The sequence below is a fragment of the Apteryx mantelli genome, chromosome 5 (genome assembly GCF_036417845.1).
Source record: "Apteryx mantelli isolate bAptMan1 chromosome 5, bAptMan1.hap1, whole genome shotgun sequence".
NCBI classification, from domain to species: domain Eukaryota; kingdom Metazoa; phylum Chordata; class Aves; order Apterygiformes; family Apterygidae; genus Apteryx; species Apteryx mantelli.
Window position 1 is genome coordinate 75670072 of NC_089982.1, and position 144179 is coordinate 75814250.

Sequence of the window (144179 nt, forward strand, 5' to 3'; positions counted from 1 at the left end):
ATGCTTTAATATACAGGACTCTGGTTCCAGTTCTTCCCTTGATACGAACACAAAAGCAGACTCTGCTTCCATTTCATTCTGAAAGTGGAAGAAAATTCCCCCCTTCTTACTGATTTGGGGAAGAAGCACTTCTCTATAGCTCCCTGTCCCCACTGATTTGATGAAAATCATTTCTGCCACTGCCTTGCACTTTAGACACTGCTCCACTGCAGAAATGAGACTTTTCCTTATCTAGGTACAGAGATCCTCACTTTCAGTCATGTATGAAAGATTTTAAATTGGTTCCACTCCTCTTATTAAAAGAAGGATGAAGATAGGAAGAAAACAGAGATTCATTTTCAATGCAGAGAAGCTTAACCACCTCTCTCACTGATTATTAAAGAGTAATAAGAAACAAAAATCAAAGCAATAAAGACATGGTGGGATGGGGTAAATTTATTATAATCTCAAGACTTTTGAGAGCAAACATTATTTTTAAAGAAACTTTTCAAAAAGAGGAGGATTTAGTCCTTAGAGTGGAATGGGACTGTGTTGAATAAATCAAGGATAATCATACCAAACTAATTCCCTTTCAGAATGCCAGCTTTCCTGAAGTTATTCAGAAGGCAAATAATGATATAAATAAACTACGTTTCTAATAAAGCGGATGAATGGAACTCAGGCTTATGAATTCTTGAGGAAAATGAAAAAAGGACATTTCATGCTGGTTCCTTGGCATCACGATAAAAAAGAAGGCCTGCATTGATGTATATAAAAGGCATGTGAATATTCCTGAAATCTAGAATTGTCTTTTCAACCTGTCAGATCTACTTTCCTTATTCTTGCTGTGCTAGGGATACTGGTTATTCACACTCCTTAGCCTTTGTGTTCTCCTCAGAATGACATCTCTGATAAAATAGAGTGGCAGGATTAATATACGATAGGAATTCAGAATATTTGCTGAATCTGGACTCTATAATAGCATGGCATGGAATCTCATTTTAGAAATGAATTAAAAATTACTTGGATAACTATGCTTTCAAGTAGGCTGGCAAGCAGACAAGGGACCATAAATCAAGGTTAATGATAATGGCAATGTACCAACTTGGAAGGGAAGATGAACATCAGGAATATTGCAAGAATTGGTGCTAGGCCCAGCTTTACTAAAAACCATTATTTATTATGTTAATGGAAACTAAAGAATACTAAAGTCAAATCAGTTGCCAAATCTACGGAAGATGGAGAAGTCATCTTGTCTAGCTTCAGCCATCTGAGCATTACTTACTTAGTCCATGATAGTTTTCTAGATTCTCCTGAGAAAATGGGGAGAAAAAGGTACCTCAAAAAAGTGATTAGGCTAAGAGCAATGAGTTACTGTCTAGAAGCACTTTTCTATAGACTCAGAGAAAGTCCATATGAGTGTGATAGATGACTGAAGTACCTTCAGGATGAATAAGTAAGATTAAATCAGGAAAAAGTTTAAATTATGTTCCTTATTAAATTTGCTTACAACTAATATATTCAGCCAGAGAAAGATGTTTCAAAGAAGTGTCAATAAAGAAGAAGTTTTAACAGGGATCAGGAAGTAAAAGTGAGCTTTTAACATTAAAAAGTTCCAGAGTCAAGTATTTTGGAGCTTCATATGTAGAACTCAGATAGGTAATAAATAATTTCATTGCAACACTAATAAAACAACATATGTTGAATGTGAAGAGTAACAGTATTGAATGAGAAGTCAAAGGGATAGTTCAACAAATCATATATTGAAATTAAGAAAAAAGAGTCAAGTTTGGCCAAATGATGATGAAGAGAGAAAAGAAAGCCTGCTAAAAGTATTTATTTAAAGATGAAAACAGCAAGAGGAGTGATAGCCCAAGGGGCATGAGTAAGGAGGATGAACTCAGTGTAACTATAAGCTGAATATTAAAAGAATTGCTCAATCCTGAGATTCAGAAGACTCTGAAATATTTTGCAAAAGAGAAGATGGAAGCCCATAACATCAGGTTTTATTGTTTGTTTTAATAGTTTTAATTAGTTTTTATAAAACAATGAGAACAAACTATTAGCATGTTCCTATGCTAATTATGGTAAGACAAATTAGAAGTGAAGTAAAATATGAATGTGGCTCTCTAAAGATTGAAAAAAAAAGTGGTCAGTTTTGATCCTGCCCTTAAGTCTTGCCCAAAGAAAACTGAATGAGATAGAAGAAGCAATGAAATCAGCACTCTTATCTAGTGGCTGAGCCTTTCCCTGAAAGATGGGAGCACGTTCTCAAAATTTTACTCCGTTTAAGAACTGTGTATCCTATTCCTGTGGTATCCATAGTAATTGGACAAGATATTTAAACAGTTCTTACCACAAGAACCAGAATCCAAGTCCACTCTCGCAAAGGAATTCTCTAAACAGAAAATAGAAGGATGTTCTCTTGGCCTAGTGATTCCTTTATAATTTCAAGGAAAGTTGGCTGGCTTCAGGAGTGGTGTATGAAGTCATTCTCCAACAGCTCAATGTTTAGATCCCATTTCCGAGACATTTGATATTCTTTAGGCTACGAAAACAACTGGAAGCTGTTGTTTTACAACTGGGCGGATGCTCTGCCCTTGCATCGTTGGATAAAAGACCAGCACTGCAGCCACCAAAAGCTTTGTTGGCAGTTCCAAGCAGAACCCTGCTCAGCAGATGTGCCGTAAAAATCCTGAGCATATAAGAAAGAGGGAAGGATGTTTGTTGTCTATATCTTCTGATGTAAATGATGTGCTGGGCTTCTCGGCATTGTCAGTGCTGCAGCATATGTGGTTGATGTTGCCCAGATACATAACTTTCTGGTAAAAATCGAGGCACCAAAGGCCACCATTTTGGAGTTAGGCACCTAAATGCAGCCTATGTCCCACATCTGACCTTATATCACTGATTCTGCAAAACACAATGCACAGACTGCACCATCCACGTGGAAATTCACTGGGAAGAATGGTCCCACAGTCAATAAAAGCTCCAGAGCTGACTTTCAGGAAGCAAGGGTGGAGAATTTATATCTCTGAAGGCTACCTGTTCATACTACATCACCTTTGTTATTAGTCCTGAAAACCTTGTCATTGTCTGGAAACAATTTGCTTTGTATATATGCAGGAGTTCTGGACCCTGTCTATTGCCACCTGCCCCGAAGCAATTCCCTGCACTGCAGGCAGTCCATTAAATAACACAGAATTCCTGTTCAGTGTTTAAAAAAAAAAAAGTCTTTTGCTTTTTGCAGCTTGGCTTGGATTTTTATTGACTGCATATAGTGGACCATTATGTCACTTTCTCTGTAAAAATCAGCAAGCCATGAATGCCTCAGTGTCAGAGATAGAAAAGAAAGGCCAAGGCCTGCAAAGGAGCTTAAGGTACTTAAGTCCAAAATATAGATTCTTGGAACTTTTTCATCTCTTTAATAGAAACTGAATTCCCATCAGCACAGATTTCTAGAAGCCCATATTTCTGGTGTTGGGCATATGGATTTTTTTTCAAATCCTGATAACCAATCAGTATCTAGGTCCTCTCAGCATCCCTAGACTCCACATATTGTGTCAATCTTACTTGTGAGGTCCAGTAGGTGCTCTCAGGACATGTTCCAGTCTTCCACAGAACAAAGCATGGAGGAAGAGGTGAAACATCTTTTTAATCTTTAATAGACCAGTGATTAAGGTGTCAATGGATGAAAATCCTTCCACCATCTAGTCTGGCCTGGGAGTCTTCACTGAGATTCGTTTTTCTCACATAAGATCAGTGAAGCCTCGCTCATCTGTGGGACCCCACATTCTCCTGTGAACATAAAGAGAAGGTGCATGCCTAAGCCCCCACCAGTCTGTCAGGAAAGTACACAAACCATCATGCTGTTGGTGGACAGACTGGTGCAGGCTGCTTTTGGTGTTTCTAGATGGAGTTATTTCACTGTGCATAAGCTACTGAATAATCACTAGCTTATGGAAAAAAGGAAAATGGTGAAATGACTCTCTATTATCACTTTGTAAGGCACTTCGTCCAGCACGTAGGTGACTCAAACCTAGCTCTCTTACCTGAATGAGTGCCCTGATCATGTGGATATTTGGCAGTGAGAGGAATCAGCATGCCCATTTGTGAGAATTTTCTTTGTGAGAAAAGTGCTAGGCTAAGCTGGGACCTAATTCCAGGCAGAAGGTTTCCTGTATCCTAAGAAGAGGGATCAAAACCTGCAATTTGGACAATGTGGCCAATTTGGGCCAATGATGGAGTATAAAGCAGAAGTTCTGGTCTAGGTTCTCTATGGTTTTGGAAGATTCAGGTTTTCAGATCTGAGCACGGGTCACTAACCACTAGTCTAGAGGCTATTCTAGACAGGGTTAAGTCACCCATGCAATAGGCCGTGACACAGAAAAGAAACAACTGGGTCACTGAACAGGCAAAGGCAGGTCATGGCTCTGAATGATCAGGAGAAATGGATTCTGGTTGCAATCACAGAAGAATCATCAGGAGCAACACAGAAATAGTCTTTTTTTCTTAACTGGGTATATCATCACTTTCATAGGTTAGCTGAGGATGGATAAAGCTCTTTCACAGGCTTGGATAGCAATAGATAGCTTCGAATTGCTGCAAGCAGCCCTTCTGCTGTTTGCAGGGTGTGTTGAAAGTGAGGCTGAAGAAGAGGGAATTGATACAGCATTCTTTGGGTGGGTGGATCTGCTTGTCACCAGCTATTGGCAAAGTAGATGCTGCTGCGTCAGGGCTGTGACTGCCTTCAAGTTTGGATTTTTAGACAGTGTGTTCTTGTCTCAATCCTTCAGATATTCCTCATGTTCCAGTATCATTATTAATGATAAAAAAGTCTCTGGCTTTTTTTTTTTTTCTATTTAAGAACGGCTGTATTAGTCTGTCTAGCTCAAAAAGGAGCTTTGCTTTTCTAAACACTCACTAATATCTACCTGGACTGCTGTTAAAGTGAAAATCCATTTGCTTCTCTTTAAGTAATGCAATTCAAGTATAGGCTCTTTGTGAAATGTAATTTCCATCTAATGCTTGAACTAGACATCATGAAATAAAATGCTGAGAAAGATTTACGAGTCACCAAGGCTTGAGCTAATGTGCTGATAGCTTTGGAATTTCAGATGTTGAAATAGAAGTACTCACAGCTGTGGCGGGGTTTTCCTAATTTGCTGAAAGCTTGTAGAAAATAGCTCTATACACAATGATAATTGAAGGTTTAAACTATATATGCACACCTGACTGTTTACAGTTTTAAATAGTTCTTAAAACCAGCAAAAAAATCTTTTAGAATCATCTTCACATGCAGTGAAATTTCTGAGCGTGGATCAAGCCAGCAAGCGTGAAAGGGGCTTTTCTGACTGTCATGCCTGGGGAAAGCGTTCTGGCTGCACGCATGAGCTTGCACCTGCTTTGCAGAATATCTGTGGACACATCCAAAGTCCTTGGGGAAGTCGCTTATTGACTTCCATTTGAATGAGGCTTTCCTTGACTTCTAAGGATAACATATACAACATAACAGACCATGTCGTCCTACCTTGAATACTCATTTGAAATATTCAGTGATATTAAGTGAATGTTTCTTTAGGTAAAGGCTGCAACATCAATTTCATTATTAAAAATAATGTAGAATTTATGAAATGTAAAGCTGATTTACAAATGTGTCACATGCAGAAGCCCACTCAATTTTTTTTTTGGATCACTTGATGTTATTTCAAGACTCTTAATTGAACATACCCTATGCCTTTTTCTGCAGGAAAGATAGAGTGCAATCCGCTTTTATGTTTCATCCTTGAAATAAGTTTAGAAGAGGGATAAAAAGCTATCTGAGTATCAACCAAAGAGTATGGGCAGTGCTTGTAATCAAGTATCTGGGATTGCTTAAGAGTGTTGTTTTTTTCCCAGTGTATATATGCTGGCAAAACACTCATTTGGACAGAGTTATAAACATATATTAATAAAAAAGTTTTTACCAGTATAATTCCTTCCCTGGTCAAAATCAGCTATACAAGTGTAAGCATATGTATATCAGTGCAACCATGTTTATACCATTACCAGGCACAGTTAAAGAAGTATAGCCTTTTGTCCTTGCTCTCTTCCAAATACACCAGAATGACAACAACCTTAACATTTAGAGATTAGATCATTTTTGTGAAGAAATTATAAATCACATTAATTTCTCCTACATTTGGGGAATAGTCCCAAAGAGAACATGTTTAAAGAGATGCCTTGGTTCCAGTACAGTCACTGGAAACATTCAATTTTTTGTGCAGTGTCTTTTAAAGGCTACTTGTGGCAAGCTTGCCAAGTGCTCGATGTTGGTAGTCTGGCACTGGCACTTAGGAACGGGTTCTTTGTGATCTGTTTTTGGACAACAAAAGTACAGCAGTGTGTTAATGAATCCTTGATATTTCAGTTCTTTAGGGGAAAGACAACAACAACAACAACAACAACAATAAACTTAAATGAACAAACCTCTATTTTATTGCAGTTACAGCCACCTGTGCAGATGCAGGGTAATGAAAGTCTAGGAAATTCAGAAAAAGGAAAAAACCTGGATCTGGACCGGTTAGCGCATACCTGGGCTGTCAGTTGGTGCCCTCCGGTGAGAGAACATCATAAACCTGTTAGTAACTCTGTACTAACACATGGAGTTAGTTTATGTCCAGAAGCAGCAGTCTTGTGTCCAAACTAATAAAGACATACAGTGGAGATATGTAGCACAGAGAAGTCTCATAAGAATCTATGTTGACTGGCCTGGTTGTCGGTCTGTCCGTGGCATTATCTGCAACCACTAGTGGATAACGGGGGGTTGACTGTAAGTGTATTTATGGATGAAGAAAAACATTGTATAAAACAATGAGACTTTTAATATAGCAAGGGATCTTATTTTTGTGCTCAGAAGTGAATAAAAATTAGATGTAAACTCACCTAATTTCTTTTCCTTGGAAGAGAAAAAAAGCAGTAACAACTATGATAAATTTTCAAGGTTTGACCCCAAGTTCACTGAGGTATGTGGATGCTTCTCTGTTGTTTTTCATGGTCTTTGCAACAGCCTTTTAGTAACCCTCTGTGTGCAATGCCTTGGCTTCCATAGCTCATCGTATTACTCAGATTTCACATTGCAGTAGAATGAATGCATCGTTTCATCTTGAGGAAGGTAAAAATTTTTGGAGAGTTGTTCCAAAGCCATTAGGGACAACGTTTACAAACTGTGGTTATATATATTCAGTCCTCCATAATGCAATCAGTCAGTACGTGTCATTGCGAGATGATGCAGTTGAGTTAGGATGATTTCCAGTTCGCCGTATGTTTTCAGGAATTTGCTGCAGCAAATGAAAAATCAGTCTGTCATGAGAGAAGGAGCCTACTAGACATCACTGGGTGTGTGGACTTGGATGAGCTCTACCAGACAAATATCTTCCAAGGAATCAGCTTCATCAAATGCTATTTGAACACTGATAAAACAAATGTGTTAGGCACAACAGAGTACAGTAAATTTTAGAGTTTGCAAAACAAATACCTTGGAAAGTGCAAATTCAGCATTCAGGCAGTTTGTGGTAAAGATGAAGTCGTCAGTTTTGTTTTCCTTTGTTCCTTTTCTTTTTCTTTTTAGTTGCTTTTATTGAAAAGGCCTTTCGTATTTCCTAGAAGACTCTTCTAATATTCTTGCTATTTGTAAGACATATGCTGCTTCAAAAATATTGCTCTGCAGAATGATCTTTTACAGTGTCAAGCTTCTATTCATTTTCAAATTGTTTTAAAAATAATTCTCTATCTAAATAATCTCTGGCATAGTAGCACTTAACCATGTTAGCTAACATGCCTTTTATGTGACAAATTGATATACAATGCCTTACATTTTAATCATTGATTTTGTTTGAGAGAGTAGCTGTTTGACGTGTAACTATTTCAAGCCAATTCCACTTTCTAAAATCATTCTAATCAGATTGGATAACCCTCTGATGTAAATACTTTTTTCCAAAACCCACCAGGGATCTTTTTTTTTATTCTGTATTGTAAGTTTCAAACTGTTCTTACATGCATGAAGAAACTGTTATTACTCTCATATAAACACTACAAGACATTAACATTTATCTTCTACCTCCTAGACAGCTTGTATATGCATGCCTCAGTATACTTAAGTCGTTTTATATTTAAGCCTGAGTTTGGATATCAGACAATGCTGTGTCTGCTCCTGTCTGTAGTTCTAATAGGAGATTTAAGCCCATATTTAACAGATTAGCTAAAGTAAGGCTGAAATCACAGACTTCCAATGAACTTATCAAACTTACTTTGGCCTTAGCAAAGACTGAAACGTGGCATTGCCTGTCCTTCAGGGGCTGGCTTCTAGCCTCCGGCAATCTCTCATGCGCAGGCATTGCTGTGTTTGCTAAACGCTTGTCTCCTGGAGAAGGGCTGGGGTTGCAGAGTGGCTGACGACGGATGAAATGCTCCCAGCACACAGCTGGGCAATGGGAACTGGCGAGCCCGTGAGCCCATGAGCCCTGACACTGCCTTTCGCAGAGGCTTGGGAGCCTCCCTGCAGGCCACCGTGAGGTGCGTTCATCCAGTTAGGACGCACCATCTCGCCTTCCGTCCTATGGAGAGAGGTTACAATCGCTCTTTCAAAGACCCGAGTCAGAGATCACTTTTAAAGAACAGCTGGAGGTAAAGAAGGCTGTGCCAAAGCTAACCCTTTACATCATATCCTACTGACTACAGATTGGGCTAGAAAATGAGAAAAGTGGACTTTTTTTTTTCTGCTTGAGAGTTTCCAGCTTTTCCCGCTGCCTAAGAGAACGCCCCTTTCACACTGCTCAGGACTTGTTGCCCATGAACACTTCCGACTTCCTCTCCTGAAATGATTGCGCTGAGCAAAACCCCTCTGGCCTGAAGAGTCTGGAGTCCTACAGGAGAGTCAGAGGGTCTGGAGCATTAATCCAGTGAAAAAGGAGCATCCCTAAGAGATGGGGGGAAGACTAGGTTTTAGTGCCTGAAAATGAGGACCATTCTTACGTTTTATGTTCATAAAATAAAGCCATCCTGGCATAAAATCAGAATTCAGCCATATCTATGTGCCCAATGTTTTGCAAAGTTGTCTTCCCTTTTCCATCTAGCCTGATGAATCTGGCACTTGTGGCTGCGTAGAGAGGCAGCTTTCACAGGAGGAGAGCAGAAACCCCCATCACCAGCAGAGCAGCTGCAAGCCTCTTCTGTGAGAAAAAGACTGGGAGGACCGAACCCAGGGTCTTTCTACCTGAGTGTTGCAACAAGTAGGAGCTAGTGCAACTACATAAAAGGGGTGCAGGGGATATGAGGAGCGTGCATTTAGTGCCTGCAGGGTTGGTATGATCTGGAGGGGTCAGTGGTCGGGCTTTTCTTTGTGTCGGGGCAGTTCTGGACATGCAAACATTGACGTGCAACTCTAAGCAAGCACGTGGGGGACGTCAGCTACCAACAAAACTCAGATGTTTCCAGGATTAGCAGCAGTTGAGTGAGAGTTTTCTACATCACAGTTAGGAATTTAGGCTCTTCATTCAATTATATCTATCTTTATTGGAGCTAGCCTTTAAGCTCTCTGCCTGTCTTTGTCTCTGTAGTGGGGAGATACATGTTTCCCTCCTTGCACTTCAAGAAGCATTTTGATATCTGTCATGTATGACCTCATCCCTTCCGTCTTCCTGCCCATGGATGATCGTTCCTAGGAGAAGTGTTCAGGACTTTGTGTGGTCTGGCTTTGAAAGGTTTCAGAGACAAGAATCAGCCTCTTTCCTTATGGGACTGTTCCACATCCTAGCTCGTTTTAAGGGTAGAAATTGTATTCCAATTTAAATTTTCCTCTTTCCTAACTTCATCCTATGAGAGCTCATCTAATTATACTAGACAACTGAGCCAGACCTAATTCAGCCAAATTTATGCTGGCTAAGTTCAGACTTGATGGGTCTAATTTCCCTTCATCTTGGAAAAAACACTATGCATGTGACAGAGTGGTAAAGCTAAAACATTCTCCTAAGATTGCTGAAACAGGTTTCTGAGACCCAAACGCCTTCACACCTTGACACAAGTGGATTTGCAGTGAAGGCTCACAGCTTGGACCCACGTCTCCACTGTCCATCCTCAACACTTCCTGTCTTTCTGTCAATTTTATTTCTCTTTCTACCAGCTATTAAGAAACCGATTTTTCTACTTATGGAACGAAGTCTTGCATTTTTAGCAAGTAAAGAAACTTTTTCAGCCCATTCCAGTCAATGCCATTTACCACAACTGAATCTTATTTCTGTGCTTCCACTCCCTGTGTAAGTTCCTGAGTCCAATCTACAGGTAAATTTAAAATCCTCTATGGCACACTGTCGGCTATATGCAACATATGCAGAGCACTTTGAAAGGATTCTGCAAAGAAGCTTAGAGTTTATTATTATATGGAAACACTTTTGTTTCTGATGTGCAATTAGGGAATAGCAAATTTTTCATGAAAATATGAACAGTTGGGATAAAAAATTCCAGCCGGCTAATACCCCTTGTAACATTCAGGCCTGGCATTTACATTAAAAGTCTCTCTCTTTCAAGACGTGACCCTCTCGATTCTCCTCTTCGCATCCACAAAGAAGCATTTAATAAGTCAGGTGCCTACTATGAAAAACTGTTTCTTCTGCTATGCCAAGGAATTCATAAACCCCTTTTTCCTACCCTTCCCAAGAGTAGGGAAAATGTTGCTTAGGATGTGACAGATACCTCTGTTAGAGAAACTGTTTGATGGGAATTGGGCCAGGTTTGGATTGTTTCCAGAGCAATTCCTAGAGCAGCAACTGTAAAGGGTCTGTAAAAACACCAGCCTGAAACAGTTACTTGCTTTCCTGTGTCATTCGCTTATCTTTGAGCAAAACTAAAAACAGAGGTGAGTTATGGGGCTCCAAACAACTATGTACAGTGGAGCATTTGAGATGATGGTGTGTATTTAACAAGAAATGCTTTATAATTGAAACAGAAATAGTAGGAGCTAAATATAAACTTCTTAATTCATTTGGAATCTGGAGCTGGCAGTTTTGCCTTTATGGCATTTTTGCTGGTTTCCTTATTTGAACCAACATGAAGTGACTTTTTTTTTTTTTTTCCAAACTCCAAGCATTTCAGTGATCCAGTATTTTTGGTATGCATCAGTATGTACAATCTGCTAACTACAAGTCAAAATTAAAAATCAGATTTTGCCCCCTCGGTCCAGCCCTAGACGAAGTGCCTGTGAGGAGAGGTGATGCTGAGCATTAGTGCAGCCTCAAAAGGTGGCAGAAAGAAGCCATGCATTTTTGCCAGTTCTCTTCTTTTTGTTTAACTTTGGTGAGCAATTCCAGGGGTGGAGTTGCTTTCATTCTGGTTGTAGAGACACATAATTTGCCTCCTCCTATGTTCATCCCAAACCAGAAGTGCTCAGCGACACTTGAGGTTGTTGTACGTCTATTTATTGCTCCCAAACCAAGCTAGTAAGTTCTCAATGTGTGTGATTTGTTTGCAAAGCTACTGTAGAAATCCCTCCACCGCACTTCACCATGTGGTGTAGACATCCCCTAAATTCTCCCGGGCAGATGGGAAACAGACTATTTTTCCTGAGGACAGATGTTTCAGACCAACAAAAAGCAAAAGCACTTTGGGTGAAGTATTGCCAGTTGATAGCAGCTACTACTGAGCAATACAAAGTGTGGCAGAGAAGCGACCAGCAGAATGCAAATCAAAACACCAAGGTTTCTCAGTCCTTAAATTGCCCAGAAAGTAAGTGGGCAGTAAGCCACCAAGAGCAGGACTGCTCTAATGTAACTGTAGCTGTCTAAAAGTCAGGAGTCTGGTCTAAACTAGCCGTCCAGGCTCCTTCTGTAACAGGGAAGAGAGAGAACTTACTTACCCCATCCTAAGACAGACGTTTAAAGCTGGTGGGATGAACTTCCCATTGGAGGTGTGCCTCTTCCTACCGACTGTTGAAAAACCCTGGATGATAGTTTAGACACAGCTAAAGTCCGAGGTGACGAATCCTATCCTAATGACAGAATGACCAGTAAAAAGTCCACATCAAAACCTAGTGAGGGCCAATAATTAACTTGAAGATGTCCCTTTAAGAGAGATTTTTATACAACTTTTTTCTTTCCAAAACAAATCATTTGGCTAAAAATACCAGAGCTGCTTCAGTTCAGTCTTAACAAAAATAAACAAACAAACAAGAAAAGTTTTTCATTAAGGACTGCAATTACTGAATAACAGGATATGACTTTCCATCACATCCTATTTCTGGCTGCAGGCTTTTTGAAAACGCACCAACAGCCCAGTTACAGAACTGGCTTTTAGACTGAGCTTGCTGGTGACTGAGCTTTCCAGTGACGGCAAGTTTCTTCTTCACCTCTCCATCAGGTCTGCCAGGGGGTGAGTTCAGAATTAAGTCAGGAGGGGCAAAGACATCACTGCATCATCTTTCAGCCCTTCAAAAACAAAGAGCACATACTTGGCAGCACTTTAATTTCTATGGTTACTGATGAATAACAGAACAGCTGGGGAACTGTTGCTACAACCCACTAGCAAAGATAATTTAAGAGGTCACACTTAAGCAGATCCATTACAAAAACACTGCTTTTTTTCAGGGATAATAAAACTGAATGCTGTAGGTTGTACTCTTTGGATTAATATCAAGTGGACTACCCAGATAGTCATAAATTTGTCCTCATTATTCTCATTGTTTAGAAAGCAATAAGAAGAGGAAGGATGGCTCTCTATTTTAAGTCACTAAATCAGGGCTGGTGGTCTCTGGACTAAATCTTGACCAGGAGCACAACTTGCTTGGATTTTGTCACAGTCTGACAGTGATGTCTCCCATGCTAATGCAGGCAAATACTTGAGGCAGCTTGGAGAGCCATTCTGGCGGGGAAGACCTGGATCCAAAGCATTGCTTGCTACCAGCGGGACAGTGATACAATTTCCTGGCAGAGTCCGGAAAAAACAGTTGAGCAACCTGGGATCAGAGTGATTTGGGAGCTCTGACACAGACTTCTTGCATGACCTGGGTGAAATGACTGTTTTGTGCTTTGAGTTTTGATCTATACACTCTTTCTTATCTCTTAGGGTACCAGTCCTGCAGCCGTGCTGACTTCACTGCATTAAAATACATCTTTAAATATTTGAGGGATGGGACTGTAAAGGCCTTTGGGGCAGGGACAGTCTGTTCCTTTGTTTCATACAATGCCCCAGTCAGGAAGGAAGCGAAGGCAAGATTCGCTCTTCTTTTGGCCTGCCATGCCCTAGCTGTGGGCTTGTCTGAAGCAAGCCCCATCATGAAACAGCCAGTGGTAGCAATGACTTTCAGAATTTTTTTTACTTTTGCAAATTCACAAAAGTAGTGTGTAGTCAAGGAAAGGAACAGCCATTTCATTACTTGTACGGACAGCAACGAAGCATTTCTACGGACCAACTCACAAGTTCAGTTCATTAATAATTATTTTATATTTTTAACTGAGTTAAATGTACAGGTATCACAATTTTGCATTTCAGTGTGCTGTAGGATCAGTATTAGAAAAGACAAATGAAATCCATGTGAGTCCTTTACAAGGCTCTTCTTTCTGCACATTAGCTACACACACTGGAACAAGCAGGTCATTGAGAATAAAACCATTGACATCAGCAGAGTTTCACCTGGGACGGATTTGGCCTACTTCTGCTAATTGTGTCATTACGCTCAAGCTACGCTGAACAATTCATTAGTGGCAGACAGCTGAATTTCTAAAAGTGTGCGTAACCTCACTCTAACAACCAGCACAGTAGAAACTACTCTCAGTAGCTCCTCTGGGCAACCAAGGGCACCATGAGGAGGAAAGAATAAATATAAACAGAGAATGTTTTCCAGTTTGCTCCATGTCTGGAATAAGGGACAGCTCTCCAGCTCTGAAACCAAGCCTTCCCTGCATTCACATGGCACCTCTACACACAGCTTTTTAAAGCTAGCACTCTACCTTCTGCCATGACCAGTGATCCCACCGAACTTAACAGTGTTATTTCTTTCTATAGGTTAGAGGCTTTTAGTACTTGTTGCGGCTTTCCAAAAATAAGCCAGTATGCCATTGCTTACTTCATTTTTGAAAATTATTGTTCAACTCATTTTTTGCAGCCCAGAGTGAAGGTGGAAATACCCTTTTTTCTTTTTTTCCTTCCTAATGCCCATTTGTACCTACCGGTTACATTCCTAACAATAACTTAAGCAATGCCAGGCGATACTGCCAGCCCTTGGAGCCCGCGTGGCTGTTTGCAGCGCTGGGCCCTGGCTGGCTCAGCCGGCGGCAGCTCGCGCTCGCCGGCAGTTCCCAGGCGCTTCCCGGGGGCGGCTGCGTGCGGCTGCCCTGCCTCGGGGGCGAAGCGCGCTCCCTAGCCGAGAGCGGTTGCTCTGGGCCAGCTGGCATGAGCGCCTGGCAAAGTTTCTGAGCTTGTTTAATTTACTGATGGAGGTGTAACTTCTGAGGCCGCGGGGGTACCTTTCACTGGCAGGTACAGGTTGGATTCTTGGGCTTATTTCTTTTGTTTATAACCCAACATTTAAAGGGGCCCAGAACTGATTAGTTCCTCTTGTTTCAGACTCTGGATAAACAGACTGTGTCTTACAGAACTTGCAGTTTAATTGATGTATCCAATATAGGACATAAGTAAATAAATAACCCCCCCAACAATCCCTGCTTTACTATCAGCTAAAGTTTTATTTCTTCATACACAGAAAAAATGAGCTAGTCTGGGATGTTGTTATTGCTCTCATCTTTCTCTCTGACTCATGTTCATATTTTTACTCAATAAAAGAACTAGAAGAATCTCACTCTGTCAACACGATACTCTCCTCCCAGCTTCTCCCCCGCTGAGGCTGCAGAGAACACAGGCCGTAGGTGGGTATTTGCTAGGCAGTTGCCTCAGGTTCTTCACAATCTTCCTTCTGGATCTCACTGGAGTTGTTTGGAAGCTATGTGCTGAGTCATTCCTAGGGTGACAGACGTGGGGACACGCAGATGTAGACTTTCAGCTATCTCACCTAATAGATACTCCAGTGTGGGAATCAACACCTTTGTTAGTGTCTTAGTGCCTTTACACACAGCGAGAAATGCTGTTCATCTAATGCTGACATAGACATATAAAATAGGTGATATGAACCCTTTAAGTGCTTGTTTCTCTTTGGTGATTGTAAAAGCTGTCTGGATGACCATCTCCACTGCACCATTCTGTTGAGGATGCCTAAGGCCAGGAGAGGCTGTCTCAGACACCAAATCCCTGCAATGGTCTACATGGGAGGTTGTTCAGTTGCTGAAACATCACAGACCACAAGTGATTTCCTTACTCAAATGCTGTCCACCAAGTAAAAGCCTGAGATTAAATATTCTGCGTCTTCTACATATCTCTCTGTGTCCCAGTGTATTCAATGCACAACTTGTCAGCCTAGCCCAAGTTTTCCTACAATCCTGAGTTATCTTTTGGGAAAACCTAGCTGGATTCTTTTCCATTCCTGAGAATTCCACAGAACTGGCAGTTTCAGCAGCTTTTTGGGAAAAGTTGTGCCGAGTGCAGTGCATTAATTCTGGAAGTGCCTGGACTCGCATTTGTGAAAATTGCTAATAGATGCTGACTAATGTGCACCTGCTGCTCAAACAGGTCCCAAGTAGTTTTCTGGTTGTGCTCTTGGATTGCTGTTGTACCCGTCGTGCTGATTCATCAGAGCCTCTCCCTTCATGTGCTGATGCTGCCTTTCCCTTTCTCCTATAACTGATTGATTCCAGATCTTATCATTTCTAATAGCGCACTGTTCCCAAGAAAACAAATTGCTCTACATGAATCAGCTCATCAGGCAGACATTTAATAATTTTCCACCTCTGGTGATTGGAAGAGATTCTGTGTAAATAAAGGAGCTGATTAATCATTTTCACAAATGTTTAACTCTCCCTAGTCTGTAAGAAAGAATAAGAGTATAAAAAGATTTTTATAAATATAATCTACATGGCCAGTTTGTCCTGCTTTACCAAAGACTACAGAGATCTGGAGGTGGAAGAAAGAAAGGTTGCCTCCTTATATATGTATGTGTTCATGCATACTATATATCTACATTGCTGGTCAATCAATTAAATTTGGGGCCAAAGAAAAATTTCACTAATGGTTCAGTTAAGGAGAAAACAACCTAAAATTTAGTGGAGGTCATGAGGAAGTAAGTATGCACAGGGATGTGCTGTAAATCCCTAGCAAACTCACCATGGTGTACTTTTTTCACCATGTATTATCTTTTCATTTAACTAGTGGAATAAATTACAAGTCAATATTAATTTGACTCCTCTTTTCTCTTCTGCTTTGAATCTTTTTCCTCCCTTTACCTTTCCAAGGACATAAAACTGCTAGTGACAGAAGAAGCCACTGCAATGACTGTTTCTCAGTTGCTCTAATGCTAGTAATAAAGACAAACCAATAATGTGTCTAATGCTTTCCTTCTCCTCCTACCTATCCTTTCAAACCAGCTGCTGCAAGTCCATCCATTTTAATGCTTCTCTGCATTCAAAATACGCTTATATTCCTTTGCTAGTTTTTACATGCTCAAGCAATGCATTACTTTATAGGTGATTAATGAGACACATGAAACAATATCAGACTGAGACTGTTCCAAATTTTCTTTTAAACACAAAAAACATTCAGTCTAGTGAGGTAAACTGATAGCACTTAGAATTGCAGAAACTCCTGGAGACTCTGGTCAGAACCGTAGCCAGAACTGAGGACGTGATACAATTATATGATTGAAGTCAATCCTCCTTCTAGGCTTCAACTGAGCAAATCAAGGAAGTTTGTATGCTAGGGACTTTGCTGGTACAGATGGAGGTAGGACCTGGGACCTAAGTCGAGCCTGTTGGTGGTGAGCTGCCTAACTGGTGGGCTGCAGAGCTGTGCTCTCCTTCTGACACATCTGGCTCCACAGTGGCCTAGTTTCAATAGGGGGGACTCCAAAACTGTTCAAAAACAAGTAGTAAAGAGAGTTCTCTGGGAAGCACATTCTCTTATTCACCTTATCTTCTCAGATTTGAAATGCTGTTTTGAAGAAGTTTTTTTCCTCTAAGACAGCACCCTCTCGATCTAGTTTATAAAATATATATATATATATATATATAAACTAAATATAAAACCACACATATATATTTATAATATATACAGTTTCTTATATCTGTGTTTTAGCACATGATACCTTTTCCCCCAGGGTTGTTCTGTGCAGTTTTGAGTAATGGCATTACAGTGAGTTAAATTAGCACTTCAAAAATAAAGTCAAAATGAATATTGATAGGCTTAAAAGGTGAATTGGACAGTTTGGATTGAGATAGCAAACAGTTGTCCCCTTTAAATCAGATTCCTTGCTATGACTGTTTCAAGGAAATATATCCATCTGCTTCTGTGAAGTGGCTACAATATTTTAGGGACTATTTAGAAATATATACAGTCCGTGGAGATAAATAGTACAACAGAAAATGAGCTTTTCAAAATTCAAGTAAATGTAGATTGCAGCAATGGTAATTTGGCAGAGAGCTTGCACAATAGACTTCGTTTTTTCTTAACAGAATGATAATTGAAAACTGACTTAGCCTCTTAAATAAACCAGTGACAGCTGGGAAAATCAGCAGATTGGCCCTTTGTGCCTGTTTATAGTAGATTTTGACAGCAAGATAGTTGATGTAGTCTCTATAGGACACAGCTATTATGTCTTCCAGATGTGCTTGACCTTTATCTTGGATAAAAAAAATCTTGCCATAGAAACTATCAATTTATATACTCTTAGTCCAAGTCAGCAGCTACTTTAAGATGTTGAGAAAACCCTCTCATGACGGTTATGCTTCCATTGCCACTCAGTATGGATGTCTTAGTTACATGTGGGTGCTCAGATTTTTAAATGTCAGGATACAATTTCAGCCCAAGGTACCTGTAGAGCTCCTGTAGGGAGGAAGATCTGTAATAAGCTAAGGGTTGCTCAGTGCTTGCAGAGGGACCCTTAGCAGGCCCTTCCATGGCTAACTACTCACACTTAGTGGAAGGAGAAAGAAAAATGTCAATAGCTTCTTCATAGATTGCCTTTTATTACTTACCTACACGTACAGGACGATGCTACTGTTAGCTCTGCCTCTTTGTGGAAACCGTATCAAACACAGTCCCTGGCAAGAAGTTAAGCTACAGACAGCTTAATGCTGATGTGCCAGGGAAATTACAGAGGTGTGAGCAGTGCAGCTGGGAAGGGTTTGGGTCACCTACTATTCACTGATTCAAGGGGACATTAGTGGGCCTGGAGTCCAACCAATGCCAAGCCTGCATCAGTGTGAATTGTGCCACTGGCAAAACCCCAAAGTCAGGAAACCAAGAAAAGTAGCCTGTGGCTATAAAGTCTTATCAGTCAGAGGAGGATTTTCAGTATAGGACTTTGACTGCATCAAAAATATAGCGGCACTCAGATAATCCCTGCAAGATTAGAGTGAATTTCATACGTGAATGTCTGTAGGGAGGAGAATTAGGATGCAGTGGGGTAGAAAAGAATGGGGAAAATGGGCAGAGTGCTATGGAAAGAGAGGGGAGCTGTGGGTATATGGAGATGGGCTTGGCAGCAGAGAGGGAGAAGTTGAGAGATTCACGTCAGGTTGAAGTGTGGACCTGTTTTGCTGGGAAGTAGAGTGTGGCAAGACTTTGAGTGATTTATATTCACTGTCATATGCTCTTGTCTCTGGGCTGGTGGCTAGGGAGCTACAGGCTCCCTGCTCCATACAGGTGTTTGAACATCGGAAGAGCTCTGTTACCCTGATGGTCACTGAAATTTTGCTCGTGCTTCGCACATAGGCCAGGTGCGAGGACTCCAGAGAGAGAATGCAAATTTGGGTATGGGAAACCAGGGTGACACACTACGCAGAGACATGCATCGCAGTGAGTGCATCTCAGACATCCTCAGTGCAGCACCACAGACTTTCTACCACTGTAGGACCGCCACGTTCCCAATGTGCTAGATCATGTCTGCAGACTACCTGTATCTAGTTTTGTATCCTAAAGCAGGACCTGAGCATGTGTTACAAGCTTGGTGTGCACCCAGAGAAGCCTGTTGACAGCACTTATAGCCTAGTACCACGCTCCTTCCACCATCACATGAGCTAATATGTCTTGACCTCATATGACCAGACAGGCACATAGATGTGGATCTGTCACCTGGTCTGAGGCATAAGATTCTCACAGGGTCACCTCATTACAGGACTTGTTATATAGGTGCCTCGTGTTGGGAATTTAGTGTTGGAGGGGATGGCAGGATGGACTAAGTTTATGGCAGAAGAAAACTGATGGAGAGAAGGAACAGAGCATGAGTGGGTGGCCCTTCAGGGTGCTCCACCACCACCACCACCACCAAAGTATGTGACCCTGTCAGTTACACTGCTTTGGGATAGAAAGGTAAGCTCATGAAAAGATGAAGGTATGAAGATGATGAAGCTGAACAATTTTCTCTCATGCCCACATTTTACCAAGAGCTAAAGCTTTTGAGATCTTGTGACACAACAGTAGGCCAATTTCAAAGGAGTAGGAGGATTCTGGAACATTGCTTCCAGAAGACCACCTAACAGTCTTTCTGAAACTGATTTTCTCAGGAACTGTGGTTTGTGAGAAATTTAAAAAAACATAGTAATAGTCCAAACTGGACCAAAATTGCATACAAATCAGAAATCCTGCTTTTCAGTGTCAGTGGCTGTCTTCTGGCTTCTCTGCTGGGACTAAGATGCCATCTGGCAACAGATGGAGAGTGATTTCTGTGATGTTGTTTCCTGGAGATAGGAACATTTTTAGGAGAGGTGATAGGCAAGGCAGAATTCCACTTCATCATACTAAGCCACTGGTGTAATGTCCTTTGAGGGCATTACTTGGTGTTGCAAAGTGGCAGCTCTAAACAGCAGTGGCTAGATTTTGAATGCCCAGAGATTTTCTCTTGTGCTTAGCAGAACCCCCCAAAAGGGATGTATTCTGTCTGTAAAACCTTGTTTCTTTCACAACTGAAGAGGATGTTTTAATAGTGGTACACACTCCAATTTATCCATATTTGGGACATTAATCATTTTACAGTATCTTTATATCATGAGGGAAATCAGGGAAGCCAATAAAGAAATATGGTATAATATATTGCATCTGAATACCAAAAATATCAAAATAGGCAAAAATAAAATAAAATTTGACAATGTGGGAGGAGAAAACAGCTGTGTCAGCTATTACATAGCTATGTAAACAATTTAGTGTGATTATAAATCTGTTTCTGGTTACACTGTAAGACATATTAAAAAAGTTAGGCAAATTTTTAGCATACCCTCTTCTCCTTTCATCAGAAGGCCTTCTCCTGAATCATAGGCTGCTTCAGTAATTTGGTAACATTTGGTAAACTGTGTTTATAGGGTGATGTACAGATGTTTCGGTCTGTGCCTCCACAGATGCTGTTATTGGCTGGACCACTGGGGATGGGCAGGTGCAGTCAAACCACATTGCAAAAGAATCTGGTTTCAGGTTGTGCCTTATGCTTTAAAGTGGCTGCTAAGAGGAAAACCACAGAATGTATTCTTAGTACCCCTGTTTTGACTCTTCCAGAATCTGTGCTCAGATTTAACATGTACAAGTGATTTTAGCCAGATTTAATGAGTGTTACTCCCCAACACTCATTTTATAAAATTTGAGGACAAAGAAACAAGACCTTTCCAAAACTGTTAGACCAGCTGTATCAGACAGGAGATGAAGCATGAATGTGAGCCATCAATATGTTATGGTTCAGCTGGAGGATAACAAAGTAATGCTTTGATGGAGCTGTTGTTCTGGGTCTTGTCTCCTCCTCCCAGATGGGATAGATACCATCGTAACCGATTGTCCACCACCCATGGCTCCACTCCCTGCTTCACCTAGTGCTTATGGGTTAGGCCTGGGTGCACCTGTGGTGCAGCTGAGGAAGCTTTCTGCACGCCCGGTGGCTGCTCATTTCAAATCAGAGTCCCTGCACCCTTCACAAGCTGAAAATCGTTGGCTCAGGGGCCTGACTATAGAATATTCAGCAGTTTTTTTGAGGCTGAAATGTTGCCTTGCTTGCTTTGCTGCACACAGTCACTGCACCCTACATGAGACATGGCGGAGTTTGAGTGAGTGCGCTGTGCAGTGAAATTCCCATACTGCATAGTGAGGAAGGGCTGGAGACACAATTCACCTTCGCAGTGTGCAAATAGTGCAATGCAATCATTTAAAACACACTGTAATGCGCTTAAGTAATTAGAGAGGGTGCATGCATTGAAATGCAGTTTGCAAGAAACCAAGCTTTTAAAAGTATTCAGAATTTACATAAGTATATGTTAATCCACAGACATTATATAGTTCTGAATATTCTCATAGCAACAGAAGAACAACAAATGATTTCGCTGGGCTATTCAGGCATACCACTGCTATTAGATTAGCTCTGATTTTTAATTAAAATGAAATAGCTTGTTTCTGAGCTCTAAACATCTTGAGGTAATTAAAACTACAATATATTTTGTAGGATGCATTTGTTAAAGTAACAGTAATTCCCCTACATGAATTTATTACTCAAAAGTATACTGTAACTTCTTTAGACAAATCAGATTATCCAAAATTTTCTCACAAACTTAAAATATAAAATATGTTTGCAGTTCTGCTGCTATTTTTGAATGGTAGCAATATGCTTCAGTAAACTATGTAATAGAAAAATTCCCTCTCCCAGTTTTTTACAAAGTAACTCTTGAGATAATGATCTTATCTACCTTCATTACAATTCTAAGTCATATACCATATTGTAAATAGTTTCTAATTATCACTTTGCCTTTCACAATGCTTTAATAAAGAGCTGATTGCTGTGATAATGTTTTAACTTCTTGTTAAAAAATATCTGATGCAAAAGTTTATGATGTCTTAACTTTAAACATTTATTTCTGGCTGCATTTTGACAAAAAAGAAATAGTGGCCAAATAGAAATCTACTCAACTAAGCCATTTTTACATTATAGGACAAGTACATCAAAATTGTTTACTTTTGCATCTGGACACACATGCATGGACTGAGTGTAAATAATTGTGTGTGTGTACGTGTGTGTGTGTGTGTGAAATCTGTATCCTTAAAATTAAAGTGTTGCAATATGTTGAAATGAAACACTGAGTTTTTAGATGTTTTTAGAGAATAATATTATTCCAGGTGTTGCCTAGATACATATGAAAGCAAAAAATACTGAAAAAATGCCATAGATGTAATTACTGAAAGTAGTGTTTTAAAGAGAGACCTTTGCTGTGGATGAAAACTTACTGTTACTCAGTCTGTGATTTAGTCCTATGCCCAAGCTATCACTAAATTTTGAAGTTTTCTGCAAAGTGTTGACTTTCCTCTTTCTCATACAGTGAAACTCACTCAGTCTTCAATGTATCCATTATCTCCATTTCTCTGGCCTTGGCAAATGCAGCTCTGTCCTTACCCTTTCCATGCAGAATACAAAAGATTATTTGCACATTGTCTTATCACAGGGCGTTGGCATTGTCCCTGGCTCTCTGTGTCTTTCCAGTGTCTTTATATGCCATTCTAAGTGTAAGCTCTTGATCTTCACTCTCAAGGCCCATCATAACCTAAACCAGTTCTGAAATCTCTTATTCACTGACAAGATGTTTACTCCAACTTCTGCTTATTCCATGATACCAAGCTCTGGCAACCTATTTTCTCATAAGCTTCCTTTCCAAACGGGGAAGCTCACAGAAAATTTCCAGAGGACTGTCCCATTATATTCTTTCACTGTCCCATTATCTTCTTACACATCTCTCCTTTAAACTCCACTGACTCTATGTTTATTAAAAAGTTCACCAAAACAGATCAACAATGTTCCAGTGTTCATTGGAACATTGCAATTGCTGCACATAGTGCTATCCAGTGCTCACCCCATCCATGGATTAATTTCTTCATGATGTGTTATTTCTTTTCTTCTATTTAAATTGCACGGTTTTGGAGAGAAGTGACTACATACTTGTGAGGACTTACAAATGCATACAAGCACTTAGGGCAGTGGGATCCTGGTCCATGATTTCTACTCCTAAGCATTATAGTAATCCTCCTTGCTCTTCACCAAGAATTCTATAAAAGCACAAGATGAAAAAACACTAGATGTCTAGAGTAACAGCCATGTTTGCCTGTTCCAGCATGTTAATTACAATTTGACATTGAATCTGTGATTCAAAAAAATGCCTGATTTAAGGACTAACATACATATAGTTTATCTTGTCTTGAAGAACAAGATTTGACGAGCAGACATCTTGAGTCATCTCAAGTCTTATGACATCAGAACATCAACGAATGAGTCTCTACAGGACATTGAAATAGTTTTCTTGAGCTATTATTGCATACCTGCTTGGGAATTTGAATACATATGAGGAAACATTTTGTTCAGTCAGAGGTGACACGGTGGTTCTGAGAAGTGGAAAGACACACCTTATTAGTAATGATGATGCTACTGCAGTGTACAAAGAAAAACAACAAATAAAACTCCCTCCCCATTTAAAAAACACAATAATTGATAATATAAATCAAACATCTAAGGAAGGTACCTTTCTGTATAAGTTTTTGGTCTCTAACCTCAACTGAAGCAAAATACCGCATGACCCTTATTCAGCTCTGAGCTTTCCCAGGTTAAAATGAAAAAGCAGAGAAAAGAAGACTTTTTTTCTTTAATTGTTTAAAATTTTGTCTTGTGAGATTAGCTGGTGAATCAAGTTTTGGATAATATCATTATGGGAGAAGTCAAGAAAACAGAAAGATGACTCAAACAGTTTAGTGCCAAGACTATTTCTCAACACACAGGAAAATCATTCTCTGGTTACATATGGAATCCTCCCACAAGGAACAGTGGGACAACAGAAATACAATTGCAAACCAGCCGACTTTTACTGCAGAAATGGCCTAACAGTTTGAGTATAATGAGGAGAAACCAGAAAAATGGACACAGTCTGAGGATGAGGAACCATGACATGGCTAAATAACGCTGTACCTATATCTGTGCTTGTTAGTACAGACAACTTGGTAGATAGACAGCTAAAATTTTCTTTGTAAAAAGACAAGCAAGCAAACAAACAAATGAAACCCAAAACAAACAGCAAGCCAAAAACATACAGGGAAATTCCCTGAACACATACTCACACAATAATTATGACAATCTAAGGCTAAGAGTGGATTTCTCCTGCTCAAGTAAAGTATGGAAAGATGGTACTGCACCAACTCCAAAATATCATCTGGTGGCTGTCGCTGGGACACCCCAGAACAGAGCCCATGAGTGAGGCTGAGGAGTGGCTCTGACTGCATCTCTGCCAGGGTTATACCATGGACCAACAGTGCTCAGTGCAATTGACTGCTGTGAAAAAATACATAGTTTTCATCTGCCGCATTGTGTAGCTCAACTGCACCGATGTTTTGCGTTGAATGAAGAGCTGGGCTCAGAGTGTCTCTTGCACACTTGCGTGTTTCCTTCCTTTTCTGACCTTATGGAAAATCAGATGGTGGTACCTTACTCAGGTGGGGAAGCTAGTTTTCACAAAGTAGAAGTACTTTGTGAAAATTGTGCTCTCCCTGCCTAGTGCTTCTGGCTGTGGGATTTATGCACTGCTTTGGACTGAAGCAGAATGCAGTTTCTGTGAAGCTGGATGACATGCTTTTAATAAGAATTTGTAAAGAGATCAAAACAAGAACCCAAATTCCACCCTATATGTGTCAAAAATAAGTTTACAACTGGGAATACTCCCCAGGAGAAATGTTTTTCCTGGCTCCTCCATCACACAAGTGAAATATAGCCAGTGCTCAATTCCGAACTCTTAAAACTCTCACCATTGATAAAATAGATTGAAAAAGCCAAGTGTTTGTGTGGGCTTAAAAAAATCATTATTTAAAGACACTCAGAGAAGTACATTTTGGGAGGACAGTTCAAATGGCACCAGCTGTTCTGAAAAGAAGATTTAAAAAAATCTTGGTACAGGATGTAACAAAACCATAGACCATTGTTTGGCTATCCCAAATACTGTGTGCATATGCACACACTTGCCTTCAAAGTAAACCATTTCCTTAAATCTCTCCCTAGTGATTGGACACAAATTAGATTTGTTTTGACATTCAACATTTTGTTCCACTTTTGGAGAGGCAGATAATATTATAATCACATCACCTTTTAATCTTCTCTTTGACATGCTAAACAGATTAAATTCTTCCAGTTTCTTGCTATACCACACTTTTCTGCTGCTTTGAAGTCAATATTGTTGCTCTTTTTTGCACCCTTTACTGATCTTTGCACTAAGGAAAGAGTAGTCTGGAATCTGGTCTCTGCCAGCACAGGCAAATACAAAATTATCTTCTTGCACACTACTCTCTTACCTTAAACATGTTTTACAAGGGTTATGTGAAGCTCTTTTGTTACTGCACCATACTGAGAACTCACACCAAGTTGCCCACTTCACCCTGACTGCCTTAGATTTCTTTTAGAAAGCTCTATTTTCCATAGTAGCATCCATTCTGTAGGCAGGCCTGCATTTTTATGGGTCTAACTTTGGATGTGGCTGTTTTGAAACTAGAGCTGAACAAGAAACAATTTTCTGAGCATGTAAATGTGAGGATCTCACATCTTACTCTTCCTGTGACACTCCTGCAACCTTTAAAAGAATTATAAAACACACCCTCCCCTCCCAAATGCACCGATACAGATAGGTTGTTGAGAGCAATCAGCTGAAGGGAAGAGGAAGGGATTCACCTCTGCTCAGCTCTGTCTGACCTCAAATGCCAGATCTTTCAAGCCACAAAATCTCTTTGTCTCTATATTTTTGGAGGAGCTGTTGAATATTAGATTTGGCAGAAAAGACTGGTTTAAATTTCCTAACCATTTCATACTATGATGTATGTAAAGCCTGTTTTCACCTTTATTTACTATTCCACCAGTTCTGTTGTGCCATCTGCACATTTTAATATGAGTGGCTTTGTAGTTCCAGCTCACTGATGAAAATAATAAGCAGTGGCAGGTCTAGGATTATCCTTAATACCATCAGTAAAGTACACTCAATGATTTCTTCACTGATGACTGTCTGAGATCTTGTCAGTTAGCAAGTTCTTAACCTAGTTTATGTGTGTTTTACTGATATGTAGAATGTTAATTTTTTAATCACTGTGTCATGTGACATTAATTCGAGTGTCTTAGAGGTATATATATATATACACCGGGTGCCATTTATGTTCAAACATCACAGTTTGAGTATACCTGTAAACTCCTCCAAGAATGAAATCAGGCTTGTCTGACAAAGTTCTTTAAACCTTTTGATATTAATTATATTGCTATAAGCTAATTATTTTATTAGTTCAATCCTAGTTCAACTTTTCCATTATTTTACTTGTGATTGAGTCTTTGCCCTTTTAAAATATTGGTACAATATTTAGCAAGCCTTAGTCTGTCAGAACTTACTCTTAAATATAACAGAAACGAGCATCAGGAGGCCAAAGATCTCCTTAGTCAACTCTTTATAGTCTTCTGTTGTAAGTTATGGGTCTGCTGAATTTATAGTGTTTACCACAGCGCAATTGCTTAACATCCTCCTTGTTTACTAATGGATTGGAAAGTTGTTCATCATCTCTGTGTGGTGAAAGCATGTAAATACAGAGCAGAACAACTTGTTGAATACTTTTTGCCTTTTTTGCCTCAATATTAACAATTTTGTCATCACAGCTCATGTTTTTGTTACAGAGAATGATGTGTGTCTATAGATTTCTGTTTTGATTCTTACATTTTACACAAATGATGTATTACATCGTAAAAAAAGGTTTCATGCTCAAGCAATCATTTTCCATTCTTAAATGCAACCTACCCCAAAATATCTCCTGGAGGTGGTAGGCCAAGTGTATGGTATATAAGCATACTGGCAAAAGGCTTGCTTAGAAGTCTCCCTTGTCCATGGATCAATGGCTGAAAGCACTAGGCATGTGTCTGTAACAGTCACAGGTATGATTAAACTAGAGCTCCATGTCTGTGATCCTTATACAGGCTTTTTTAGAACTTCTGGTTATCTCTACGTGGTAAAAATACTGCAAGTCCTTGCCCTTCTAAACAGAATTGTCATTACAAACTGAGGTATTTTCTCCATCAAAGAACTTATGTTTACAGCTGTCCTTCTCATAAAAGGGGAGACAACAATGGATGTTTCATGATTTGGCAAAAATGAGTTTTTAGCAAAGCTATGAATACAGAAAGTTGATGAGTAGGAGAAATGAGTTGGGGAGGGCATTCTAGAGAGGGATAGATGAGAGTGGGGGGTGTCATCCACTGAGACTGCACCTTTGGAGTCTTCTGCAAATCTCAACAAATGCTTGATACTAATGTTTACCATAGTTCCCATGCCAAAAAAATTTCTAGACATAAAGAAGAGAGATGCTGTTTTAATCTGAGGATTATTTTTATGGTCATAATTTTGGAAAGAGTGTAAAAACGTGTAATTTTGCTTCAGGAAGTCCACAGGAAATTGTTCTAGCCACGCCCTTGCTGGTCTATCCTTTGACAAACGCAGTGAAGAATATCCCGATGGAAGCTGCACTTTGTTCAAGAGAGAGTCATGCTGTCAGAAGGCTCAACAAATGCAAACAGACTGTAAAATTTTGGAAAACAAAAAGGCAAGGTAGCCAGCAGAATTGTTGCTCTCAGCAAAAATTACATTTATCACTCTTTCTGCCTCTGAAAGGAAATGATGTGAAATGCTCTGCTTGCATTTTAATAAACCTGTGCTTTTACTTGTTTGAGGAGGAGAGACATTTTATGCTTCTGTTCCTGCTAACATTGTTCTGGGTGGCCTGCTGAGATCACAGCTGACCTTGCCTTGACTGGATCTGTCTGTCTCAGATTATACTATCACATGGATGTCTCATGCAGTGAGCTCCCCTTTGCTTATGGTGCTCCTTGGGCCAGTGAACCAAGCTAAAATGATCCGGAGCCCTATTCTGATCTCAGGCTAATGAGAACTGGAAATAACAGAACATTACTAAGGCTCTTGGAGTTACAGCAATATGACAGGAGCGTGAGTCTATCTGCAGAAAAACAGCACCTCCGGGAAGCCCATATCCACAGAACTGCAGCTGTTGCTAAAGATGGTAGGACCTCCATTTGATTCCCTAATCATTTCTCCTTACACCATAGCTCCTACAAAAGGCCTGTGAATGACTCATGTATGTATCTTCCATACTGCCAAGGGAGTTCTGTGTATTTGGTATCCTAGCGCATATGAACAATTTGGGTTCTCTTGATATAAAAGAGCTTTGCGGATTTAACTGAGTCACAGCAGCAGAAATATCACATCACAGAGGAAACCAGTCTGAAATACCTTTAGCAGGTAGGCAGGTAGTTTGACAAGTCACAAAGAAGAAAAATAGCACTGTCCAGGAGACAAGGCACTGGGGTTACTGGGAAAGCTATGTCAAGGCTCTTCCAGGCCTACACACATTCAACTTTCCAGTGATAGATTTGGCTTCCTTTGCATGGCAACTGAAAGGATGGATTCCCATGGCCAAATGGTTTTGGACTGAATCTATTTGACAGCCTTTGACCCAACTCCCCAGCCAAGTTAAAATGACACATCCAACATTATTTGGCATTTGGGTGGGAAGTGACTTTTCTATTCTGCCAGAGGTGTCTTCTATTTAATGTCCTGTAAGAGGAACAGACTGCAAACAGTAATGACATCTCATGGTAGTTGTTGAATTATTACCCTATGATTTAGTAGAGGACTGGATGCCAAATTTCATTACATCTTGCTCCCTCCATGCTGCCACTAAACTCTGCAAGTTCACACTTAAATTTCAGCTACTCTTAAAAGCTGGGTACAAGAGACCTCTAGAACCTTTGGCTAAGTGTTGACTTCGGGAAAAAGAAGTATTTTGCTCACTTGATTTTACAGATTTGGTATAATATACAGGCCAGAAATTCATAGTCATAACTGATTAAAGGGAAAGAATGATTATTCAAATATATATACAGAAAATATTAAGGCTTTGATAGTTATCCAGTGCAGAGTGGATCTGGCCCACAGAATGAGTCTGTCTTTGCTGGAAACATATAAAGTGCAACAGCTGTTGAACACCTGGCACTGAGCTTGCAAACAGCCTTGATGAACAACCACCATGTCCCTGTTGGAGGTACAGAGATGTGTGATGTTACAAATAGTAGCTCCCCATAGCCTTGTTGTGGACCCAGTTCACTTACTTATTTCAGCTTTGGCACTTTGTCATCTGGACTGTAGTAAAATGCTCAGGTGTCTAATGCTTTTCGTTAACTGTGTAGGTATCCAAGGCTCTCATAAAGTTATGTGCTTAATGTAAGCTGTGTAAAGGATTTGCGCAGTTCATATTAGCATCTATAATCATGACATTTTACTGATTATCCTATTCTGCCTCCCCACAATCACATTCTTGTCAATACACTCTCTCCAATGTTCATTCCAGTCTAAGTTACAAGCTTTTCAGGACACCACCACTGTTTCCTGTCAGTTTATACAGTCCTTATCAGCACGGAGTGGCTCAGCTTCTCTCAGGGATTTTGGATGTTGACAAACTTCCAAAGTTTAATAGCAATAAATAAGATTAGCAGGAACAGTTTAGGCATGTATCTCCACAAAAGTGATACAATTCTGTTTTTCCTGTTATGTGTTTGGTGGATATCTTTGGGGCTTGCTGGCTCTTTGGTTTTGTTCTACTGTGATTTCTCAGTTTCTTTTTTTTTTGGACGAAGGTGGCTAAAGCTACTTGCCAAATATAGTCTCTTTTTTTTTCTTCTGGGCTACAGAAGGCCTCAAAAATAGATGAATAGTTTATATGCAAGATTTATACACAACTTTGTTACTTTTTGTTACTTCCTCCCAGCTGTGAGGAAAGAGACAGTAAAAGACTATCACTTAGGAAGAACTCAGAGGTGATAATGAAATCACATGCTTGTAAGATGTGGTGAAATAATGCTGCTGACAGTTGATGGTACAGAATGTGGAGCAGCCGATCAATGCTTCTGGATTTTGTATTTTGAGTAGTGAGGCATCGTTTTCCCCATTTGTCCCTTTTATTGACACACAGATCACGATGTTCACACTGTATATTGGAAATAATGTGCTCTGCCTATTTTCTTCATGTTTGCAAAAATACAAATTGCAAATACAAATTACAAATCCACACTTGCTGGATTCTCTGTAGATGGAGAAAACAGAAACAGATGAAGATAATCATATGGCTCTATGATTCTATAATATCTAATGATAGCTGTATTGATCTAGCTTTTTCCATGGGATGATGCCATCTATTGGACATCCTTAAAAGAGGCAAAGCAATTCAAAGAAAATAAATTCTTAGTATATACTGATTTTTTTCAGCAAGGCTGGCTAAACTTTTGACTCTTTCATATAGTTCAATAGCTAGACAAAGATTTCTACTGGGACATCTTGAATTATGATACCTCATTAGAAAAGAAGAAAGAATATAGACAGAAAAAACACTGGCAACAATCTTCTGGACAAAGAAAATGAAGTTCAGAAAAAAAAGTACAGGTAAAGCTTAACAAGATATTTTTATCCATTTTTCCAGTGGAAATGTGAGCAACTTTATTTATTTATTTATTTATTACTGATGTGTGCTGAGGGTGATCAACTTTAATTAACCTTGAACTGCTGTTAGAAACCCAAACTAAAACTTAAAAATTGTCTGTTTGGTAATGTACCTTGAGGTACTCTAAGAAATCTTTTTAATAATGGCCTTGCAATGCAGTCTCCTGCAATGAAATGTCTCCTGAGCTCTGTCAGATTTAGACAGAACTGTGGAAGCCTCAGTAGAACTACCTGATCACATGGTGGTGGTGTGTAAAGACTTACAAACTTTTATATACTGACATTGAAACTACTTAGGAAATTTTAAAACTTCTCAAAGGCAAGGGTCTGATTCTACTAAAGTGGAATTCAGTGTTGAACTCCTGTTTATTTTAACAGCCCAAGATGAAGCCATAAATAATAGTCAGCTTATAAAACAATCTCTCTGATTTGGTAAGCCTGCTCACAACAGCAAGGGAAGCAGGATTTAGGATTTAACAGTTCACAGATACAAAAAAGAAAAATTACTTTTTCAGTGTATCTAAAACATAAAATATTCTGAATTTTCAAAGCTTTATGTTAGTGTCTCTTCCTTTTGAAAAGAAAAATATTTACCAGTTAATATAGCTGACAGAGAAAAATTGTAGTATGTTCAATACTGCCTGTCAGACAGTTACATGTTCTTATAACACAATATTTTTAACAATTCATTTGAGTATATTCTGATCTAAAAAAGTAGGTGCAGTTTCTGTGTATGTTGACTTATCCCAGGCTTATTACTAGTTTTGTAGTCCTGAAAGCATTATAACTAACAGGAAACACATATAAGACTATCAAGCTTGCATTACTATACTTTTTAAAAAAATTGTAAAATGACTCATTTTCAATTAATTTCATTTATAAAGATATATACAATTCAAAGGCAGATTACCTGAACTCCCAAATTCTCTCTTACATTGGAAGAACAATCAAGTATTTTAACAGTGAAGCACATGAAGTAAATCAGAATAGCTTCATGGACTTTAAAGGGGCTGTCTGAAATGATTTCCATTTCTTAATACAGGTTTATCCCTGTTGGTGCTCTTAATGTCTTTTTTTCTTTTTTCTTTTTTTTTTAAAATTCTCTTTTATTTTGTTAATACTCTCCTAGAATCTTGAAAAAATACTTTTGTTCAGCATGTTTATAATCACTGGTGGGAGATGCTTGTTAATTATTTAACCTCTATAATATGCCAGTAAAGTCAAGACACCATTGGAACATTTTATTTATAGACACTTTGCAAAGCAATGATCTTAATGAATCTTCATTTTTTATATTTAACTGAGTAAATATGAATAGTGTGCAGATGTGTTGCTTTTGCTCTTGTCATTATTATGTCAACAGTCCTTGAGATCAAGTTGGACTTGATTTCAAAGTTATTCTAAGATTTGGCACCTCTATATGAAAATCTCTTTCATTTTCTGTGTTTGACATACGGTCTCATTTCCTCCTGATGTTTGAAATATGGTATCCATCTCAGCACCATCTGGCCTCTTACAAATTGTTTCATTTACAATCTTGACCTCAGCCTGCCTGTAACAGGTTTATTAATACAAAATTCTGCCCACCATGAAGGTCTGTTCAGAGCTTTGCTTCCTTGAAGGATCTCGGCCCACATATTTTTATATAACTGCAAAATTAAGAAAAAAAAGATTAATTTGTACAGAAAATAAAACCAGGAAAATTTCTGCAAGTTTAAATTATTCAACAAATATTTGGTTGAAATGGGATTGTGATTGAATTTCTAGATAACAAATGTGGTGATTATGTATGAGCTAGAATAAATACAAAGATAAAGGACAAAACTTCAAACTTGTGTAAACAACAGATTACCTGTGTAAATCATTTAGACCATCCTTGGCATAAGAACAGTTACCTTTGTATTTTTTTTTGTGATTATGTTGTTTTCAATTTGACATCAGTTGTATTATCAAAGGTAGAAATTTAGAAGCAGGGCTAAATTAAGCTAATCTTCATTCTGTCCACACCTGAAGACTGTATCTGAAAGCACTCCCGTATGTCAATGCATTCCTGGCAAATAACATAACTTCTCTCCCAGATACGAACTGTTTAGTCTGAGCATAAGAAATTCCTCTCTCATAAGCAGATTGTTAATTCATCAGCAATTTTATGAGGGATACATAGGATTGTAGAAATATGAGGGAAGGAAGGCTGTATCTTCATCAGCAAGTATCAGTACAGAATGATACAGTATAAGAGCAGTCAGTGATGTAAAATGGAAAGCCTTTCATTGACATCAAAAGAGGGCTTGGCCCTATATATTTGTGATGATTTAAATAAAAATTGAAATACATTCTTTGAATATATTTGCACCTCAATTATTTGGGCTAGAGCTTATTGATATTATTTAATTCATTCCAAGTTTGGTTTAATATTGTCTCTCAATTTTTTAAATTAATCTTGAAATAAATGTGAGACTGTCAAAGCTTCCATGGGGAAATGATGCCCAGACCATTAGAGTTTATTTTAAAAAGAATCTGAACTTTTATTCAGCGCTTAAAGCTGCCTGTTACAAATTTGGAAACTTTTCTCCTGCTCCAGTTAAGGATCTGTGGCTCTAGGCACAAGCCACCCTACTGCAGCACAACATGGATTATCCTGAATTAAATTCATTTGCCTGTTTTGTTTGTATAATCTATTCTATATCACATCATAATTTGTACTAAAATATTTCCATTGTTTTCCTTTCTCCTTTGCATTCCCTCTCCTTTCATATGAAACACAAACCATCCATAATTCATTAATGAATAAGATGTGTGAAATAGAGAGGAAAGTACGAGACTAAAAATAATCATAGGATTACAGCTATGGGAAAGCCAATGAAAAATTCAGACTGATATAAATGTTTAACATACATGTAATTAGAAAGAAAGAAAGGTATCCAAATGTAAGTGTTAATGCTACAGTATTTGATAAGCTGCACAGATAGCAACAAATAGAGAAATAAATATGGGCAGTCAGGAGACAGGGAGCTTTATTAAGTATTTTCTTTGAGTGAGTGACTGGCAGCCTTTTTCAAATTTCAGTCAAAAACATTTACACATGTTGAAAACCATGGACTGAGAGGTAGTTTGCAAAACTTGCCTGAATCCTGCAGAACATGGATTGGATATCACTGCTTGAAATTACTTTCTCAAGATGTGTTTAAATAAGACTCTTAAGATTTTACAAGAAACTTAGCAAGTACTTAGCAGAAAAGGAAGTCAGTAATGTTTAGATTCCTATCTGCATAAGATGCACATTATTCAGGGTCTGTATAGCTATAGGTGAAGTTGGTTGTCTGATGTTTTCAAAAGTCTTAAAATGCAGTGCTGCTCAACTGAAGATACACAGTTGCTGGAAGAGCTTTACAACATTCTTTTGCAATGGATTTTCTAAACAAAGGAAATTCTGTAAGAAAACTAAGCTGATTTCAGTGATGTATTCGGAAGTCTATCAGTTGTAAATTCCTAATATTAATGAATTAAATGTCTCCATGGCTACTATATTTACATGAGAAATCAACCCAAGCCTTTTGTTAGAATTCACAAAGTAAATCTCAAAAGGGGCTAGCCAAATCCATTACATGACAGCTTTATCAGTTGCTGATAAGTAATCTCCAGCTGACTGGTAGAAAGTATTCTAGGAAAGATCACTGTATGCATGCCCTGTATCTTATATTCTTGCTCATAGCATCCACTCATAGTCCCTGTTAGAGATAGAATATAGGGTGAAAATAGGCTTTTGGCCAATACAGATGTTCTTATAGATGGTGTTCCTTCTCCAGGGCCTCTTTCATTAACTTAATCCTCAAAAAATATATAGGAAGGGAAACAAAGTTCCCAGCAATGATTACGGTCCCCTTGTTGAGATGGTTTGAGATGTAGTGCTAACCCTTCCTTCTTTATTTGTAGATACTGTGTTCCCAAAGTAATCATTTTGTTAGGTCGGTGTCTCTTTAGAAACATCTGTGCTGCCTTCTGTATGGCTTGAGCACCATAGAAACAATGGACAATTTTAGACAGCAAGACACAGATACCACAATATTGAGTACGCTTGACTCAGCAGTCCTGTCAAACTTCCTGGCATTCTCCCCAGGCTCTGGAGATTTGCTACAGGGTCTGTCCACACCAAACAAAACTACTGTACTGCTAGTCTCTACATAATAGTTATCCCACAGTTTGGCCCTGCTGACTAGAGTTGGCCAGTAAGCAGGATTTTGGTTTGTTGAGGCTTTGGAATGAAATGCAGCCCTTAAAATACATCAATAAAAAAAAGCAGAGAGGAACAATGACTTAGAATAGCCAAATCCATGGTGCACCCACATCCTGAATCCTGCATGTATGTCTGGTTATGACACCTCAGAAAGGATATGGCAGAACTAGGAAGGATACAAAGCAGGACAACAAGGCTTATCAGAGGAATGAAAAGGCCCCCACAGATATTGAATGGATATGGACTGAGAACAGGAAGTACTTTTTCACAGTACTCATACTTAAATTACAGGACATGTTGCCACAGGGTTTCACAGAAGCCAAAAGATAGGTGGATTCAAAATGGATTAGAAAAGTTAATGAAGAATAGATACATTGGTGGCTATTAAAAAGGATGATAGAAATACAACCTATGGCTTGAGAAACCTCTTCAACTACCAACTGTCAGAAGTCGAGACACCAGGAGAAGAATATGTCTATATGTCGTCTGTTTTGTACAATGTTTTCCTTCTGCTATTAGCTACTGTCAGTAACAGAGTATTAAGTGAATTGGATCCAGTGTGGCCATTCTCGTGCTCTTGATACAATTTTTGCTTTGTGTAATTTCGACTATACAAAAGAATGCCTCTGAATCTGAACAGGGATGAATTACATATTAAAGCAAGGAGAAGCACTGACAAAACAGAATCTTTCATATCTATATTAAGATCCCTTGGGTCTCTTCGATTTTTGACCAGAATTTTCAAGTTGAATCTGGGACACCTTACTGGGGAAGGTGTCATCAAACCAATGTGATTTATGTACAGAGCTTATATTTCATTGCATAAGTGAAATGACATTTGAAAGGGGAAGTAGGTGACTCTTTGCATCTTTATGCTTAACAGAGATGTTCCTGGAGTAAGTCCAGGATTAAATTAGCATGTACAGAGTAATGCTGTTGCACTAGTTAGTAATAGACCCAAACTACTATACACTGCTTGATTCAGTTACAATCAGAGATATTTCATGACAGGAGATCCTGAGATGGTCAAAGCAGAGGAGAGGTGCGAGAGCAAGGACGAGATGCTGACTTCTGTGAATCTATCATTAATGAAGTAAACAAAGCCAGTGTTTCTTAAAGCCTTTTTCATCATTTCATTTGCGATAGTTGGTGCATACAATCTACAGTCCTAACAATCCTTAGCCTGGGACTTGTGCTTCCTAGGCTGTGAAACATATATCACGTGCTTATATTGAAGGGTTTCTAGGAGCTTTGATTAAAAGGATTTTAAATACTTTGAGATTGCTAGATGAAAGGCAATGTATAAGTATTAAGTGAGAGTCACTGGCTACACAATTGCCAAGTGTTATGAACACACTGGGTGGATGAGATGATTTGAGTGTAATACTAGGTATTACAGAGTTTCCAGTGAAGGGGGTTTGCCAAACTCAACTATTTACTAGCAGAATGATAGCAAACTTGAGCATCAACTTACTCTATCCTCCCACATACGTAAAAAATTCCAAACAGAGCTAATTTGATTGTGGAAACCTGCTAGGTCTAATTTACCTTAGAATATGTGACATATTGCTGGATGTTTGACATGTTGCTGTTGAAAACATATCAATTTGGTTTTGTCTTGAAAAATACATATATATTTGAATATTTAAGAGATCACTTTCAAACACAACCAAATAATTAAAATGACAGGTCTAACATTAAGTGCTCTTTCCTACAGGCTAAAAACTAAGGAGGCACACTAAGTCACCATGCTGAGGTGCAACTCTCCACTGTACTTTTCTCTGTTCTGTCACTGTCAAGCTCAATTACTTCATTCCAAAGAGAAAATCAAATTATCTGCTCACAACTGGAACTCTTCAAAATTATGCAAAGTCCACAGTAGACATAGACGCACCTCAAATAGTCTCACATATACTTTGTTTTCCTCTATTTGTATGCATACAGCATGAATATAATCTGTCTCTCTCCAAGGCAGGAGTGCAAAAAGCAAAATCTACATGCTACTCCTCAATTTTCTTTCAGTTGTGAAATCGCAGAGATTCTTTGAGGAAGATGGGAAAGAGGCTGGAATGTGAAAAGTGCATTTTACGAAAGCACCTCCATGACCACTTTGTTGGAAAGTTAACATTGTATTTTGAGTGACTGTCCATATGCATGTTCCATTTTGGATGATTCCAAAGTAATGCCTGCTCCACTTGAAGGTAGGTTTCAAAGTCATAAATGAGCAATGCCTAGAGAATAACTTTATTCAATGCAACTTCTATTCCAGAAACCTCCACAATGACAGTTTGGGAACGATCTGGTTGGATGTCCACAGAGCCGTTTTGCAAACACCTAGAATAGTCATGTTCCAAAGCATTATTAGAGGTCTGAATGAATGAACTCTGATTCTTGATGCATTTACAGGTTTCCCTGACGCTATCCAAGATGCAGGCGGACTGTCTTGGGGAATTTATGTACATTTTGATTTTCTGAAAGTGGAAATAAATAGCCAAATAGCTTTCCAAAAAGACAGCCCTAGGTGCATCAAAGGATGCAGTACTCCTTCAGCTCAACCATATGAGGAGATGCTTTAGATCGAAAACAGAGATGCTTTGGGAAGAAGACTCTTATGACAAAATTGAAATTCCACAGGTTTGAACTCACCATGAATAGTTTGATATCCTCTATTAGCTTCTTAGCAATAGCAGCCAAGAAATTTTTCCATGGATAGATGAAGTAAGTCTATTGCCATTAGTTCATATGCCAAAAAGGACTAGATTTAGGTCCTACTTCGGAAATTCTCCCTCACATCAGAGAGAATATTTTAGACAAGTTATGATGGACTTTGCTTTTCTACTTGCGTGTCTTCAGCTATATGTTAAGTTCCTTTAGGAAGTGAGTAACTGACTCAAGTGAGACCTCCTGGAAGATGATGGGAAATATCTTTCTCTATCAGGAAGCAAATGAACTTGCTTATGGAGAGAAAGTTTGAAAAGCTCAAGACATGGCAGGCAAGGGCATCTCATTGTTTGGCTGATAGTCCACATATCATGTAGAGAGTGAAAATTATCTAAACACAGAGATGCTGTGCCATTTTAGGTGTTCTGAAGTTTCATGCCTGCTACCATGAGTCAGGATTGTTTTCACTGTGATGGTGTGATAACAATGCAGCAGTATATATTCTGAAGCTCAAAATATAAATTAGTTGGAGGAGTTCTGTGGACTTTACTCTGTATCTCTGGCATCATTTTTGAGGTTGTTTTTTTTAAGCAGTTATAGATGCATTCAGCTGAGTCATGTGTTCTAAGATCAAGTTCACAGATTTACCTAAGAAGAAAACTTGGAACTGGCATCTCACTCTTCCTGAGCTTGAGAAGTTAAAATTTGTAAAGAGAACTCTCCTTAGGAATTCGATGCTCTCCTGAACAGTAAAGATGATTCACATGAAATAACTGTATTACAGGGATATATCTTGATGCCAAGCAATCTACTGAAAACCCATGGTTGAAGAGAATTTTGGCTTCGGCACAGGCTAATGGAATCACAGAGCTTATTGAAAAATGACAGATAATGGAAAAAAGCAAAAAAGAGGAAAAACTACATACTAAAATTGTTTCAGAACAGAATCACAGAATCACAGAATTGGTGAGGTTGGAAGGGACCTCTGGAGATCATCTAGTCCAACCTCCCTGCTCAAGCAGGGTCACCTAGAGCACACTGTACAGGATCCAGGTGGGTTTTGAATATCTCCAGAGAAGGAGACTCCACAACCTCTCTGGGCAACCTGTTCCAGTGCTCTGTCACCCTCACAGTGAAGAAGTTTTTCCTCATATTTGGATGGAACTTCCTGTGTTTCAGTTTGTGCCTGTTGCCTCGTGTCCTGTTGCTGAACACCACTGAAAAGACACCCTCCATCCTCTTGACACCCTCCCTTGAGATATAAGATCCCTCCTCAGCCTTCTCTTCTCCAGGCTAAACAGGTCCAGCTCTTTCAGCCTTTCCTCATAGGGGAGATGCTCCAGTCCCCTAATCATCTTTGTAGCCCTATGCTGGACTTGCTCCAGTAATTCCATGTCTCTCTTGTACTGGGGAGCCCAGAACTGGACACAGTACTCCAGGTGTGGCCTCAGCAGGGCTGAGTAGAGGGGGAGAATCACCTCCCTTGACCTGCTGGCAACACTCTTCCTAATGCACCCCAGGATACCATTGGCCTTCTTGGCCACAAGGGCACATTGCTGGCTCATGGTCAACTTTATATGATCTGAAGAGAAACCAGAACCAAAGGAAGTGAGTTTTAAAACATTGTAAACCAAGTACACTGTCTGAAACAGACTGTAGAAGCTCAGTCTCAAGAAAACATGATGTAGCGAAACAAGTGAAGACAAGGAACAGGAAATTTGCTCTTTACGCCCTTGATGCATACTCACTGTATGAATAATATAAGGATTAAAGGGCTCTACAGACCTTTATTCCTGAGATATAAACACAGCAATAGTTGAATGTACATAAAAACAAACATTGGAAACAGAATCTATTTACTTTATTCTTAAATATACAGTTTTTCTAGTTAGAGATTTGTTTTAGAAGAGTTGCAAGAAATTATATCTATGCATACAGATAGATACTTCCTCAAAGTCCTTTGCCTTGCAGTGGCCTGAGAAAAAAACTGACACACACCAAATCCTTAATTACTTGGACAAGATGAAGACAGACCACATCTAGAGATAACTGTCACACAGCAGCACTTCCACAACTTACTGCAAAATGTTACTGCCCATGTACTACTATAACAGACACTGCTCCAAGAGTGTGAAAGAAAGAAAAATAACATCTTCAGATATTTCAGAGTTATCCTGATGTCCTCCTCTCAGGACTAGAGCTTTTCTACACTTTCTAGCTAGGAATCAGGACACCAGCTGACTCCCTCCCAGCACCTACACCTTACTGTTACTCTGAGGAGATCCAGCTTCTCTTCCTCCTCCCTAAGGAGCCCATATGCCTCAAAAATCTTGAGGAGACTGTCGTTCTGTTGGTGTTGGGCGACTGTCAGTGCTGAGATCTGCACTCAGATATTCAAGTCCTCTTACAGTTTCCTAAGCTGGAAGCTTAAAGAGCTCTGGCTACATTTGAAAATACCGGTTTGTTTTTAACTGAACTTGATTGAGGATTAATGTCTGTGATGCATCTCTCCATAAATGTTATCATCATCATTATTTGGCTTTCAGTGTCTATTTTGCAAGTCATGCATCATTAATCCATGCCAAGATACTCTCTGTCATATTGTAGAATCCCCCCTGGATAAACAAAATTCTCTCATACTCGTGCATTGCTGGTATTATCATTTTTAACTGAAACAAGTTTTAAATTTTCCTTTCTCTTATTAAGAGTAATATTGTAAGAATCTAATGTAATATCTCATCTAGGATATTAGTTGTAATGGAATTACGATTTAGGATAACAATGGGCAACACAGAAACAAAAACATATGAGGAATCTTTGTCCTTAAATCAATGGGAATTTTGCCAGTGATTTTATAGGGTCAGAAGTTCACCATAAAAGTAATAATAGCCACCAAATTAGTTTGATGGGATAGAGGTTCATAAACAGGTAATTTCCTAAGGAATCTAGGAGATGGTATAATTATTTTTTTTTCAGTTCAACAGTACAGGTGCCCACAAGAGCAATTAAGAGTAATACTGTACGACTTTCCCACTGAAGCATATCTCCAGCAAATGCAAACTGCCATTGCTCTGCTGACAACAATTTAACTATGGTACCCTGTACTGAAAGAGGGTTTTCCCTTTCTTTCCTAGCTGCAAAATGTCTTGAATATGCTATGGCCATTTACAAAAACAATCCGTTTCAAGATGATTAGATTTATAAATATTAAAACAGGTTTTATTACCTCTCCGTTAGCTTTGCCAATGGGAGAGTTGAGAATAAAGTCAGGAGGAGCAAAGACATCAACCAAGGCAATGGCATCATCTTTCAACTGTTTAAAAACAAAAGACATACATTTGGCAATTTCTGTAGATATCTACGGCTATCTGTGAACTCCAGAGCAGTATTAAATTACTTCCATAAACTACTAGCCAGTGGTAACTTAAGAGAAATCCCCTGTAAGGAGACAAGGTTTATTTTGCTTTTTTTTCCTCCCAAGATAATTACCAAAAAGAGATTGTATTTTAAATGCTTTCCTTCGTCACTTATGAGTTTTAAGACACATTTTAACTAAGATGGTACTGTTCATCACATAAAAACACAGACTTAAGAACTCTAAATACATAACTTCTTTGAAAATTTATCTTACGAAAAATATGATCCAGTTTGAAAAGCTTTTGTGTTGAGAAAAAAAATTCATGAACTAACAACATAATTAAATAAATACAACTGGATTTGAGATCTCAAGTATTTGGCTACAACATAATTAAATAAATAGAACTGGATTTGAGATCTCAAGTATTTGGCTAGTTTTCCAACAAAAATTGCAAGGCCACAAATGAAAGAGCATCATTTTGTAAGATATATTCTTTTTCAGTTTTTGGCAAAAAAACTAGGACTAGATTCAGGGTCAATGGGTTATTAGCCTTCTCTTGATATCAAGTTATTTAGAAACAATTTATATAACATCCTGCTAACTTACCCCTTGAAGTACAGCACAAGTGAAATGTTTCTTTTTTAGTATTCATATATTATATTATTATTTTATCACAACAAACAATATCGATGGCTTACCCTGTAGCAAAGTTCCAAAATAGCATTCTGAATAAATCTTCCAGCTTGTTCACCGGAAACATAGCCACCTGCAAATACATTTACAATAAAATGATACAAAGAAGCTTAAACCAGTTAAATTTATACTGTTACAAAGTTTTATCAGTTCAGTACTCAAGAGAATAAATGCTCTTGTGTAATTGGATTGACTGTCTTTCATTAATGAGCTGACTGCAAACCCCTTGGTCTAAGACATTTGGAGTCTTTCGTATGAATAAACTACATTACAGCATCTGGCTGTATATTCTCTGTCCTCTCCTGCAAGGACTGGACCACACCAAAGCTTGTGAGCACTCCATCTTCTCTGAGCTAGGAGTGAATCTTTTGGGTTAATTTATAGCTTTATACTTCCAAATCCCTGCTCCTGAAAATTCTGCCCAGAATGACTGTTTTACATTATACAGGCAACAAGAAAATGCTCTAATGTAAATCTTAATTAGGATTCTCTCCTCCTGCCAAGAGGCAACATGTGGAAAAAAAAAAACCCAACTAATTTTGAAATTAAGACTTTTACAAAGTGACATGCATAATGTATACAGGGAGCTGACCTCACCTTGGTAGAGCACAGCCAGATGTTTACTTAAAGACCAGAGGCCATACAGAGCACTGAGATTCTTAAGCACAGGCTGCAGAGTAGATGGCACGCTGGGATCATGAGCGTAGTCATGATATCTTTGTAAGACTGTTTGTTCAATAAAAGCAATGGATAATGATCGACAGTAGTACACCTTAGGAAACAGAAAAGAAGGATACTGAGTAACAAAATACAAGGAATGAATGCACAGCTGGTTCAAAATGGTGTTGCTCTGGTGAAGCTAGTGGAGATTTGTTCATTTAGATCTGCTGATAACGTAGCTTGAGATTTAAAGAAAGTCTAACAAGAAACACTAGGAGAAAACTTTCTACAAGGTCTTTGCAAAGGTTAGTCATAAAATGCCTCATGCAAATAGAAGTAAGATCCTAATTTTCCTCTGTGGTCCAGTTTGGGTAGTCACACCAATCCTAAGAGAGGGCAGATTCAATGTTTAAAATCTAAGTAGTGTAATTTGGCAGCACCTTGCAGCCAGACTGTGTGGGATCAAGTAGCTACATCAGAGAGGAGTCCATGGAAAATTGGGTCTGATGACTTTAAATGGATGATCAATAAACCCATACAACTCTAAGATGATAAAAGTAGGTTTAGATTTTAATTAATATTATATAGAATTTTATAAAGGGAATAAAATTTTTAAAGAGGTTCAGTAACCTACTGAAAACTTATCACAGTCCATTCAATTAATAAAAAAATTAAATCTCATCATGTAAGCATGACTGGATTCAATACAATGGTCTGCAATATGTTTTGAAAGAACTACCCAACTAATCCTTGCCAACTATCTGGTCAGAAAGGCAAAACTCACCACTTACTGTTAACACAGAGTATAAAATCTTAAATAGTTGTACTCGCATAGGAAGACTTGTCTACCTTGATATATTTCACCTTTGTTTTATCATGGCATATGTCATATGATGAAATAGGCTGCTGAATGAAAACGCTCTAGTGGGTGAACAAGAGCGGACTATGAAACTCTTTCTTTTGTGGCTGATTTGTTGCACTACTGTAAACTGGTATTTGCTTTTAACTAATTTGTTCAGTTTGTGTCATTTAGAGTTAGTTAATTAGCTTTCATTTTTTTTAAACTTGCATTATCCTTGCATTTAAATCAATTGTGGGATTTAAGAAAGGCATATTGCAAAGATCACTGTCTCTCTCTCTAACTGTTCAGTGGCATACTTAATACCAAGCTAATATGTAAGTATGAACTGGAAAATCCAAATCTATTTCCTGCAGGCTTAGGAAGGACTTCTGCCCTTACTAGATGGACTTGTTTAGATCAGAATATTGACATGGGTGTCAGTTCTCTAGCCATAAAGAAATAGGTCTCAATATCCCAAAAGAAGCATTAAGAATTATTTCTATATTCTTCTTCCCTATAACTCTTCTTCCTTCTTCACCTTTGCATGCATTTCTGTATTGTTTTAATCAAGCTTCTGGCTGAAGACAAACAGACACTCCTCCTTCCTGAGGTTTCTAACCTTCTCAGCCTGTGTGAGGCATCATAGACAAGTAATACAAAGCCCTTTCTTCCTTCTGCTTTGGGACATCTTCACAGAACTCCCAAACCTAGGGATAGGCTAGGATTTTCTCCCAGATCTTCCACAGCAAGAACAAATACTATATATTCATCAGCCACCGGTCTGACAGAAAAGTGTTTCTTCATGCCCAGAAACTTTTAAACCAAATACGTGTAAACCGTTAAAGTACTGCTTGTAAATCATTTTCATATGTTTTTGAGGCGTTTATAGCAAAAAATCCCCCTGTCCTGAAGACAAACTGAAGGGAGGAAAGAAAACGTAATGACTTAAGGTATTTCAGTGCTGTCTCCATGGGAGTTGTGTGCCTAAATAACTTTAAAATTTAGCACACTTGAACATAGGAGCAAGGTGAATAACCTTTACGCTGCTGAGTAAATCACCTTCTCTAACATACTGGCCCTAGAATCAGACTCCCAAGAGCTGGCCAGTGGATAGGCAATCATGCTCGAATTTCTGGTACTTATGTTGCATGCAACTAGAGGGCAATTCTTGTCCTGAATTTGACACAGAAGACCATGTCTACTATGCTGCTTCTATAGTAACCACAGGAAAGGTTTCCTTCATTCTACTAGTGGTTTTACACAGACCATACCCTACTGAAGCCAAGCTGGCTCTTTCTAGGTGCAGAGTTGAATATTCCTTCCTGCAGTTTTTAAATGAATTTTGCAGATAGGGTCAACCATATTGGTCATCTTCAGGGAACAGATCTCTTTCCTCAGTGACAAATGCCAAGTGTTCTTTTCTTGGATGCCAGCCAGTTTTTCTCATGGAGGTAACAGAAGTGTTTAAGGAGCTTGGGGATACAAACTGAAATTTGGAGTTATGCCATTTCTAGCTGTTAAAGCTCACTGGTGTGAGAGTGGATCTGCTATCTGTAGATTGTCAGTGTTTCCTTTTCAGGTTCCAGTGCTGTCAGTCTGGTATCTTTCAGGAGTAGTTTGCACTATAGAAATTAGCGATGGAAAAGACCTATTAGGTCATCTAGTTTACCTACCTGCCAGAGCGAGATTCTTTCCTACAGTATGTATTTGGCCACAAAAGCAGATGGAGATGTAATAATGAGATGCTGCAGCAGATTTAATAGCAGTACAAATAGTCTTCAGAAGTTGCGATTTCAAACTTACACATACCACCCATCACATGCCTGCACTTTTCTAAAGGGAAGTATCCTGGAAGACTTCTGCTGATCATCACGGTCCTCCTTCTATCATGATTAATACAATGCACATGGACGGGAATTACATTTTATTAGTTATATGACTTGCTGCTTTATGCTTGAGGAAATTATACTTCATGATATACTGGGATAAAACCAACAGGATCTGGCAAACCTGGATGAAAACACACATGAATAAAATGAAAAAGCTGAATAAAGTGTTACCTGACAGTTGTTTTTTGCCTCAAAATCACTTCGCCCAGACTGCTTCTCCTTGTTCAGCTTTAGATCACTTTCTCGGAGCAGGTAGCAAACCAGCCATTTATATGCTGCTAAAGGAACTGTAGAAAAGAGAAGAAAACTGAAATTCTTAGCATTCACATTCATAATGCCAGAAGTCACATGCAGTGTCTGCTACATTCTCAGTTTACGGTCCTGAGATGAAAAGTGAAGGTGATAATTAATCAACAAGAAACTTCAGTGAAAACAAACAAAACACCATGAACAAAGCCATTATTTCTTGGACAAGATCTCTGTGAGTCAAAAGGTGCTGGTCCATTAGTCAACACCAAAGCAGTAATCTGGTGAAAATTAAGGGGCGGCACTCTTGGCTTGGGTAAGACTCTCCCTTGAGGCAGAATTTTGGTCATAGAAAGCAGAGTGATAGTCATGTGGAAGACAGTTTTCATCTTGATCCAATGCCACCTCACCCAAACAGGAGGAATTCAATTCCCTCTTGTAATATCCCTAGGGCTACACATGCATTAAAGAATTGTGGATATCCAAAGTAGACATTATAATCCATTAACACAGCACTTTGCCCATTACTGTTGTTGCAGTAAATAACAGCTGGGTATAGTGAGATTGTAACTTTCAGTGAAGACCTATCCTGCTTGACTATACACTAGTTTCAACTGACCCCAAGCTACAAGACCAGGTATATCCACAGCTCAGTTTAAACACAAATATTTTCTGATTCCCTCAAATTTTTTTAAGTTATTTTCTTTCCTATTTTAAGGCGTAGGTCTACAAGGTTCTGAGTCTCTTCTGAGATTAAAACAAGAACAGAAGACAGTCAACATTTTGTGGACTCATCCCTTCTCAACTCTGAAATGATGCTACATGCTCTCAAGCAGATGACTTCTAATAGAGCAAAGGTGGCTGAATGTAATTGCATGTGAATTAACTGCTTTGTATATGTGTGTTATATTTTTAGAGCAGTCTGGAACTACAAGGGAAAAAGTACTACAGCTTAAAGACCTTGTATAAATCCTGCTTGTCTGCGCCTTAGCTTAAGATTTAATGTAGGGATATTATTAATGTAACTCTGAGTGTTCACACGCTGCCTGAGTATAGGCACCTAGTTTAAGAGCCCAGCTTCTAACAGAACACTGCAATAAAGAGATTCAGATATTTTTAAAACTACAATCTGGTTCAATAGGAATTACAAAAGAGGACAGAAAATGTGTTTAGCTATTAGTTTGTGCTCTGATGGATTTCACTAGTTGGAGACATAAAACAAAGCAGAAAGTACGTAGTCATTTTGAACTAGCATTTTTCTTATTTTTGTATTTTAAGTTATTCAGATTTTTCCCCATACTTATTATGGTAATATACCATAGTACCACACTTTGTATCTCACTTAGCACTCTGATCATTATTCAAAGTTCAGCTTTTTTGCAATTATTTGAGCATGGAAGTGGTTACTTGAATTCCAGGAATCAACCCAATTGCCCCTTACATACTAAGACTGGAGTTTCTTCCCTGAGTATGTTTTCAGTTTCACAGATCCACTTTTGCTCAGCTCCCTTTCTCTATCTACCTCATTATCTCTTCACTTCTTCATTAATTTTTGCCTCCACAGGCCAATCTGGGTTCACAGTAATACAAAAGTGGGAATGGCATGTAATGTCTTACTTGATTCGATTATGTAATAGAGTAAGCCAAGAAAACTGCTGTGACTTTTCTTTCGCCATTACCCCTTTTTCCTCATGCAACCAAAAGCAACTGCCAAACAGTGGACATACTTAAAGCCATTTCCACATATTTCTAAATCACATGTATGGTTTCTTAAAATAAGATATTTAAAATTCAAAGGTAGTGGCAGTTAATGTCGCTCACAAGAGTCTCATTTAAGAACAACAACAATACAGTGGCAAAGAACCTAGATCACAAATGTTATTTTAAAAGAACAAAAATGGAACAAATATATGTGATGCTATTCTGCATAAAAATTCCATTATAGAATTCAGATTGTACTTCTAGGGACAACAGTGCATATTAGGAAATGAAAACTGCATCCTTAGCAAACTGTAAAGTGCAAAGAAAGTCAGCAAATAGTAATTTGATAAATATCTAGTAACTGGTGGAGGGTGAATCTCAAGTCTCTGGATCAGGCAGGAATTTAAGACTGTTGAAGCAGTTCTACAACAGCAAAAGGCTACCTGAAGAGTCCATGCAATCTTCAACACTAATGGCTGTGAATTTCTGGCCAAGGATGTGGTGGTAGTTCTGCAAAAAGTTTACTGTTCCAAAAGGGGATTCAAAAGGAGCTTTCTCTGAAAAACCAAAGAAAATAAAAATGGTTTATGAGAAAAGAAATCAGACTATTTGGAACTAAAAATCTATTATAAAGCCAGACATACACTTGATAGGCCAGATTCAGATAGGCCAAAATATTTATTTTTTGTGGTCTAGTCCAGCAAGTGAGGACAGGTGGACAAGTGCTGAAAAACCTGACATCACTGTGTATAATCACCACAAGAGTCAACTCCTTTTGCAGGGTTTACAGTCCTGGATGCTGGCAAAAATCACTGCTACAAACGTGACACAAAATCATTTATCTAGAGAACTACAAAACTTAATCATGGAAATTACTACTAAGTTAGGCGATATGAACTGTTTCAAGCATAATGAACAAGGTACTCAGACTCACAACTATTTTAGGAGTAGCTCCATTGAACTAAATGGTACTTCTCAGTAAGATACTAATTAACATGATTAGGGATGACAGAACATGTAGTTAGCTTCCACAGAATCTAAGAGAAAGAATATTTCTTGCAGCAAATATCTGTATATTTGTGAGTGTATCATGTGATGGATTCTGTAGCACATTATTTACGCTCTACAAAATGATTAAATGACTATCAGTTGTTTTAGTATAAAATTACCTCCTAATTCCATTATCTAGTCACTGTTGGGTTCAGCACATGATTCCAGAATGAAAACTGACCTCTTATGCAACTCATCCAGCTCATTAAGTAGTTGCTGGTTTGCTGAAGCAGGACGTTATTATCACCTTCATATGTGCAGTTTGGATCATTGTCATTACGAATTTCCCCCAGACGATTCACTTAAAAAGAACAAGTGCACATTTTAACATATTTCAATGTATTAGTGAAGGGTAAGGGAATAATTATGCTATGATAAAAATGTAAGAGATCTATGTAAGGCATCTGTTCCTGTATCTATCGCTATTCTTACCAAGAAAAGAGCTTGTAAATTCACTGTTTGGCTTGAGAAAATGAATATAGTGGCAAGATTTTATAAAAGTGTGGATTCATTTTAGAAGGGAAATTTTCACCTAAAAATCTGCATTTTTATTTCTGGAACTGAAACTGAATCACACATACAGACTTATTCTGCCAAAATGCTGGTGCAGACACTGCATGGGTTTAGTTCTTTTTGTGGTGTCAGGTATAAAACGAATCTGTAAAAAAAGGAGACGAGGAAAAAGTCCTTTCTAGAAGTATCCCTAAAATCCAGATGCTGTGACCCCAAAACAGTTGAGGTAGACAAGAATATAAACATTCTCTTTCTGAGCAGGGTATAAAGCAAGTCTGCAACTTACTGGCAAGGTAACCATGTCCTCCACAAGCTTCTCGGCACTCCTGGGCTGCCTGCTGAGCAGTCCAAGAAGACAGTGGTTTGCTGGCAGCAGATAAGGCATGAATCTCACGTCCCAAATCAGCCTTTGTGGAAAACAAGTTTCTAGTCAATAATAACTTTTACACAAAGTAAGTTTGTGAGCATACAAAGAAGTATGTTTCTGCCTTACACAAAGCCCTATTATGATGATTTAAACCAATTAAATCCATAGCTATGTGCACTGTTTAATAAAGAGGAAAAAGAGTTACTTGCAATACATACGTAACATTTTTGGCAGTCTATGTAAGGGCAGTTATTTCTTTTTTTTGCCATCCCTGAAAGAAAACAGCCACATCTGAAGAATCTTGGGGATTGAGGTTCTTAGATGGAGCAGGAATAATTTGTGCTAGGTAATGGACACATGGGTACATCTTATCTCAAATGTATCAGCTGGCATTTGAATGGGACAGTTCATTGCTTGCCACTCTCTTCCTCTGCAAGACAGAGAGCCAGGTGGTTGAAGGTGGCATGTCCAGAGAGAGCTTCTGTCCCCTCCGTGATGTAAGCAATCCCTCTCTCCCCAGTCAGCAAGGGGATATTTGTATTCTTTACTCCCTTACAAGGTCATCATTGAATTTTAAGCATCAATTTCAGAAAGAGCAGTGAAATTTAAATGCTCCAAAATATCTCTAAAGAATCACAGTGGCCTGCAATTACACTAACACTACTGGCCTTCCTTTGGAAGTGTGTCTGGAATTTCCACACTGGGAATTACTTAGAGTCTGGGGACACTGGGTCTGTAGTACCAAAGCTTGTTTAAGAGCAATTCCCTGAGATTCTTTAAGACCCCTTGTAGAACAAAATGAATGTGCAAATGTTAAACTCTTAACATTGTCAACAACCATAAGATTTTTATTCTATCACAATTAGTCTCTGAGAGCCACTGTTTTGCCTAAGATAGTGACTGAACTGGGGACCTCCAGAGATAAAAGAAGAGATTATAGAATCAAACAGATTCTTCTGCGGTTTGGGCGAAGAGAAAAAATTAAAATACCCATCCATCAGTACACGAATCTTTCACCTGCTGTAGTTTAGCCAGAAAAGACCGAGTGTTTAAGTGAGATCTAAACAATTCATAGCCACTGTGTAGGCCCTAACAAACAGTTAACATTGTTAAAATAAAAAAAAGTGTATATATTTTACACGCTATAAGAAATCACACTGCAGTTGCTTTGGTTGAGAATCAGTCCTTACACTGAGACAGATATATCAAACTATTTCCTATATAAAAAGGTAACTTCTCATGGTCTAACAGTGGCTGAGACACTCACCACTAACCAACAACTCAGAAGTCTCAACTTTTTACTCTAAGAAGATTTTTCCTAATGCGTGAGCATGAATTATAAACTTGATCCAGATTCACAGAATCTGTATGGGAACTAATAACAACAACATTTCAGAAAGTCTTTGATATCTGCCTCCTGCAAAACCATTTACAACAGTCATAAACTGAATTTGTATTATCATCATATACTTATGATGAACAATCCTACAAGGGAACATAACCTTAAATCCCACTGAAACCAGCACAACTTTAACAACCCCATCAAAATTGATTTGGTCGCCTTTCTGTATACAAACTTTATCCATTAGTTTGTTTTCCCCACATTTCTGAGATAATGCGGTACAACTCTTTATTGTAAGATGATTCAGGACTTGAACACAGATCCTTCATTTAACAATTTCAAGTTTATTATAATAAGAGCCCAGTTAATAGGAAATGTGTAAATATCTCACCTGTCTCTGACTCCTTTGCTTTCTCAATAAGCCTGCATTAAATTCTACAAAGTTCTCAAATAGGGATTTGGAGAAATAATCTAACACATACGCAGCAGCCAGATAAGGAAGAAGGCGCCATTGCTGGAATGAAAAATAAATAGATTTGATTGCAAATTGATATATATTTTTAGGTGAGTGAGATGATAAATAATTTTAAATTTCCAGAAAACAATTTTTTTCCAATAACTATCTTATAATTTTGAACCAACCCATTCCTTTTTAATTTGTCCAAATAGAGAAACTCTCATTTATCATGATGATAACTTAACTATAACCCTTTACAAACATAATTAAGTGCAACTATTTTATAACTCAGTTACAGTTACACTATTCCAGTTCATGGATTTTATGAGTTTGTGATAAATATCCTGTTAAACCAGTGCAAATGTTCACTGAAGCTTTTTGGGCAGAGGGCAGAAGAATGTATTTTTGCCATGCCACGAGTCAGTCATGATTCATATGTTACTTTAGTACCAATAGGACAGAGGGTGTAACTTTCACTTGTTTTTTCATTGCTTAAAGTACGTTACTGTTTGTTGCATTCTGTTAAAAGAACAGGGCTGTGGAGTAAAGAAAAAAGCATCTTTGTTGCTCCAAGTAGGTCAGATGGAGCCCATGAAAGAAAAGGGAAACTGCTTGAGAGGAAGCTTTTGTTGTAGAGCAAGTAGGGAATGAGAGGTTCAGCAAGCAGAGGCTACAGAGTAAGCAGAAATCGAGAGATTCCTAAGAACAGTGGGAAGCAAACCCGGCCTAACCGCAGAAGAGGTTTCCACCTGCCAAAAGAAGGCAGCTTTTGCTAGAAACCGTTGAAACCCATGAAATCTTTGAAAGTTGCAGTACTAAGGGCAAGCCAGGAAAAAAAGCACCCACTTTGCACAGACAAACTGGGCAGGTTTATTTTCAACACTTCTTAGCTACTAACCATTTCATTCAGCACATCTGAGGTTTCTCTATTTCCAAAGTTAACCGTATATACTCTTTTTCTATTTTTTCAGATCAAAAGTCCTTTTGGTGTTTTTCATCTGCTTGCTCTATGGATAAAAATCATTTATGTCCCTCTCAAAACTAGTGCTCGTTTGGGACCTAATCACAGTGCATATCAATTTCCACATTTTTAAAGAATAAGGACTAGAAAAGGGAAAATGAGCATAACAGCAAAAGAGGCACTGACATTTTTAAAAAAATGCTAGCTTCTACAGCTGCAATAACTTCATGTGCACATAAAAGACAGTCTTTCTCTGAAAAGGTTACTGCTTTAGAAGAAAACATTTCTAGGTACTTCAGAGAAATAAGAGTGTTTTGGGTTTTGCTATTCCAAGAACTTATCTCAAAAGCCTGATCATGCCAGGAGTAGTAGTAATGAGGTCTTAAGTTAGAATGAACAGCTGCAGCTGCACAGGATCTATACTTCAGATGAAACAGTTTCACTAACTTCGGTGCCACTATTTTGATCTACAATAGCTTTGAATCTGATTTTGTTTTAATTATACGATAGTCTGTAGATTAGAATTCCAAACTTTTTACCTGTGTTTGGTATTCAAGAACAGGTATTTCTTCTTCATCAGTTGGTCCAAACTGATGGCGAGTTGCTGAGAAGCGAATGGCTATTGATAAGGCAAGCTTCAAATTGGTCACAGACATTGCTGTAATCAGAACTCTGCCAGTGGACAAGGACCCAAGAGAAGCACTAAAACGATCTTTAACATCCTGAATGAATAAAAGGCACAGACTGAACAGTGAGGTTAACAATTCATTTACCTATCCTGTAAAGATACAACTCTGGTAGCATGATCAAAAGTCCGGAGGGTTGGCCAATTTTATTTCTTTAGACATTCAGTTAATGTGTCCAGGCAAGATCCAGAGAAACTACTTAGGCACCAGTGGGGCGGCTCAAAAAGCAAGAAGTAGGTAAAATCAATAAGGTGAGTTGAGACATCTCTGAAAGGCAATTAAACCCCAGCATTTTTGATTATGGAACCATTTAAACTAGGTAAGGGAAAACACTGTGGCTAATCAGTTGCCTCCTCAGGAGCTTACAGAACTTCTATCTAGATCCTGATACCATTTAAAAGTTAGATATTTACATCTGAGCTAGTAACTTCAGACTCTCTTTGTAATAAGTGGGGAAAACAGGCATTTCCCAGGCATGATTAACCTTGAATACTCATATAAGTATGAGATGTATTGATTATTACAATTTAATATGAAAACATGTCAACAGCCTTACTTGAGTCAAGATACCTAGCACTTCCCAACCCACCAGGCCCATGCCCTATCTCTGTAACCTAATTGTACCTTTTTATATTTATTGAACTATATTAATGAAATACAAATCTTAATTCATACCTTGAAAGAGCTTGAGTATTTCCCTTCAGCTGTGACATCTCCAGCTACATTCAGTATGTTTTCTTTAGGTATCCTGACATTATGGAACATGGCAAATCTGTTCAGACAAATACACAAGCAATGTAAAGTTTATTTTAAGTGTCTACATTACAGAAAAAAAGATCACAACAAAGAAATGATTGCACATGAATTTCAGGTGTATCAGTGAACTGAAAATAGTACCATCAAACCAGGTAGGTAATTTGAGGAGAGTATGTGTGGGAGAACAAAAGCCTTCAGACACAGGCCAGTAGAGGAAATACAAGCAGGGAAGTGATTTGTTATCACTTTTAACTTCAGTCTGCTACTCAAAAATAAAGATGATGCTTAAAAAACAAAACAAAGCCCTCATTGACTCTAGGGGACCATTTCAGCAGCTTCATATGTAAAGAAATAAAAGATTAATGGAAGGAAGAGCAATGTATTCTCTTTAAAGGGAAAGATAGTTTTCTGGGTAAAACAACTTATTAGAGACATTATACAGAGTATATTTGACTCAGACACTTTCGCCCACAGCACCAGAAATGTGAACTGAATGCTGTTTGTATGAGCTTAGGTAGGTTACTTAACTTGATATGTCAGTTATCTAAAAGTTTGGAAAGATGAACTATTAAAACTTCCTTCTCCTGCTTAGAACCAGACTGGGCTATTGTGATTCCAAATAATTTACTACCACAAATAATTCTGCTGAACCAAATGGCCCTAATGTACTGAAGTGTTGCTCAGTCCAGTCTGGAGACTGTAAATGCTTTGGGATGAGATATTATATATTTTTTACAATTCTAAAACATAGATCTGTGATGATCTTTCATTTTAGCATAATACAGAAAAGAACATAGCTGAATTAGTGCACTGAGAGGGAACCGAAAGGTGTATTTTCCTTTGCTTAAACTCAAACTAGGATTTCTGTTCCCTATAATGGGGCATCTTAGAAAGGAATGAGCCAGATAATCTTTTCTAAATTGTGGCATGCTAGCAGTAACAAAGAAGGAACCTGTTATAATAGGCAAAATGTCTTGAGTATTCATATTCTTCAGGAAGAAAGCGTATAAACTGTTTCACCCAAATGGGCAATACAACTTGGCACAATACCAGTAATATCAGCTCTATTCATGAATATCTCAGTATCTAATAGCATTTGAAAGCTGTATTTGTAATCAAAGCAAATTCCTTTTGTCTGCCAGTACTGGCTGATCTATTTAATAATGCTCATGAGAGCCAGGTCTTTCACATTAATAAATTACATAAGGGTTGCATTGCTACATGTGCTTTAAAATTACGAGTTGTTTCCAAGGAAACATATCTGCATACTGAATTTATTCAGCCTTAGAGATACAGAGTATTTTCGGACTTAGCCACAGAGAAAAGCATGCTATCCTAACCAGAAACCAGCTGCTTACTAGCCTTATTCACGCTAAGAAGTGCTTTAGTGAGCACCAGTTTCAATGAGACAACACTACTTGATGGTAGAAGCAAATTCAGATTTTCCAAAAATCTGATAACCATCTTCATCAATATTTTTTCAGGTCATCTACAATAAAAAAGCTCATTCAAGAAAGATCTTCTGGTTAAATGCACTTTCTTTGCTCCCTACATCCCAAATAAAACCCATCACAAATAAAAATGCACATCAACTCCAATATTTTTAAGCAGTAGTATGCATGTTAGATAGAACTCAAGCTTTTTTTATTATTACTAATTACTTTAATTACAGGACAGTGAGTGTGCGTTTAGAGCCTTAGTTTAGCAGCCTGTTTTGCTAGATACTGTACAACCCTAGAAGCACAAGAAGGTGCTTGCTCCTAAGATCTTACAATCTAAGCAAAAGGCAAGAAGATATGAACGCGTTCAAACAAATGGTGAGGCAGATGCTAACTACGGAAGAATAGTTGCTTGACATGACAACCGCTAGTTACAGCATGTTGGCAGCTAACCATTGTCAATTTTTTTGTAAGCCATTAGGGCAACCAAGAATTTTAAGAAGGAATTTAAGTGATGAAAGTAAGGTAGTTTCACAGATGTTTATAAAGAGTCCCTCCCAAGCAGGAAAAGTTGCATGGAAGAAAGCAATGAAATACCTTTTGAAAAAGCTATTGAATGAATTATAAAAACTGGAATCACGAGCCAGTTTAAAGGAGGAGTTGGCATAACAGAGAGGTGATACACCATTTTGGGCACAGGTTACGAAGAATTTTCAAAGGGCTCCAATTCTTGGGCCTTCTCTTTGCAAATACATACTTGGAGTATAATGTTTAGTCCCGTGTATGATGAATGGGAAGATTCGTGGTAGTCATGACAATGAACAAGACTGCAAATTATCCTTTTTGTGTTTTACACTATAGCAATTAGTTCAATTCAGTCAGCAGTGCTGTGCAGTTGTGGAAAATTATTTATATTGATACATGCTTGCAGCTCTACAGTTCTTAAAAAGCAAATTCAAATCTACTAACATTTCACATTTAGAAAATTCAAGTCTACTGATATTGGATATGCTGCAGATACGTGCCAAATGAAAAACCTACTAAAATAACCTAAATATTTTACCCACTTCAACCCATTGCAGGAAAATCCCAAACAGTTAAACCTATTAGAAGTCTTTTGTAGGAAAGGGAGAATAATCTTGTAGCAGATTCTGTTATAATCTGTCAGACATAAGTATAATATAGCTACTTCTGTACCAGATAAAAGGTTATCTAGAATTATTTTGATAAAAAACAAAAGATACATAGCCATGTATTTCATAGGCAGTACACCAGAATACTGAATTTCCAATCATATTATAATAACAATCTCTTTTCTTAAATGAAAATTAGTTTGAATAAAGTACACTGAGACAGTTTTTGAGAGTTCAGATTTTTTCTATTATATTGTCCATTACAGATGCATCATTTCCTCCTTTTTCTGTGAGGTGCTATCAAAATAAGTGCATATAAAAATGGTACAAACTAAGAAGCAAAAAAGGGGGACAGAATTAGCAATTACAAATCCCACAGAAAATTCCCATGAGTAAAGGAATAAGATATATTGTCTATAAGCACTAGTGATGAAAATAAAAGCAGAAACTTACAGAACCTGGGAGTTAGATGACTTTGTGATATGACTGCCAACTCCTGTTAGGCTCTTACTCCAAGAACTTTTATGCTATTTGAAATCTTACTTTGTAATCATTAGACATACTGGCCAAATTGAACTTGATATAGGAACATATTAAAAAATAAATAATAAGATTTAATGAAGTCAAAGATCACATTTCTAATGTTTATTAACCTAGAAAGCATAATGAATAGACATGGACCACATCTGTCAACGCATTTAGGAGAAAATCCCCTTAAAGACATTGAAGAAAAGTAGAAATATCTCACAATAATGGAACTGTATATACCGTCATGGGGATATCATGTACCAGCAAGTCTGGAAAATGGATAAGTTGCATGTGGTGATGACATGACCATGGGTTTGAAAACTCCACTGCCTCTTCTGCACAGCAATTAGTGTGACTGAGAAGAAAATCTTTCTGCATTTGGATAAACAGCTGTCACTTTAAATATATACTGTATGATTCTTTCTACTGTGTTTGCCTCCAGCTATGTGATTTTGGTCATGATAAATGTATAGGACCATAAATTTCAAGGTCACAAAGAACTACCAGACCATCTAATCTGACATTCTGTAAGAAATGGTAGGTACTCCACAGTTGGATTTGCAAAGCAAACTGCCCCAAGTCATTCTGTCTTGATTTGCAAATTGTACTTGGTCAGGAGACCCAGTACTTAACTGCCGTCTTTGGTAAAAATTCATAGTTAAAAATGGTAAAGAAAACAACATGCCTTTTTTCTGGCTGTGGTTCCACAATGTTTTCTCTTTCTATAAACAAGGAATTCTCTGCTCTTTAAATTTCTGTCACTTACAACCCTTCATCAGTCTAGCGTACAGGTATGTTCTAGCGAGTACATGTACATCCCTATCTGATGGTGGACAAAGTCACACTCACAGAATAACCCCAACATTCTAGCCACAAGTAAATACTACTGTACCTTTAGCAATGCCTAAGACATGATATTTTACATATAATACACAAAAGAAACGTGCATTTTTACAGCATCTAGCAAACAGGTAAAACAAATGTGTTATATACATTTCTACCAAGATTAGCCGAGCAGAGTGAAGTACTATTCCAAAAGTAGCATTCTTATTAGGGTTCTTTGGCCAGTAGTTTAGGGAACATTTCAAGCAAAGTTAATCTTACTGACTTTAAATCATGCAATAATAATTCATCTGGTGTGCAGCAATGTTGATAAAAAAGGAGCAGCTGGAAAAGCTACAAGCTCCTTTTGCCAGTACTAAATTAATAGGCTGTTACCTATGGTACAAAAAGCTCAAACATGCTTTGGTGAATTTAAAACCCACTAAAATGCCTTTCCTACCAGCTTTTGTTATTGACTATGTTAGAGATGGTGCAGTGACAGTTCCTTTAATCCTTCTGGCCAGAAACAGAAAGCAGGTGAAAGGTATTGGAAGACTGGGAGTCAAGCGATCTCACAGCTGTTTATGGGATACAGTAAACCTCAGGAAGAATAACACTTAAGAAGTTTGGTGAAAAACTTGTAGAAGAGAAAGAAAACAGCCACATATTCCAGACCGAAAACTCACAGAAAGGTTACAGTTGAGAAGGGCTACAGAGAAGCTGGGAAAAACTATGCAAGGCAGTAGTTTAGGCCCAGTTTCTACAGTCAAGGCACTAAAGTAAGAATTTAGCTCTGCAACAGTAATGTTCAATAGCTGTGACAAAACAATGTACCATTTTATAGGCCTTCTAATCCTATCTTAATGGGCTTCATGGAGACACAAAGACCCTCTCACTCTAAAGTTCCTACAGTCTAAGTGCCAGCCTTGCAATGAGTTCTGGATGTGCAGATTTCTGCAACTGTTTAGAGCTGGCAGAGCACTGCTAAGGAAAAGAAAAAGGATGTTTGAAGTTCACTGCAGATGTGAGGCCTTACTTCTGTGGGTGATAAAATAAGTGCATGACCAGATGTAAATTCACCTTTCTTCTCCTATTAGTACTGGTCAGTTTAAAAGGCATTGCAAAGAACTGGCCAGTTCTGAAGTACTTGCGAGTGACAAAAATGAGGAGGGAATGAGGCAGTATTCTTTAGCAATGTGATCATGTCTTAGTCATATGCACAGCATGCGTGTATTTGTACAATGTTTCACCTTGGCAGTAGAACCTAAGTGTTGGAAGGCATAACAGAGAAATAGCAATGATTCCCTCCAAAATCACCACTTAGATTTAAATTGCAAATAAACAGGATGTGTCTTGCAAAATATTTGGTTTAACTGATCAAGCAGCACTGTTAACACTGATTGACAGCAGTAGATATATGTAAGTTCAGGTATAGGCATTTTTAACATGTATATTTATTTTATGCTTGCTTCATTACTATTGCTCTTTATGCAATTGCTTGTAACTATGGTCAGAGGCTGTAGTTCAAAAAAATCTTAAGCAAATATAAGCCTGTTTATTTGAGAAGTAGGACTGATTTCTACACTTGCTTTCTTATTTTCATCCCTGTACTGTCCCTTTCTTTGTCCTGGCAGAGTCCTTTCCGTGGCCTTGCAATGAACCAGACCTGACAAACGATCTGGCTGAAAACAGCCAAGTTTTTTTTTATTGTTGGATTAGTTTTCAGACAGTTCCAGTTCCCTAGCTGAGTCCACTACACAGCTATACAAATGTTTGTCCCAGCACGAGGAAAAGGGCAGTGTGAGAGTAGAAACAACCAACCAAAGGAACTGTGCATGGGATTTGATCTTCACTGAACAACTTCAGATTGTAAAATTGTGCTCTAAGAGACTATTTAGGCTCCAACAATCTATTCCAGCTCCTGTCTTCCCAGGGAAATAACTGCAACCATTGGAAAATCTAAATAAGAGTAAACAGCATAAATACTGGGAGACAAAAACCTTTTGAAGGACTAGATTTTCATTTGTTCTACACTTAAACTGAGTGGCAGAACCCTAATTTATTATGGGCACTGTGGCATGATACTGAAATACTAACAAACAAACAATAAATAATATTTAAAAATAATCTACAAAGAATTGGAGATTGTGTAATATAAACCGTTTTTGCAAATACGCAAGGAACTGTACTGAGGCCTTTCAGAACCTGCAATCTTTCCAGGAGGGTTACTTTTACACCACTTACTGCTTTTCTGTCCAACATACTCTCCTTTATCCATTTCCTCTTGGTTATTTTGTTTTGTTTTCAGTATCTAGAATACTGAATCTGGCTTCAATTATTTTGTTAGAGGAAGTACTGAATGTCTTAGCACATGTCTCATGTGTGGAGAAATCACACGTTAACTGAATGTGAAAGGCAAACAGCTAAGAAAAAGCTTCAGTTTTCCAAAGTCCATTATTGTAATTAAATACAGCTAACAGTTCGTCTTCCCCCAGAAAGATCCTTTCCTCTCCCACAAACAAGTCAGTTAAAATAAACAGCTTTATCTTTGCCAGTGATGCCATCATTTCACTAGTCCTTTTTTTATGATAGGTTTTGTCTATACAACAAAATCACCATTATCAGCAGCTACATTTGAGCCAGCACAGAGTATATTTTACAAAGGCAGGCATGTTAAGCACCACTTTAGCACAATTCTACCTGCTCTTCAAACTGTTTCCTGTACAGATTCAGCTGAGTGTCTTATTTCTCTTTGTGATTTCTAGAGTGAAGAAAGCAACAGTTTGCCACTAGTTCCAACTGGGCATGAACTAGAGTCACTACTGATTCAACGGCAAGCACTTGCTGACGTGCATTGCAGTAATGAGTAATTTTGCTAATGTTGTTATGTTAACCAGGGTAGACAGGTGATTATAGAAAAATCAAAGGGAAGAAAGAGAAATTCACCTCAGCACTTACCCAAGCTCTTGTCTTTTGTCCCTCTCCTCTTATGCCTGCTGTGCATATTATTCAAAAGCCTCCGGATCTCAAATACCAGGGTTTTTTTGGCAGCTGTTTTTTCCCCCAACTACTTCCATTTTCAGAGTTCAGTGAACAGCACACTTCAAAGAATCCCAGACCACTAGCAACAGGTGGACATTTTTATATTATAAAAATTAAGATTGAAGCACTGGCAGCCTCTGGTGGCAGCCTGATTTTTTTTGGTAAGAAAACATAAGAACAGTCTAAGCCTACCACATGAAAAACTGGAGTTTTGTTTTTATTTATGTATTTATTACACAAAATGTGTGTGAATGGCATAGAGAAAGGAAAATGTTTTAAAATAATTTCAAGTGATTTTGTCTTTTTTTTAATGGGTAACTGAAGTCGGGAAGACTTGCAAAAGCCAAGTGATTTTAGGACATCCCAGTTATGAAGCTATGAGAATTATTTGAAAATCTGAATTATTTGAAAAACAGATTTCCAAGGAGCAGGCTAGTCAAATGGATTTACACTGCAAAAATTCCTACATTGCTTCTGAATTTTTTTCTCTTACTGAAAACATTACACTCTGCATTAGCAGGAAACTACCCTTCAGCCAAACAACCCAAGAGATTAATAGTTTTCAAAAACCAAAAGGGCTACAATCACCTATTCTGTTCTCTTACATAGCACAAATCAGTTGCGTTTTCCTAGGACTCTGGAATATTTTCCCCATATTCTATATATGCATTCAGGAGCTTAACTGTGTGTACGCATACTGAAAAGTCTTAGTAAAAACTTCCTCAAGTACAAAATTGGAGATCTCTGTCAGCTTCCCTACACTGTGATACCCATTCTGACCATTCATCCTGAGCGTAACTTCGTGGAAATATATTCGATTTACGTAAGCGTGTCTACGGTAGTTAAATCAGACCTCACAAACTGGCAAAGTGTGCAGTAGAGACCAACACTTTTAGCTGCAGCATAATGGGATGTTTTCTTACGCCCACACACAACAGGCTTCTATAGTGCACAGGAACTATACGCTGTGCTTTCTCCAGGCTAAGCTGGCATGTAAGCTTACTAAATTGATTAGGAGATAACACCTGGACAACGCAGTGTTTGATGTTCCAGGATGAAGTCTCTCCCCGTCAATTTTGACATTTCAGAGATCATGCAGCCAACAGTCCACCTCTTACAGTGGCACAGCTTGTGTGCTCCTCAGACAAGTGCAGGGCTATGAAATAACTACCCCGCTAGTCCCATCCCCGGCTTCACGTACCTCTCAGAAGCAAATGTATACAAATCCTGACATTTCTGACAGACCAGTGTGAGCAGGAAGGTTGCAAAGGGAAAACTAACTCTTGTGAACAATGTTGGCACCTAGCCTCAAACCTCTTCAAAGAAAATAGTTCAGGGACATCTGGACAACAACCTCCTACAGTTTTCAGCAGAATGAAGGGTGTCTTTTGGTGTCCTGGGGCTTCCTTTGTGTCTCTTATATTAATCTGTTGTTGCTTTCTTAGACTTAAGCTTTTTAGTGCAGGGATTGTCTTTATATATACTTAGAGATCTAAATCCATGATTGGGGCTCCCTAAACACTGCTGTGCAGGAAATAATGGTAATAGATTTTCAAAAGGCATATGCAAAGTAAACAGAAAGATTAGAATACTGTATGATTATTTTAAATGACCTGTGATATCATTACTAAGATACAGGATTCCTTCTAACATTAAGATAGAGAGTTACTGCTATCTCTTATTTACAATATATTGTGTGGATTATCATTTTGGATGCACTACAAGTCATCACATATATTTTAAAAAATTACATATTTTTTCATTAGATCAGCAAAGGAAAAATGGATTTTAAAATCCTGTGCATCTTAGACATGTGACAAGCACACAGTAATCTTATATCCATACTCTTACATGGATATATAGATATGCTTTAGATGAGCACATGAACATACAAACTGTACATCAAATTTGGCAAGCTCTTTTCCTTCCTCATGTTGTGCTTAAGACTATGCTGCAAAGTAAAAATAAACAGCAGAATTTGTCCATTTCTACTTAATATGAAGCTGAATTACGTTTAGATTAGTCATTTAGGCCCATGCTATGGTGCCATCTGGTGGCAAACAGTTTGTAATGCAGATGCAGGCAAAAAAAGTTTTGACATTTTAATAAAACTTCATTTACTTTAAGCTTTCTTTCTTTCTTTCTTTCTTTTGTGTCTTTATGCAACAGAGCCTCAATGAGAATCAACGGCTTAAATATGAATGTCAGTGCCATATTTGACACTGCAGGATATTTGGGACATCAGAAGGAGGCTGGTACATAGAACAAAAAACTACAGAAGACGACCTATGACCTTCTGGAAAGCTAGCCAAAGACATTGCATTATGCAGCAGGATATCTTAGGATGTCTATACTTTGTTTACTGAAGCTGCATGTGCTGTAGGAAAACACATATATCTATAATCAACTGAATCAACAAAAAGAAAGTTGAGGCAAGAAAGTAAATTCCCCATCCCTCCTTACTATTTTAGGTCTCTTTCTTTACACAGAGCTATATAAATAACAGAGGTTTTAAAATCATATTTGTGTACAGTATGATTTATGGCTGTCCCTATGTGCATATGTACCACGATTTCCCTGCTATACCTCCTCCCCATTAGATTCTTTTGGATAGTGAAGTAGGGCCACATCTGTTCATGACACTCTAGGAAAAGGTAAAGAAATAGGGAGAAGCTAACCATCTGTCCATAAGCAGCTCCAGCAATAAACAGCCACCTGATAAGAAAACTTGGTTATTCCAATGTTGGCATTACAACTATTTTTTCGACAAGTGAATGAAAATGAAATACTGTTTCATGAATCATCCACAACCATTCCCTTCATCTATTCTATTTCACGCTGCTGTGGTGGGGTCAGCCCATCCTTCTTTTCTTGCTTTTAATTTGTCTAACTCTTGAGCTCATGTTTCAATCTGTCTTTACTTAGTATGAATTAAAATGCTACAGCCATCAGAGCTTGAAGGCTGTGATACAGAATGGATCCCAGGTACTTCTTTATTTCAAATTTGGGTTAAAAACACAAAATCCATATCGTCTTAATATTATGATGGCTAATCATCCTCTGGTTTGAGATCTCAATTTAATCATGCTGAATAGAATGAGCTTAGTTTTCCAGCAAGTTACCTGCTGTTGCTTCTGAGCATTCTGTTCCTCTGGGCTAGAAACTTAAACAGGCAGTAAACAACTAAGGGCTTTCACCCAAAAGACAGGAGAGGTTGTTTTGCCTGTACTCAGAACTTTGTGGGTTTTTTTTTTTTCATTATTCCTGCTGCAGAATCTATAAATGTAAAACTGCTTGGGGGTACTGGCAGAGTATCAGTGGTACTTTGTATTCTAACTGGACTAGAGAATATGGAAATTCAAGATTCTTCAAGGCCTTTTTTGGGGGGGGGGGGGGAAATAACAGCAAATTAAAACCACTAGTAAGTACCTCAGAAGTACAGAACTGACACAAGAAGATATTTGCACCACTACAGTGTGATACAATCTGGCATGTTTCCTTATTCAAATGGATTGACTTACCCATTATCCAATCCATTCTGCCCAACTTTCTTTCCTATGTCACCTACCATCACACCTGGCATTGGTAAGAGAGTTTTTGTATCTCGAATCTGCATAGAAATGGAACAGAACAGTATTTCAGTTGTGAGACAGTTCTTGGTTGGACTTTTCAAACAGTGAAAATACTCCCAAATTGTATTCTATTATTAACATTAAAGAAAGCTTCCTGTTTCTCTAAGCACATAATCCTGGATATAACTTGTACTGATATACCTCTTCTAGGACATAGATCCCACAATGAAAAAGACTTAGATCCCATGACAGTAATTACACCAGTCTGTTAAAATATGCCTAAGCACGAATGATCTCTCTCATCAAACTAGCATTAAACCCTTTCTCTGGTCTACACAGACATAGTAGAAATCAACAGAACTTTGATGTAACAATCAGCTTTGTGTTTTTCCCTGATTTTGTCATAAATCCCATTCCATTGACAACCAGTTTATTTTACTGTTTACAACTTTCCTAATGCATTGGCATGTTTTCTAATGCCTTTGATCTTATAAACTGATCTCTGGTAGAAACTTGGTTTCATGCAGATCATCTTGCAGGATGGACAGACATAATTCACCTTAAGCCTCATCTAAGACTTTGATGACTTCATATAGCATAGGTTATTTCTAACTGTATATGAAATGTGATAATCTGGAGGCTTTTCAGCTCTTTTGTATTTTCCAGTTACAGAAAACTGACATTATAAAACTGGCTATCAATCATCACAAAAACACAGTGAACATTTAAAACCAATACGCTTGTTACAATTGCAATATATGTTGATGGTATTAACCAAAGAATCTGCTGGTCAAACATCAATAACAGCATAACAGAAAACTTTAATTTGAACCCTGCTCCCCTCTCCCAGATGATTCGCAATATTCCTATCCTACCTGTACAATAAAGGAATGCAATCCATGGCATTGTCCATCGGGAGTATAGAGCTGGGCATACACAACTGCATGAGTGGCATTTTTCCCCATATTACCAACCCAGAACTTTGCAGCTTCAAAATCAGGAGTGTTGATGATAAATTCCTGTAACCACAAAAAACAAGTGAGCAAAGTTATATAAATCATAAAAATCAGCACATAGTTAATTTCATTTTGTTCATGAGCATGGTGATGTTTTGAAAACAGCCATTAACTGCCAGGGTTTCACTCTGTTCTTGACTTAAAAACTGTGAGACCTCTCTTTTTATCCTGTGTTCAGCTTTGGAGAGAATACATTTATCTAAGACAAATTTAAAGAATAAGTTCATGACTTCATTGCAAGGCCTAAAGTTCAACTTTTAAACTGCTCATTTTGAGAAAGCAAAGTGAAAGCCTCAGTAGCATTTCCTAGATTCCGGGTTAAGATATGCAAAGTAGGGCTGTGGGTCCATGTTGGGCTGAAACCTGTACAGGGACCATCTCCTTCTTGTGCAGTTTTCTATGGAAAGGAAACCCAGCTGAGAGTCTGAAAGGTAGCACACTTCCCAGTTTGGACAACTGGGGAACCATGAATAGTGGGTATGCTGAAGAACGCATGTACCCTAAAATTCAGACATAGCTTCAACATTCAGATTTTTAGATTCTAAGTAGTGTATTTTTCTGGATGTAAAAGAAATCTAAACTCATAGCTTCACAATCTCATCAAAGATATAGTCACTTCAGTCTTTTTTACTGCAGTGCACTCTTTACCAGTATAAACCTCCATTTATTTTAATGGAACTTTGCATGCTGCCAATCTTGCAAGGGTTTTTTTCAGGACAGCGATCTGATTATCCATACTGCTTAAATGATTTTTTAATTGCTTGTATGTCGGAAAAACACAGACTGGAATGTTGACCTACTGAAGGATATACAATGCTTATGTTTAAAATCTACAATTCATATTCTTCATTCTTTTGAAGCCACTGTAAATATTGATATACGATAGAGAATCATTTCACTTCTCTGTGTTTTGTTTTGCTGTCTGAGAATGGAATCACTATGCTTTCTTCTTCCTTGCAAGTTTTCTGAGTATTAAACTCACTGATTTGCATTAGTCAAAAATACTACCACAGAACACTTTATTGTTTTGAAAACATTGGAAAGTTGTGTGGGAACATGCTTAACTGCTGAAATTCCTATACTCACCCTTATATTCTCTCTGCAGGAATCAATCTTTTTCTCTTAGAAATACATGAAAGGGAGAAAGGGCTGTCTCTGAACTGAGGCACCCACAGCATGTGAAGGTGGATATGCTTCTCTGTTTTTTCTTGAACTAGGACTTTGCAAAAACACTCTTCTCTCCAACGTATGTATTTGATATATATGTATATATATATATTTTGGAATTAAACTTTATTAATTCTTACTAGTCAAAGAACTTCTTGAATCATTCTGCCTTGTTAATAAATAACAGAGCTTAACAGTGCCAAACATTATTCCTATGTATTATGGACTAACCTGAGTGCTGCTGTCAAATGTGGCAGTAGTTCGTATGCCTCTGGTATTAGTCCCATGGCTGAGTTCAGTAAGAGCAAAACATCCAAAAATCTAAATAAGGAGACATAAGGCACAATTCAAGTCTAGTTTAATATGGCAGTTAAAACCAGAAGATTTTCAAACGATTGAAAATCCAGCTGTTGGATAGTGACTTGCAGTTTTAAGAAACCAATCAGACCTAAGGTTGCAAATGCATATTCCCAGGCTTTTGCTTACACTGAGGGTCATTAACAGAATTCATCCTGATCTTAACATGTGGTATCCAATCAGGACTACACATCAGTATATTGTTGTCTTTGCTGAGAGATAAGCACACAATTTAGGAAAGAAAGTTAAATATAGAAGGATGGTAAGTGGTTGACAGCAACAAGACAAAAACTGATAAAGAATAACAAAAGAAGCATGAAGCGCAGGAAAATATGCGCGCACTCAGAACATATATCTATCTTACAAAATCAAAGAGGGTAAAGCCAGAGAGTGAATCTGACCATGTGGCCAAATGGCATAGATAAGAGCAACTGTTTAGGATTGGCTCTTTCTAGATCAGACAGGCCGTAGTTACTCTGTGAAGGACTTCGTCCTTTGGACTCTGTGTGGTGTTTCTGTGGCCATAAGACATAATCTTTTTTCAGTCCGTAGCATCAAAATGGTATTTTTATAGCATCATGCAAAGGTTGCAAGTGTATGATGTGGATATGGGAGTATCCAAGAATGCAAAACCTGCTAGGTTATGTTACAGGACAGTAGAGGGAGACAAAACTGGGGAGGTCTAATCTATATTGCCTTTTGGGAGAAGTTCTTGGAATGAACTATCCCCAAACTTTTTCTGCATGTTGCCTTGGACAGCTTAAAACAGCGCCAGGAAGTGGTGTAACAATAAGCAGTGAGGACAGTTAGGGCTCAGTGCTTGAATCTGCTCCTTTGTCTTCTTTTGTTTTGCTATTTAGAAGTACCCAGATACCTAAAGAGATCAGAAATGACACAAAGGTGCAGGTACTGAAGTAATTCTGACAGTATCCGATTCTAATAAGTTATCAGAAAAAATTACCTCCATGCTATAAATTTGTTTCATGAAGTCTGCAAACCTCTTAGAAGCACTCAAAATCGTACCTGCAAATACCTGTAAAAACAGAGAATTATGAGTGAAATCCATGACCTCATGCTGGAAAGCACAAAGCACACATACAGAATGGTTTGTAATACTGATGCCCATCAAAGAAACCCGGGAAGGTAGGTTGCACGGTAAACTACTACTTACACTACACCTTGAGGACATAAGTCAAGATTTCATCTTGTCATAGCCTCTTTACAGAGGTTTGAATGCCCTCTGAGGAAGAAAAATACTCATCCAAAGACCAAAGACTGAATGGCCCATTAATGCAGTACTTTCATGACATGATCAAATTTTTACAGTTCTAACCTGTTCAAGCCTTCATTGCAAGCTCTTCAAAATGCTTAGTGAACTTACTTTCCACCTGTACTTATGGATGCCCACTTGAGTAGAGCAAAAGCTTTAAGAGTGTTTCAGTTTGCTTCACTGTTAATGACCCAAGAACAGAAGAAAGCTGCTTCAAGACCAGACAAGACCATTGTTTTTAAAGCTACCTTCAGTTTTTCTGAATAGGTATTCACGTAACAAAACTGTAATTCTCTGACTCTCCTCTGTTCTGTGATTAGTGCTAATGAATTTATTCAGCTAATATTATTTGACCAGCTCTGTTAAGTATTCTTTCTGGAAGACTCAGCCGGGGGCAACTGATAAACACAACCCCAACCCGCTGATGTCAATGAGGTTTTGTCACAGGTTTTAGTTCCTTCTGAATGCACCATGTGGTGAGGCAAAGAAGTTTATGATGCCTGTATCTGGCATTGTAACAAAGACAGAGACACCAAGTAGGGCACATATAATCAAGCTCTTTTGGCTGCTACTGCTGCAGAGAGAATGCAGAGGAGGGGACAAAAGAAAGAGAAGATGATGCTACAGGTGTAAAAATATCTTCCTGTGGCTCTGCCCACACTGCTTCAGCTTTCCTCTCCAGGAGTGATTCCAATGGAGACAGGACTTGCATCCTGTCTGACAAATATCTATGAATGTCATTTCACAGCTCTCCAGTTCTTTTAAATAGTTAACTCAATTTGATTCTTAAAAACAAAGAAATAGATTGTGCAAAGATATTGCTTTAATAAAATGGGCAGAAAGCAACAGAATTATGGTATCACAAGATACTTAAATTTAAATAGACATCAGCATACCTTTTCGAACTGTACTTACACCGCAATGTAAAAAATACTTGAGACACGGAGACCAATCATACATCCCTAGACAGTTAATCATATTTAATATCTTTAATGGCTTCTCTGTGATCTCTTGTGGAGTAAGAAAGTTATACTCAAAGAGCCTTTTACAGCGCAAAAATGTCAGCTCCTGATATTTCTCATGGCTCAAATCTTCTCCAGGATGATGTGCAAAGAAAGGATCATTTTCTAAAGCAGAGAAGATTCTATTCTTGAAGGAGAAAAAAATTGACATCAGAAAGTTTATCCAAGGGCATTAACAAAGCAAGTTAAAAGACTTCTGGTACAACACTAGGCCTCAAACTTTGAGAAAAGAGGTAACTTTATAGACAAACCCCAAACTCCCCAGAATTTAAAAATACATTAAAACAGTCCATCGCTATACATATAGCTCATGCAACTCAATTCTATGAAAGCTTCTTAGTCATGAAGTAGTGTATGACTGATTCACTTTGAATATGAGTGGTATGGTACAACTTTTTACAGCTGCCTCATTATTTCACTGTGAAGCAGTTGGCAGAACTCTAAAGAGCAATGGCCCTCAATTTGAGCACAAAGGTAAAGCTCCAGGGATTAAATTCAGTTAGAAATATGCTATAATGCTAAAGGCATTAGGCTACCATGACTGCTCTGTTCCCAGACAAAAGTAGAAACATACTCCAGTTAACACAACTGCCGCATGTGGATGTTCAGTCTGTGGATGTGCGTCTTTTAACGTTCTAGTTTGGATCATTTTTTTCTCCTTAGATGATACGCTACAGCATTTTTTCCATCAAGTCTCTGTGTCTTGGAGATATCCATGCCTCCTTATTTGCTTGTCATGTAATTCAGAAAAAAAAAAGCAGTACCGTAGGCAAAATCTTTTAAAAAGATTTTTCAAGTCCTCTTCTCTCTGAAGAAAATGTCACAATATGAGGGAAGAAAAACACAAGATTCTATGTGCTTTTTTTGAAAGTTAGGATCACTCCATCTCTATGTATGAACAGTACTATTTGCCCATTCGAACACAGGGCACTTTTGTTTTCCTATGGCTTTCAAGTATATCTGTCAGACGCAGACGAAGGCACTTTTGATTTCTCTAATCCACCTTCTAAGATTTTAATAACTACAGTGAAGTTTCTTAATTAGCTTAAATACATGTAAATCTATACCACCACCAAAAAAGGCAGTTCTACCTCCTCCTGCATCCTCCAGGTCATGCAAACTCTCTTCTGCTTGAATTAATCATTTTTTTATATTGGTAGGGTTAGCTTTCAGCCAGGTAGGCAAGCTAATCTGTGCAAATGCAATGCCACACAAGCAGTAATTGCCAGCACAGAAGAGAGTAGAACTTATGTCAGGTCAAAGGAGGACAGAAATACTCCTTCTGGCAGTGGAATAAACTTAGATCAGCTTAAGTGAATTGTAAAAGTATGATGTAATGCCGGCCCTATAGAAATATGGTACGATGTAGTTCTTTCTATAGAACTACACTTTTTATTGAAGTCCTGAAATGTAGCATATGCTGGTTTCCCCACTATTCATGATTAGTAATGAAATAAGCTTTACTAGGTAGCAAAGTAGGTTGCTTAAAAGTTCATTTTTGCTCTGAAAATTGGATATGCAAAAATAATTTCTTCATGCTCCGTATCTGCAGAGTATTATTAAATACCCTTCTCCTGAATCAAACACACTCATTTCTACTGATAGTTCTATCCAAAATTAAAACATGCTTACAATTCTTGCAAAGCTTACCTTGAGCTGGATGATATCTTCCCCATCTAAAAACACAGCCATTTCCTTCCAATTGAAGGAAGCTTTCTTACGATATTTGCAAAGTGGTCCTTTAGGGAAATCTGGTAGCAAAGTATCCCATGAACTTTGGCTGTCAGTTGCTTCTTTCAGATCCAGAGTGGATGCCATCCTTGGGTCAAACAGTGCTGCACTCAAGAGAAACAAGTACATCATGAACTGAAGCACTGCAGATGCCTAATTTTTCACAGATAATCTTACAAGAGAATAATAATAAAAAAAAGGAATTCAAGAGGGCTGTTAAGTAAATCCATACAGGCTTGTTCAAATGTATGAGTTCAGTAGTGGAGAGTCAACTAAAAGCTTGGCCTTACATCTTTCTAATTTAATTAGCTTGGTAAGAGCTAAGAAAAAAATGCCTTTGATCGAACGGAAATGAAAGATATAGCTTTTGTTATTAAAATGTGATCTAAAACTTTTTAAATAAGCAAAATATGAAACAGAGGTAGCATCAATTAATATTTTGTATTAAGAAAGGGGAGATTAGCCGAAAGATCGGGGGAATAAAATAACATTCTTTAAATAACATAGGTAAATAATTAATTCACCTCACTTCTAACTGAAATAGAGAACAATAAAATATCACAGCACCCAAACATGCATACAAAAAACCACTGAAATGCAGAAGATGCCTGCAATACCTCCACATTACTAGGAAAGATTTAAAGGATTTTTAACCAAATGGCACGTGGATTATATGTCAAGATTTGTTTTTTCTATATAACTGAAGTGCTGAACAGTTGTTCATGCATAAATAGCCCAAGTCAGAAGACAGGCAGGAGCTTGGACCTTATCTTCCACTGGCTGAATATATGAATGAGTTACTGGGTAATAAAACCATATATACATGTACATCCAATTGCAAAAAACAAATTGCTGTAAAATTCTGCATATTTGCATCTACTTTGCCTGAATGAGAAAAGGCAAGTCATTATGCAAACAGACTTTCCATACCCACAAGATATTTAGTGCAATTCTTTGTTGAAGAATTGAGTCACAATCATCTACTCTCACACATCCACAAAGTCCTTTCCATTGATGCTGGTGTTTTGGTTTGTTTTTTCCAAACTAGGTTAGATGATCTAATTTGGCATATAAGCTAAAGTTCTCATGCCTTCAGAAAACTGTGGCACTACCTAAAGACAAAAACTGTACCTCCTGCTATCTAAGCCTGCTTCCAAATATACGGTAATACTCTACCAAAACAAAATTCTGCCTTTGCAACTTTTTATAGTTTTTGCCAAATTTTTTCTGAAGGGCTGAAACATTAAATGATGCATTTTAATGTTTTTAAATAGAAAAGTTAGAAAATGTATTTCTTTTCCTCTTTAATCCACCTATTTCCTTATTTTATTTTCATACACAATAGTCTCTGAGATAGATAATGAAACTTTTTGTTCTTTTATAAATTTTTCAAAAGTCTGTAAAATAATTTCTAGATATATGAGATGATACTACTGTATATAATCTGGAAGCACTTCTGGATCAGTGTAGGAATGTTACAGTTGAATTTTTCATGATAGGCTTGTATATATTGATTTATTTTAAATGATGTTTCATAATTTAATTTATAAAATTTCTTGCATAAATCCTATTCTCTAAGACAGGTAACTTTTAGTACATTCATTATTATTATTATTTTCTCAGGAAACAAGAACTTACTGTTTTGCAGCTGGAACTCTTCCTTAATTCTGCAAAAGATACAGTGCACTTCATACACTCTGTATCAAAGTTTAAATCAAGATTTCAGTCCCAGACTTTCTGTAATGATTAACCTTTCTGATTATTGAAATGGGAACAGTCTCTCTAATGAGAAAGATATGTCTATCGTGGCATTCAAAAGCCAGCTGTGACAGAATCTTGCTATTATAGTTATCAATCCCACAACTAGATCTGTGAAATTTTGCAGAGATCTACAGAAAAAATGTGTGTACTAACATACGCTGTTAGTAATAATTCTCCACAAGAGCTATTTAAAAAGTGCTAATCAAGAAAATAAGTGCTCTTTATCAGGCAAGAGGGTATATTTATATCCTAGAAGCACAGATGTAGCATTTGGTGTGTGAAGAAACCAATGCAGGAAAAGGAGGATCTTCACTATTTTGCGGCTTCTTGTAGCATCATCCTGCCCCTTTTACAGTAGTTAGTGCCACTTTGCCTATGAAATCCGTTTGTTGCACTTTAGCCACTGGAGGGGAAGAAGAGCTAAGAAAGGATGCAATATACCTTCTTTCTCCAATTGCGGCTTCCTCTGGACTGCAGGAGCAGATCCTCAGAGTAATTTCTCATAATTTTATTGAATTAAACAAGACTATAAACACCAAAGTGAATAGAGCCGTGAAAATTTTCATTAAATAAGGATATATTCTGCAGACTGAAACCGGCCATAAGATCAAAGACACTAAAGGTTCCTTAAGCGAACAGATGCACTACGAAATTACTGCTATAAAGAATGTTTGACTTGATTAGCTAAAAGCCCAGTCAATTATTTGGGGTAATGGGAAATGGGGAGCAGTAAGGGTGGTGGTGGGGACTGGATTACTGTAAGTGGTGATACGGCTGGATACTGTAAATACTGTGTACTGAAAGCATAAAGCAAATACCCTAGCGAGTCAGCATGGAGTAAGCTGGAAGCTGTCACAGGAGTTGATGTAAGTGCCAGAAGTACTGATTTAAGGTGATTAATCTTGTCCAGAACTGGGCTGGCTCCCACAGATCCACTTGGGTATGCAAGCTCTGTGCCACCTTGGTATCTGCCCAGACCATTAAGAGTACGGCACAGAAACAGACAGATGGCTTTGCATACGGTAAACGTAATCACCTCCAGCCCTGTCTACTCTTTCATTGCTTGGATATGGTGGACATTTTGAATTGTGAAACTAAAATGACAGCAACATGCTGTCCATCACTAACATTGACTTGAACGGACCAGGTGAATGGGACAAGCAGGAAGCCTTGTCTGCAATGGATCTGTAAAAGGTACATATTAAATCTGCGTAAATGAAGTCAAGTAAAACTATTGCAGCTGTGACTTTAAGAAACACAGAAAACTATAGGGCATTTCTTCTACACAGAAGATGCAGTTCTGGAAATTTGTATGCACACAGGTATGCGCTTCTCTCAAGTGTCATCTTGCCATGACTCAAGGCTAGATTTAAATCAACACAAAATACTATTTTCACATTTAAACCACACTTTATCTTCATTCTTCCCTCTTTTTTTCTCAAATTTAAAATGTTCATTTCTGTTATTTGGTGGCTCCTAACATTTTTTTAGTCTCTCTATCCTCCTGCTAAGCATTTTTTCCAAACCCCCTTATTTCTTTATTTCTATGCAGTTGGCCTCAGTCTCTTGTGTATGTGATCAAAAGCAGTAAGGCCCCATTAAGTATGATGGCATTTCACTGTATTTTTATGGGTCATAATATTCCTCCAACAAATTGCAAAACTTCACAGAACCAGCAGAATTTAGTTACCAGTAGGTACAGCTCTACTGGTTCTGGAAAGAAGTGGAAAACCCTGATTTCTGTCATAACCTGGCCCAAAGGATACAGGCTCATGCCTCTGCTTATTGCAGAAGTAGATGTCGAGTGCCCTTTGCCACTACCTGCTCATATCACATGCAGCAATTTATGTCCCTTTATTCAGATAGGCAGAGATCTGTGCTAAGCATGCAAGAAGCACAAACGGAGACCCAAAACACCAGGCAGGGGAACAGAAGCTGGCCAGACCATGACAAGGGCCTGGCTGGAAGAAGCGGTTCTCAAAGCAACTGGGAGGATGTCCAGGCCTATGGGCTGGCAAGGGGCTCAGCAAGAACTACAAAAATAACAAAGTGCAGAAGCCACTAGCTTAGCATCCCACTTGATGTCACTCTTTTTCCTCCTCATCTTGATATATCTCTTTGCTCCTTTTCTTTTCTTTTCTTTCAACCTAATTCTCTCATTGAGGCCACTTTCTAGTTCTGGATAATAAGAACGTATGAGGAGAGGACTGTATGACAGTATTTCTGCATGTGACTTACTAATCAGTTCTGGGGAGGCAGTTACAGTATTGAGCAACTGGTTTTGGTGGGGGAGAGAAGCCCAAACCAAATAGGTATTGTGAAAGAGCATTTCATCCTGAAGCCAAATAAGCAGACATGACTATTCTGGCAGCTAGTAAACAGAGTTTCTAACTGAACTGGAAAACAGGTAACTTAGGCAAAAGTTCAAGGCTTCTGGCTCAGGACAGGAATATTCTATAGGAAAATACTGTAGCTATTCAAACATGCATTTAGCTTTATTTACACTGCAAATTAATGAGATTGCTCAAAAGTGAAATCTTAAGCATTCATAAAAAGGGATCTCATGCTTTAATTCCCTCTTTGTCTTCACAGAGTGTTTTAATTTAATTTGGTCCCAGGCAAACAGTTTCAAAATTAATTAGGAAATCACAACAGACAATTACAATAGGAAATAGTCAAAGGGCTGCCCTAAAGAATAATCTTAGTGTTATTTTCATCCTGGCAGACCTGAGATCCACTTCTTGCGTGTTTTGCAAAATGGCATGACCTGACATGACACATATGGATGTGGCTGTAAAGAATAATGCATATTGTTTTCAATTCACAGGGAACTGCCACAATTTCACTGAGAAACACTGAGTTATAAACCTGTGTATGTGGAAAGTATTCCTGTTAGTAATTCAAATTCATAACCAGACAACAATAATGGTACGCAGACCACTAGGGAATAGCTCAATTTGCAGTATATTATCGTGAATTATGTTGCACAATGATGATACAGCTCACTTAGTAACCAAGAGTAATGATGCTGCATACTCATGCTCTCTGTAAGAAATTCCATTACCATCAAGTGCAGACCCACCAGAAAATAAAATTAAAAACTAATGATGGAAGTGGCACCTAAACTATTGCCCAAGAAAGTGAAATGCAACAACAGAAGGATTAAAAGTAGGAAAGCAAACCACTTATTTAAGAACACATTGAGGTTTCACTGAAGAACCCCCAAATCTGGGGCCAGGGGCTTGTGCCGATTAGGAGGAAAAAACCCGACTGAGTTGAGTATGTAATGCAGTATAACTTACTACAAAAGCTGCATTTACCGTTTACTAGGAAAATCGTAACAAGCAAGATTCGTTTCCGTGAATCGGAGGAACCAAACCGCCGGGGACCTCCAGCAGCAGGTTGTCAGTCGTGACGTCACGGGAAGCGGCCCTGCTTGGTGCCCGTTTTCAGGCAGACGGGCCCTTTTTCTCGCACTGAGGCGCGGCAGCGGCTGTCACAACCGCGCAACCCCAGTAACAGCCGCAACGGCCGCAGGGACCGGGCGGCCCGCGCCACGCGGCAGCGGGAGACACGTCCCGCCGCGGCCCGCCCCGCCGGGGCCCCTAACGGCCTGCAGTGGCCGCGCCGCCGCCCGCGCTTACCTGCGCCGCGGCCTGGCCGTCGCCGCTTCGGGAATGACGAGAGCAGCCTGCGCCGCGCACCGCCTCCTCCCCCTCCCTGCTTCCCTCGCTCCCCCCGCGGCGGCGGCGGCGCGGCCATGGCGCTGGTGGCGGCGGCGGCCGTGCGGGACGGTGGCTCCGCGCTGCCCCGCGGCTTCTGGGCGGCGGTGCGCGTCTGGCTGGAGAAGCCGCAGGTGGCCAACAGGCGGCTGTGCGGCGCCGCCATCGAGGCGGAGGGGCCGGTGCGGCTCGGCGAGGGCGGCGGAGCGGCTCCCGCCGCCGCCGCCGCGACGGGGGGCGAGGGCGGGCAGGAGGCGCTGGAGCGGCTCTGGCGGGAGGTGCGCAGCGGGGACCGGCTGCTGCCGCCGCCCCTCAGGGCCTGGGGCGGCCCGGGCCGCGGCGCCGAGCTCCACGCGGTGCTGCGGGCGCTGCTGCCGCGGGCGCGGGCCGGGCCGCCCGCCGCGCCGCCGAGGGAGCTGGTTATCCAAGGTGAGGCGGCCGGGGGCGCCGCGCCGGGCGGGGAGTGGGGGCGCCGCGCCGTGGCCGCCCCTGCCGCGGGGCGCCGGGTCCTTCCCGGCCGCAGAGCCGGACTTGGGCGGCGCTGGCCGCGCAAACAGCTCGGCGCCTGAAATCACTGCGATTAACCTAGTTACAGACTTGTAAGGAATGACAGCGGCCTTTGAGAACGCAGAGCTAATAAAAAAAAAAAAAAAAAAAAAAAGCAGCTGTCACACCTGCCTGACCAAGTTTGAGCTGTGCGTGTCTAGTTTCGTGTTGTTTAGTATTGCTTAAAAATGGAGCTTAATTGTTTTTCCCAGGCATTTACTCTGTATAATGAAAATATGTAGTAGTAATTTCTCTTAAAATAAAAAACTATACATAGAGAATAGGAGTTGGAACCTGTTTAAGATCCATTTCTCAGACTGTGTTGTCGTGGGTTAGATTCTGCTGTTAATGTTTGGAGAAGCCTCGGAATTCCAGAGCCGGTTAAATTCGCTGCTCGGAAAGGCCTGTAGTCACTTATGGGGCAGGTGATGCAGAAAGGTCTTACGGCCTAGGGTGCTTGCTCAGGACTGACAGCAGCTTCAGAAAGAAGTGTGTGGTGGTGGTGGTTTATTTTTATTGTTTTGGTTTAAAGAAGAGATGTTCTAGAGCTACTTCTCCTTTTTCTTACAGATAGGATCTTTAGATTTGTTTGCTTTTTCTTTTTAATAAAGACTTTGGAATTTTAAATCAGGAGATTGACTAAGGATGGGCTGAGATAGTAAGATTTATGTTTACCAAGACTGTTAATCATCTTTTCCTAGCTTGCTAATAAAATTTTGAAATTCATTGAAATTTTGGCTACTCAGCAAGGATGACATTCTCAGTTTGGAGATTTGCAGCTGTTCCTTTTAACTAGCATCAGAATAAACATTCCAATGAAACATTTTCAGAAAAGAGAGCTTACTGAGTTATTATGTATGATTAATGTCCAAAGACACTGAAGCGTCTTTACCCCTTGGGTAAATAATTACTAAAAAGATTTTTGCAACTAGTTTGTAAAGTAACACATAGGTCTTTTAAGGCAGTAATGCTAATTGTTTTAAAGCAATGCCATATAGTAAATGTTTCTTACAGTAATATGGAAATAGTAAGTGTTTTTAGAGTCATTTTATAGGAAGGACATAGTAAAATAAGATGTTACGATTAAAAAGCAATAGCATGTGAGTACTAGGTTGTATCATGCCATTCATATTTTGCTGCAGCCTCCTTTGTTTTTATTTGTTGGTTATTTCAAATGAAGAACAAAAAGCCTGTTTTTACTTGTGGGTAGGAGTTAATCATGATATGTATGGGTGATAATAGAAAATGAAACCTGACAAATAGAAGTTGCAGAATATCTTCTTGAGAGCTGGTAGAGGCATTTAACGTCATGGCCAGCTGTTACTCTGCCCATCTCCACTGTCCCCAAATCTCTAATGTTTGGAATTCTGTCCCTGGACATAAACGTTTTGTTCTGTATATGATGTACTTTGTGTCTGTAGGATGGCTGCTGAACATAACTAAGTATAGAACATAATACGCGAGCCCTTACCTAAACTCAAGTCTTCTCAGGTCGTCTCTCTTCAGAGTTACCAATTACTACTATAAATGAAAGCTAGGGACACAGACTGTGTTTTACACTGTGCTTAGGATAGGAGCTCTAACTGGAGAAGCTGAATGTTGCTGAAACTGAAGTGTAGATATGCTTTGTTGTAATCAGACATTAGATACTGTGTTTGAACACACTAAAATTTCTAGATATTGATAGTATCATCGATTACTTCTTAATGCTGCACTGGTTGTATATCTATAACAAGAGTGATCTATCTGTCTCCACTAATTTGGAATGTGCTCCCAGTCTAGTCTTACTAGGAGGTGGGGGAAAGCAGCAGTTTTGTGCTAGAAAATGACTATGACAATATCTGTATTATATAGCTTTCACTGTATGCAAATGTTCAGATTTAAAGAATGTGATTAGTCTTAGTAATCAGGGTCTTAGAAATTTTGGAAAACATCATGCAGCAGAATGCTAGATTCTGAGAATTCAAACAGTTCAGTAGTTTCAGATGTTAGGCGAATGGAGAAATGAATCTGTTCTTAGCATTGTTCTTCTTTCTGCATTGTCTTAGACCTTGCCTTAGTAGTTTGCACTTATTAGGAAGGAAACAAAAACTTACTTTTTGTGGCTAAGCAACAGGATGGTTTGAACCATGGAATAATATTTCACTGTTTACGAATCTTTTCAGATGCCTTTAATGGGACTGTGACCTTTCTACCTTTGGAGGAAAACAGTGAAGGAAAGTACCAGATTAAAAAGTGCAATATTTATCAAATTCAACTTACACACATAAAAGATGAGGAATGGTAAGTCTGGAAGTGGGAGAGGAAGCAAACCCTTTGTTCAGGGATCACAGCATGTGCTGTTATTGGTATCTACTTGATTTGGTTTGCATAATTGGTTCATGATTAGTAAATAACAGTAATGATGTGGTCTTAATACTTAGTGTTCAATTGAAAATGAAACATTTGAAAAAACAAAATCAATGCAAAACAAATCTTTTTTCAATATTCAGTGTGTATATTGACTCTGTGTGTGTGTGTGGTCTAGAAAAAGTTTGAGAAATCTGACATTGAAGAGCCAGCTTACCCCCCTGAGAGAATTTGTGTTCTTTGGTTTTTAGTAAGCTTGAGGCTAGAATTGGAAATTTCTGTTTGGAACCTACTGAGCTTCAGTCATTAAAATATGGAACACTGCTGCTTCATCCTGCAGTGCGTATGAGGACATGATTATATCCACTGGTGGCTTGCATAACTTTAAAGAGACCTAAGTTAAAGATCATGAAATGTGCTTAATGATAATTTTTCCTGCTAAATTTACTGGTATTTTCATGAATTATTCACTGTTACTTGTTAGCCTTTGGATTAGCTTGTTGAATCAGGTTGTTCATCATATATAAATCCGTAGTCTGTTTTTGTGGTAGATCTAGAGTAGACTCTCATATATAGTGTTTGAGTTAGCAGATAATGGGCTAAAAAAATTCAGGGGAGACTGTTCCATTATTCAGTAAGTTCATTTCTTATTTTTTCTTTTGTTTTTGTGCATTACGTACTTCTTTATTCCTCAGTCTACTGTTACACCTCTGTTTGATCATCTGATTTTTCTCCATTTAAATAATATGACAGATAAATTTTGAATGATTTTGTTTTCTCTTCTCGAGGTAGCTAAGATATTAAAACACACTGTATTTATACAACTTTTTTATTTTATTTTGAAAGGTCTATGTCTATTATAGTGTCATCTTCAGAAAATTGGTTTTCAGATGGAATTGCATACCCCAAACTAGCGTGGCTTGGAAATGAGCTGCTGTCGAAACTGGCTAAATGGTCTGTGGAGAAAAAGCACAGTGAGTTTAAAAGTACGCTTTCACTCATTCCTGTGACAAAATACAGCAAGGTTTATCAAGAACTTAAAGAAAAATACAAAGAGATGGTAAAGGTAAGTTTGGCAATAAAAGGCAATCATAACATGCTTTTCTGGCATTATTTATTGTTTAGGTGAAACTGCTTCTTTCACTAAAAACTTTTTTTTTTTTAACTAAAAGAAGCAGTTTAATTTAAATGTATGTATTAGTTCAGGTTTTGTGATGTTTTTGTGTATGTAGAAGAAAAAAACAATTTGGGTTTTTACAGTATTTGGAAGAACTGAACTGGAAAGCAAAATTTTTGAGCCACTAACTGCCTGGCGAGTTAGAATATTTTCCAGAATGTCTCCCTTCAGATAAAAAAAAAAGCAATTCATGAAGTCAGTGGAGAAAGGCACTAAGTCATCTGCATTAAAAAGCACAAGTATGATACCTACTTCTCCACAGACTCCAAGAATCTGTAAGCAGCATTGGTTAGTGAGCAGGTTAAATTTCTTATTACTCTTAAATTTAGATGCTGTATCCACAAGTACTTCTGACTTGGAGGAGTAATGTTTTAGTAGTGTTTCATTCTTGACATCCTTAAAAATAACAACGGTCATCCTAAATAGTCTATGAAATAATATCTGTATCCTTATACACAAAACTTCTGCTACATACAAAAAATGGGTAAACATTTCTGTAAAATATTAGTGTGAAAATATTAAAAGGGTTTGCTGTTGATATTTTTATGCTAATAAAAAGATACATATTAAAGGAAAGCTGGACTTGTGGGTAAGGTACTGGCTTGTGAACAGGTTAAGTCTTCAACTCTGCAGTAAACATTGTGTACTCTTGAGCAGATCATTTTAATCTTTTTCTCAATTCCTCATTTACAAAAGAGGAATAATACCTCTCCTTTCTGCCTCTTTTGCATCACGTTTTGGCTTTTCATGCTCTTGTGCCAGGATGATTCTATGCCCTGATATGTTATGAAAATAAGCTTACCAATAACAATGTTATTGATGCTGCATGTAACAGGCAGAATGAGTATTTTTTTTCCTTAGAATTGCAGTAAGCAAAAGGATACATGGATGCTCTATTACAGTACAGTGAGGCAGTTTACTTGTTGTGAGTTGCACATATGGAGTCATAACTTTCTTGGAAACTTTATTAATTGAATGACAGTAGGCATTCTTTATCCCATTGCTCTTTTGTGTAACTCATAAAAACTAACAGTGTTTACATTCTTTTTGTATTTTTTTTAATGAGGTTAAAATGCAAAATTCATGAAGTTTAGAGCCTGTTAAAGGGTATGAGTATCCAAATCATTCTGAGCATACTATTCAAATTAGTTCAGGATGGCAGGGTAACATTTCCTCTGTTTTTCTGAAGGTGTGGCCTGAAGTAACGGATCCTGAGAAATTTGTGTATGAAGATGTTGCCATTGCTGCTTATCTGCTGGTAAGGAGCTGCTTTGTGTAAGTAGGAAAAAATAAAACTTCTCTCAAGAACATCATTACTTTCATTTTATTGTTATTGCATTCTTTAAAATAGAATAACATACAGTTATTACAGATCTGCAAAGAAAAAAAAGGGGCAGGGGAAAAGAAAAGTTTTTTGGTTGTGTTTTTTTCCTTTTTTTCATTTAAGAGGAGAGACAGTTCTTATTACAGTGTTCTCAAGTGCAACTTAAACAGTAGAATTTGTGGCTGTAACTCAATTCAAACTGAGTTTGAGATGCTCTTAAGCGTACTACCAAAGAAGGATAAAGTACAGATATTTACATATAATGAATGATTACAAAAAACAGGCCTTTAAAAATGGAATAAAGTGAAATGTGAGAGTACAATCAAAATTGGTGAAAGTGTTTTTTATACTGCCCTCTGCCACAAAAAATAAATGCAATAAATGAAAATTGAATTCAGAGGAAAAATGAAACTTCTCTGTGAACATGTCATAAAGATTTGCAATTCTCTATCACAGGAGGTTGATGACCTAAGCAGACTAACTGTATATTTAAAGTGATTAGGTCCAAAAGCACCGAGATGTCAGAGAAATAGTGGTTAGTGTCCAATCTGGAGATAAGCTATGGTTTTATACCCATTTCTACCACTTATTTGTTAATTAGGTACTAAAAATTTTCTCACTGCTTTGTCTTTCCCTGATAAAATTTCAGGTCAAATTCCATCCTCAAGTACAGTATAAAGGCCAACTGTAGTAGGTTTATGAACATCTAGGAATGCAGAGAGATGCTTGGAGCAGTTTCCTAAGGCAGCTAACTAGGAAAGAATCTATGAAAATGCTACCATGTACAGTCACTAGAAACTTCAGGTTTGTAGACAGCATCTAGATTTGTCACTATGTAGGCATGAAAATGTTTTCCTGACTACAGTCAGGAGTGCAGTAAGAGTATGTCTACTTTGAAATGTATGTAGAGACCTGTTGCATCTTCTGTAAATCAATATTTGTAAATAAGCTGTCTCATTTACAGAACTCATTGAGGACTAATTTATTTTGTTAATTGGCTGTTTAAACTTAGAACTTCAGTTTCTTATCCTGTAGAGACTTTTAGGATTGTCTGAGGAAGCCCGGCTGACCTACTTTCAAAATCTTAATTATTGAATTGGTGTGATAAAACTTTCTCCATCAAGTGAAATGCTGATCATGACATTCATTTGTGGAAAGATCTATATAATAGACATATCTTACATTATTTTTACCACTTTGATAGTATTAGTTGTTGAATGTTAAAAATCAGAAAATTCATTCTTGTTCATTATGAATTATAATAGTTGTGGCCACTGGAAAAATCTGGCATGATACTCTTGAAAATCTGTTTTGCAAACTTTTGTGCACATGAGTGTTAGTTTGCAGTGATAATGTGTTTTAGCTAAAGAAATGGTAATTTTCAAGAAGTTACTAAAATGATCCAGTAACTGGCTTAGCTAAAAGGAAGCTTAATATATGATATTAATAACCTAACTTCTTTGCAAAATTTTCAGATATTGAAACACTACATAGTAACTCATTGTTTAGAAATATTAAACAGGTGTTTAAAAGAGGGTAGGTCCGATGTTAACTCTTTATGGATTTATGTTAACTAGATTGAGATGATGGGGGGGGGGCTGGGGGCATCTGACCCTCATTTTATTCTGCAGTCATAAGAAGTTTACCAGCTGTCTAGGCACATGCCCAAAGAAGTACCTATTCACTTTGCATCATAAGGAGATCAGCAGAGAATGGAGGATAGGTTTGATCTGTGTAGGAAGTGGTAAGGGCTTTCCGGGATACAGCCCGGAGTGCAAAAGTGTGGTGACTTGTACATTAAAAACCACAAATGCAACCTGATATTCTCATGGGATATTTGCAATTTCTTTCTCTCCAATAAAACTGGCAAATTAGCGAGTGGCAGTTTTACAGACATCAGTTTTCTTGGTCAGGTATTCTTGACTATTTCTGCTTCATAAGAAAAAAATAAGTGTGCAGGGTTGATGAATGACTCTTTTGTAGCATCTCATTGAAAAAAGCTTATCTGACAACAATGGCAGGAGATTTAATTCATTTCCTGCAGACAAACATCTGGCTATTAAGATTAACTAGTTATAAATTACATAACTATATAAAACTAACTACTTTAATATGGAGCAGGGCCTAAAACTGGGCTAAAAGCTTTGAGTTCACTTTGGTTGATCTAGAATTTGGGGCAACTGAATGTTGCTAGGCAAGTTACTTGTTGCCTATTCAGTAGAAAGTGATGTTACATGTACTAATCTAGTACACAGAACTTTTTTTTTTCTTTTTCTTTCCTCAACTCTGCCACCAGTTCTTTCTTTACCTTTTGTACAATGGGTATAAATACTTTCATGGTGCTCCTTACGGAGACACCATTGAAGCTTACTTGCTACTTCCCTTACTTCCTCTGTTCACCTTGTGTGCCCTTTATTTTAGCAGCTTATTTTACATTTATGCTTTTCTAGCCCAGCGTTGTATAGCTGTGATTTATTTCAGCTTCTAGTGACTCAGAAGTGAGTGGAGGATGCTTAATAGTTCATGATAGGCTTGATGTTTTGCAGCATGTTTTTTTTTTTTTCCCTTCCATAAACAGTTTAAAGCCTCTTTCCTCCAGTTGATTTCTCTGTGAGTGCAGTGACTGCCTTCTGTCACATCTGCACTGTCTCCCAGCACTCTCCTTTAATTTCCAGTATCCTTTGCAGGACTATTAAAAATTGGGAACGTACCTGCTAATCTGTTGCTGTTGTAATGCCCTCCTTCCAAATTCATTTTGGTCAGTTTCCCTACCTGTGTTGTACCTAACTGAGACAAACTTTGACAGGTTGAGAATCTATTGTTGTACTGGGTTTTGAAAATAATCTTTATCCTTGTCACCGTATGTTAATAATAAGCCATGGGTGCTTATGAATAGCTCTTTGACGCTCGACTGCAGGATCCTAGAGATGGGATATCATGTACTGTAATGCAAATTAAGTCTAGATGGGTAAAACACTCCAGTGATATGTGTGGGTTAGATGAGTGGACAGTGAGGTGGATTGAGACCTGGCTGAATGGCAGAGCTCAGAGGGTTGTGATCAGCAGCACAGAGTCTAGTTGGAGGCCTGTAGCTAGCGGTGTCCCCCAGGGGTCAGTCCTGGGTCCAGTCTTGTTCAACTTCTTCATCAATGACCTGGATGAAGGGACAGAGTGCACCCTCAGCAAGTTTGCTGACGATACAAAACTGGGAGGAGTGGCCGATACACCAGAGGGCTGTGCTGCCATTCAGAGAGACCTGGACAGGCTGGAGAGGTGGGCGGAGAGGAACCTCATGAAGTTCAACAAAGGCAAGTGCAGGGTCCTGCACCTGGGGAGGAATAACCCCACGCACCAGTACAGGTTGGGGGTTGACCTGCTGGAAAGCAGCTCTGCTGAGAAGGACCTGGGAGTGCTGGTGGACACCAAGTTAAGCATGAGGCAGCAATGTGCCCTTGTGGCCAAGAAGGCCAATGGTATGCTGGGGTGCATCAGGAAGAGTATTGCCAGCAGGTCGAGGGAGGTGATCCTCCCCCTCTACTCAGCCCTGGTGAGGCCACATCTGGAGTACTGCATCCAGTTCTGGGCTCTCCAGTACAAGAGAGACATGGAGCTACTGGAGCAAGTGCAGCAAAGGGCTACAAAGATGATTAGGGGACTGGAGCATCTCTCTTATGAGGAAAGGCTGAGAGAGCTGGGCCTGTTTAGCTTGGAGAAGAGAAGGCTGAGAGGGGATCTTATCAACGTGTACAAGTATCTGAAGGGAGGGTGTCAAGAGGATGGGACCAGACTCTTTTCAGTGGTGCCCAGCGACAGGACGTGAGGCAACGGACACCAACTGAAACACAGACGCTTCCATCTGAACATGAGGAAAAACTTTTTCACTGTGAGGGTGACAGAGCACTGGAACAGGTTGCCCAGAGAGGTTGTGGAGTCTCCTTCTCTGGAGATATTCAAAACGCGCCTGGATGCAATCCTGGGCAACGTGCTCTAGGTGACCCTGCTTGAGCAGGGGGGTTGGACTAGATGATCTCCAGAGGTCCCTTCCAACCTCAGCGATTCTGTGATTCTGTGATATAGTTGCACTAAATTCTGCAGCAACCTGCGTTGATGAGACACAGTAATGCCTAATATGCGAATCTTATAGCTTAGGCAAGACAGAGATGCTAAAGTGTTCAGTTAAGGTGTTAATGTTTTTGAGCATGTGTTGTGATAGCACTTAAGATGCCTGTATGAATTTTTGTGCTCACAGCTGAGCACCAAAACTGTTAATGAGGTTTATATAGAGCATGCTTTTAAGGTAAAATTGAGACCATAATTCTAAAATGTTTTCTTTTCTTGTATTAGATTCTTTGGGAAGAAGAGAGAAAGGAGAAAGGTTTGTTCAAGAAACAGTCATTTGTAGATCTCGGCTGTGGAAATGGTCTACTGGTTCATATTCTAAGCAATGAAGGGGTAAATAGAGTGTGTGGGTGTGTGTTTTCTTGTTTTGTTTTGTAAAAATAGTGTTATTCAATATTATTCTGCTCTCCTTTTATCTCGCATGCAAATAGCCAAAATTCAATTAATTCATATAGTAATATGAATAGGATTTTGTCATTCTATAGCTACCAGCACAAATCCTGGCAGAGGCTTAGAAGCCTTTTATTTATTTATTTTTATTAGTGCAATTGGTTGCCCTGAAGGCTATTTATCTTTTTCAGGTAAGAAACAAAGAGGGGAAAAAAAAGTAGTGATGTAGTTTAATCATGCTTTAGACATAGCGAAAAGGAATGGGAATCTTAAAACAGAGATTCTCTCTCACAAGAGACTTTAAATTAGATATTTTTTGTAAACTTAATTTTGTTGAAGCTGAAGTCTACTCATCATGTCTTGAAAATGTTTTTCCATATCTTCAGAAACAATCTCGGTATTTGTAGTTGTGAAAAGACCTAACAATGCACTATGTTTTGGGGAGTGAAATCAGAAGTACAGCAAAACTCAGTTTTTTTTAATGCATAATTTTTGAAACAAGCAGAAAAGAAACAGCAGAAGATTTTTGAAACAGCAGAAAAGGTCACTGAGATTCAACAATACCCAGTGAAGTTTAGTCTGTCCATTTCAGAAAATTGTCTTTTCCACTGATGGGAAAACATGGTAACGTGTGTAGAGGAAATTGATATCTCCTGTTGGATCAAATGGTATCACTGGAAAAAATGGCCAGCTTTTTAAAACACAAGCTCTCTATCCTTGTGTGGTCAGAAAAATTTGGTCTAATAAGAGATTATTTTCCCTATATGTGCTTCTTTTCTTATGTTATTAAATTGTTACTGCTATAGCATTGAGAAGCATGTTGTTGATGAACAAAAAATCCAGTGTCTTAGAGTTACAGGAAACTTTTTTTAATAACTGATTTTGTGAAAGTATTAATTTTGGTCACCTATTGCACAGGGTTCTTGGAGTTCAAATACTATTGCTTATGTATTCTTTGTTTCTTACTTTAGTTTCCAATCCTCATTTCTTTTCCCATTAGTTCACACAGGGAAAATGTGTTTGGACTCCAACAACCTTGTTAACTTCAGTAGTTGAAGGTTGTTCTCCCAGCACAAACTACTTTGACTGGACTCTTCCCTGAGCCCCAGGGACAAAGCACCCATTACTACAGCAGTAATACTAACCTTATGAAAGGCTTTGTTACAAAAATCCGACTCTCCTTATACTTCTAAAAGCAGGATTTTCAAGAACAGCCTCAATAAATAGGTGTGCCGATATCAAATTACAAACCAGATAGATTCTAAATGTCTCTTAGTCTTTTCCTTTTGATTTGATATTCAACTTCTCCTGAAATGGTGAAGCTGTTTTCATGTGTCTAAATTTTAGTGTGAATTAAATAATCCATGTTTATATATAGTTGTAGTGAGCTTGTATGAAAATTTCTGGTAAAATTAGTATTTAAAAGTGATACTTTGTTGTTGTTTAAATATTTCAGCATTCTGGTAGAGGCATTGATGTGAGGAGAAGAAAAATATGGGACATGTATGGATCAGAAACTCATTTAGAGGTATTATGCAAATGTATGTCAATCTCAGTCATTTGTAACTTTATTTATTTGTTCGTTGCCTGAGGCTGTGTTCATGCAAATATAATCAAACGTATCGTGTTATATAGATTGTTGTCTACAATGGTCTATGGACTTGGTATGATGACAGTCATCTGTCCTGTGGTATTGTAAGTTGTAAAGAGAATTGATAGTTAGAGCAATGCAATATCACATCCTTGCACATTTTCAATTTTCTTATTTTTTCAGCTGAAATGACTAGTGTGATTTTTCTGTTTCTATTTTCATGCACATCATGAAACTTTTTTGCTGAAAGATCAATATTCAGCAGCATTCTTTGCACTGTTGAACCTTTATAAAAGAATTAATATTCCAAGTTATGAGTAGTTTATTCCTGAATTAATAACAGGCTACTCTGAAAGTGGTTCTGACCTTCTAGAGTGCTCTGTGCTGTTTTGCGACAAAATTGTTGAACCTCAGAGGAACCAATTCTTTGCTGTATTGACTTTGTGGTAAGTCATTGAAATAATAGCCTGCAGAAAACTGGACAGGCAAATGAGTTTGAAAGAGGGATTATATTTCAAATTCCACATTAGCATGTTTATGAGAACAGAAACAGTTCAGCACAGGAACATTCACTTTAACTCCAGCTGTTCTTGGTCTGATATTCATTAAAGCTTGGTGCTGATGAATGGTTGCCCTTTGGAGGTGAGGTGTTCCTGGTTTCTTGTTCTCTAGATTTCAAGAACTTCTCACCCCATTCTCTCAAACATCCTCTATGGCGTTTTCAACTTCCATTATGTTAAAGGAATTTTCCTTCTATAGTTACTCTATAGTAAAGTTGTTTAAAAATGGTATTCAGTGTATCTTTGAGTTCTAACAACTTTAAACAAACAGCAGTTCTCACTGTTGAGAGATGGAGGAAGGGTGGGAAGTTTACTGTTGTGGAACCCTTTGCCACCCTGCCGTTTTGGGTGTACATTGCCAAAATTGCCAAATTGTTTTGTGTAGTCTACAACCAGTTCTTATTTAAAGGATTCAAGACAAAATAATCTAAAACACCAAGCCACAGTGCCACTTCATTCTCTTTATACTATTAATACGGTGTATTTTCTGTTTTTTATTTATGTTTGTACATATATATTTTAAAATATATATACACACATATATAAAAATACATACATAAAATATAAATATGCTATAATATATCTGATCACACTGTGTTTTCCTTCTTGGTGTATGTCCTTTTTTCTGTCCCAGTTGCTTTCTGTATTGCAGAAAACAGTGAATTTTGCATATTTATTTCATATTAAGGTTTGGCCATTTATAATTTCTTAGTTTTCTTGACTCATAGGAAAATAGCAGAGCATCAACTGTCAGTCTTTGCAGTAAAAGAATATTTTTGTTTTTCTTCTTTCAACTAAGACAATAAGAATTCACACAGAACATTTGAAAAAAACAGACAAAATAATAAAAATATCAAAAATTTGCATATGAGCAAAGTACTAATTTGCATGGGAGGGAGTTGGGAGGAAGATTATATTTCCTCCTTCCTGCTTGTTATGTAAGGCTCCCTTAGCCACAGGAGTGACAGAAGAAGAAAGCACCTGCTTACAGCCTTTTTGTTCCCCTTGGAAGTTAATTCTGTTTTGATCTTTATCTAAAGCATGAGTTGCAGGATGAATATTGCCATCTGTGACATTCAGTGCCAATACTAACAATATAGATGAATGTAACAGGTGGCATGCTGCATCACCAAACTGCTGTCAGACATGGTGAATGCAAATTTGGTATTAACAACTGTCAGAATGTGGAATATGGCACTGATAATTCATGCTATGTCTAAAATCAGTAACCAAAAATGAAATGAAACGTAGGTGTAATTTGTTTAATCAACCATACGAAAACATTTATCTAACACTTGGATTAACATATACTAACCTGCCAACCACAAGTGTTACACATACATATTATCTGAATATGTATTTACATACTACAAAAATGGGCAGAGATATAGTGATTAAAGTGGACAATGATACACCATACTGACACTTAAAACACCCAAAGTGTAGTGCTTTCTGAAGAGAGAATATGGGATGGGTTAGAGGTATTCTGATGTTTCTGAAGTCGTATACTAATTCTTTTGAATTTCTGTACAGATACTATTTTGCATGTGTGTGAATGTTGAGCTACAGAAAATACATAAACATACATAAAGTAACATAAACATACATAGAATGAAAATATTGGAACTGTTTTTAGAGCTTTCCCTAAATATCTGTGAAGGTTTACATTTCAATCAGGATTATTTGTTTTATGTTTATTTTTTTAAATCTTCCCAATTATTGTGAGATTGATACACATTTTTAGAGAAGAATATGTAACTTTATACTATAAACATCTTCAATTGCTTTTTTGCTGAGCTTGGTTCTCTCTTTTTAAATTTTTTTTATTTTTTTTACTTTGGGTTTCTTGAGCTAAACAGAGTTCTTAGAAACATCTGAACATCTGGGTAAGAATATGTGAGTGCAAGACAGACAATTAAACATTTAAAGGCACTCTGGAACTTTTAAAATTCAACCCATATGAAGAATTCATCATGTTTCATACAATATCTGAATAGAGGCTAATTATTATTCTCTGAGGCAATATTGTGGTGGGAGGACTTCTGAACTGATATTTCAGGCCATGTGTGTTGAATTTCTGCAAGCGAAATGCTTTTGTAAAGACTGCCAAATAAGCCACCTTCCTCTAACTGGTATACACCTATTGCTTCCCCCTTTTCCTCCTATTTTGGTGAGTATCATAAGATAATTCTAACACAGATCGGAAGAGCATGGACAAGAGTGGAAGTGTTGCAATGGATTAGGTTCAATGTATGCGAATGACAGGGTGAGAGGCATGGTGTTCTGTATATTGGGAAGCATATTTGGAAGAAGAGAAGACAGTAGCGAAACTTGTTCCAATTAATTGCTAGACCTAGATTAGTGCTCTAAAATGCAGCAAATTAAACAGATCTTTCTGAAAAAATGAGTCCAGAAATACATGGCACAGAACAAGAATGGCAAGGAACCAGAATCTGGTGAATGTTGTTTATTTACATATTTTTAGGGTGCCAAATATCTTTTATTCCACTCTTTGTCTGCCAATATTTTGTGGGTTGCTGTTGCTTAATTAATTCTTTGAAGCTCTAAAAAATTACTGCCTGGCAAAAGTGCAGACTGAGGAAAATATTGATAGCTTCTGTGCTTCTTGTTCACCTTGTATTTGTCTGCTTATAGGATTTCATATTGTTTCTTAGTGCTTTATTAAGAAATAAAATGTATTCAAATATAATATTTACTTTTTGTTGTTGTTTGTTGCTGCTGTTGTTTTTCTCAGGAATGTACAATCATGCCAGGTGACAGTCATCTCTTCCCAGATATTGACTGGTTGATAGGAAACCATTCAGATGAATTAACACCATGGATACCTGTAATTGCAGCTAGGTATGGGAAAAAAAGGAGTTTAATTAAAAACATAATCTGCCCATGCATGTTTGGTGAAAACTGCAGTTGTTGCAGCTACACCTGCTGTCCTTTTTGCAGGACTTGGTGCCCATGATGCCAGCTCATTACCCATACAGCTTTTCTTCTTTAATCCTGTAAAGACGTGTGGAAGTAATATTTGTTTCATTGTAGAATTAAGAATGTTATAGCATTTTGGTTTTGAAGTTCAAAAATGGAATTGATTTTCATTCTTTAGATTTCAGTCTGGTGAAAAATTACTGTTGTGTCCTACCTTTCGTTGAACTGTTCTGCTCATGACAACCAGTTGCAATAGGTTGATACCTAGAGATTTAGTCCCACGAACCAATCTACTACAGTAATTTGCTATAGCAAATAATTTGCGAAACAGTATCTTTGTTTATACAAATACAGTTACTGAAAGAGGAACATACTTATATTATTTCTTAAAGCCCTGTCACTTCATAAAAATTGCCATTATTGCTTGTATCTAATGGGTTTTTACATTTATGCATGTTTATCATCCTTCTCGTAGGTCTTCCTATTCTTGCTGCTACTTTGTGCTGCCATGTTGCTTCTTTGATTTCCATGGAAAGTATAGCCGAAGACAAAGCAAGAAGACTCAGTACAGAGAATATCTTGATTTTGTTTCCCAAGTGGGATTTGTATGTGGCTTTCATGTAGAAGAAGATTGCCTTAGAATTCCCTCAACTAAAAGGGTAATTTTTTTTTTTAATAATGTTGCTAGCTGGCTGAAGCATATGGATGTTTGTTCATTATTACTGTTGTGTAAGACCAGGCTATGGTCAACTGCATTACTTCAGACAGTGTTCTCTGAAGAGAGGTTAAAAGTATTCATTTGTTTCTTGGGTGATCTGCTATATCAAACTTAAGGTCATAGGTACAATTCCAAAGATGACAAAGAGTGGAAGGTTTTATGGTTATTTTTTATGCATCTCTATGGGATGAAAAACTTTTACACTCACTTTTCACCTTAATTTCCCAACTGCCTTTGTTGGTTCCTTTTACCTCAGTTATTGCTGATTTTTCATGTCCCATGAAATTCAAAGTGAAATATTCTCAAACTAAAAAGAGGTGTTCAGCCTTAATCTTGTAAGTAATCTGAGGTTCAGGAAAAATCTTTTTGTTCTTGTTGGTTGTATGGTGTGATGGATTATGGTTTGATTACTAGATTTCTTCCATGGTTCCAAAATTAAAAAATTGAAAGAAAACCCACCTCAGACTAATGAGCATTGAGTTCCAATGAACATCTCCTTTAGTTAGATTTAAAAACCTGGTAAGTCATGTGCAGGTTGGGGGACTGTGTATAAACATGGGACTCTATATAAATAGTATGATAGAAATAATGATTTACCTGTTTCTGCTAAAATAGGTGTGTCTTATTGGGAAAAACAGGACCTATCCACCCGTGCAATGTGCTCTGATTGACAAGCAGATAACACAGTATATTCATGATCATCAGACTTGTACTCTGGTCACACATGACAGAAGAGCTGGATTTAGTCATAATGATGCCTCTGACAATGTTTGCAAAGAAGCAGGCACTGAATTTCCTGGAAATGAGCCTGAGACCGCTGGTAGAATTTGGATGCCTGGATTTCAACCTAGGGAAAAAGTAGAACAAGTCAGAAATTGTGCTGCTCTCCCTCGGGATTTTGTAGATGATGTGGTTCTGAATGTGGCAAACTTGCTGTTAAATGCAACCCAAGAAAAATCATGCTGTGATACACACAGCGCAAGTATGAACACCTGGAATCAAGGAAGTAAGATTGTTTTTCCAATAAATCTACATTATTGTAAGTTTAGTATGTGAATAGATTTTAGGAAATAGAGTGAACAGTAATGTAACAATCTCTATCAGCAAGGGCAAAAAATAATGGCAAGCACTGCTGGAAAGACAATCAGAGGCCTTTTTTTAACTATATCTTTTTGCACACTGGGATGCAAGTAAGTCATATAAATTCTATTTTGTATTATTTGCTTTATATTTTCCCTCTACACTTAAATATAATATTGATTTTGGCTTAGTATTTAAAAACAAAACAAAACTGCTCCCCATTGCCCAAAACACATCAGTCTACACCTATTTTGGGCGAATATTAAGTTTGTTTTTGGATAGTCACATAATAACTGGCTATAATTCTCTAAGAAATGTTTTGAAGTGCCATTTGGTCACCATCATGACTAGGAATGTTTAGTTAGTTTAGTCCCAAGGAAAAAGAATAGAGGTTTCTGTTAATTTTATAAACACAGTAGTTCTAGAACACTGCTATCTTCTTTCTGCTTTCCTCCCTCCGTGTTTATTATTTACTTCACTGTCTTCTGTCATATGTTAATGTTCTAGGAGATCCTGAGTCAGAGTCTCTGTACTACATGCATGAAAACAGTGCTTAGCACAATGAGGATTGTATATTACTGTTTAAAAAAAAAAAAAAAAAAAAAAAAAAGGCGTGTGTAGGGTGGTAAATTGCGTCTTACTGTGGAAATTCTGACTTGAGTCCTGAAGAATGAAAGCTTCCATTTTACAGACAATATACATATAAAATACATACCAAGCATGATACTGGGAGCACAAAGTTGCTGCAGTGCTTGTAGGTAATTCATAGATTCTGTTTGTAATTTTTGATTTATACAGAAGTTAAGAGTTCATGGGAGAAGCAGGGCATTTTAGTGTTTTTTGTATATATATGTATTTAATACCTACATCGTTATTTATTGCAGAAAGCCTTTCCTTGAAAGAAGTAGCAGAGCACTTAAATAAAGAGACTTTAAAAAGGCTAAAGAGTGAATATGGAGGCCTACAGACACTGCTCAAGAACAGCCATCAAGTATTTGAAGGTAAAGACTAGAGAGATTTTTTTTTTCCTGTTTTTTAATAATGTGTTACATGGCTGCTCTATGCTTCTCTACTTTCCATTGTAGTGGGATGTTTTTAATTGCTATATATATCTTTGTGGAAAACTGGGTGGTGCTTATGTATTGCTTTATTGCTCCAAGATACTATTAGTTAAAACTCTCCTTTGAATAAGATTGGAAAGGCAGCTGTCAGCAAAGAGTTGTTCTTAGACCAGTTGTGTCTGAAAAGACAGCTCTTTAGCAGGGCAGCCCTTTAGTTAAAGTGGTTATTTGGATGCTATAGCCTAACTAGAGAGAACTTTTCTTTTTCCTGTAATGATTTGGGGGGGGGGGGGCAGGGAAGGCAGTCAAGTACAGAGTAATTTCACTGAGATTTAGTCGGAACTTAATAACCCCACAAAATAAATGCCAACACAGAATAAAACTAGTCTAGTAAAGAACCTTTAACTGTGTGAGGCTTAATGTGTTTAATTAGCCTGGATAGCAGTTTACAGAATACAGAATGGCATGGGTTAAATGTTCCAAGCTACAAAAGTGTGATAGAGAGGATATAGTTTTAGTAGAATATGAAAATAGAATATGACAATTCATAAGTGGTAGATTCTTCCATCATCGTTTTCACTGTTTTTTTCTTTACATTTTTCTTTCTTTTTGTTACTTTTTCTTTGTTCTGTTCTGTTTTGCTTACACATGTAAGGAGTTGACAGACGTTCACAGATAAATCTGTGTACAGCTTATGGTCCTGACACAGTAAACGAATAAAAAACCCCACCAAAGTTAAGAACCAAAAAGAATCCCTGGTACAGTGCTGAATCCCTGTTAATTAGGATGGTTCCTACCCGTCGACTGTTGGTTCATATGCAAGATTAGACTTGCCAGCTCTTTTGTGCAGTCTGTACTTTGGTCAGTTGAACCTTTGTCTTTGTAAGAGCATTTCTTTCTAGTTAAAGTTGCAGAAGACTCTTACTGGATTTTTGCTGCTGATTGCATTTTAAATGTGGAGTAATGAAGTTTTGAACAAGGGAAAGATTGATGTTTATAAAGTTGAAGGTTCAGGAGTTGCAATCTGAATTTAGAGGATTTTAATTTAAATGATCCTAAATGGTATTTTTTTAAAAAGGAAGACAAACAAACTCTCTGTAAAGATGATAGAAAGAAGCCTCAGGCTGTTCGATAGGACAGCAAAACATCTCACAAGGGCAATCAATCAATTCTTCTTTAGACCGTGTCTACATTATCTCAGTTTGTTGTGCACATCTTTCTATTTCTGTGCAAATTATACATTTTGGTTTTGCCCGAGTGATCCATTTGTAGCATATGTATTTTATTCACAGGATGTCACTATGCATTTTTTTCCAGTACAATTCCCATGACTCTCTATTAACAGCTGTATTCTTTTGTTTGTTTTTAAATCTTAGTTCTAAATGGGAGAGTTCATATTCGTGACTGGAGAAAAGAGAAACCATCAAGGAAAAACAAGCCTGAAGTAAAACGACACCTTTCAGCTGAAGCATTTAAAACGCGTCTCTGTTGGTTTTTCATTCATCATCCTGATGGCTGTTCTTTGCCTGCTGAATCTTGTCCGTATGCTCATGGGACTGAGGAGCTAAGACAGTCTCAGATTATGAAAAAGAAAAAACATACACAATAATAAAATGCTGCAATTTATTTTTAAACAACTTGTGTACATGAATGGATTTATGATTGACTTGGACTGCCTAGTGCATGAACACCTGTATGATAAGGTTTTTGTTTCATTCATATGTATTTTATTTTCCAATTTCTTTATAAATTCTCCTGTATTTTTTTATTTTATTATTAATTGAGAGAGAGGATGGTAAAGTATGTATATACTTTCAGATTTTGTTTACTTTTAAAAGATGTGGCTTGTCTCACATGCATTTGCAATACACTTTGAGTAACTAGAAAAGTAAAAATCTTAAAATCATAGGACATTGTGAATCATCTTTGATCAGTTCATTTGTATATGATGATGTACCTATGAACCCTGCAAATTAACTCAAAGCTTTCCAGTAGGATTTATGCTTTCCTATTACTCACTGTGGCTCAGTTGGAGTCAGAAAGTAGAGAGATTTCATTCTTTTCTGACTTGTGATAGCCTTTTGTCCCTATTACTATCTCTCTTTTTTTTTTAATTTTAATTTTAATTTTTTTTTTAATTTTAAGTATCTAAGCATAGTTAAGTGTATAGTGTGTAGTCTGTCTAATAATATTAGAATGGAAGGGGGCATGCTTGTCAGATAACAGAAAGAGAAGACTTTTGCTGAAGAAATTACAATGTAACAAGATAAATTAAGGGTAAGTTACTAAAGGAGAAATTTGGAAGTGAGAGCGAGGGTGTAGCTCTGGATCCTACCTTTCTCCTATAATGAGGTTCGAAGAGTGGGTAAGCTATGCGTGCAAGGAATTTGAAGAATAAAGGAAGGAAATAATTGAAGACAAAGGAAAAAGGAAGGGTGGCACTGAAAACCTCTTTCAAAGCAGTTCCAAAGACACTTTCCTCACAGCCTTTGCTTTAAACCAAAACTTTTTTACTTTTAAAACAGGCTGCAACCCATAGCATGCAGAAGAAGGGACTAAATCTGGCACCTGACCCCTTACTCAGAGATCACTTACCATGCTATCCACCTGCCAGGTAGTACAGCCACGTGGCCCACCTCCAACAGGAGCTGTGGTGGACTCTCTGGGCCTTCCCCAGCTGCTGTGCTATGCAGCATTGTATATCTTGTCTTGAATTTAAGACTAATGTGTCTAGTGCTTTGTCCCAGAGATTACAAAACCTACAAATTTGGGTGGGGTGAGGGAATCATGCTTATAGTGGATCCCGCTCTGAGGGGAAAGCCTGCAGGATGTAGTTCAGTGAGGGTTATTGGACCTAAGGGAAAGAGCAATAGCATCAGCTATGTAAAGTGCAATTCCTGTGAAACAGGACAGCACAGTAAGAGAATGCAGCTGATAGAGTGGTTGTTGTTTAGCTTTCGTAAACATTTCTGATAAATGTTTAGCTTACAGAGGGGAAGAAAGTTAAGAAAAGCCATGGAATCATTTTATATATCTATGAATAATCAACTGAAGTTTTAGCCTTAGTTAGCCTTAGCTTGGTTGCATGTAAAGTAAGAAGAGTTCCCCAAGATGCTTATTCACTATAATAATAAGTTTGGTGAAGAGGGAACCCCTATAAAATCATATTCATACTGTTTCCAGATGTAGATTGTTTCCAGATGGTGCAAAGAGCAAAACCAGACTCTCAAGTTTTTTTTCTAATCATCAACACCTTTGATGCTTCACCTTGGAGGAGGATGTGTTTGACTTGAAACAGGTGCTTTCCTGAATTAGAGTTCACCTGCAGAGCCCCTAAATACTTCAGATGGGCTTGCATGAAGTCAGGGTTAAGAAGTTGAAGGAAGGGTTTTTTTTTTTTCTTTTATTCTTTTTTTCCAACAAATGGGGAATAAAATACTGTCGAACTTATTGAAGTCACAGATACACATGTGACCAGACTAGTGAATTGTTTTTAAAACTTTTTTTTTATTCCTTTGTGAAATTTTATGATAACCAGCATACTATGTAAGGTAGTAGCTATCAACTTCCTTTGTTTTCGAGATGTAACAATATATGGATCTATCGCAGATTCATAATAGCTATTCTCCTCCCTGTTTGGCATCACTGCAGGTGGCAAGGCATCCAACATCTCCTGTAATTACAGAAACTACCCTGTTTGGAAAAGTGGTGAGAGAACATTCTTCCTCCTCATTTTGCATCAGAATGTCAGCCTTATAAATTCTGCATTTAAATCCAAAGGTAACAGCTAAAGCCACAAAGTGGCTTTACTTAGTCTAGCTGCTTTAGTTTCTTGTTGCATTGTCTGTAATTCACAGTCTTAAAATGGCATTTATGCAGTATCCAACTTTGGCAATGGATGAATTCCTATAGTTGGTAAGGATAAGTTTTGTTGTTAATAAAACCCCCTTGCTCCACATGGGATTCAAGAACAAAGTCCCAGCTGTTGATGTGATGCTGTCATTTTGGTCCCTAGTTTATTAGCATCGCTATCCATCAGCTAATTTGTCTGTATTTGAAGCCTGTCATTATAGAGGGAAAATAATTGCTGTGTTAATTTTATAAACACAGAGTGAGAGTATGGAGAGAAGAGTTAGATGACAGACTGTAATCATAGAAATGCTGGGATTAAAGATTTTGTATTTTTATCTGTAGATGAGCTATAGTTTCATAAAGAAGATGAGCTATAGTTTCGTTAATAATCTAAATAAAGTGAGGGGGGAAAAATTCTGACTTTCCTTACTCTCTTAAAACTCAGCCCTTTATTGAGGCTTGGTTTTTAATCAAGTCCCTAAAACAAAATCATGAGACAGTGTTTTCCTTATGAAATATCTATGTTTATTTTCAAGGCAGTCTATTTTCTGGCACATTTCAAACCAGTAAATTTTTTTTTTTGTATGTGTATCATTTGGATTATCTGTTTATAGTACTCCTGTTATTGCTTTTTGTTGTAAATTCTTAGGTAGCCTAGATTTAGAGCGATTCTTAGAGGAAGTCTTAGTTTGTCTAATAGCAAATACAGGCCTCTAGGAATGTCTTGGGGCTTGTTTGTTCAGATTCAAAATTTTAAATCACAATTAACTCTATCTTCAGTGATCTTTGGAGCATGATTTTATGGGCTGAACTCTATCTTGCTATACAAGTAAGCAATAGTGAGCAATCATTAGCTTTGCTGAGGACGTCATATTGGCAAATATTTCAGAATCAACAGAGATTGAAACAAAAACAAAATCTATAATAGTCCTACCAAGTGACAGCTAAAATAGGTATTGGGATAGGTGTCTACTAAACTGCTTATATATTTGGCATCAACTGAAGGTACATCAGTACCTGGTCTGTTATCTTCTGTTATTGCTGGCAAGTTACATTCATATGATTTTAAGAATATTTTCATACAAAAGTTGCAGATACTTGGGAATTCACCCCAAACATAATACTATCATGTTACTACAAGGAATACCTTTCATGTTTATCTTTTGCTGTTTTATCATGTTGGACTTGTGAGTAGCATTGTTAAAATTTTCCTTCAGGGTGTAAGTGCATTTCCTCTGGTGGAAGCCTGCTACAATAGTATACTATACTTACTACAGGAATAGTATATATGAATAGTATATACATGGCTGTGGTTTCATGACTAGGCTTTGCATGTTGTGAGTAATTTTTAGTGAACATTGTTATTTGGACCTGCTCAGTTTGTGTGGTTCCTTCATATTATAACTTAGTGTTCATATTTATCAGGTAAAAACGTATAATTGCTTTAGTGCTCAACTACCATCTTATAACTGCTGCTGTAAGCCATTTCTAACTGGGTGCTACTAAAATACTGCAAGATGAAACCTGCTTAATAATTGCAGTCCAGCTCCATTCTTCCCTATACAATTTCATTATAACAAGTTTCAATGACTAAATAGGTGAGTCAACTTCAGATTCCTTTGTGGAGGGAGCATTACAGCAAACCTCATAACAGGAAAGATGGGTGCTAGTGGTTGAGGGATCAATGGATCGGGACTTATCTGTATTAGTGTCTCAGTGAGCCACCCTGTGCTTTGGGCAAAGCTGTATAAGGGCTCTGCAGATCCAGCCCTTTCCATGCATGCAGTATTTGTGCATGCTCCAGGGGCAAGTGATTGGCTGCTGAAGCTGAGTGCACCTGGCATGTTTTGAAAGCACTGCATTCAAGTTGCCAATCAGTCTTGTTGTTTGACAGCTAGCCAGAGACTGTATATAAAAGCAAAACAATCTTCTCCTCCTAGAAAGCCTGCCCAGAATTTTGACTACTTTGATGATTGCTTTACTGTAGCAGCAATAAGGGAACTGTCCTCATTGCTAATTGATATTATGTGTGGGGTATACACAGAGATACAGCAGCTGTGAAATGACAGCATTTTTGCCTTCAGATTGTAGGCTTCATTTTAGCGTTTTTTAATCCAGTGAATAAACTTGGAACTGAGAGAGGAAGGGAAAGTTGTTTGCCTTTTCTCAAGGACAAAATAGAGTGGGGAGTTCTCAAGTTGCCTGTTCTTTGCCACTAAATCATGCTTTTCTGTTTTCTTTGAGTGTATGACCCTCCCTGTGACAATGGTTTTATCCTGCAGTACCTATGGTATCTTCATCAACCCTTGGTGTTTCATGAAGAAATCCATCGAGTACAGGTTTTGCATTGTTAAATCTCTGTTATACTATTGAACAGTGTAGGTTTAATCATTTCATCTTTTTTTGTCTTCCAATATTTTATTAAATGTCTGTTTTGTCAGATTGTTTCAAAGACTTTCTGGTGTGTAGTGAATGCATCACCTATTAGTAGTGATTTGATAGTGCTATGAACATAAACATTGGCCCTTTCCATGCACTTTAGCCCAGCAGTCATGTTCTTTTTATGTTTGGAATCTAGGCAGATAAGGAATGCTTTCAGTGAGCTTAGGTTTTTTTTTCTGAAAAGACTGTAACGGTGCGATATTTTTGCCCTTTCTCTCAGTGCTGTTTAAATGGGATGTCTCATGACAGATGTTGATCTCATTTAGGAAATATAAAATACAGAGGAACTTTATTAATAGCCTGTGGAAGTACCTTGGTGTGAGGGCAGAATCATTTGAGACTGATGTCTTCATATTGATGCTGTGCTGCTTTTCAGCACAACCAGCAGATGGAGAAAAAGAAAGCTGCAGATACACCATGTTCAGAAAGGTCTGGGATTGCTTCTAGGGAAAGTGGGCTCATGGCTGCATTGCGTTTTGTTAGATATTTTAGGCAATTTGTTCTTGTGTCAATCTTTCAGGGTATTCCTGTATTTTTCTCCTGAAAAACTAAAAAGCCTGTATCTAGTTCTCTCTAGGATCTTTCTTCTGTATAAATTTAACTGCCTATGCAAAATAAGTATATTACAACTAAGTGGTGTTATTTTGATAATTGGTCTGATTAGATGGAAGAGGCTAGATTACTTAAAGTCATTTCTTGGCAATCTGAAATGCGAATTAGTATTAAGAAACTCTGTATTTAAGTCATTTTTTCCCCTGAAATGATGATTTCTTTTCTAAAAATGCCTATCCTGATCTAGGTTATGCAGTGGATGGGAAAAGGCCAGTTTTTGGGAAGTCTCCTGCTCTAGTAAATTAGAAGGTCCTGAATTGTTCTATGGTATCTCCTGATAAATAGACATGTCACAATCTTCTCTTTTCCAAATCTCTTGGGATCTGTGTATCTATAGTGGAATAAACAACAATAGGGGAAAATGCCACAGAGTGATACAGATTAGTTGTCCCCTAGGGGTCCTTATGTGAAGAAGCATCTTTGTCACAGTTAAGTGCGTTTATAAATGCCTCCGTTTTGGAGGGGTAAAATGATCATTATGATAGAAAAAGGTGTTCAAAGGTATTTATGAACTTCATACCCTTGAAAGAATAACATTAAATGAGTAGCTAACTGCTAAATTTCAGGTGTCTGAGAAAAAAGGTAGAAATGCTATTTTTCTTAAAGATGTTCACCAAGAAAGGGTATTCAGCAAGGTGTTGGCTGAACATAGCCAAAGTTACCTTGTTAAAGTGTCTCTCAGACATGTAATTACTAGTAGCTGAACTTACAGCATAAGAGAGCTTGTCATTGTTCTTGCTCTTTGTCATAGGATATTTAACATCAATTTGACCTGACATAGCTTGCATGTCATGTCACAAGCTGATCTGCATGATGACTCAGTCACTGAAACACTCCTTCTGTTTAAACATTGATACTTTCCTCAGAAAATGTTTATTCTTTGGATTTATATGTGAGGGAGTTCCTTCACTTTATACTACTGCAGTAGTATAACTTCAAAAAAAAATTTTTTTTTTTGATGATGATATTGCTTCATGTTGTATTGCTGTTAAGGCTTTAAAAAGGGTGATAAAGAAATTAGAAATTGTTAACAAGGTGATGAGAGGTGATGAGATATTACAGAATCACAGAATGGTTGAGGTTGGAAGGGACCTCTGGAGATTGTCTAAATCCAACTCCCTGCTCAAGCAGGGTCATCTAGAGTACATTGCACAGGATCATATCTGGGTAGGTTTTGAATATCTCCAGAGAAGGAGACTCCACAACCTTTCCAGGCAACCTGTTCCAGCGCTCTGTCACCCTCACATAATCTTATTTTAATAATAATAATAAATATTTTAAGCCAATATAAATGGCACTCCATGGTTGTTAAAGAAAGTCCCACTGCTGATCTATCACATCATTGTCAATCTGGAGACAGGTCCAGATAGGAGCTACATTTCAGAGTGTCACAGCTGGAATCTGACCCTTGCCCAAGGCTCTAACCACTAGGCTGGGGTACCTCAGCTGCTGGAAGAGAAGCCCCACCTCTCCCATGCCTCATTTATTTATAGCCAGCTTCTGGTGTTACGGAAAAAGGGCAAATCATCTCTTTTCTCCTCTGGGTCCAGAAGACAGTTTATACACCTAGCTATTGTAGGCTTTATATGTTGCAGTGTCATAGAACAAACCTTTTATTAAGGCCCTGCAGAGGTAATGAGCTTCTTTTGTTAGATTTTTTTGAGATACAGGGTCAAGCCTTGATGCAGGTTCAGGTGCCTTTGAACACCTTATCTGCCATTACTCATCTATCACAGCATTCCACCTCTGCACTTCAGTAGATTATGGGCTTATTTTTGTAAAATTCAGACATATTTTGTAATTTTGTCAACAGGCAATCAGCTGTGTCTGGAAATACTGTTCTTAAATGTATGCACTTAATGGGAAATGGCTTTTTTGTGTGTGTTTCTTCCACTAATAGTGATCTAATCAGTCATGGAACAGAATCCGGCAGCTTCACACCCCTTTTGATGAGCAGGGGATTGATATTTCTGATAAGAGGAACAGGTAATGCCCTAGCTAATTCTTTGAAGTACTTTCTTCTGTGGATCATCATTATACCTTCTATAGGGTCAGAATAAGTTGGTTGTTCTTTGCACAGGAACTAATTTCTGGGAGGCACTGTGACATTTTACAGATAGAAATGGCTACATCAGAGAAGAAGAAAATAGAAAAGCAGTATGTTCTCGGCAGAGAAACCTATGGGCTGCTTTTACTCCTCCAAGTGGATGTTGAAAAGAAAGGGAGATATGATGCATCCCAGTAGGAGAGCACAACCAAAGGTTTTTTTAAAGAGGATGAAGAGCAGTTATCCATTTGTATTCCCTGGATCTTTCTGAAAGAAATAATTACTGCCTACGGTGCACAGTATATGTCCACATGAATAGTTCTGGTTGCTGTCTGACACTGAAAATAGAAAGATTGCACTTTTCATTACTGAATATGTCAACCATTTCTGCATTTTCCCTACCAAGTGAAAGGTGTACAGGCAGAGATGAGCTCTATGTGTGATTAGTTCTTTTTAATACTTTTTTTTAGCATAAGGCAAGCAGCTTTGGACAAGTCTCCTTTGACTCATTAACTGTGAGAAGCAAATGTAGACTGGAGGCATAAAACTGTTCCTCCCTCAAAGAAATGTATAGCTGTGGTAGTCTTCCTCTGTGTAGAAGCATCCTTCACATGAATGCAGGCTTATACGTAAGCAAGCACTGACACATTAAATAGCATATTCAAAAAAACCCTAGGGATATATAGAGAACAATTCAGTTGCCTGCAAATGGATGTGAAGTGCCATTTGAGATATTGTAGTGTCTCATCTCATCTCTCCTGGTATCTCACCAGGTTACCAGCTGCTGGCCCAGAAGAATATAAGGCCTCCGTTAGGTCCTTTGCCATATCTATCAGCCTTGTGTGACTGTATCTCACCTAGGACATCTCAAATGGCACAAGAGGCTCTCATTTAGACTACTGGATTAAGCCCAGATAGATGAAAATACCATAAAGTTTATTTCCAGCTGGTTGAAATACCACACCTACAGACATTCTAAGCTGATTATTAGTAAACCTGAAGGATGTATTAAGTGTCCTTATGCACAAATTGTTAGTCTTATCCTAATCTGTACTTTTATATATGATTTGGATGATGGAATAAAGGGTTATGCTTATTACACTTTCAGACTGTACTGCATGGAAGATACTACAAGCACTCTGGAGTGGATGGTGGTAAATAAGTTCTTAAAATGGAGAAGGTGAATTTTTATGTGACAGTTGTATTGGTAACAAGAAAGAATAATTAAAGGTAGGGACAAGCAAAAACAGGTAAATGATTTCAGTTAAATTTACGGTTCTCCAAATGATGGTTAGAATCATTATGTGTGTGATAACTTCAGGTCAAAAGCATGATTAATGCATGTTCAGAACTAAGATCATGCTATGTGGCTAGGTTGGAAATGCACAATGCAGTGATATGTATATTATAAAAGAGGGAAATAGATCTCACAATCTTTGATTTTTGAGCTTTGGGTCAGTGATTCCCATAGGTGGCTGTGTAGCCAGCAATGTGCCAGTGTTGTTCTACTTGTTATATTCCTTGAATAAAAGAGTTCTGATGCAGAATTGAGTTTGTAGCTAGAATGGACAGAATCCATGGCTGGCAGGCAGGATGCAAGTCCTGAAGGAAGAATGAAAGTGAAGGCACAATTATAATTCAAAATGATCTTGATTAATTGCAGAAGTGGTTTGAAATCAGTGAGATAAAATGCAGTAAGTTCAAGCACAAAATGCATGGGATGAGATGTATTTGTGTAGGTTGGAAGGGAGGATTATTAATATAACACGGGTGTGTTACTGACTGATTGATGATATTATAATACATCACAGACTGAATAGGGATCAGTGACACTTGCCACAAAAAAAGGAATAAATCTAATTCTGGGATTTATTAATGGGAAGATCATGTATAAGAAACAGGAGGTGATACCTCAGGTGAAGTAGAATGTCCAGTTTTGTATACCGTGGCTTAAGAAAGATGTACCTATATTAGAAAAAGACCCCAAGAGATCAGTAAAAAAGATTAGATATTTAAAGATCAAAGGGCATGATCTTCAGGTGACATAAATGACTTCAGCCTCAGTAACTCCCAAAGAACTAAGCTGATTCATACCAACTGAAGAGCTGATTAAAAGACTTATTTTTTAAATTTTCTTTCTAATCTAACCTTAACAGTAGCAATTTGCATTAGCTTCTCAGTGCCATCAAGTTTTCCCCAAGGCTTACAGGAAAGAATTATTTGAGTGTCATAATTTAACTCTCTCTCTCTTTATGTTTTTTTTAATCTTTTAAAGTCAGCTATAGATCTTTTTTTTTTTTTAGTTTCTATTTTAACATTATTTAAAAATGAACACAATTAAAATGGAAAAAAGGAAGTGCTTTTTAAATACAAGGCACAATTAACCTCCGAACTCCACTGTCTCTTGATATCATTGAAGCCAGAAGCTTAATAGAATCAAAAAAGGGTTATAGATAATGAGAAAATCTCCCAACACATTAGAGAAGATTAAAATAAAAAGACTAAAAAAAAAAAGTAAGGCACATAAAGCTACACACTGCAGTACGTAAGACAGCCATTATATGTCTGAATGGAGGAAGCTGGTTTCTCTAAGAACAGGTTGTCCTATGGTTGTCCTTAGTAGGAGTTGAAACATCTCCTGTTACCCCAAGTCAGATGGAAGATACTGGAGCAGACAGACACAGATCTGAAGAAGCCTGGTAATCACATTTTTCCTAATTTGAATTCTGTGCAAAATTCTGTGCTCCTGCAACTGACCTCTTAGTGATGTGTAAAGGTGACTTGAAAGGGCTATTTTAAAAAAAAATGCAAAGCCAAACCTTTTTTTGTCTGTGTATTTGTATCTGTCTGCATATTCGTATCATATTCATGCTCACCACTGTGTTATTTGAACATCCTTTATGTATGTATGTATTTCTTTATTTAACTGAGGTGAATGGGATGGAGAAAGATATCTCCAAAGATTGATCCTGGAAGAAGGTGGATTGCAAAAAGGACAAGCAACAAAGGAAGAGTATAAAACATTGCTTGGGTCCTTAGGGACAAAAGCAGAAAGGACAAAGCCCACCTAGAGCTAAAACTATCAAGGAACATTAAAGATGCTGAGGATGGAGTCTGCCTTTGTGCTAGTTGCAAAAGGAAGTTCAGGAAAAAAGGTGGGTCTGTTGATGATTGTCTATCACTAGGCTCTCTGACTCAATGTGTAGAAAGCTGAAATTCTCAACGCCTTTTTTGCCTCACTCTTCATAGGCAAAGCTTGCTCCCAGACTTCTGTATGTACCACCAAAGTCTGGGAGGGAGATGGCAACCAACAGGACAGGATCCAACAGAGTAGAGACTACTCAGGCTGGATAGATTAAACTCTGTGGGCTGGATGGGATTCACGTGAGGGTGCTGGTGCGGTGATTATGAGGCTCCTGTCTGTCATTTATGAAAATTCATGGCAGTCAAGGTTGGTTCCTGATGACTGGAAACAGTACACCGCCCATTAAGAAAGGCAGAAAAGAGGCCCAGTGTAGTACAAAATGTAGTACAGTCAGCCTGTCCTTGCTCCTTTGAAATATCATGGAGCATATCCTCTTGGAATCCATTTCCATGCACAAAAAGGTAATTGGGAACAGTCAGTGCAGATTGGGAAAATTACGTTTGACCAACCCGATTGCCTTCTGTGTGGATAATGGGACAGTGGTGCATATAATATTTCTACTGCCAGCTTCTTCTGGAAGATGTAGTGAGAAATATTAAGGCCCATTTCTGTCTAGAATAAATTGTCCCTCTTCCACAGATGCAAAAGGAACTTACAGAAATTTGCACTGGTGAGGGCTCACACACAGCACCACAAGCCTCAGGAAAAACATCTTGGATTAACCGAGGAAGGTCTTTTCCCAGTCAGGTATAGGAACTCTGGGAAGCGAGACTGGGTGCCCCCGCCCTGCATTCGCGATGGATAGCTGTCTCAGGAAGGGTTTGCACTAGTCTGTTTACACAGGTCCTGACCTGAGTTGATTTAATACCATGATTAATTTTTTGTGGCTCTGTTCTTCCCCCAAGCCTGTGTATTGCTCTTTGGATTTGTCACTAAGTCATTCCTGATAGTCAAATGCTGATGGAGCTATATTCTAGCGATGAGATATGTGAGCTTTAATTGATTTTCTCATAACTTGGGATAGGCCTGGGAAATGTTATCTTTTGAAGGGAGAGATTGGCTTTTCATCCTTACTGGGTCTTTACAGTGATCCTCCTTAGATTCTTCCTTAGAATCAACAGATTAATATAACAGTTGACTAGTCCAAACTGGGAAGCTGAAAAGAGATTTGACTCCTCCACTGTTTAACATGCAAGCAACTTAAAACATCACCTGTGTAGTGTTTCTGACTGATGTAATCTGGGCCTTACGGAAACAAGAGGTAGTTAACAAGTTGGGACTATCTGGTGGAATTAACAGATTTATAAGCATTTAAAATCTTTTTATTGCTTCTATCACACTCACTTACCTGGAAAGCTTTCTCTTTTGAACATCATCAAAAAATCTTTTTGCAGCAGGTTATAACTATTTGAGGGATAGGTTAACGCTTCTTCTAGGTTATGTGAATATTGTGTCTGACAACCCTGATTTTGGAAGTTGCATCTTTTCCTGTGAGAGTATGTGAGCCAAAGCGATGTCCCTACAATGATTTATGCTAAGCGAGAATCTGGCCTAATCTGTCTATTTCTCATATAGACAAGATGCAAGTTGTCTGTCCTTCATGATGTGGTCTGTCAGCCTTGCATAAAGCTCTTTGCAAAGTAAGGTCTAAAACAAGAGGAAAGGCTGTGCTTAGCTAAAGAAAGTGGATCTTTTGTTTTGAATTTCGAGTGCTAGGTGCAAGGTTTTAAAACTTCATAAATCTCTCTCTTTTTCTCTCTATGGTCACTGGTTCAGTGAGAAAAATCTTCAGAGGGCAATCAAGGCCCAATGTCACTCCATATCACCTTTGCTTGCTTGTTGATTAAGCTGTGATAGACTGATAGAACTAAGATCTGTGAAAGGATATTTAGATCGTCTTGTTGCTATCTTCAAAAGAGGTACTCAGTTTGTTTTGAAGATCTCAGTGTTTAATCACTCTCACAGTTGAAACTTAGTCTTATCTCCCATTTGAATTTGTTTGACTTGGCCTGTCTAGCCCTGCTTCTTGGTTTGCCCCTGCTTGATTACAAATCCTGCTAGGACTCAGCATCCCTGTAGGTCTCTCCTTGAGAAGATAAATGGTTTAAGCTTTTAAGTCTTTCATGTTTGTATCTCTTCAGTTTTGTACCATTATTTTCCAAATGTGGACATCAGAAATGGAAGCAGTATTCCCCTTTCAGTGCTACTGGTGAAGACACTGAACTAAAATCACGCTACTTCTCCCAGGTTTATAAATTGACAGATCATATTAGCCCTTTTTGGATCAACATAGCACTTGGAGACTAAGATAATGCAACTTATTATTAATTTGCTTATTTTAACCCTGGATTCATTTTAAGATACTGGTTTACCAACACACCCTCCATTCTAGTTTGCATTTTTCTTTCTAGATGTATAATGTGAATTTGATTGTATTAAAATATTTTGTGGGTTTCAATTGTTTCATCTGATGAAGTACTCCAGATCATTCTATATAACTGTTCTATTCTTGCTCTTTATCATTCCACTTATTTTGTGTCATCTGTAATTGTTTTAAGATTGCTTTAACCTTATTTCAAAATCATTTATGAAAATGTTATATATTCTCAAGTCTAGTGCCAATCCTGAGGAATCATATTAAATTACTTGGGTCCCACAGTGTTTTCCTTTTTGTGACTGTTTCTGGAGGTGGGCCAAGTTTTAATTTATTTAATGACTGCTTTATTAATACTGCATAGTGTTAATTTTTAGATAGTACTCTGCTAAGTCGAATGCCTTATAAAAGTCTAAATATATTTTTCACAGTTATCTTTTTTCAAAGAAACTTGTGACCTCATCAAATATTGAAATAAGGTTTGATCAATAAGATCTAATTTGTGTGAAAGCATCATCACTGGCTGTAATTATATTCCAGTATTTAGTTTTTTAATTGATAAACTGATACAGAATTTAATTAAGAATTTGGCCATGTTAGATTATTTGGCCTATAGTGATGTTTGGTGTCCTACTTGCCTTTCTTGAAGGTATGTCCACCAATTAGCAATCATCTGGATTTGTTAAAAGTATACAACAGCAGGGCAAATATCTCCTCAGGTAGCTCTAGCACTTCCAATGACATGTAAGAAAAGTTTAGAACACATCATCAGAATATTTTGGCTTTGAAAAAGGCTAGTCTTGCAAAAAGATTGTTGTCATGCGAGACCTGTTGTATTCTGATGTTGTTTCCCATGGAAGAAAAAAGAAACAAAAGTACTGTTAGTAGTAAACGTTGTTTAATACCAATTTAGCCAAAGTATCTCCTCCTCTGCATCAAATCCCTTCTGTCTTGTATAGTTAAACAACAATGAATATAGTTTATGGCAAATCACTGGTAATAGCAAGATGACAAAACAAGGAGCAGGAGGGGGATATAATTATTATTTTTGCCTATATCTTCATACCTCTCTGAAGTCAGATCAACTTGCATATAATTAAAATTCAGAGCATGTGTCCCTGATTCAAGGATAGATTGAGCAGCTGGTAAGAGCGGCAATGTCAGTCTTTGTATTGGCAGAAAATAAAACTGAATCTACTTTAACCAGAAATGGGCAGTGAAAATCAACAGCATATGACTGAGAACCAAAGACAGCAGGGAGAAATTCAAATCTGAACCCTTCTGAGACACTGTCAGAGGCAGAGGTGGATGAGAGACAGCCTGGAACTGAAAGGGAATGGGCATTCCCCTGAGACAATAGGATTCAAGCTGCAGCTGTCACATAGGTAGAGGAAGAATTGTCTAAGCCAAGAGATTTGGTGCCTTATCAAGGAAAAAAGAGCACTTGAAGGGAAACCCTTAAAACAAACAACATTCTAGAGACAACAAAGGAACGGCACAGCAGAAGATGGCCTTGGAAAGATGAACAGGGAGCTGTTACAGATCTGGGAAGGGAAAGTGAAGCTATGAATATAGTAAGAAACCAGAAAGTTCGTCTGACTAAAGCTCCGCATGGAGGTTTCACAGCAAGAAGGGGACCAAGCAACAGCTGCTCATCTGTCTCCACCAGAATATGAAAAAAGCTCTGATGTTCTGGGGACGTGTACTTCGAACGTCAGGATGTGGACCCATGTATGAAGCTATCTTGCTGGAATGAGGAAACGATGTTGTCCAGGGGAAACAATCCACAGCAGCCCAACCTTAAGAACAACCCACAACAGAGAAGGAAGAATGGTCAAACTCAGTGCTATGCAATAGCACTATACATTTTACTCTATATTGTATGGTTCTGTACAATTTCCAGGAACCAGCACAGACTTATTTCTGTATGCCAATATTTATGAAGATATTAATTCTCCCATTAAAGCTGCAGGGTCAGGACTTTTAAAGCACGTTGACACTTAATTTTCATGGAAATCAGTTGAGAGACTTATAAAGGGATTTAGCTACCTAAATACCTTTAAAAATCTGTTCTTTCAGTTAATTTTTTTGAAGCAGACAAGCCTCTTGTCTGCTGACTTTGGAGAACTTTGGATCAGGCCTAAGTTAACCTGCTTGATTATCTATTTCAGCAAATTTAGCATGCAGGACTCTTAAGTCAAATTGCAAAAACAGTATTTTATTCTATTCAGTGCTCAAAGTAATTTGATGACAGATAACACCACTGTTTCAGAACTGACATGTGCCTACTCCTCCTTCAAAGAAAAGAATCTATGTCAACTCTGCTAAGTTGCTAGGACAACATGAGGGAACTTACGAATTTTTCTCTTCAAGCAGCAGCACTTTCTTCTTGATGAATTAATTATATTACTCTATATTTATCACAGCTCAGGCGAAAAGTGACAATTAAGCTATGACACTTCTCTGGAGAATTGCCATTTTATTTATAAACAGAATGAGATGGGGGCACATAATCAAAATCAAATAGAGACCCTTTCCACACTGTGCTATCATTTATCCTTCAGATATAGAGACTTCTTGATTAGTGTCCAATTTGGGAATTAATGTAGCATTTCCTGTAGCAGTTATAGAAGAGATCAGTTTTGGCACCACAAAGTTTGGTTTTAAGCACAGCACAAGATTCAGAAGCAAAGAGTTGCTTGAATTGTATCCCCATGCAGGGAAATGTAGAATAAGATTCTTTTACAAGGAATAGTTGAATATGTCCTTTGAATTTCTTGTTTTCCTATCATAAATTGTCAGTTCATTTAAAACTGTCTGTGCAAATTTTTCAAAACCAATCTTTTCTGACTTTAAAAATGCATACACTTTTTCAAGATCCATCAAAATATCTCACTTCACCTCTCTGGTTTCTGAAATCAATAAAAAGGCATCCCACCCCTTTTATTTATTTATTTTTACATAGAAGAGGATTCATTTCATCTTTGACTATTTTTATGCTAATGTCCTGCATATACTAAACACGAAATATTGAAAAGGCCCCAAAAGAAGTTTCAGGTGATCAGCTGGAAAAAATGTTTAGGATATCAACTTTCTGCCAAACTTGGAAAGGTGGAAAAAAATTTAAGGGTGGTGACAAACCCAATTTTCAGACAATCTTGCTCCTCTAAGTACATAGGCAGTCCAGTCTCAGCTAAGGAATCATGCTGTCTGATTGCTGAACATGGTCCCTAAGGTAAGCACAGGTGGTACTCTATAATGCACTTAATTGAAGGTTATATATGCACCTGCTTACTCTCTTCCTGGAGCAGCATGGTAAGAAGCAATCTTCAGAACTGTTTTGACAGTAGGGGGGTACCTTAATTTATTGCTGGGCTAGGCTGGCAGATAACTCTCTTCCCAGGGAGCAAGGAGAAAGCAGGGAGGGATGTGCATTTAGATGCTTCCAGAGCTAATCTTCTAAAACTTAAAGCATCAAGGCAATTAGACACACTTCTGTCCTTTTTGATCATAATTGAAATAGCTGTGAACATAATTATAAGTAACATTTTTTAACCAGAAGCACTGGTAATCAGGTACTTTCTAAGAGAAAGGGCATCTAGCAGAGGACATGAGTAGTAGTATCGGAGTCAGAACCAGGTATTTTGTCTCAAAATCTTGTATCCTGCTCTGTTTCTCTACACTAATTATTAGATAGCACTGAATGTATTGTAAGTACTATCATGGTATTCATGTGCACTGACTCTTAGTTTTAGGATATTTGATCTTATTTAATTGCCATTATATTATACTATATCTAGAACTGTTTCAGTTTTAATTATGCGTAGAGGGACGTGATAGGATGTCACAAATATCTAGAAAGGTCAAACGCATCCATGATTCACAAAGCTATAGTAAGTTTTCTGAACAGTTCTGGTTTAAATTTTTGGACTGTTTCACTGCAAAATTAGCCTGGTTACTATAGTACATTTACCCAGTTAACAACAAGAAAAAAATAAACACTTTGCAAATATTCTTCAGGGTGGTCCTATGGAAATAGAAGTAACATAATCTCTGTCTCTAATTTGCTCCAAGAGACAAAATTGATTTTGTTTCCTTATGTCTTCAACTTGCATAATGAAATCAGACCAGAGCACAGATATACAAGAATAATAAACTTCAGGAACCAGAGAACTAAAACACAAACGTTTTTTGTCATATGAGAAGTTTCTTATAGACACTACAAAACCAGTTTTACATGTACTCTTAGTTTTGCCTTATCAATTCGTGGCACAAGACAGAGGCCTTTTAAAGTCCACTTCAAAATAAATATGATTTGTGCTGCTTAATTTGGCATCGGAGGATTATAGGCTTTGAAAGAAGACACAACCACAATAAATGACACTGGATCCACCAAGTAAGCATACTTTCAATATTTACAGAATTGTTGGCCTCAAATTCCTTGAACATATGTGCTTATAAATCTAATGTATTACTGTTTAGAAGCTTTGAATATCCTTATGTCATGAAATCATTTCAACAGATGGTTAATGTATGACCCCCAACATTTCAGTGGATGTCAGCAATGATTTACTAGATTAAGTTTGTCCCTGGTTTAAACTGACTGAATCTGATCCTGCTAGGTATTCCTGTGCAGTAATTCAAATAATTTTGGTCAGGCATATGTTGCAAATAGGTTCTTTTTTTTTTCACTGAAAGCTATAACCTTATAAATTTCTTCTGATAGATGCATACTTCTGTCCTGCACTTGTTACAAATAAAAAGGAAACCTGCAACATTAATGACATTTGCAGATGCCACTGAATGTGAAAGACCTTTAAAAATGAAAGAGGAGAAACAGAAATAAGTCAACAGGAAATGAGAGCGATTCAGAATATCTGGAAAAGATAAATAAGAGTTGATTCCGCATGGTCACTGGTAGGGAGAAATTTTAAACTCTGGCAGAGTAACAAGGTTAGGTTACTATGATTAGATTTCTATAAATGCTGTTCATATCAGTTCTCATGCAACTTGAAAACAGAACTTGTGGTGCATTAAGGCACCATAGCATTACTTTATAGATTTTATAGTTAAGAAACTGGCACGCACAGATGTTCCTGTCTCCAAAGGATACATTCTCAAGAGAAGCAATTTTCTGGCTTTAACCGGACGAGCTGTTCCAAGAGGCATTCATCAAGTGAAAATGTGGTACTTCTTCCAGAATGAAGCACATAAAGGTCTCTTCAGCCTATCAGGAAAAGAATTTGTATTACTTTAGCTCCTGATACGAATTTTAACCATAAAACTATTCAGCCTCTCTAAAAAGAATTGAGTGGGCAGTGAATTATGGGAAGAAACATCTTTATATATACCTCAAGTAATACAACATAAGCATATTTAACCTCAGATTGCAAAAATATGACTCCTTTTCTGCAACTTTTTGGGTCCAGCGGAATTCTGTTTTCAGTTCCAGAAATCACAATATCAAAAATAGGCACAGTTTTGCAGTAATTAGAGGAAAAAAGTCATTAGGGAGAAATAAGTAAAAGACATGAAAAATAATTATGCTAAGCCGATTTGCGATACTTAGCACCTAAATAAAAGGCAGTTTTCAAAGATGCTAAGCACTCAACATCTCCTATTAGTGTGAAAGAAATGCAAGAATTTAGTCACAACTCTTAAGCCTTAATGTTATGGTGGCTTATACGTGTCTAATAACACTACTCAGCCTTGTCATTCCTGTTATTCAAGTTTAGTGAAAGGATTGCCATGGACTTTAAGGGAGTCAAGATTTCAGCTACATGGCTGGCAAGAGAAGGCATTTACCCAAAGAAGAGGCACCGGCGCTCTGGCTAGAGCACTTCCCTGGTGCATAACTGACATGACTACAAAGCTTCCTGATATGCCCAGTTTGGAGAAGAAACTTGAACCTAAATCTGCTTTGTTCTTGGAGTAGGGTGACTGAGCCATCGTCCTATGGGTATTTATTCTCTCAGTATTGTTGGAATTATTCTACTTTATTAAATACGTACAGGTACTTTTCATTGAGTTTTACCTCAGAGGAATTAAAAAGAAAGGGAATCATCTACTGATCTTTCCCCCCCCACAAAAACTAAATTTGATTCACTCTATTTTAGATCTACTTGTAGGAAAACTCACAGAAGAGAGAAGAGTTTAAAACTGAAAAAAAAAATTAGTCTCACTGCCAGTTAATTTTCATTCCCACTTTTGTCTTTTTGGTGAGACCATTTCATCAATGCAGAAGGACAGGATCTGCTGTATGCCAGACAGCTCCCTCCCTTCTTCCTGTAGTGTTTATGTTAGAGACTAACAATGGGCTTGAGCTGAACTTCAGCTAATGGTTTAGGGCTAGACTCTCACAAGGACTGTCTAACAGTGATATGCAGAACAACCTGTGAAGTGAGGGCTGCTTTTGCTCTCAGGCACTGCTCTGGGACACAAGCTGCATCATCCTAGAAGGAGCCCAGAGCTGCCTGTGACATGGTGCCCTTCCCCAGAGGCTGGTTTCTCACCTTCAGAAACCTCCTTCAGAAGGGAGAGTGCTGAGCAATTCTTTGCCCTGTAAGCATTGCTTGCATTTTGCAGAGGGTAATTATTGTCTGTTTGCTTTTTTGCTTAGCGTTTCAAAATCTTTTGTTGCTTTAACGAAAGGCAAACCAACAGGATAAAAATTCTCCCCAGATGGTAACCTCACAGATGAGAAGGTGCTGCCTCTTCTCACTTTGTGGTCTGTTGAAAGCTTCCTACTCTTTTGCTGCTTTAATTTCATCTTGTTGGCATTTCCCCAGTGAACTTGTTTTCCCCGTATGCGAGTATTCTTTTTTCTAAACCAAGATAACACCATTGGCAAATGTCCCTGGATATGAAAGTCTCTTTTTTTTTTCCTGTCAAGATCAATAGTACTTGTTTTATCTATCAAATATTTCTATGTGCAGTTGTCAAAAGGCCAACATAAAAGCATAATGTCATTTGACCTTTTTCTTGTGTGTAAATAGTCACTAATCAAGGATCTTTCCTTGCATCTAGGGCAAATGGTAACTGTAGTTCACTTCTCTTATGTTCTAGGGGTTCAGATAATAGATATGTACCCAGATTTCTGAGATGAATTTTTCACCTATTTTGTGTACTGAGCTTGTACCAGATGTTGTATATACATCAGAATTTACAGTCTGCTCATTTATACCAATAAAGGGAAAAAGAAGTAAAATTTATTTCATTCTACAGATGATGAAGGAAGGCCTAGAGAAAGTCAAGACTATTTTGTCACAGGTTTTTATCTTTTGTAACACTAAAATTCTAGATAACCTGTTGCCTAGTAAGGAGAATCTGGCAGTGTAAGATACCCAAAGAAAAACGTGCTGGCTATGCCTTTTCTAGTAAATAAGTGGGCCAAGACCAGTTCGATGGCAAATGGCATGGCACGGCACTGTTTGCATCCACCTGTTTCCCACCCCAAACAGAGCGGCCTCATCCACATGCCTGTTGGGGCATTAACTGCCCCAGGCTATTTCCCAAACTGGGCATTGTCTGGAAGACTCATAACTGGCATAGGCTAAAACTGTACTAAAGGAGCTAACAGTTTACAAATATAGGCAATCATGGCAACCTTGGCTTTTTTTAGATTATTTTTATAAATGTAGCCTCAAAAAAAAAACAACTGAATTAGCTTAAATCAGGTGGAGTACTTTTTAAAGACTCTTAAAAAGTCCAGCCAGAGACCAGCAGGTTCATCCACATTTTAGTTTGGCCAAAGTCCTGCTTCAGTCCTCCTGCTTAAGTCTTGCTTTACCTTCCATAAAGAGGAAAGGGAAGCCCTCTTAGAATAGGTATTAACCCTGTGCTTGGAGCACTTCCCAGAAGTATAGTAAGTCTAGGTCCAGCTTCTTCCTGGATGTCTGATTTTAAAAAAAGATTTGAACCCGCATCTGCTTCCACTTGGGAGGAAAGAGTGTTCTTTGTCTCAAGCGCATATGTTGGGGCTGTTCTACTTTGTATTGAATAATTATCCACTGACCCAGAGCAAGCGAGAGAGTAAGAGAACAGTCAGATATGCTCATTTAATCAGAAACAGAGTGGTGAGCCTGAGTAGTTGGATTTGCAGCTGAGACATGATCACTGATCCTGTGCATGTTTGTAGTCATTTGTGATACATAGCAAATCAATAACAAAGCTATTTTATACTCTTTCTTCTGCTGAAGTATCTTCCTAAAAGATGCACGTTTGATGGCTTACAAGTAGGTGATTTTGTAACTGATCATCAGCATGATTGTTAGTCTCTTCTTCAACAGAAGTGGGTGTGGGAAATGGAACTGGTTTGTTACTGAACTGCATGCTTATTGATACTGATGGTTTATGTTTTAGAGTTCATTTTGCAATGTCACTGTGTAGGGTTCTCTAAATTCTCACCCAGAGAAATAAATATATATGATACTGTATAAGTAACCATGGGACAGATTTGCTGACTTCACTTCAGACCTCTGCACATTAACCAACACTTCTGTGAATATTTTGTCTTTGATATCATTTAAACAAGTTTCATAGATGGTTAGTGTATGGAAAATAAAGAGGATCAAGAGAAGTATTTTCTTTTTCTAGCATTAATTCTATCAGACATGTGAAGCCTGTATTCTACTTAATATATTGATTTAGGGTAAATAGAAATAAATCTCATAATTTCTTAGGTTAAATGTATGGCAAGGCTTGGGGAATGAAAGCTTGATAATAGAGTTAGAAAATGTTTAGAATTTCCATGGATATAGATATTATGGTCAAGGAATGGGGGTGAGACAGAGGGTTTTACATCAAACACTGACATTCTCTTTCATCTAACAGGTTTTATCTTTAGCTCTTGATGTTGAAAGCTAGAAAGACATACCCTAATGACTGCGATTAAGATATGCCCTCTTATATCAAGACTGAAAGTTGTGGTTGATTATTTGAAGGGGAATAATAAAAAACACATACTATATTTTACTTTGTTAAAGCTCTCCTTACATTAACCAACATGCTACAGAAAAGTTATGGGCTAATGAAATTTTATATGAGGGCTTTTAAACATAAAACAAGTGTATAAGTGAAATTTATGGGTCATTTATTCAACTACTGTAGTGTTATTCTGGCCAGATCAAACATTAAGTTGGTGGAGTGAGACCTAAATTTATTTATTTTTTTTAAAGGACAAAAGAAATCAATAAGAAATAATGTTGTTCTTCGGGCTGTAGTAAGCATGACCTCTGTCTGTTGCAGATTCTTCTGTTTGGCTACAAAAGAATCATGAGGCTAAGTTTTGAGCCTACAAAAATCTATTGGCTTCAGTAGCATAAAGAAGGGGCAGTAAGTATTTTTTCTAGAGTATTCAAGCATCTCTCATTAATTAAAATCAGACTTAAAGGGAGCTGAAAATTATTAATTTAATGTGTATCTATACATGGAAAATTGGGTCATAAGGTCTAGCCTTTTAATTCTTAAATATTAAACAGATTCAATTAATTGATTTTTCTGATCAGAATTTATGAAGGTCAAATTGAGAATTAGACTAAAGAAATATCTAGCTCAGGCTGTGGTCCTAATGGATGCTTAGGGAAGGAGGACAATAAAGAAAGCAAATATTTCCCTGGTTTATCTTCCATCTTGCACACATCCTAATCTGTCCCAAAGTCATGGATTTCTTACAGCTTAAGATACAGAAGATTCTTACAGCTTACAAAAAATTTATCCACTGGTAGTGGATATGGAACTGAATGAGTTTTCTAATGATTAATATGGACCCCTTCATGTGGATTTATGCCAATAAAACATCACTTCATGTTCTTCACTTTCATTTCTCTGCCCTCTTGTGTCTTCCTCTGAAGGAGAGAGAGACTGTGTTTCTCTTTTTTTGTTTCACTCTTTCAGCACTCCTCATCTTTGCTCATTAGGTGAGCAGGTGAAGTGCTGGGAATGGCTTTGACTTATATGTTCTTGCTTCTTTCCTCTAGCTGTTTTCACTGTTCAGTGAATTACTTCCCAAATTGGGTTGAATTTGAATACCATCTGTAACAGATAGGTGCACGAAGCATTATCACAATACATACTCTTGTCTCTAGTGACAATGAGATCGTTCAGCAATAGTTGGACTATTCTTCTGGACTTACATTAGCCAGGTGTAGAGTATCACATATCCTAAATGCTGAGGTGTGATGGAGAGAAAAGACAAGAGGAAATTTGTGTTGCAGATTGTGTGAAATGGCTATTCTAAGGTCACAAGTGATAAAATTACCCATGATATGGCATTCAGAGTCTTGAACTCTGTTATAGCTTGCCCCTATCCACTCTGAAACCTGATATGTAATTTAGAGAGTAACAAAGTGAATATGCTTATGTGCATGCAGCCACAAAAATCTCTGCCCTCATAGACAAAACCGCAGTCCTGCAGTCTGAGCTGAAGCCATATATCTAAAATAAGGGAAGGTGCTCTTCCTGTCCTAGTTCTTTGCCTGATGCGCTTCAGTAAAGTAAAAACAGCTCCATAGCCAAATAAAATAAATTTCTGGCGAGCATGAATAAGTATGTATGGAGAGAAAATTATTTTAATGTGTCTACTCAAGTTGCATGTAAACTCTTCTGAAAATTGAATTTGTTTAAATGTCAAAGCCAATTCACATAGGATCAGAGGCACTACATTTTGAAGAAGTTCATGTTAGGACAGACCTAGTTTCCAAATATTGTTGCAAATGTAATACAAAGGTTCAGGTTGAGTCACCTTCATCTGGACTCATGCCAGCTCGACTGGGTTGGACCTGGTGACTGCACTCTAACTACTCCCAGACAATCTTTTCTAGCTGGAAAGCACTTTTAAAATGTCACAGATGGTCATAATAATTGAAACTGCTGGCATTAATAAACACATGGAATTTATTAAAGAGTATTCTAGACTCCAGTAAAGGGCTTCTGTGCAGTTTGATATCTGGCTTTACCAGAGACATAATATTTAGCATAACAAGAGATTTCTAATGTATGCTAAAAGTAAAGAAAACATTACACAAATAATTTATTCTTCAGGTCTGAACTGAGGCTGATCTTAGTCTGTTTGCTGTTAGAGATGAGTGGTTTTCCGTGCCTTGTTGGCTTCTTTACCTTTTCCTCCCCTCTCAAGCTCTAGTTCAAACCATTTTCACAGAGGTCTGCCAGAATCGCCCTCATCTGTATGTGTGCTTGTGAAAGGTCTTTTGTGCATCTTTTCTGCTGGATTCATCCCCAGACGCTAATGCAATGAAAATATTATTAATGATATGTTGTCTAACAGTGGTTCTCAAAGCCTGTCCTGTGGAGCGCTTGGTAGTGTTCAGTGGAGAGCTGGCTAGCCATATGGTGTTGGCTCCTTCTTGTTCCTCCTTGCTGCAGAGATACTGAAAAACAGCTAAAAGTATGTTGCTAAGAGTAATTTTCTGTTGCAGCAAAAGAACCTAATGAAAATGGGTAACCAGGTTCATGAAATTGGACAGCTATGGTAGGGATTCACTGCGCTTAATTTTTGTTGTCTATAATGATCAACATATCGGCTAGTCCCCCTAAATGCCCTTTGTAATGTGTGGGGAGCAATAAACACTTTTAAAATAGGGTTTTTGCAATCTGGTTTAGTTGTCTGCTATGGGATGAAAGGAAACGTCAAAAGTCACCCTGCTTTTCTTCATTGACTGTAAATGAAGCATAGGGTGCCTGGCTCAGCATAGGAAGGAAGCACGGGGTGCCTGTAGCTGTCCGTATCGCAGGGGATACCAACTCCAATCTCCGTAGTTTCTTTGGAAAACACCTAAAACTGCTCCTCTATCTGTAGTACTTATCCGTCTCCTTTACAACAGTATTTAGGCACCTAGCGGGTTTTATTTTTAAAACTAACACTGATATTCAAAAGTTTTGTTATCCACTATCCCACAGGAAGGGTAAGGAGGCATAGGGAGACGAAAGCCCAGATCCACTAACTGATTTCTGTTCTGTGGCAGATTCGATGGTAATGTGCACACCACAGGGATCTGTGCGGATCTGATTCCTGAAGGCAAGCAGACTGCTCATCATGTTTACGGGGATTCCCACGTCTTGTACAAACTTTCAGGAGGAATCCATGGAAGGGGAAAGCCAAGGTCGCAGTCTGGCATCCCTGCTCCTGGGTGTTTCTTTCTGTAGATACTGTTCAAGAATGGGAAAGGAAGTTAACTTCATAACTAAAATTTAATTAGGACAAAACTGAGGGAAGTTCTCATGCAGCAAAAATGCTTGCAGAACTTTGATATAGAATGTGCTCTACCAGCTTAGCAATATTCAGAATATTAATTAAAATACTTGACTTTTCATCCAGATTAACATCTATTCAAGTTGCGTAAATAAAAAGACTGAGTCTAACAAAAAGATTAGTCATAGTACTGTTTTTGTTTCTTGGTGTGAATGCTATACAAGTTAGAGCAGCTTTAAAATCCACACACCGTTTCTATTAAAACACAATTTCATACCCACTCGTGCATCATTTATTGCTGCACAGGACAACCAGTTCCTCTTAAAACATTGTGGAAAAAGGATTGCTACTTTTGTGAGTTAAGTAAGCTACTCATGGTAATGTGATCTATGAGCAGATAGGAATTAATTCTGGATCAGGAGGTAATACTAGGATCCATTTTCAGGAGATACCTGTATTTTTCCACACAGCAGCAAACACAGCTTCTTGGATGTCCATTTCCTTAAAGAAACAGGCGGCATGTTAAACAACTATCAAACTGGCCAAAAGTGTTTCATTTTTCTTTTCATTTGCATAAATATTTGCAAACAGTCTGCTTCCCTGTTTATTATAAACACTGATCAAGAAATTAGTGTTTGTAAGTCTGAAAATCTTACACAGAAAAGTCTCAAAGGGATATAATACAAGCATTATGCACTTACTGATGATTATCTCTGTGTGATTTTTTTTTCTATTAAAATCTGAAAACAGGTTAGTTTGTTAGACTGTGTCTATGTGTGTTTTTCTCTTGGACTTATATATATATATGTATGAAAGAACACTTTCAGCATAATAAGAAATACTACTCATGCTTCACAGGTGGGGAAAGTTAAGCATAGGTAGTTTACTTGTTAGACATGCTTTTTAAATGAGTTGCTCTCAGCTTTTCTGTAGCTACCTTGCTGATTTTCAAGCAATCATAGGACAATCCATCATAAAAATTATTGATTTATATTCTGATTATAGCAGCATCTACTCTATTTAAATAAATTTACTGTATGCACTGTGTACACAGATGTGTACATAGAATGTGTGCAGAGATATACATTAAGCACACCTGCTCCATTTGAATACATTTATGTTTTCTTTGCTTGTGATATGTTGCATACAGGTCCAGGTTTCTATGAGCAGCTTGTTACCTGTAAATTTTAAGCAGCCAGTATTCTGTGAAATATGTGCCATGAAACTGAACTAATCTCAGCTTATTATTTGGGCTAAGCAGGGGCCAAGGTATTTGCTGTTTCCTGATCAGACTTCTTTTTAAGCAGACTAAAGAGTGACCAATATTTGCATATGACTAGCCCTCTAGGAACTAAAGTAAGTTATTAACAGAAACCCATGAACTGCTGCATCAGAAGTAAAAGTCTTCTAAAAGCTATTGCATTTCAGCAGTGTGATGTTTCTACTTCAGGCTGGTGCAAGGTTTGTGAGTATGCTACACTCATACAACAGGGACCCCCTCAGGATTTTTCTAAGGCATAGAGAAAACAGCATGCATATTGAAATAAAGCAGCAGTCCTCCCTCCCCTCTGCACACCTGATCAGAAAAAGACATGAAATACAAAGGATTTGAAAGCATTGTGCTTTGCACCTTATATAGTCAGTATACACTAGTACAAAGTAGCCATAAAATTTCTTCTGCAGTTGAAGTGTTTGGCATTGGTTTGCTCTGATTAACTGGTAAATAATGTCAGACCATGAACCATCAGGGTGAAAAAAGGTACTCAGGCAGCGTGAACCACCTACTGCCTCACACAGTAGAAAGTAACACACAGACAGAAATTGGGAATACTGTGTCCATGCTGCTAAATCAGTTTGCACTGAAGAAACATGATCTTTTATCAGCTGCAGGCTGTTGTCATGACTGACAAAAGCAAATATGCCTAGCTGCCTTGTCTGGCTGGTAACAAACAACAGCACTGCCTGATAGAAGCATTAGGAATTGTTCCATTTTCCTCGGCATGGATAGGATGTGACTCTTATTGATGTGAATTGGTAGTTCTAGTCTGAATATAAGTCCTAGGCGCTCTTGCAAGTTACATGCTGTGATGTCAGGGCCCCAGAGCAGTGCTTTTTTGCAGCTGTAGAAAAAATAAAGTTTTGCATGCATATGGAGAAAACCTGTTTAGCTGCCTTCAAAAATGTACTGAAGAGGTGAGACAGAGCCGTGGTTATCTACCTGTGCTGTTGGAGCGAGCCCTGGCTTGCCATTTAATTTTCATCTTTTCAGTCCTATAACACTGAAAAATGTAAGCTGACAGCACAATACAAAGAGTTCTCGGAGCCTTAATGTGTTAGTGTCAAATGAAACAAAACCTGAGATTAGCTTTTTAAAGGATTTTGTCTACTACAGATAAGAACTGAAAGGCTTTTATAGATCAGTTTTGCTGAACAAGACTTTGGGGAAGGAGAGGGGGAGATGAGCATCAAGGAGAAATAAATAGTGATGGAACAACCAAATGGATTAAAGGATGGCAACCATAAAATTGTGTATTTGTCTACATAATTAGTACCTGCCTGGATTACAGAAACTCAAGGCAATTTCTTGAGATTGCAGATCAAGCCATAACTTGAGAAGGATAAGGAATAGCTGAGGCCCAGAAAAACTTGAAATTGTAATAATAACCTACAGAATTCTCTGTCCACTAGGAGATATTCTAGGTTTGTTGGTCCTTTTTTCCACTTATTTGAGCTGCTTCACTTAAATATTAAGTAGTTAAACATTTATCTAGCCAGAAAAAGTATATTGTCATATAGAAAAGACTTATAATTGGTATGGAGGGGGACCAAGGGTTGAATGACTGTCTATAAGGTAAAAGAGTTCCTGGAAAGTGTGGGAAGAAGCTCATGCAGAACAACCAGGTGGCTGGGGCAGCATCCTTGAACTCAAGAGTGGAAACTCTACTTCAAGCTGGGTTGGAGTTTGTGGTTGTTGCCACCAACCCTCAGCTGCACACTGCTGGCACCTGAGGTCTTGCGCAAGATATTCATGCAGTTGTTCCCATATTAACTTCAATCAAAAAGATGAACATTGGCTTAAACTGTTTAAGTAGCAGTTAGTTTTGAGTGACACAGTCACACAAGTGGCTCAGCTGGCAGAGGTTTCCCCGAGCAGACAGTTTTCTTGAGCAGCACAGCAGCACCAAGTGGGGCAGGAATCCCCAGCTGACAACTCTGGAGCCAGAAGAAAAATTGTTTCTGCCACCCATCAAGAAAGAATCAGGGAAGAAAACAGAAGAACAGGAAAAAGAAGTTTGTTTGTTCACATCTTAAATCAGTTTCTTGTCACTGGAGTATTTATTAACCATCCTAGAGGAAAGGAGGTATCTCTTGGCAATGACATTCTTGTTTAAATCGGTGTTTATGCTTCAGTAGGTAGCTTAGCATTTGACAAACAGACTTCTTCCAAGCAAAAACTGTTTTGTTAGAAAATCCCCAAGCAGTGTTAGTAATGGCAGCATGTACTGAATCACATACTAAGGATATCTTCTGTACCATGACATAGCAATTTTCTGAGGAACAGCTGGTTTCACAAAGCCATGTGTGCCCTGGCACCAGATTAGCAAGTCAACCTGTAGGGAAAGTACAATTTCATAAAGGCTGCTGCATCTTGGTGTTTGATTATCTGATTACACATAGGGTGAATCTGTTCTGAGCAGATGGCTTTCCAGACATCCTTGAATTGAAGAAGTGAGTCTGTCTTTATGGAAGGTGGAGTCTTCAATAGTAAAGAAATGATTTAAGGAACCACCAGTGAAAGAGTTTTCAGTTATATTGGTGCTTCTAAACTACCTATGTTCTTCCAAAAATACCATGGGAACAGCTTGCTTAGCAGGAAACAAATGAGTCTTGTGATGAAACGTGGGTGTGCGGTCTTGATTTCTGCCCAGTAGGTTGGTCTGTGAGGAATGTGACTGAACGATCTCCTAGAAATCCACTATCCCAGAAAGCAAGTGGGAAGGGAAGCTCTGATACCACAAGCAGCAGTGGCATTGGATTGGGAAGGTAACCTGAAGGCAGGCAGCAGGCTGGCAAAGCAAGGCTGCCGTAAACCAAGGTGGTTAGGCTATGGCGGTGTCATCCCCTGACGCGGGCATTGCCTTGCAGTTGTGTGTGTGGCTAGAGACCCACATCTGGAACTTTTTCTCTGGTTGTGTGAATCTTCCCGGATGAAATAAGAGGGATGCTTTTACTGAAGTGGGAGAACAATTTCATTTCAGTTCAGAATTGCTTCAGTTTTCATAGTTGTTCTGGTAAAATCGGGATATTTTATAAAGCTTGTTATCTGGCTTAAGTAGTTAACAGATGATGCCATTTACAAAACTCATAAAAGCTTAACCTGGGAAAATACCACAATGAATAAAAATAACCTTTATCGCATTTCATTTTCATTTGATATTTACTTTTCTTTCTTTAGCCTTTATTTATCCATCTATGCACTAGACCTGGAGTCCAGAGCTTCACAGCCAGTTTGCACTTAATTAAACACTTAAGCAAAAGTCACTATGAGGGTGTCTCACAAATCTAGTTCTTATATAACTGTGTTAACTGTCATACAAGGTAAAATGATTTAATGAGACACTATAATTTAGCAGATAGCATGAGGGAGCTAAGCTACCACATGCAACTTGCTTCTTCTTCTGAGTATTTGCATGTAATGACTTCTGAGTGCTTGATTTCTTAAGGGTTTGTCTACAGCAGATCCCCAGTCTGAACTGCCATTTAATACTGATTTCATTAAAAGGCATTTAGTCCTTCTGTGAGCTCTTGAATTCAGAATTAACCTCGTCTTCAGTTAGCTTACTTGAATTTACCATGAATCTTAATTATGCTAAACTAAAATAACATTTTACTCCAAATTAAAATTCACAGTTTCTGCCCAGGATCTTAATATTTGATAGTTAATCTGCTGTAGATGTGTAGTGTGTCTAGCATATGGACAGATGCACAAGTTACTACTAGGTAAGCAAGACTGAATTTGCAATGTAGTTCTAATTTGAGGTAAATGTTGGTGTGCACACTGTAATAAACAGCAGATAAGAGAGGTAGATTATCTTCCATTTTCTGGATGGCAGGAGCATGCATGAATACAGTTGTGAGAGTTGTTAAAATTAAGATTCTAAGTTCACAGCCTATCTCTCCTTTTAACTTGTTTGTGTGTCTATACCCTTCATCAATTTGGACTGACTTTCTATATTGTTCCCATATAGATAAGCTTTGAATCTTATCATTACACTTATAGTTTGGCTGTTTTTGAGTTTTTTGGGGGGTAGGAAAATGTTATTTCAAATACCTCCTGTTGGTTATTTCCCCTGAGAAGCAACTGTCAATCAGATATTAGCTCGAGGGGACAGTCTATCCCAGGAAAATGCAGATCCCACTTTGACTTCTCCATGCAGACTTCTGTCTGTGCTGAAATGCTGAGGGAGTCCTGGATTGCTTGGAAGTTAAATTTTGAGAGCCAGTGCTAAAACAGAATGGCAGAGCAGGCACCCAGCTGTACTGACAACGCTTAACTATCAGCATCTTTTTTTATGATAGCAGAAGCCCCATCTGCTTCCAGAAATTAAAGTAAACACATTTCCTCTCCTGCCCTCACATAAAACAGTGCTCTAACAAATGTTGTTTTAAGTGTAAGTGTTGTATGGTAGTATATAAGTTCACTTTGCAAACGTGTATTTCTTTAGCAAAACTCACAAATATTGTATTTTGAAATATAAGCACTTTGCAAGTCCTCATTTTAGGAGTCTCACTTGTCTTGCTGGAGCTTAATGTTGTTGTATGTCATGGTCAATTTTTATTTGCTTCCCCATATGTCTCACGGTAGCTGTGAAATGAGTAGGCACCTGACACTCTAAGGTTTTTCAGTTGATGCAGGAAACCCTTTCAAGTCTCTTTAGTAAATATATTTTTGAAAGGGCATCTATGTAAGCTATTTCTTTTATTATGAGACATCAAAGCATTTTAACCTCATGACTGCGTGCAGGGGGTAACCACAACTGGGTTATGATGTCACCACAAGGCAAGATCAATAGGAAAGTCTTCTGCTAAAACTAGGGGCCATTTCATCCTCTCCATGATTCCCCCTTCCCCATTCAGGATAAATCAAAGCTTTCTTAGTTAAAGGTAATGGAGTTCCAGTAGAAGAAAACCATTTTAAGGTGGGAGTGGCTGGTGGTGGTGGAGGAAAAGCAAGGCCTAAAACTATATTTCATGCTTCATTTGAGAGAAGCAATGGAGAAAGAAGCAGCTCCCTCCAGTTGTTCTGTCCACCTGTAATGGAAAACAATTTCCATTAACCAGCTAATTTTTGTGCTTCCTTAAATAGTCTTTTGACGTTTCAAACTTCTCCTCTTTAACTCTAGAACAGAATGACTATGAAAAGTTTGAGCTTCCCAGGTATTTTTACAAAAACAAATATTTATCAAACACATTTTTATGTTATAAAGCACATGACTTGCACAGAACAGAGTTAGCCACTGGCAACTATTCAAAAGTAGACAGAATATTAGAAGGCTGATAGAGGAAAAAATGGCAACTAAAATGATAAAAAACAGAATGAGCCAACATTAGACAAAGCAGTTAAAGAAACAAAAGGAACGTCAATCAACATAACTGAAGCCAAAAATATCCACCAAACAAAACTAAAAAGACAGATAGTACATTAGCAGAAGAGTAAATTGCTGGAAAATTGGGATGAATTTTAGGAAAATGTTTGTAAACAAGACTAGGAGTCTGTTTGGGTAATCCCTTTCTTTCTTTAGTAACATTTCTGCTATATTGATTGAATAAGGCCTTGCCCTCACCAGTCAGTATATTTATCTAGCATGATACCTAAGCAAGAAGTGCAAAATTTAAGTCCAAATGTGAGGTTTCATAACTGTTCAAGTTCCTCCACTGTCCACTACAAGGAGTGTGCATGCAATGACCTGGTAATTGCCAGAGCTAACGTCCTCTCAGTTATATTTTCCTTAGTAGATGTGCTTGTAGCATGGTTGTACTCAAACATCTTCATTTCACCCATGTAGTTTTTAATTTAGTCCAGGCTGTTTTTGAGGTAGTTAGATTCCAACCAGTGAAAGGAGCAAGATCTTAGGTTGTGTTTTGTTCTGGGAGAAGACAAAAGAAACCAAGAAGTACTGAGGAAACCTGGATGTCCCACTTGGATACTGAGGTCACTAGGCTTTGAATCAACTGTAGGAATCAGTCCCAGGTAAAGAATCATTTTCCTACTCAGTGTACTGCATTTCAGGTATATTCTCTGATAATAAATGTTTCCTTTTTCCATTTCTCCCTTCTTTCTTCATTTTCTTGACAATCTCATGAGAAGTCTCCATCTTGTGTGTCTGAGTCTTACAATACAAAAAAACACCAAGGACTTTGTGAGGTGTTGGAGCATAATGAAAAAGATTATTATGGGCTGCTGCTGTTGTTTCTCTGTTAATAAAGAATTAGCTATTTGGAGCACATTACAATTGTATGGAGTTTCGCTATGCAACAAAGTTATCAAGGAGAAATAATGCAACAGACAACGATTATTTCATAACTCGTACAGAAGGTTGTGATTAAATCTCATGATATGATTTATTGAATTTTGAGAGAAAAAATCTAAGGCAAGGTGCTAGAAAAAGAAATACCGAATGGGTGATGATTTACAGACAGTAAGAAAGTGCATCTGTGCTTCTGCCTCGGATGTCAGACTCAGGCATCTTATAGATACACAGTCTTCAGCATCATTAAAGAGAAAATTAAAAGTCATTTTCAGTTTCTTCAATATAGCGGCTTTGCATTTAAAGAAGCTTATGACTCATACAGTGTTTATTTCATCAGGGAGTCTGACATTTAGAAGGATGTATTTAGTAAGAGTGGTCGTATAGAGGAGGAAAATTCATTTCTCATAACTACACTTATCTTATATGTTAAGCATCAGCAATATGTTTAGATCCATGCTAGAGATGATGCCTAATTTTCTCCTCAGTCACACCTGTGTTAATCAGAAGTAATGCTAATGCAGTCAGTGAAGTCACTTGGTAAAGTGACAGGGAATGCTGTATGAGCTTTCAGTTTATATGTTTTTGCCTCCATTGGCAACAGCCAAATTTTGATACATGTATTTACATTAAACAGAACCTTAATGCATTAGACATTCCAATGAAATATTTTATTTGGCATTGGAGAACTGTAGCTTTTGCCCTAAACTGTAATTTATTATAAAACTAAAGCAAATGTCTGTGGGGATGCTAGATACAAAGCACAATTTCAGTCATTTTTGTGGTTTGGGCATAAAAATTGTTGGAGTCTTGGCTTTTTGAGTCTCACATCAGGCTGGCATTTCACTACAATAAAGGGGACATTTCCTTCTATTTTTAAAGATTCAGCTGGTACATTTCCCAGAGATTTTTTCTGAATACAACAGCAGCAGGGGCTGTAGGACCAATTTGTTTCAGAAGCTTCAAAATTCCCTGTTTATGTACCAAAGAAGTTTATTCTCAGCAGCAGAAAGGAAGACATCACTGCCCAAAGCTGGGAAGGGCAAGTCCTGCTTTTCTGACAGTATCATGTTCTTGTTTGTCACTGGCTGCAAGGGTCTGTGAAAGTTTTTCCCTTGGTTTAGCTGTGTAAATTTTTTCACTTTCAGCATTTTTCTAAATGCTCTTTTCAGTGATTCTGAGAGGGTCTCCACTGATTCAGGTGGAGGAAACCTCTGGGCTGCCTTTCAGTTCCTGAAAGCAAGACCAAATTGTTTAAAAGAACTGCTTTATTTGTGTAATCTCTAAATACAAGTGCAGGTTTTGATGTTACGGTGAGACTCAAAGTTGATCAGTATTCATAACAGAGCCCTATTTAAAATTCATTGTAAATGTTTGTTTTACTTTTTTCTTCACTAGAGCAAAACAATTTTCTTTTGCTAAAATTTTCTACTTTTCACAGAAAATTTGATTTTTCTTTTTTGTGGAGGAAAATACACCATATTTTTCAACCAGCTTGAGTTCAATTTTCTGGTAGATCAAAGAATATCTTTCTAGAGCATTTAAGATAAATACAGTGGCTGTTGGATAGATTATGCAAAACAATAGCCATGTAAAAAGATACAGGATATCCTTTTACAACCCTGATTGCTTTTATTTCACATAGCTACAGCTTCTAGAAATCTAACAGCCAAAGGACTTCTTGCTGATACCTACTCACATGGCCTCTCAGAAACCTGCACTTCTCTTCCAAATTCACATATCTTCAAGCCTTGTAAAATATCTTTGGCAATAATATAAAATCCTGCCCAGACTGTTGGCTTCTAATGGACTCATTGACTCAGATGAAAGGGCATGTCCTCACCGCTCATTTATGGGAAATATTTTGAGTGACCTAATTCAACAAAAGAAATCATACTCCGAGCTGCTGCCCCTTGAACTGGAGCCCTTGATGACCATCTCATTTTACCCCACATTTTTACTCTGTTCCAAACAAAGTATTATTAAAACTTCTAAAAACTCGTCTCTTCAGTCTTTATAAATTTCGAAATGAGTCACTTCAATTTTGGACTTCCTAGTGATGCTTTTTTACATTATAAGGTCATTGTTTCTGCAGGTTTTTTTGTACATATGAGTTTGCCATTTTTTTTAGTATGTATAGAGGCAGCGTGATCTCTCTTTTTTGGATAGAATTAGATGAGCACAAAGATGTTTCAGGTGGGCAGAGCACATATATATATTGACATGTCTCTACTGTGCTGAGATGGCTGTTCTAGGAGTGACCTGAAGCCTCGGGCACTCTGAAAAGTAATCCCATGTAGCCACATTGCCAGGTCTGAACCTGGTCTCTCTAAGACCAGCCTGCTTTAGTAGCAGGCAGTGCCACCCTCCATCCAGGAAGGACTTCAGACTGCACTATGAGAAGATGCTTGTGGATTCCCCCACATGGTAAACAGTAATGGTTAGGTCTACACAGCCTTTGCATACTGCTCTTGAGCTCATTTTCAGTTTCCAGACATGTTAAATTTATTTCCAGGTCATTCATCTAACATGTATTATGCCTGTCTATATAACAGGTGATTTTTTTTTCCCAGTATTTGTAGTGGTTATGTATCATGTTGCTGTACTGTTTCTGCCATACAACAGTGTCTTCATTGAGAAGCAGGGAAAAAAAATCTATATAGCTCTTCCACTCTGTTAGCTTTCTTAACCTTTGCAGACAATGAATCCTGATGATTTTCTTAACAGGTTTACACCTGTTGCATCTTTCTGAATCTTTCCGTCTTTTTCCCCTTCCCTGTGTTATATAACTTTTATCGTGTGCTCTTTAGGATGAATGGAAAAATGCATATACAAGATGGCTAGGATTTTCTGCTGGGGAAGCAGAAAGTTCCTGGTAACCCGCAGCAGGTAGATAAGTGAGTCGAAGGACTGGCCTTCCAGAGACGGATTATGATGTGGAAAGCCTTTCTTCTTAGGCTCTGCCTGGAATAAGTAGGTGAAAAGAAAACAATTGTCAGCTGAGCTAAAACTAGAGATAAGCAGACTAAAAGCAAACAGTAGAAGTCTGGAAAACTTCTTGAAGTGGAGTTGGGTCATTAATACAGCTGGGAGAGGTAGGTGGGAGAGTGGGTGAATTAGCTTGTTGGTACATTTTATGCTGAGGATGGAGTTTTAAACTAGCTGGAAACTAGCAAGGTACGTTAAGACGTATTTTAGAAATTTAGAGCGGCTCAGATTTGTGTGATTCTGACAGCTTGTGAATCTGACTGCTAGCCTACTTTTCCTATCTGGTGTAGATGAATCCATGATGTCTGCATGAGGGGTTGTTCCAGGACAACTATTCTGAGCATTAGCTACTCTAGTGAAATACCTCCATGTTTTTATTCTGTGCAGATCAGGCTTTGGAAATATTTCTTGTTTTAACTATATTTTTTCAGGATTTTTTTTCTTAAATAAAATGTGTTCTGCCTGCTCGGTGCTGGCAGTCTAACTTGTTTTTAGTTCTTCATTGTTTCAGTGGAAGTAAAAAGTGATACATAAGTTAGCAATAACAAATAGCTCAGCAATGGCATAGCAAGTATGAAGGCAATTCCTACTTGGCTGTCAAGCATAGAACATAGATCACGGAGTTAAGCGTTTGCTATTTTTTATAGCTATTTTACAGTATAGCACAGAGAATCATATGTTTGTCTGTTAAAATTCATGCCTTAATTAGAAAAGCATACCCCTTTGGTATTTTAGCTTAAATTGCAGAAGAAATCACCAGGGAAACCTAGAGTAAGGAATTTGAGTCTGATTCCTCCCTGTTTACTGAGGCAAATGGCTAACTAAATACAGTGTAGTCTGACCATATTGAGGAATCACTGTCTGAAGTGGAGGTGCTAAAAGTGGAGCTGAAGTTAGAGAACAAGTTACCTGGCCTGAGCAGGATTTGGTGTGCAGTACTGGGAGGACAGCTGTGGGACATCACCGCTTGCTACCTTCAATTGCAGTTCTTACTATGGGGACACAGTATCAGATTAGTCTACAAACTCACAAAGTGCAAATTGAAAAACACTTCTCACAAAATAAAATGTTGTGACTGTTGACAGGTACCACAAAAAGAGGGGAAAGTACAAAGTCAAAACTCTTCTTAAGTAGCTTTCACTTCTAAAGATTTTGGGATATCTTCTTATTTTGTCCTGGAATTCCATAGAAATAATTCAATCCTTTCTCCAAATCTCATTTGTCTGGCTTTGCATAAAAACTATAGTTCTTTCCTACTTTAGGACCTCAACACACCAGATACCTTATTGAGAGAAATAGCTGCTGCAGTTTTATCCTGGCTATCTTACAAATTGTCACTGCATCTTCAGTGTTACACTTAAAATCTTGTTATGGGCAAAGGCAAAACCACATTATATGTAAAGCCAAGAATTTATTGTTAGTGTAATTGAAATTTTAACAGTCTAATCAATGAATTATTACTAGTCCAGACCTAATCACTACAGGTAAAGAAAAAAAATAAAGAAGAGTATTACAGAAAAAGTCTAATTAATAGTATGGTTGAATATGTTGTACTCACATTTCCTACTATTCACCCCTCTCTCTGCAGTTCTGCTCGCCCCTCGGCTGCCCTCCAGGTCCTGGGCTGTGGGCTTCAGTCGGGGGGATGGAGGAGTTGAGCTGAGTTACCAGTGTCCCAGGTCCCTCACTGGGGGCAGTGTGACATTGATGGTGGGGTTTCTTCCTCCTCTTTCCCAACAGGAGCATGACGCTGATGATTTCTTCCTCCTTACTCTGGAGTCCACTTGGGACTGTCTTTATACATCTTCTACCACGCTTAACCCCCTTCTCTTTCTCTGCTGGTCTGCAATTTCATGTTGTGTCTGAATATGCTTCATGTGCAGTGTCTTACAGTGTTGGATACTTGTTCTTTGTTCTCGTGGTTATCACTGAAAACAGTTTTGCACAGTTCCCAATCCTGTATTTCTTTAACAGGCCACTGGCGAGTAGCTCATAGCCTGCATTAGCCTGTGCTCTCTCTCTTGTTATCACCTGCCTGTACGCCGTGTCCTTCATCTTATCATGCCTGCCTTCCTCTACACTGCATCGTTATGCTAGGGTCATCGGTATTTCATTCTACCCCAGATGACTACTTGTAACTACTATCCATATAAAAATTATGGCTATACCAAATAATTATACAAGGCGATTATACAAAGTAAAACAAATGAGCAATTAGCTACCTGGGCAATAGAAAAATCACTGTTACAGCTAAGCAAGCTAAAACAGAGCTCCAGGCAGGGCAAGCCAAGTTCGAAGTCTGACATGCCTCACTCCTGAGACCTTTCCAGGTTCGTATGAAGCTCGTGGCCTGTTACAAGCAATGGCCATACTGTATTTACTGGGCTACAGGGCTACATCAAGTCTCTTATCCAGTATTATTCGCTCCTCTGTTTTTTCTCTTCCTTTTTCCCAGTTAAATGTCATATTGGCAGGTTCATCCAAGAGTCTTTAAATAATTTAAGAATGAACTGGATGTTCTGTTAAAAATATACATATGCAAATTCACCTTAAAAGCAGCTACTTTTCTGAAGACTGAGTTCCGTGATCATTAAAATCAAGTTACAGTTCCTTCCGATGAATGTAAGAAAACAGTAATGTTGCTTCTGTGAAGGCAACTAAAACCTTTGAAATTTCTTTTTGAGGGGCTGCATTAGGGCAATAAAGAACATCAAAAAAACCTGTTTCCCTAACTCTGAATCTTAGACCAGTCTGGATTAGAAAATACAGTGTAACTCTGCTTGTGGCAGATGAGGGTTGCGTGGTTGTAGCTGCCACCCACCCTCGTGCAGGAAGATGCTTGTTCCAGCCCTTGGCCAGAAGTCTTTCTCCACTTATTTCTGTTTAGGGCCAGTTTCTTTGTTTGGCTGTATTCCATATCCAGATCTCTGAAATGACTGTTATTGAAAAAAACCCCAAACCCTAAACCCAGCAGTTCAACTGGCAGCTCTGAGGAGGTGCTAATCATTGGTAGAAAGGCAGGGTGAGAGTGGTGATGAACAGGCAAAGGGGCTGACAGCTCCCTGACCTGGATCAGCACCAGGTGGGAGCTCTGCTTGCTTGTGCCTCTATTAACATGTTTTAGCTAAGCGTGATCGGTTTGACTGAATCAGGTTTTCAGCTGAGCACTTTATGCCAGGAGGTTTGAAGAAGTGCCAGTTTTGCCCTGGGAGGTGACGGTGAGAAGTTAATGCTGAGCTGTGGGATGTAACCTTTTCACCCAGCTCTGCTCCAGCAAGGGCAGGGTATAATCAGACCCTTTAGCCAAATTAAGAAATCGTAGATTAGAAGTTGGGAAGAGAGGAGAGAGACAAAATACAGATTTAACAGGAAATACTTGAATTTCAGCATAGCAAAACATAAAAATTAGAGTGAGGTTAATAGGACTAAGATTTTTGCACTGGTATGTCTCTGGGAATGGTCAGAAAAAATATCTCTTTTTGTTCAGCATTTCATAGCAAGCACTGGGCAGGGTTTCTCTCTGCCAGAATCCTCTTCTCACTGCAGTTTACTTCATTTAGATCATGGATAATCCTGTTCCACTCAGCACTGCTTCTCAGCCACAAACACTGTGCACACCTCCTGTGTGGGGTGTATTTTTTTCCTTGTTAATGGTTGTTTTGCTCCTTCATCATGAAGAGGCTATAGAATGTCAAGGGCTAAACTTCAGTCTCTGTAATCCACTCAGATGGGGACACAAATTATAATTTGTAATTATATAAACTGATAATGTAGCTTGCACAGTATAATCACATGCCTCAGCAACTGATTAATTGGTACTTGTCGGTGAATTTTTAAGTTCATGTTGTGAAATGGGGACCATCATCCCTCTCAGAACAACTGTAGCATTCCCAGAGTGTTATGGATCAGTTGCAATGCTTTTAAAGTTCAGATTAAATTGATGTAGCTCTGGTGGTTGAGGGCGTGGATGTCCATGTGGAAAGGCAAAGGCAGGACTGGTCCTACTAATTTCCTACTTGCTCTAAAATTTGCGAGGCAAGAATGAAAATGAAAATAATATGTAGCAGAGAACACATCTATGCACTAGTGAAAGGCAAAGGCAGATACCAGATACCTGCAGTACTGCTATGGAAAACAGTTATGTTATTAGCTGAATGTCTAAGTTCATAACATCTAAGAAGTGTTTGTGTCTGCTCACCTGAGCAAAGAGGAAATTGTAGCCCACCAGCTGAAAATGCTGCAGCAGTGTTTATGCTGTCATATTTTCCTTTTTTTGGAGGCCCTGTTGTAAGGTTTCTGTGGAGGAAATCAAGGCTGGATATGAGTGGGGGATGTCAGGTCTTTGAGGGTGAGAACCTAAGCTTGGTCTTCAGAGGAAAGCGTTCTTTAGCTCTCATGGTCAAACTGGAAATGAGACCAATATACATCATAAAAGTTTAAATGTCAGAAAACTATCTTTAAAGCAAAAAGTGTGCTCATAAAGTCTCTTCTCATTTTCTTTAAACCAGTCTCCCCATTTTCCTACGGCTGATTTATTACTTTTGAACATACTGAACCTTGCCAAACTTAAATTTAGCATGTATTTATGAGCATGGGAACCTACTTGCTTCAGTTTTTAAGTTTTTAAACCTAAATACCACAGTACTTTATAATATAAATTTACTGTATAATATAGGGTAAATATATATTTATAATATAGCTATATAATTTAAATATAATATACTTTTTAATTTTATACTTTATTTTTTAATTTTATTTAATAAAATGAATTTTATAGATGTGTAAACTGAGGCACTTACCTCAAATTGATTTTATTAATATCATCTTCAAAAAGGTGATTTTTTTATATCCCCTTTCATCATAATTCCATTATTTTAAATAATGACATTTTCCTCCTCTTTTAGAGAAAGCTATCCAAAGAAGAGGTGATATATGTTATCTCAACACACAGCAAAATGTGAAAAGTTAATTTCAGGTGTATGTATTAGGGGAAAACAAAATTCAATTTTCTATTTCAGTTGTAAACATTCTCGATGTTTCTTGGAAAACCCATGTGACAAAAATAGCACTAAAAAGAAGATGCTGTCCCATTAATGTTTCTAAAATGTTCCAAGGTACTCCTTTAATGATAGTGAAGAAATGAAATCATTATTAAAGAGTGATGAAACAATTTTGATAGTTGTTCAGAAAATTAAAAAAATGTTTTAAATGTGACTGAATTAAAAATTAGTAGAGCTTTCATTTTTAGTCATCTAAAGCTTACCACTTCTAAACCAGCACATAAAAGAAAACAATTTTCTCTTCTCTTTTACCCTTAGCTGTAGTGAATCTCATCTTTTCCATATAGGCAAAAGACTATGACTGCTCACATAATATATACCTAAAGCATATTTTTTAAACTAAGATCTTGATGAAGGGCATGTTTCATGGATATATGAAAAATCAGGAAATCTGCTGACACTGAACCACTCTCTGCCTGTGCCGTCGTACGTAGAAATACCTTGGGCATCTCCAGCAGGCCACCGTGTTGGCTGCTGGCTGGTGCCCAGGGATGAGACTCAAAGAGAGAGCATTGATTGGATTAGCAGAAGAGCTGAGGCAGGGTTAAGTTGGTGTTTCAGTTATGAGGTTTCTGATGGATTGTTTCTTGTTAAAAGTATTTCATTTATGCATATGTACTCACATATGCTTTAGAGAACTATGCTGACAGTTGGTTTTTTAATAGTTGATGAATTAAGTGGCAAGAGATATTCAGAGAGTCCATATTCACAGCTTCTGAGATGCATGACTATTATGCTCTTTTTTGCCAATATTTCAGTCTGGTTGGCTTTCTGGCAGTTGTTTTTTGATTGTAAGGTTTCTAAAGTGTAAGTTATTTTAGCATCACAGGATAATACCAGCTGCAGCCTTAGCAAGCTGAACTTCTGATTCATTATCTCATTTTTTTTTCCCCTGTACCCATTTCTGCAGTGTTATCTCAGCAGTCCAATACATGAGTCAGACGTTTTTCTTTTCTTTTCTTTTTTAAGCAGTGTCTTTCTGATATTCTGACAAGCATTATATGGAAATATAGAATTGATAAAAGAAAAAGAATTGTTTACAGATAAGCCTGCTTCATTCTTTGCTCTTTTAGCAGAACTAACAAAATTACTTTGTGGGCTTGAAAAAGAATGTAAGGTTTTTTTAGTTCTTGAAAACTAGATTTAGAACAAAGGAAGGGAATCAGTTCAGCCTTGCATTAAACACAAGTTATAATGAGAGAATTAGGATCTGCACTGTGATACTGTAAAACTCAGCTGTCCTGTTAGTGGTGGTTGTTCGTTAGTAACTCAGCACCAAGAAGCCTGACCAAGATCTCTCATTTGGTGTCTTGCAGATCAGGATGGCATAACACAAGTCTGCATAACGTGGCTTGAGTCCAGATTGCCTCAGTCGGTCTCTTGTATGGATAGTTTCCCAAATCTTCCTTTTTCAGCCAAATTTAGGAATAAAAATTAACAAGCAGCATTCACATGGTTTACATTTTCAAATACTTCTGGTCAGTCTGCTCGTACAGGGCAAAGAGAGGGATCCTCTTACAGAACTAGTGTAAGGAAGAACTATCCTTAGCTGCTAATTTCTGAAAGTAATTACCTCACAGCTAAGCCACATGGCTAGGACATTTTCTTCACTTACTTCTGTGCAAAGATAGCCTAGCTAAAATAGCCCCCAAATGGTTCACATTAGCTCAGCTGCCTTTGTACTGCAGGAGGTGAAGAGCAATTTCATGATCTGTTAATACACGTCATCTGTAATCAAAAAACTGGTGCACAGGACTATGTGGCTGTGCCTTAAAAACACCTAACTTGGTTTAATTTAACTAGCTGAGCCCTAAGACACTTTGGTGGCTTCAAGACTCTTCTAGAGAGATCAGTGTTGTTATGGGACTTTGGAAAAGCTGTTATTTCTTGTTGAGTCAAGTGCCGTACCTCAGCCACCACTGCCTGCTGCAGTTCTTGCCTCTGAAAGGACTTCTTGGGCAAAAATCCCAACTCAGTGCATCATCTTCTGGGGTCAGCAGAAGGTATAATCGGTTTCTCAGCAGCTGTATTTATATAGCATGACAGTTTCATACAGAGCTGGAGGAAACACTACTTCTAATGATACACTGCTGCTTATAACCCATATTTCCCACCACAAACACACATCATCCTGGTTTTATGAGGCAGCAGCAGCAGCTCCCAGGACTTCAAAGCCCATTGACTTCTTGGTTTTGATTTATCTGCTTCTTTATATTTCTGAAGCTCTCCAGGGACTGATGTCAGCTGTTCACAGCTTAGGCCTTCTTGTTTTCAATTTTCTGTTGAACAAAATGTCAGTAAGTGAGAACCTATGCTTCACTGGTGCTGTTGTGCGATTTACCAGTGATCTGTGCAGATGAGCATGCTGTGACCAGTTGCAGCTGGCCCATGACAGGACCCCTCAAAGGTACATTCCCAGTCATGACTGCCTTCAGGCTGAAACGTGCTGTTTCTCCAAATACACTGTAGAACAACTATTTCTATCATGTATTTTTTCCTTTTGCTGATTTATTTTGGAAATTCTATCCATTCAACAGAAAAAAAGTTAACAAAAAGAATTACTCTAAAGATAACCAATGCCATTCTGATGTTAACAGAAAGTGAGAGCTGGGTGGACTGCTGATAGCAAATAATTTATTCATTGAACTTAGCTATTTTATATTTCCCAGTTGCCAGTAAATAGATGATGACAATAAAATCTGGAATGTATAAGTTGCTTATAGACAAATTAGTGAAAGAGTATTTTGTGTGGATAAATAACAACTCAGCGATTGATCTGGCCCTGAACTCTATGCTGTGGAACTGTTTTGAATGTATAAATAGTCTCAATTACTGTAATTTTAATTAGAGATACAGGTATTTCGTGTTCCTCAATTAGCTGACAGGATAAGCACAATTCTTAGGAGTGGGGTCTGTTGTAGACAGTTGTAGCTGGAGAATCAAACTAGTTTCCAGGAAAGCGTGCTGAAATATCAGTAGCTGCTTAAGTTAGTGTTCATATGCCAAGACTTCTTTTTTTTTTTTTTAATAAGTCTAAAATTATGTACCTCATATAAGTTTTAAGTGATTTTTTTTCCCCTAACTGTTTTTTAACACTGGTGTTAACAATGAGAGGAGAGTGTTACGACTGGTGTTATGGTTGGTGGAACTTCTGCTACTAAGATTTTTAAGAGCTGGTTAGATAAAAGCGTGTAATGAATGGTTTAGATATGCATGGCCTTGCCTTGGCACAAAGGGATGGTGTAGATGATCTCTTGAGGGCCCTGGAAGTCTGTCTGCGGAGGTGAGATTTGTACAGAGCAGGTCGAAGAAGTGAAAGCCTGGACATGATGTTCCAGGCGAATCACGCTGAAATTATTAATCAGAAAATCAGCCTGGAGGGGCCAGTTAGGCTTAGGGTTGTGATGGCTACAGACTGTATCCTCGCAGAACAAAAGCTGGGCCCCGATGAATTCAGTCTTATTCTCGGAGTCTTTTCAAAGCTCTTGATGAACTTTTCATCCCTTTGTAAAACAAACAAACAAACAAAAAAATCAACTTGAAATAGGATGATTTTTCCTGTAAAATAATAGCTAATACTGCCATTTGAGGCAAGATTGTTATCAAATAAATTACTGCTGTGTTTTTGATACTGTCTTTCTCATAATGGTTTTGCGTACATTTAATAGTGATCTGCCCTGCTACAAAATATGCATACAGCACTAAATATCTTGATCAGGATTTCTCAGAAGAACAACTTTCTACAGAGTACTTTAAAAATGCAGTCTGAAATCATTTTGCTGCTCCTGGCTTGGAAAAAGGGACAGGCTTTTTATTTCATAGAAGATTAATGTATAGTCAGAAGGAAGAGAGTGCTTATACTTGGATCATCCTTCACAAGCAAAAAGCTGACTTTGTTTCACAGTGATTGCCTTTGTTTGATAAATAGTGCCCAGTTGAGATGGAATACGTAAATATTTAGGGACATAAATAACTCAGTCATGGTAATGACTTGCAGACAGTGATATATCAATGCTATTATGGAAATTTGTGTTCAGCATCATAAACAAAGGCTAAAACTAATAACATAGGAGGATATTTCTGTATCAGAATTGCAGGGAGAAAAAGTATATTTGTATATGCTGCAGATTAACCCAAATTTTCAAAGTTTCACATATTATGAAAGAAACTGGTTCTGCAAGTTTGTGTACCCAGTCTGTTAAATCCTGCCTTGAGGCTGCCTTGAGTATAGCTGTGAGCTGTAATTGGAGATGACAAAATAAGGATTATATAGGTTTTTAATACACAAGTAATATAAGATGGGCAAAGAACTGCTCCACAGAGAGATGGCAATAGGTATCAGATTAGTGGGAGATACCAAAAGGAATCCCTTGGGCACCTGAGGATCAGAGCTGATCTTGGCTGGCTTTGTGCCAATGAAACAAAATTAGGGGGTATAACCAGCACAAAGATGCATTGAGTTAGCAGTCAAAGAATGAGACGGCTTGGCAGGCTGGGAAAAATGGAAATAAACCTGCACTCCGTTGTACAGGGTGCAATGTCCCTGTGCCAGCAACAAGAACTTCTGCAATAATCATCGGCTGAAAACAACAAGAAGAGGAAGACATGGGTACATTTCTAGCTGAGGCTGACTGAGAGCTGCTGGTGTGCTGTTGCTGTGAAAAAGGTTAGGGTTGCCTCAGCAAAAAATATTTTCATTACGGATAGGGATCAGTGCTATTGTAGGTCCTTGTGAAACCTGTGTACAAATTTGATCCCTTGTGCAAAAGAAATTCAGAGTAGAACAAGGACAGAGAATGGACCCAGTGGTCTGTCCTTTGTAGTTCTGTTCTGTTCTGCATTTTATTCATAGAGAACTAAAGCACAGCAAACAAAGCAGCAGAACAAGATTATTATTGATGAATCTCAGTCAACAGGGTGACACTAAACCTGCTGAGCCCACTTAACACAGCTAGAGAATGTAGTTACAAAGCAGATAATCTTATTTCATTCTAACTTCAGTTTGTGATAGCAAGTCTTCCTCCTAAACAGGCATTTTGAAGACCTCTGTGGCAAAATATAGATGGTCAAAGAAAAAGTATCCTTGACCTAGAATCAATAATTGTTTGAAGTTTACAGTAGTTAAATCTCCTAATTTCAAGCATTCTAATTTGTGGATATTCTGTGAATTGGCTACATGATGACCATGCATTCTCACATTTCTTAACTTCTGGTGCTTGATTTTGTAAATATTGGAGCATTTTTAGCACAGGTTTTGTTTGTTTGTTTATGTTTTGGGTGGAAATGTATGCAATGTCTATAAATGCATTTTACCATCTGGAAACAGGGATAAGAGCCAAAAAAAGACAGCCAGCTCTCTTAAAACTCCAGCCAGGGCTTTTCAAATCACATCAAGACTTACTGATTTATAGAACACGCAATTGTTGAGTACTGTGGAGCACGTGGAGCCTGAGGAATGATGAACTTTAGATGAAATTTTGTAGGTTCTCCAGAGATATAGAAATTAAAGTGGCCTTGCACATATATTCCCCTCTACCCTGTTCAGCAAACTGTGTGCAATAGGTTCAGACAAGTCCTACTGAATGTATTTGACCTCTGAAGATTACTGACTATGCCTGGGATGTACTTTCACATTTCTGAAATCCACTAAAGGCCCTCTTTCTTGTCAAAAAATGTTCTCTCTCCACCTTTTAATGAAATTTAGCATGGAACCGTACTGATATATACATCTTCCTGAAGACAGCAGATTATTTTCCCTTCTCATTGGTTTTGCAAATGCTATCATCAGCATATATGAAATGCCTTAAAAAATCAAAAGTATTTTATTAAGTAAAATAGCTAAAAGATGATAGGAAGAAAACAGGATTTATTTCAGCTTATCTTAAAACTATGTCTTTAATATCTGGCAGAAACTGTATACACTGTGAGGAAAATCTAAAGCTAAAGGATAAGTAAAGAGTATATCCTACAGTGATCCACTGCTAGAATAACACTGCTTGAAATGGGTCACTTGTGATGTCTTTTGACTTACCAGAGCTCAAGTAGTTTAGATAGAAGACTAGATCTCTTTGGATTCCTAGGTCTCTGTTTATCCAGGGCAAAGGAATATATATTTCTTTTTCTATAAAAACCATTCTGAATTTTGGCAGGTAGCTAATTTAGTCATCTGTCATATTGGTTTTCTTCTCTAGTGAAAGCAACATGTGCTCATCTAAATAAGACCACATTCTGCAGGAAACTGTGGAAGACATACAGTGATCTTCAGGAATTTCTGGGCCTTTTCCTTCATGTGCTTTTTTTTTTTTCTTCTCCTTCAAAGGAAATGAGCAGTTTTAGGTTCAAATAGCCCAGATAGGGCAATAGTTCAAATAGATTCAATAGTAATTTCATTTACTCTCCCAGCTTCACTATTTGCACAAAGCTTCTATTCTTTTTCTCCCCACACTTCTGATAATCTTAAAAAGGAAACCCTTCATGAGCATAAGGAACTCATGTGGCAAAGCTGCTCAAAAGTCTAACAGAAATTAATTAAACTCCAGCTAAAAAAATATCTGACATATTTATTTACTGGAAACTTCCTCCCCATACAGGAACAGTAACAGCCAGAGAAAGTGCATGATGAGGGTGTGGATTAGGGATGTCAGATCCAGCATAATGGGAAGCCCTGCAGCTCTCAGCCCCAGGTGGTAGAAATAAGATAGATGAAGAAATGTGTGAAAAGTGCCCATAAACCAAAACCCACATTTTTTCCCCCCTTTCTCTACTTTTTTGCTCACACAGCAGGGAAGAGAGTACATCTAGCCCAACATGTTACTTCAGGCACCGAACAGCACCATCACTTGTGACCTATAGTTACAGCCACTCCAGAATAATAAAATGAGACGAATCTTATTGGAAATATCTCTTACCAATAATATACCATCCTCTTCTTCCCTGCCAAGTGGCATCCTGTGGTTTCCTCCAGGATTCTTTCAAAAAAGCTCGCACAATGGCATACATTAAGCCGTGAACATAGTGCAAACAATCATGCCAGAAATGAGAGAATGAAGTCACAACACTCCCATGATAGCTGGAGCGCAGCACCTCAGGATTTAGAGACGGCTAATTCTCAGTCAACTTTAAAATCAAATATAAAACACTAAATTTTCAAGTCTGCAGCTCAGTGAGGCTTGACTGCATTTTAATGCAATTTTATCAATATTAATAAATGTGATTTTTATCGTATTTATATTACCACAGTAGCTGAGTGTATAAAAATCTTCAATGTAGCAATCCTTACAGCACCTCCAAATGTAAGGGGGAGATTTATTTCTATTATACAGAGGGACAGTCAAAGCCAAGGGACTGCATGTCCTGGGTGGCAGAGGATATCTGCACGGTCTTTTGCAGACAGAGAAGAGCGAGCTGGCTGGATGCAAGACCGATCAAATCAGAAACTCCATGTTATTTGGGAGGAGTTTAGGCTCCCAGCAAGAAGGAAGTGCTCCAGCACAGCACTGCACTGATATTTTCAGCTGATTTAGAGCAAGAGCTTTTTTGCTTGTAGAACCACTCTGTTGCCTTGGGTGAACCAATCTGCACCCAAACCCTGTGAATCTGTGTAAAACAAGGACTTAATCCCAGGCTCCTCAAGACCCCAATCACAGAAGTAACCTGAATTATACAGAGTAACTGTGATTGCAGCTTCATAACAAAATATGTCTCTGAGGTGGAAAAAAAATCTATATGTTGCAGAAATTTTTTTGAAAGAGTAAGAGAAATCCCATGCTGGGCAGGAAAAGCTGCCTTTTTCTAGACAGACTTCCTATTGGTTTCAAAAAAAAGTTAGGCTTAACAATCAATGGGATAACAAGGTGTTAGGAAAGGAAGAACAACAGAATATGAGGAGAAAAGTGGTAAGGAGAAAACAAAGTGGAGCAAACAAAACCACAGCTAACGTATTCAAATATAAGCTCCAAAATACTATTAGGAGATGAAACACAGCAAATCACTGCGCAAAAGGAGTTTATCAGAGGAAAATATACAGCACAGCAGTAGAAAACACAGACATGTGGAGTGGCAGCAGAGGAAAAATGAAAGAGTTCCTCTTTGTATTTGCTACCAAAGATGGAGATTATTGTTGTATGTAGCCATACACAGGCAACCAAACAAAAAGAGGTACGTCTTCTGTGGAGGTGACTCAAGACTGTGCAAGCTAGTAAAGTAATTAATTTCTAAGAGCCATCTTTCTTACTAAGCAGCGGTCTCTGCCAAAAGGGTTCTCTCCAGCAGGATGAAGAACAGACCCTCACCTCTGCCCAGCAGCCAGAGCAGTTGTAGAGAGCAGTGCACACTACACTGCGGTGGGGATTTAATATCAGTGTCACTTGCTTTAGGAGCAGTCTGGTCTGGCAGAAATTACGGTCCCATCCCATCAGGACTGAGCCTGTTCTCTG

General features: G+C 38.1%; 2 protein-coding genes across 10 annotated transcripts; one reads left to right on the forward strand and one right to left on the reverse strand.

Annotated features, from left to right (window-relative positions):
- Nucleotides 1–22245: 22245 nt before the first annotated feature.
- On the reverse strand, nt 22246–75570 carry ACOX3 (acyl-CoA oxidase 3, pristanoyl). Of its 9 annotated transcripts, none has more exons than XM_067298271.1 (18): nt 75231–75504; nt 70069–70253; nt 68312–68545; nt 67088–67159; nt 66001–66090; nt 64462–64605; nt 63536–63624; nt 52970–53066; nt 52148–52330; nt 50582–50704; nt 48768–48888; nt 48150–48269; nt 47362–47475; nt 45143–45258; nt 42179–42353; nt 41587–41654; nt 40757–40843; nt 22246–23448 (listed from the first exon to the last, which is right to left on the reverse strand). In XM_067298271.1, exons 2-18 carry the CDS (start codon nt 70234–70236, stop codon nt 23425–23427), a joined length of 2025 nt encoding a protein of 674 aa, XP_067154372.1. In that variant the 5' UTR covers nt 70237–70253; nt 75231–75504; the 3' UTR covers nt 22246–23424. The 9 variants fall into 9 exon arrangements, with proteins under 9 accessions (XP_067154372.1, XP_067154368.1, XP_067154367.1 ...); XM_067298267.1 differs by lacking the exons at nt 22246–23448; nt 75231–75504 and adding exons at nt 31862–32284; nt 75555–75570; XM_067298266.1 differs by lacking the exon at nt 22246–23448 and adding an exon at nt 31862–32284.
- A 75-nt stretch (nt 75571–75645) lies between these two features.
- TRMT44 (tRNA methyltransferase 44 homolog) lies at nt 75646–95124 on the forward strand. The gene is made up of 11 exons (XM_067298275.1): nt 75646–76061; nt 78344–78461; nt 79374–79593; nt 80894–80962; nt 85373–85480; nt 86994–87065; nt 90444–90550; nt 91104–91287; nt 91962–92352; nt 93311–93427; nt 94864–95124. Exons 1-11 carry the CDS (start codon nt 75671–75673, stop codon nt 95094–95096), a joined length of 2010 nt encoding a protein of 669 aa, XP_067154376.1. The 5' UTR covers nt 75646–75670; the 3' UTR covers nt 95097–95124.
- Nucleotides 95125–144179: the final 49055 nt, after the last annotated feature.

Coding starts and splice junctions, on each gene's coding strand:
- ACOX3 (XM_067298267.1), bottom strand. CDS start 70,236: ATGGCATCCACTCTGGATCTGAAAGAAGCAACTGACAGCCAAAGTTCA. Junction 64,606..66,000: donor CATTTGACAGCAGCACTCAG/GTTAGTCCATAA, acceptor TTGTGGTTACAG/GAATTTATCATCAACACTCC. Junction 48,270..48,767: donor AGGACATGGTTACCTTGCCA/GTAAGTTGCAGA, acceptor GTTCTTTTTAAG/TGAATCGTCTGGGGGAAATT.
- TRMT44 (XM_067298275.1), top strand. CDS start 75,671: ATGGCGCTGGTGGCGGCGGCGGCCGTGCGGGACGGTGGCTCCGCGCTG. Junction 79,594..80,893: donor AATACAAAGAGATGGTAAAG/GTAAGTTTGGCA, acceptor GTTTTTCTGAAG/GTGTGGCCTGAAGTAACGGA. Junction 90,551..91,103: donor ATACCTGTAATTGCAGCTAG/GTATGGGAAAAA, acceptor TCCTTCTCGTAG/GTCTTCCTATTCTTGCTGCT.